This window comes from Neocloeon triangulifer, unplaced genomic scaffold, assembly GCF_031216515.1.
Source record: "Neocloeon triangulifer isolate White Clay Creek 2 clone unplaced genomic scaffold, ASM3121651v1 ptg000014l, whole genome shotgun sequence".
NCBI lineage: Eukaryota > Metazoa > Arthropoda > Insecta > Ephemeroptera > Baetidae > Neocloeon > Neocloeon triangulifer.
Window position 1 is genome coordinate 22,986,024 of NW_026775556.1, and position 121,896 is coordinate 23,107,919.

The following is a 121,896-nucleotide window of genomic DNA, read 5'->3' on the forward strand; positions in this document are numbered from 1 at the left end:
AGAAATAAATGCATGTTATGCTTGGAGAAAAAAGACCTTGGCCTGGTTTCGAGAAGAAAAAGAAGGAGGAGGAAGCGTAAAACTTTTCTCTCTCACTCACTTCCTTTTACTCTACTTTTACGTAGGAATTTTAAGAAGAGCATTTAAAACATCGCGAGCGAGCGAGCGAGAGTGCCGCGACCTAGCCCAATAAAAGTTCTTTATACCCCTTTTTTAAAGACAAAAACGCGCGGCGCGATGAGAAGAAAGAAGAAAGTGGGGGTGCTGGCGGCGGCGGCGCCTCTCTTTCTCTCTCCTTTTAAAAAGCGACGATGAGTGCGAATCAATATCGTCATCAGCGAGTCATGCCGCCGCTTTAAAACGAATGCTAATCACCTCCTCCGCCTCCTCCCACGCGAGACGCCGCGTGAATGAAAAAACAGCTGGCAGAGACGAATAACAAGTTTGCTGTTGCTCTGCTTGTATAAGACGGGTTGTTATTAGTTAATGAGACTGAAAAATATAGAAACTTCTACTTCTTCTCGGAATAACAGAGATGTGTATCTTTTTCGTGTGTATGAATTTATGCACCCCGCCGGCGTGACGATGATAATGACATTACGAGGAGACGCCGCGAAATGAAAAGAAAAGTGGCGCGCGGGCTGGAAAAGGGGTGGAAAGAGGGTGAATTAAAGAAGAAGCCTCCGCCGTCTGCTCTGCTGCTTTCATTCATAAAAGTTTTTGCGCTTACAACTCTTTCACACACACACACACTCTCTCTCACTCAGAATGAACGTTGCGCCGCGCAATATATAAAAATAAAAAGCAGTGGGGGTGACGAAAAATGAACTTCTCATCGCAGGTGATTCTCATTTGTGTTTCAAAGAGACAAATAAAAAAAATTGAAGAACTGGGCTGTTTGGAGTTAGGCAATTGGCCCGGTTTGGCCGTCGTGCCGGTTGCATAACTAACAATTTTTGCAGGCGAATAGTAATTATTTAATAATAATGCATCTTTTTCATATTGTAGATCGATCTACAAATTCTCTTAATTTATATTTGATCGCAATATTAAAAATTGCTTCAGCAAACAGAAAATTGAAGAACAGATCTTTTAGCAAGTACGTTTATCAGCGAGTCATAGCGAAAATTTTAATTTTCCTGAAGCTCCTAATTAAATATTTACCATCTCAAAAACCACACACAAGCAATGCAATGGATTTTAGTGGCAAACATTTTAGCAAATAATAAACAACTTTCATAGAGACTAGAGACTTGCAAAATAGTCTATACAAATGAAAAATATCCTATATCAAGTTGAGATTGAAATCTGTTCCATTCCTTTTCCCCAGCATCATCAACAATTAGAATTTCTGTGAAATTATTTCAGCATAAATAATTGTCCTATAATTTCTAAATAAATCAAAGATGCGCTTTTTTCTTTTTAAAAAAATGATAAAAAAAAAATATGGAAAAATTTGCACTCCCCGAAACCGTCTGCTCAAGGATGATAATACTTCACATGTTTCTGTGCAACACAGCCTGCGGAAAATATTTGAGATAAATAGCAAACTTCCTGGTATGCGCCCAAACGTGTGCACACAAAAGGGGGCACGTGTGTTGTATACAAGGAGAAAGGGTGTCCGCTATCTCTTGGCGGTGCAACTTGTGTGTGTGAAAAATAGAGGCCCGGCAGCTATTGCTCGGGACGCATGCAATTTCTCACACGCGGCAAAGAGAGAAATTTGGCTCGTAAAAAAAGAGGAACATCGTCAAAGAAAGCGGCCTTTTCGCCGAAGAGCCGAGGGGCGTGCGGGCTGATTTCTTCTTCTTTTTGCTGGAGGTGCATCAGCGATATTGGCTGAACCTTTTCCCTTCAGGTGCTGCCGGCACAAACAGTGAGAAAAAGAACGTGATGCAATACACGTTGACTTTTGTCGCCATCTGATACCGAGATGATGATGGGATGTCCCCGGGCTCCGTTCGCTGATGTATATAAAGTCACTTTTCATGTCTTTTGCTCTCTCTTTCTCCGGCGGCGGCTGCTTTTTCTATGTATAATAATAATAATAAAGATCACGATGATATATCAGAGCTGCTCGGCCCAGGGTTCCTCCACCTCGGCATTAAACTTTTATGTTTTCGCATCATCTCTGCCACTGCTGTGTATACAATTTTTTTCCTCCGAGGCGCGCACTCAAAAATTAATGCCCTCTCAACTGGGTGTACACCATTTTCAATATATATCCCGGGATCACTCCTCTCTCCTCTCTTCTTTTGATTAAAGCCATAAATTCTTCTTTTGTTAGCGAAATTGATGGCAGAATTTTATAACGCTATTTTCGTGATAGAGGAGCCGCGGCGGCTTTCCTTTCTTGCTCTCGCGCACGCGAGCACTTTTCAGTTTTCGCCCAAGATAAACAAGCAGGAGATGCCGAGCGAGTGATAAATAAATCAAAAGCAGCGCGTGTTGCAGCGTTTGGGTGTGCATTTATCGAGGCCGCCGCGACAAGCCACGCAGAATCATCCGATGATCATTTTTCATTTCGGCCCCGACGCGCTGAAAGAGCGTGCAGGAGAGATATATTTGTAGGAAAAAAATGAGAACAAACGTATCGGCGGAATTTTTCTTGCTAAAAAGATTTATTGTCCGCCCACATGCTGCATGACGAAAATCAATTTTCTAAAATAAAATCTCCGTAGGCAGAGAATCCAATTTTAAAAATTGCTTTTTTGCCGGATAACATCATGAATTGAAGTGTGGGAGCACTAAATTTCCAATTTAAAACGGGATGTAAGCAGAATATTTATAAAATTTGGCTTTTTACCGTAAGAATGATTTCAATATCGCTAGATTAAGATTGTAGATTATTTGCTCAAAAATAACTTTTTCTTTGAATTTATCCAAAATGCATATCTGTGAAATTTTATCTTCTTAAATTCTACTAATAAGTCTCGTTTTGCATAAAAAAAAATCAACTTAACCTCTGAGTAATTAAATTTTTTGAAATTTTCATTAATTTTCAAGTATAACTTGTAATATTTTTCAGCTTTTATTTTTAATAACTCTGGAACCAACAAAAAAAGTACAAAAGACCCTTTTGAATTTGCTGCAAACAAACAAACTTTCCCATTTTGCGCGAGGTTAATTAGCATAATTCCCCATTAAATATAAAGCAAACAAAAACAGCGCGTGCGGAAAGCAACTAACTTCCTTTTTGCGTTTTGAGAAACGAGTCGCGGCTGTTGACTTTGTCGGCAAAAGGACGACAGGTGAGAGAAAGACAAAATAAATAACGTAATAACAAAGTTGCGACGGAAAATATATATATAAGCTGGGCGAGCGCTTCTAATAATAAAAGAGGCCGTGCCGCGGAGAGAGGCTAATGGGTTAAAATTGGGGCCTGCTGAAATTTATTTGACGCAAGTGGAGAGAGAAGAGGCGAACCAACTTTCCGGGTCTGTATAGCGAAAAGGTGGCGAGATATAGGCAGAGCCGCAAAGCAGGCTCGCGCTGCAAAGACACACAGCGTCGGGTTTTTTGGTACACTGCTGCTCTCACAAGAAGTTTGTTTACATTTAATTTAATTACAGAGGCAAAAGGGAAGCCAGCAGAGAAGAGCGAAAAACCCGCCGCTCTGTTTTCTTACTATGATGGTCTGCGCGAATTTGCTCTGTTTGTTGTGCGTGTGCCGAGAGACTGTGCCGCCCGCCCGAAAAGTAGCAGCAGCAGAAATGGAATATTATAAACGGACGGGGGCTTTTAATTATCAAATGTGCTCATTTCGTTCCATAGAGAGCTGCCAGCAGAAGGGTTCCCATTGTAATATTGTGCTCATCTTATTTTATTAAAAAAAAAATATTAAAATAAAATAAACCTAATTTAATCTTAAAATGTAACAATTTTATAATATCATATATTTTTAAAAGTATTGATTGATTTTTATATATTTTTTAGTTTGATTTTAAATTTTTATTTATTTATATTGTTAATCTTGATATTTAAACAATTGTACCAATTATTTAATTATGAATCAAATTTTACAATTATTAAATATTTATCTATCTAAACTATAACATTAAAAATTGTTAAATTATTTGTTGCTCCAGTTTCAGTTTCAATAAGTCTATATTTTCATGGTGAACAGCTAATTGTCAAGATTTGAGTCAAATTGTATTGACGTAATAAAACATCAAATTGATGCGGGATGTAATAACTACATTGAAAAGAATAAGCTCAATGAAAATTTCGAGGTTGTTTATTTTATTATTCCAGCGTAATTTGAGTAATGGGATGCATTTAGTGAAATTTTCACTTATTTAAATCCAGGAGATTTTGAGACCAAGAAATGTTAATTCCGTGAGCTAAGCTTGTGTGAAATTTTTAAAGTTCAGTTTCTCTCAATTTATTTAAATCCTCTTATAATGTCTCGTACAAAAATATCTGTATACAAGCTACTGCAATTATTATTTAAAAACTCCTCTTTCATTATCATAATTAATCGTTCCTTAACAAAAGTCTCCCATAAATTGAGCTAGTTTTTTTAATTTGATAAGTTACACCAAAATATATTTAAAAAAAAAGCTTGATTAAACGTTAATGTTTTGTGAATGTTTTTAGAATTTACTAGTTTTGTTTATTTATATGTGCTAAATAATTAAAATAAGCAATTTTATGCAGTACTTTTGATCTTTTCTCAAATTATCAAAATCACTGATAAAAATCTTGATTTTTTTTTTCAAACCGAGGTTGTCGTTTTTTATACAGAACGGTTGCCTCTGATTTTTTAAAAGGATCGCTCACATCATTTGGAATTTCGGCATGCTTTCCGGCAACGACCTTCTGGAATTCAAATTGACTCTACTTGTCACGCAATCCACGCCGAATTTTAATAAAATCCAATTTCCAAGCGTCGCTCTGCTCAACTTCAGACTTCACCACACGCGCGCCCGCAGCGAGCACGAGACAAAATCACCCCCGGAACTCGCGCGCGCTCGGCACAATGCATACATTTTCTTAATACTTGACAGAATGACACGTCCCTGTCCCAAAGTTTTAGCCGGAGCGGCATTCCGTGGCACGGGCGCGAATATTCCACACATTTTGTAACCATAAGTTGGAAGGGTTGTCAAGCCAAGTGAAGCATGAATTTCGCTACGTTTTGCCATCGCAAGATGTGTGTCTGCCATTTACGCTCCAAGGGGCGGAATCAGGCGCGACCTGTTCAGAAACGACCCCAAAATGCGATCCCCTAAGGATGAAGATCTTCAATACGATGTGTATGATTTGCATTTAACTTGCAGTATAATTTAAATAAACGCTTCAACAAGCAATAAAAAAAATGAAATTGTTAACATTTCAACTTGGTATTCAGAGGTGATGATAATTAAAATCCAATTTTTAAATGTTCAAAATTATTGTTTACTAGACTGTACTGCTTCTTTTAATAAAATTTTGATAATTATGCTGCTTGCTTTTTTAATTTTTCTTTTTTTTTAATATTGATGGGTCAAAGTGTGAAACATAATGGGTTAAAATTTTGTGAGTTGTAACTGAATGAAAATTTGTTTATGTTACAAAAATTCTAAAAATAAACCACTCTTTTAATCATGCAGTTTGAATAATCTACTTTACTTGAATCTCAATAGATAAGAAATTTTGTTGCTTTAGAGGAGATGATTATTGAGTTAAAATGTTGGAATTTCAATTTAATCCGTGTTCAAATCTTTTTCTCGCACGCATTTTCAGCCTCCATAAAAATGTGATATGTATCAAAAATTTTAACTGTATCAATGTGTGCAGAAGAAAATTTATTTTTCCTCTAATATGACCGATTATCAAAATTAATTAATGAGTCAACTAGGATACCTACTGATAGAAAATATGAAAATAATAATTTGACATATATAAAATCTGTTTAAAAAATTTTATTAATAAGTGATTATTTTATTGTTTTTATTTTTAAATCATTTTTAGTTGTAAATTCAATAAAATTATATTAATTTAAAAATTATTGAATATCAAATATGACTTTAACATTAAGTTGTAAAAATCCTGTTTCACACTAACTAAATTCATAATTTATGATTAAATTTTAGTAAAAAATTATAAATTTTTCAATATGGTTTTAAAAGCTCACACTCTTTTTTGAAAGATGAATTATTTCCCACTCTTAGTTCTGTTGAAAATAAATTATAGAAAATAAAATATTATTGAGATTATTGCATTTATAGTTAAATTCAATCAGAATTATGATATATTACAACCAAAATTAATTGTTAATATAAAATTTAGAAAAAAACGCACGGAAAAGTTGCTAGTTTACCATTTTTGTCTAAATTCTAATTAAAAAATTATTCTCATTAGTTTGGTTTGGCTTCTGTTTATGCTATTTGCAATTCTCTCTAGCTGTAGCTTTGCCAAGTGAATTTCGGGGGAAGCGAGGCCTAATGGTGAAATTAGCCCCAGAGGCCTCTCGGCGTGCCGACGCGCCCCTGCCTGCTTTTTGGACTACGTACACACACAGAGAGAGCTGAGGAAAAGCACATATTACTCAGAGAGCTAGTTCGCCCACCGTCTGCCGGCGTGGCCCGAGATTTTCTTCCTGCACATCAAGTTTGCGATGCTGTACTCGACTTTGTTTGTCTTGTGGTTGGCTGATGAGCTTTCATCAAGCAAAGTTTGCTCTCTCTCTGCTCACACACACACATATATTCGGCGGCTAATATATGCACACGGGTAATACGGAGGAGATTCATCTCGCTCGCTCCTGGACAAACAAACTCACTTCCAGTTTGCTCTCGGGTGCTCATTTGCCTACCTTAATAAACCGATGCTGCTCGAGGTGCCGCGCTCTCAGTTTGCCTTGCTTGCTCAGAACAGCGATGGTGAAACGCGATCCGACCCGAAACTGCGCCTATACCTCCGCTTCCTGACGCCTAATCACCATAAATTTGCAACCTGCCGTCAAACAATTCTCTTACACTCGCAGCCAAATTCACATTTTTTGTTAGATTAATTATTAATTATAAATAATTTGTTCAATCACCTATAATAATATATCATTTAGTCCAATATTGTTAGCTTTAAAAATAAGCTATGAATTATTACGTTTTTATGTTTCATTATTTTTAATATTAATTAGCCAATTTTAATCAAAAATTAGCACTACTTAAGAAAACTTTGGAATAATTGAGCCATTTTTTTTAACAAAAATTTGTCCATATAAAAATAAAAAATATTTAATTTGCTATGATCATGAAGTGATTTTAAAGATTTTCAATAAAATCGTTATTATAATTTAAATTCACTTTAAAATTTCAACTGCGCTTTGGGTGCTAATAAAATTTGTGTCAAAAGCTAGTTGAATTTTGTGTCGGCTGCGCTTTTGATAAAAACGTGTGCGTTGCACATATATGCAGATTTGCAGCGACAGATGCACGCGGGAGAGCATCCTAGGCGTGAGGGTAGCCGAGCGACCGTCGAGCGAGTATACGAGAGGGGACAGAAAGGGTTAAAAAATGCATTAAGGGACGAAAAGGCGCGGCAGCATCTGAATAATAAAAAAAACTTTCAACTGCTGATGAATCGAATACATGCATATTATGCAACTGTCTCTCTCCTTTTCGCTCGTCCTGGCTGACGCCACAAAAAAATACACAAACGACCCGCCGGCCGGCCGATCTACATAAAGAAGCGGCCCCGCAGGAGATTAGCAAAATAATAATGCAAACTAGCTGGATGTAGAGAGAGAGACGCGGCTGCTTTTTTATTAATAACGCATCCCGCAAACTGTCATAAAAAATTAACCCTTGCTCGGATATATATTTTCAAGCTTGGAAAATTAAGCGAGCGCCGCTCTGCCACCGCGCGCCTCATTTGAATAATGATTTGCTTACAGTCTAATTTAATGCCGCACTAAAATCTGCAGCACCTGCGAATTTTTTTTGTCGTGCAGGAAGAAGTCCCCTTTGTGTTTACTTTCCATCGCATGCAAATGACGTTGAGTTACAATTAGCTGCATTTTAATTAGCAACAAATTTTCTGCTCAAATCAGTAATTATGGCATTTGAATTTTTTTAAATCAGAATTTATCCTTTAATCTAAATCTTAGATAGAAATGAAAACAATAATTTGGCTCAATTAATAGTTTTTTGTGGGTTATTTCTTAGCAAAGTTGCATTTTACTGGGAGAAAAAATGCAAATCTAAAAAGTGATTGTTAATTCACCAAGAAAATCACATATATGAATAAAAGGCTAAATTTCAGCAGATTTAAAGTTACTTTTAAGCATGCATTTCAAATAGTTTTATAACTTTTATTTATCAATCGTATTTCTCTACATCTGCCCAATGTTGAGATATCTCTTATCAAACGAAATTTATACGTAATCGGCTCTAGCACTAAAATTTTTGGCATTTATTAATCATGATCAATTCCAATGCAGACCGCGTATGGCCACCGCCGATTCTTTCTTTTTGGCTGCAGCGCCCATCAGCCTCTGCTACCCGCGAATGATCCAACCGCCGACTCTCCGCAAGGCGCAAACATTAAGCCAAACTGCCGACGCGGTGCGATTTTTGGGGTTAACTGCTGGCAATTTCGCGAGTGCATATTCAGCGGCAATTGGGGAAGCAGGCCGTGTCGCGTTCATGAGAGTCTCAATCTGCTGGTGGAGCACTTTCCGCCCATTGCAGCAAACACGCGGACGTACGTGTTGCCTATTAGGCGAAAATGATTCGCGGTGCGCGACGCGCATATCATGCAAGAGAGAGCAAGAGCGAGTAAAATTGTCACTTACAAGAGAGAAACTGAGACTCGCTTAACAATATTAAAAGACACGTGCTTCGTAAGATGATTAACTGATTACTTTTTATTACAGAGTTAGGTTGAGAAAAGGTTGAGTACCTCTTTATTATTTATTCTTCTCGGTCAATACAAAAAAATTTAAATTGGAAAAAAAGAAGAAAGGGTTTAAAACTACCAGATATCTGCTAAAACGCCCGACATCAAATGACACTCAGCCTCCGCTTTTTGTTTGGTAATGAATATTGAATTTTTTAAATGCAAATTGTGTTCAAAAATTTTACACAACTATATTTACTTCAATGAAAAATATAATAAATTTAATTCAATGTATGAACTAAACTCAATTGAATGGTTATTTGTTAGCCCAGACACTAAGAAGCAAAATTATTTGGACAGAGGAATCAAATTTTAAATAGTTTTATTTAAATTTTTTAATATTTTGATTTTTTTATTATTATTTAGTACACACAAATTGGCCGCTAACTGCCACTAACAATGGAAAAGTCCTCTCTATATATTTTGCTTCCAACTTCGTTTGAAAAAAAAGTGAAAAAAGTATCTCATAGGGGAGAATCACACAAAGGGCGGCAGACAATAACAAAAAGTTATTTACTCGCACGCGCGTTTCCCGTAATTCGAATTTCAAGAGGGTGCGAAAAATGCACGCGCCACCCCCGGCCAACGGCACCCTCTTTGCAGTGCTGGCTGACCACTGTCCAGTCTTGAAATTCGAGAAACCCGCGTGCTGGCCAGGGGAACAAATAACTCTGACGCGCGTGTATTGGGGAAGCGCACGCTAATAGTATCGGGTCAGCCCTTGTTCCTTTCACACCCTTCTTTGAACACGAGGGGTCAGCGAACAAGGAGGCACAAGTCTGACCTCCGACCGAAAAAGCAATTTATTCGAAACGTCACATTTGCTATAAAATTTTAACGTAATAAATAAATAAAAATAAAAACATATTTCTGGTGCTGGTGCCTAATTTTTTAGCTTTTGATTGGAAAATAAATCAGAAGTATCATCTAGTGTTATGTGCTCAATTACAAACATGTAACAGATTTTTTCACAGCTGTTTTTTTAAAGATGATTGTGTTCCATAGATTTTAAATTGATTAAATGTTTTTTTTTTTTTTAAGTTTTATTTTGTTATAATATTAGTCATATTAGTTTTATAAAATTTTAAGCTATAGACTTTTATAGGATTTTATTTTATTTTTAATAATTTTATTTATCATTTATTTAAATATTTATTAACTTTTAAATTAGATGGAAATTAAATTAATACAATATTCTAACTATATTATATTAGATATATACTAAAATTTGTAATCAATTATTATGTATTTAAATCAAAACCAGTCAATAGAAAAATGCATATTCGCAGACGCAATCGTAAATCAAGTAGAGTCCATATGTTATGATGTTATTTTTTTTTAGATGTCATTCAATAATTACAATTATTATCCACATATTTTAATAATGCTATATACACTAATAACTAATATAAACAGATGAAGTACAAAATTAATTTTGAATTCATGAACTTTCCGGAAGTTTCATTGAAAAGGCGTGTTTGTGGACCCATTAAATAAATTAGGATCATTGGCGATCTAATAATTTTTAAATTCAATGCGTATTCATCAATTTGATATTTTGATGTATAAAATTTATAGTCATATTGCCATTAATCAAAAGCTCGGTGGAATCGTACAATCAGACTGTCAAATTTTCACCGTGCACGGACAAGCTGCTGGCCAACACCGATTTGAATGGGGCAATCACGCGACAATAATTTTATTACTCGAGTCCGCAAGCAGTGGTCAAAGCAACTTTTTCACCCATTCAACTCTCCGGACGGACGGTGCCGGCTCAATCAAAAAGCATTCACCCTCCATAGTCCGTTTTCGGCGCGCACTCCATCATAATTCAATAAAAAATTATTCCATCAAACAATTTTCCTCCTTTGTGCGTCGAGCGTGCGTGTTTTGAATCGAGCACAATAAAAAGTTGCGTCCCAGCTTTCGAAACAGTGCGTAAATCAACTATCAAACCCCTTTGGCTACTGTTGCACTCGGGGGTTGGAAAATTTGAAAAACTCACCCCTTCGCTCCGCGTCCGAGGAACAAGACAAAAAAGTGGTCAGTCCTCTTGAGCATGTGGCGCACAAAACAGGCTCGTTTTTTATGCACGCCGAGTGGGCCACACAACGGTTGTTGACCAAAAGCAGTCCACCCCAGTGGTCGTCCGACGGTCACCCCTTCCGCCCCTCGGACGAGGGAAAAAAACTGGAGCAGAGACTAGCTTAGAGCACGGTCAGCCAGTCGACGAGCAACTGTGTGTGAAACTTCATCAAGCTTGTCCTGCTGCGCCTTAATTCTCTTTCACCGAATTATAATGTACAATAAAGCGCCACGCTCGCATTTTTTTACTATTCCACAAGCAGATGTTGCAAGGCACGAAATTTAGTTTATAAATCCACTCTTACAGATTTGACCGTCGAGCATTGTCGTCATTATGACACGACGCGGAAATGGCAGTTGAAATAATAACACAAAGCACGAGAGAAGAAAAGTGAAAGCTTTTATGCGACGCTTTAAAAAACAATTCTACTTGCAAAAAATAATAATAGAGCAATCATTTCATTCAACGTTTAATTTTGAAAGAATGACTCCTTATTTTCTCCAATTGTGTAAATAATGTGCCTTTCTTGAAAGTAATAAGACAAAAATATGCGCCTTCATATATTTTTAAGTAGTTTCAAACACATAAAAATACTTCCTTATAAAATAAAATTAATTTGTAAAATTAATGACCAAGCCAGGATAATAACACTAGCTTTTCTTTGCGCACATGCCATTAATATTTTTGTTTAAACAATGCCTTGGCACTTCCCTCTTCCACAATAATTCTCCCCTACGCGTTTCTTGCTTATCTTCCTAATATTCTGTGGTCTTTGTAGTTGTGATTCATCAGTCCCCCCAAGCACATGTGTCTTGGCAGGCGACACGAGATGTTAATTAAATCTGTAAAAATGGACAGCGCCCGCCAGTGGGGAGCATCTGACTGCCATTTTCTGCGTTAATGAGAACTGCCAAGAGGGATTACTTTCAGAGATGGATGAGACTGACAGATAGCAAAACAAATAATATATCTACTCTATTTATCTTGATTGGCATAACTAATTGAGGAACATGAAAATAAATACATTTGATTTGGAAAAGCAGAGATTGCATTATTTATGGAAAGAATTAAAATTCTAAAATAATGTTGAACATTTTTACGTTTTTTGAACTTCTCTTGTCTCCTCTGATTCTTTTTCCTGCTCCATCTCTTGGTCCGATTTCTAAAAAATATTTCAATTTTATGATTATTTACTATTTTAAATAACATTGAAATTTCTACCTCAGACTCTTCTTCACTACCACTTTCGCTAGCATCGTCTCGGTCGATATCAGCAGGCAGCTGCCCAGAGCTTTCACCATCCTCACTCTGGTTTTCTTTCCAGGCTCTGGCTGCAGCCAAAATTCCTGACGGACCCGCAACATCTGATTCAGCTTCACTACTGCTTCCTTCCATCTGCTTTTGCTTCCACGCTTTGGCCGCTGCAAGAAGTTTGAGGTTTGGCTTAGAGGCTTCGTCTTCAGGAAATAAGTAGTCGTAAAACTCTTCCCAGCCAGCATCGCTCTGAAAATTATTTTATAATAATTTCAACTCAAATTTGTTTTAAAAGGTCTTACTCCATCCTCGGCCTGGACTCTCTGCCTCCGCTTGATTCTTTTCGGGAGCTTTGTCTTAAGTTTTTCTCTGCTCTCGTCATCACCGTATTCGGCTTCAAACTCCCTCCACGCTTCCAGAAGCAGAACTCTTTCATCCTTCTCCATGGCCAGACGCAGTGTGTTGTTAGCTCTGTCATAAACACCCCTGGATCTCTCCACATTGCCTTCCTCGCCAGCCGATTGCAACTCGAACTGAGCAAAACTCATCCAGACCTTAAATTTATAGAATAAATTAAAGAAAATTTACAAAATATAAGTTTTCAATACCTTAACATGCGAAGTTCTTTCTAGTAACCGTTCATACAGTTGCCGAGCGTTTTCAGTCTGTTCCTGGCCAACTTCAAAATCAATGTAGGCCTTCCACAAAAGTTCCGGCATGTCCAATCGAGGCTGGTTGATAGCGAGCTCATAAATGGCTCGAGCTCTTTCCTGATCTCCCAATAAAGTTTCCAACTCAGCAAACTAAGTACAAATATTTAGTCCAGTAAAACTGTTTCCAATTATGAATTGTATGTCGTACCCTCATCCAAGTAATGCAGTTTTCTGGTCCAAATTCCAGGAACTTTTGGTACAAAATTCTGCACCTGTCGAATTCACGAAGCTGGATTTCCAAGTCAATGTAGCCTCTGAAGAGCTTGTCCTTGGGACACAGTCCAATGGCCATGCCCTGCAAATAAAACTAAATTTAGATTTTGTAGAAATTTCAAGCCAAAAAAGATTATTGCAATACACAAATTGTTATGACAACTGAAAAATCAAATTAATTCCTCACGTGGCAATTCAAAATTAAATTTAAAAAAGATGAATTATTTTTACCAAATATTTCCGAGCCATGGCCAAATTTTTGTTCCTTATTTCAAAATTGGCATAATAAAGCCACATTTTGCTAAAGGTAAAGCTTTTGTGTGGCAGCAGCTGAAGGCAGGCCTTGTAAACCTGGCGCGTCCTTTCCTCATCTTCCATTTCTAGCTCTTCAAAAAGGGCGTAGTTTACCCAGAGATAAATATATCGACGCCAGTATGTTTTTTCCTAAAAAAGGAAGATAAGAGATATTTGAATTTGCAAAAAAATATAAAAGCAAACCTTTGTTGGTGGAACATTAGCTATTGCCCTCTCGTAGGTCTCTCTAATGATGTCCGGATTTCCTTCACTTTCCACAAGTCGCAAATAATCAAACCAGGCGTCATAATTAGAAGGGTTGGCTTTGACCTCCTCCTCGTACTGGAACTTCCTTTTGCTCACGATGACATCTTCAATGCCAGTCCTATCACCGTACTTCTTCTCATGGATGGTGTAGTTTTTGTAGAGCTCTTGTGCCCGTTCTTTCGGAATGTGCTCCAAAGCGTACTTGTAAATAGCCCGAGCTCTGTCATGCTAGTAAATAAATAAAAGTCTTAACAACGATTTCAGAATAAAGGCAAAAAATTTACCTCTCTTTGATTTTCTTCAAATCGAGCAAAAGCAATGTAAAGCCTTTCGTCCATGTCGTCGTCACCATAGAACTCTACAGCCCTTTGATAGACATTTCTCGCACTGACAATAAACGCGTGCTGCTCTTCAAATCTAAAAATTATTGATTAGCAATTAATGTTTTCATAAAACAAGTTTGATTCCAACCTGGCATATTTGATCCAGTGCTTTGCTTCGGGATGCACCATGACGAACCGCTCGTAAATTTCTCTTGCTCGATCGATTTCCTTGTAGCGAAGCTCAAAGTTAATGTATGTCTGCCAAGCCTGCTCATCTGGTTCCCACTCCATCCACCTTTCAAATACTTGCCTACTTCCTACACACAAAATTAAACTTAAATCCTGCTCAATTTCAGATTTGTAAAATATTACCGGCAATATTTCCAACCATTTCCTCCATGTATTGATACTTGTACCAAAATTGGTTGGCTCTTGGCAGAATAGTAACTGCTCGGTCCCACAAATTCCTGGCATGGTTGATTTGCCGGTTGCGCATTTCCATCTCGGTGTACTTGAGCCATAGTGTGATGTTTCGGTGATCGACATCCAAAGCTCTTTCAAAAATTGAACGAGCTCTGCAAATTTGAAAAATATTTAATTTTATTGGATTGTTCCGTGTAATTGAATCAAACCTTTGCAACTCTTTCTGGCTTTCCTCCCATTTGGCATATTTGATCCAGTTGGTGATAACACTCCTGTTTTTGCGGAGCTCATCTTCGAATGCCTTTCTTTTGCGGAGTTGATAGTCGGCAAGTTCATCCTTGTCGGAAATCTTTTGCTTTGGCGGCTGTGATATTTTTTATGGTCAGAATTAACATTGAGATAAATGGTTAATATTGTGCATCATACCGGAGGCTGGATTTCCAAATCTCTCTCTTTGGCTTCACGGAGAAGCTGCTCAGCTGTAATCTGGATCTCTGCTGGCGCTTTGTTTTTGACCTGCAAAATATTTAAAATTAAGATTGAAAATCAATTGAATGAAAATGAAGCAACACTTTTAACTAATTTAAAAAGAAAGGAAAATCAGGAAGTAAGAACAAATTTCAATTAAATGTGTAAATATTTACGAACCTTTGCCACTTTGGGCATTTTCTGTGGTTTAGGATCCATATTTTATAATTTCTGTCAACAAATATTCTATTTGAGATGTGAGATATAAACAAGATCCCGAAAATTATGGAAATTTACGATTTTAAAATGCAATTCGTTGCGAAAACAACACAAAACAAATGTGTTGAACGCTGTCCTAGCGCTAGCGGCTTTAATTTTAAATGATCAATGATTACGATGATTGAACAAAATAGCAAGTTAAGCAACCTACCAACTTGCGCTCCCTGTCTTTTTTTACTATTAGTTGTAAAATCCGTAAAAAATTTAATTTAGTTTTTTTATTTTTATAAAAACTATTATAATTTGATTTATACTGATGTATGCGACCAAATCTTTCTTACAATGTTTAAAAAATTTGTTTTTGAAAGGCTGGTACGTTGCAGCACCATGAAGCTAGCCAACAAGTTAGCCACCGCAGAGAAGCCATCAGGAGAGAGGAGAGAACGAGAAGGCGCCGCGCCGTATGCAAAATATGTGCACACATAATATATAATTATATAAATTTATATATGTGTGCATTTCCTTATGTAAATTGAAAAATTTAATAGAAAGCACTAAAAGAGATGAAATGACAAAAAGTTTCGCAAAAATTTTCAAATAAATAAAAAATTAAAACAAGCGAAAATATTATGTAAATGTAAATGTATGCAATAAAATGTCATTAAGTGTTTCTCTATAAATTGAAATCATATAAGAATAAAATCCTTGATAAATATAAAAGGTTATTGAGGTTTAAGAATGGATTTAAGGACAAAATTTCCAGATTTAACATTACATGTTGCATTTTTATTTATTCATTAAGTTTTGATTCTACAGAAACGACGGGAATGTAGCCATCACAACACAATTGATTTCAAATAACTAGCAAAGTGACATCTTCGTTTTCAGGTAATATCATTTCGCACCAAAAAATACTTTTGAACGTTTCTTTGTTCGACAAAATAAATGGTTCAACAAAAAATAAAATCATCAATTTTTCAGAACGGACAACATGGTATATATCATAATATAACAAGTGATATTAGTAGTTAATTAATGTACATCATATACACGACGAAACGGCCCATTTACACTAGCAATCTACTTCATAATCGTTTTATAATTTTTTTTTTTTAAATAGTACATCGTTCAATTTAGAACCCTTGACGGCGTTTTGTTTGTTATTGTTAAGTCAGTATTATTATTATCATCAACTCTGTGGTCGAGCAAATATTGCTGAAAAACAACTAATACTGTGTTGTTACACCAAAAATATCAACAGACTTGGAATCGAGGAGAAAAACATCAGCAGCATGATATATTCAATGAGTGGCCATTAAACGTTAATGTTTTGTGAATGTTTTTAGAATTTACTAGTTTTGTTTATTTATATGTGCTAAATAATTAAAATAAGCAATTTTATGCAGTACTTTTGATCTTTTCTCAAATTATCAAAATCACTGATAAAAATCTTGATTTTTTTTTTCAAACCGAGGTTGTCGTTTTTTATACAGAACGGTTGCCTCTGATTTTTTAAAAGGATCGCTCACATCATTTGGAATTTCGGCATGCTTTCCGGCAACGACCTTCTGGAATTCAAATTGACTCTACTTGTCACGCAATCCACGCCGAATTTTAATAAAATCCAATTTCCAAGCGTCGCTCTGCTCAACTTCAGACTTCACCACACGCGCGCCCGCAGCGAGCACGAGACAAAATCACCCCCGGAACTCGCGCGCGCTCGGCACAATGCATACATTTTCTTAATACTTGACAGAATGACACGTCCCTGTCCCAAAGTTTTAGCCGGAGCGGCATTCCGTGGCACGGGCGCGAATATTCCACACATTTTGTAACCATAAGTTGGAAGGGTTGTCAAGCCAAGTGAAGCATGAATTTCGCTACGTTTTGCCATCGCAAGATGTGTGTCTGCCATTTACGCTCCAAGGGGCGGAATCAGGCGCGACCTGTTCAGAAACGACCCCAAAATGCGATCCCCTAAGGATGAAGATCTTCAATACGATGTGTATGATTTGCATTTAACTTGCAGTATAATTTAAATAAACGCTTCAACAAGCAATAAAAAAAATGAAATTGTTAACATTTCAACTTGGTATTCAGAGGTGATGATAATTAAAATCCAATTTTTAAATGTTCAAAATTATTGTTTACTAGACTGTACTGCTTCTTTTAATAAAATTTTGATAATTATGCTGCTTGCTTTTTTAATTTTTCTTTTTTTTTAATATTGATGGGTCAAAGTGTGAAACATAATGGGTTAAAATTTTGTGAGTTGTAACTGAATGAAAATTTGTTTATGTTACAAAAATTCTAAAAATAAACCACTCTTTTAATCATGCAGTTTGAATAATCTACTTTACTTGAATCTCAATAGATAAGAAATTTTGTTGCTTTAGAGGAGATGATTATTGAGTTAAAATGTTGGAATTTCAATTTAATCCGTGTTCAAATCTTTTTCTCGCACGCATTTTCAGCCTCCATAAAAATGTGATATGTATCAAAAATTTTAACTGTATCAATGTGTGCAGAAGAAAATTTATTTTTCCTCTAATATGACCGATTATCAAAATTAATTAATGAGTCAACTAGGATACCTACTGATAGAAAATATGAAAATAATAATTTGACATATATAAAATCTGTTTAAAAAATTTTATTAATAAGTGATTATTTTATTGTTTTTATTTTTAAATCATTTTTAGTTGTAAATTCAATAAAATTATATTAATTTAAAAATTATTGAATATCAAATATGACTTTAACATTAAGTTGTAAAAATCCTGTTTCACACTAACTAAATTCATAATTTATGATTAAATTTTAGTAAAAAATTATAAATTTTTCAATATGGTTTTAAAAGCTCACACTCTTTTTTGAAAGATGAATTATTTCCCACTCTTAGTTCTGTTGAAAATAAATTATAGAAAATAAAATATTATTGAGATTATTGCATTTATAGTTAAATTCAATCAGAATTATGATATATTACAACCAAAATTAATTGTTAATATAAAATTTAGAAAAAAACGCACGGAAAAGTTGCTAGTTTACCATTTTTGTCTAAATTCTAATTAAAAAATTATTCTCATTAGTTTGGTTTGGCTTCTGTTTATGCTATTTGCAATTCTCTCTAGCTGTAGCTTTGCCAAGTGAATTTCGGGGGAAGCGAGGCCTAATGGTGAAATTAGCCCCAGAGGCCTCTCGGCGTGCCGACGCGCCCCTGCCTGCTTTTTGGACTACGTACACACACAGAGAGAGCTGAGGAAAAGCACATATTACTCAGAGAGCTAGTTCGCCCACCGTCTGCCGGCGTGGCCCGAGATTTTCTTCCTGCACATCAAGTTTGCGATGCTGTACTCGACTTTGTTTGTCTTGTGGTTGGCTGATGAGCTTTCATCAAGCAAAGTTTGCTCTCTCTCTGCTCACACACACACATATATTCGGCGGCTAATATATGCACACGGGTAATACGGAGGAGATTCATCTCGCTCGCTCCTGGACAAACAAACTCACTTCCAGTTTGCTCTCGGGTGCTCATTTGCCTACCTTAATAAACCGATGCTGCTCGAGGTGCCGCGCTCTCAGTTTGCCTTGCTTGCTCAGAACAGCGATGGTGAAACGCGATCCGACCCGAAACTGCGCCTATACCTCCGCTTCCTGACGCCTAATCACCATAAATTTGCAACCTGCCGTCAAACAATTCTCTTACACTCGCAGCCAAATTCACATTTTTTGTTAGATTAATTATTAATTATAAATAATTTGTTCAATCACCTATAATAATATATCATTTAGTCCAATATTGTTAGCTTTAAAAATAAGCTATGAATTATTACGTTTTTATGTTTCATTATTTTTAATATTAATTAGCCAATTTTAATCAAAAATTAGCACTACTTAAGAAAACTTTGGAATAATTGAGCCATTTTTTTTAACAAAAATTTGTCCATATAAAAATAAAAAATATTTAATTTGCTATGATCATGAAGTGATTTTAAAGATTTTCAATAAAATCGTTATTATAATTTAAATTCACTTTAAAATTTCAACTGCGCTTTGGGTGCTAATAAAATTTGTGTCAAAAGCTAGTTGAATTTTGTGTCGGCTGCGCTTTTGATAAAAACGTGTGCGTTGCACATATATGCAGATTTGCAGCGACAGATGCACGCGGGAGAGCATCCTAGGCGTGAGGGTAGCCGAGCGACCGTCGAGCGAGTATACGAGAGGGGACAGAAAGGGTTAAAAAATGCATTAAGGGACGAAAAGGCGCGGCAGCATCTGAATAATAAAAAAAACTTTCAACTGCTGATGAATCGAATACATGCATATTATGCAACTGTCTCTCTCCTTTTCGCTCGTCCTGGCTGACGCCACAAAAAAATACACAAACGACCCGCCGGCCGGCCGATCTACATAAAGAAGCGGCCCCGCAGGAGATTAGCAAAATAATAATGCAAACTAGCTGGATGTAGAGAGAGAGACGCGGCTGCTTTTTTATTAATAACGCATCCCGCAAACTGTCATAAAAAATTAACCCTTGCTCGGATATATATTTTCAAGCTTGGAAAATTAAGCGAGCGCCGCTCTGCCACCGCGCGCCTCATTTGAATAATGATTTGCTTACAGTCTAATTTAATGCCGCACTAAAATCTGCAGCACCTGCGAATTTTTTTTGTCGTGCAGGAAGAAGTCCCCTTTGTGTTTACTTTCCATCGCATGCAAATGACGTTGAGTTACAATTAGCTGCATTTTAATTAGCAACAAATTTTCTGCTCAAATCAGTAATTATGGCATTTGAATTTTTTTAAATCAGAATTTATCCTTTAATCTAAATCTTAGATAGAAATGAAAACAATAATTTGGCTCAATTAATAGTTTTTTGTGGGTTATTTCTTAGCAAAGTTGCATTTTACTGGGAGAAAAAATGCAAATCTAAAAAGTGATTGTTAATTCACCAAGAAAATCACATATATGAATAAAAGGCTAAATTTCAGCAGATTTAAAGTTACTTTTAAGCATGCATTTCAAATAGTTTTATAACTTTTATTTATCAATCGTATTTCTCTACATCTGCCCAATGTTGAGATATCTCTTATCAAACGAAATTTATACGTAATCGGCTCTAGCACTAAAATTTTTGGCATTTATTAATCATGATCAATTCCAATGCAGACCGCGTATGGCCACCGCCGATTCTTTCTTTTTGGCTGCAGCGCCCATCAGCCTCTGCTACCCGCGAATGATCCAACCGCCGACTCTCCGCAAGGCGCAAACATTAAGCCAAACTGCCGACGCGGTGCGATTTTTGGGGTTAACTGCTGGCAATTTCGCGAGTGCATATTCAGCGGCAATTGGGGAAGCAGGCCGTGTCGCGTTCATGAGAGTCTCAATCTGCTGGTGGAGCACTTTCCGCCCATTGCAGCAAACACGCGGACGTACGTGTTGCCTATTAGGCGAAAATGATTCGCGGTGCGCGACGCGCATATCATGCAAGAGAGAGCAAGAGCGAGTAAAATTGTCACTTACAAGAGAGAAACTGAGACTCGCTTAACAATATTAAAAGACACGTGCTTCGTAAGATGATTAACTGATTACTTTTTATTACAGAGTTAGGTTGAGAAAAGGTTGAGTACCTCTTTATTATTTATTCTTCTCGGTCAATACAAAAAAATTTAAATTGGAAAAAAAGAAGAAAGGGTTTAAAACTACCAGATATCTGCTAAAACGCCCGACATCAAATGACACTCAGCCTCCGCTTTTTGTTTGGTAATGAATATTGAATTTTTTAAATGCAAATTGTGTTCAAAAATTTTACACAACTATATTTACTTCAATGAAAAATATAATAAATTTAATTCAATGTATGAACTAAACTCAATTGAATGGTTATTTGTTAGCCCAGACACTAAGAAGCAAAATTATTTGGACAGAGGAATCAAATTTTAAATAGTTTTATTTAAATTTTTTAATATTTTGATTTTTTTATTATTATTTAGTACACACAAATTGGCCGCTAACTGCCACTAACAATGGAAAAGTCCTCTCTATATATTTTGCTTCCAACTTCGTTTGAAAAAAAAGTGAAAAAAGTATCTCATAGGGGAGAATCACACAAAGGGCGGCAGACAATAACAAAAAGTTATTTACTCGCACGCGCGTTTCCCGTAATTCGAATTTCAAGAGGGTGCGAAAAATGCACGCGCCACCCCCGGCCAACGGCACCCTCTTTGCAGTGCTGGCTGACCACTGTCCAGTCTTGAAATTCGAGAAACCCGCGTGCTGGCCAGGGGAACAAATAACTCTGACGCGCGTGTATTGGGGAAGCGCACGCTAATAGTATCGGGTCAGCCCTTGTTCCTTTCACACCCTTCTTTGAACACGAGGGGTCAGCGAACAAGGAGGCACAAGTCTGACCTCCGACCGAAAAAGCAATTTATTCGAAACGTCACATTTGCTATAAAATTTTAACGTAATAAATAAATAAAAATAAAAACATATTTCTGGTGCTGGTGCCTAATTTTTTAGCTTTTGATTGGAAAATAAATCAGAAGTATCATCTAGTGTTATGTGCTCAATTACAAACATGTAACAGATTTTTTCACAGCTGTTTTTTTAAAGATGATTGTGTTCCATAGATTTTAAATTGATTAAATGTTTTTTTTTTTTTTAAGTTTTATTTTGTTATAATATTAGTCATATTAGTTTTATAAAATTTTAAGCTATAGACTTTTATAGGATTTTATTTTATTTTTAATAATTTTATTTATCATTTATTTAAATATTTATTAACTTTTAAATTAGATGGAAATTAAATTAATACAATATTCTAACTATATTATATTAGATATATACTAAAATTTGTAATCAATTATTATGTATTTAAATCAAAACCAGTCAATAGAAAAATGCATATTCGCAGACGCAATCGTAAATCAAGTAGAGTCCATATGTTATGATGTTATTTTTTTTTAGATGTCATTCAATAATTACAATTATTATCCACATATTTTAATAATGCTATATACACTAATAACTAATATAAACAGATGAAGTACAAAATTAATTTTGAATTCATGAACTTTCCGGAAGTTTCATTGAAAAGGCGTGTTTGTGGACCCATTAAATAAATTAGGATCATTGGCGATCTAATAATTTTTAAATTCAATGCGTATTCATCAATTTGATATTTTGATGTATAAAATTTATAGTCATATTGCCATTAATCAAAAGCTCGGTGGAATCGTACAATCAGACTGTCAAATTTTCACCGTGCACGGACAAGCTGCTGGCCAACACCGATTTGAATGGGGCAATCACGCGACAATAATTTTATTACTCGAGTCCGCAAGCAGTGGTCAAAGCAACTTTTTCACCCATTCAACTCTCCGGACGGACGGTGCCGGCTCAATCAAAAAGCATTCACCCTCCATAGTCCGTTTTCGGCGCGCACTCCATCATAATTCAATAAAAAATTATTCCATCAAACAATTTTCCTCCTTTGTGCGTCGAGCGTGCGTGTTTTGAATCGAGCACAATAAAAAGTTGCGTCCCAGCTTTCGAAACAGTGCGTAAATCAACTATCAAACCCCTTTGGCTACTGTTGCACTCGGGGGTTGGAAAATTTGAAAAACTCACCCCTTCGCTCCGCGTCCGAGGAACAAGACAAAAAAGTGGTCAGTCCTCTTGAGCATGTGGCGCACAAAACAGGCTCGTTTTTTATGCACGCCGAGTGGGCCACACAACGGTTGTTGACCAAAAGCAGTCCACCCCAGTGGTCGTCCGACGGTCACCCCTTCCGCCCCTCGGACGAGGGAAAAAAACTGGAGCAGAGACTAGCTTAGAGCACGGTCAGCCAGTCGACGAGCAACTGTGTGTGAAACTTCATCAAGCTTGTCCTGCTGCGCCTTAATTCTCTTTCACCGAATTATAATGTACAATAAAGCGCCACGCTCGCATTTTTTTACTATTCCACAAGCAGATGTTGCAAGGCACGAAATTTAGTTTATAAATCCACTCTTACAGATTTGACCGTCGAGCATTGTCGTCATTATGACACGACGCGGAAATGGCAGTTGAAATAATAACACAAAGCACGAGAGAAGAAAAGTGAAAGCTTTTATGCGACGCTTTAAAAAACAATTCTACTTGCAAAAAATAATAATAGAGCAATCATTTCATTCAACGTTTAATTTTGAAAGAATGACTCCTTATTTTCTCCAATTGTGTAAATAATGTGCCTTTCTTGAAAGTAATAAGACAAAAATATGCGCCTTCATATATTTTTAAGTAGTTTCAAACACATAAAAATACTTCCTTATAAAATAAAATTAATTTGTAAAATTAATGACCAAGCCAGGATAATAACACTAGCTTTTCTTTGCGCACATGCCATTAATATTTTTGTTTAAACAATGCCTTGGCACTTCCCTCTTCCACAATAATTCTCCCCTACGCGTTTCTTGCTTATCTTCCTAATATTCTGTGGTCTTTGTAGTTGTGATTCATCAGTCCCCCCAAGCACATGTGTCTTGGCAGGCGACACGAGATGTTAATTAAATCTGTAAAAATGGACAGCGCCCGCCAGTGGGGAGCATCTGACTGCCATTTTCTGCGTTAATGAGAACTGCCAAGAGGGATTACTTTCAGAGATGGATGAGACTGACAGATAGCAAAACAAATAATATATCTACTCTATTTATCTTGATTGGCATAACTAATTGAGGAACATGAAAATAAATACATTTGATTTGGAAAAGCAGAGATTGCATTATTTATGGAAAGAATTAAAATTCTAAAATAATGTTGAACATTTTTACGTTTTTTGAACTTCTCTTGTCTCCTCTGATTCTTTTTCCTGCTCCATCTCTTGGTCCGATTTCTAAAAAATATTTCAATTTTATGATTATTTACTATTTTAAATAACATTGAAATTTCTACCTCAGACTCTTCTTCACTACCACTTTCGCTAGCATCGTCTCGGTCGATATCAGCAGGCAGCTGCCCAGAGCTTTCACCATCCTCACTCTGGTTTTCTTTCCAGGCTCTGGCTGCAGCCAAAATTCCTGACGGACCCGCAACATCTGATTCAGCTTCACTACTGCTTCCTTCCATCTGCTTTTGCTTCCACGCTTTGGCCGCTGCAAGAAGTTTGAGGTTTGGCTTAGAGGCTTCGTCTTCAGGAAATAAGTAGTCGTAAAACTCTTCCCAGCCAGCATCGCTCTGAAAATTATTTTATAATAATTTCAACTCAAATTTGTTTTAAAAGGTCTTACTCCATCCTCGGCCTGGACTCTCTGCCTCCGCTTGATTCTTTTCGGGAGCTTTGTCTTAAGTTTTTCTCTGCTCTCGTCATCACCGTATTCGGCTTCAAACTCCCTCCACGCTTCCAGAAGCAGAACTCTTTCATCCTTCTCCATGGCCAGACGCAGTGTGTTGTTAGCTCTGTCATAAACACCCCTGGATCTCTCCACATTGCCTTCCTCGCCAGCCGATTGCAACTCGAACTGAGCAAAACTCATCCAGACCTTAAATTTATAGAATAAATTAAAGAAAATTTACAAAATATAAGTTTTCAATACCTTAACATGCGAAGTTCTTTCTAGTAACCGTTCATACAGTTGCCGAGCGTTTTCAGTCTGTTCCTGGCCAACTTCAAAATCAATGTAGGCCTTCCACAAAAGTTCCGGCATGTCCAATCGAGGCTGGTTGATAGCGAGCTCATAAATGGCTCGAGCTCTTTCCTGATCTCCCAATAAAGTTTCCAACTCAGCAAACTAAGTACAAATATTTAGTCCAGTAAAACTGTTTCCAATTATGAATTGTATGTCGTACCCTCATCCAAGTAATGCAGTTTTCTGGTCCAAATTCCAGGAACTTTTGGTACAAAATTCTGCACCTGTCGAATTCACGAAGCTGGATTTCCAAGTCAATGTAGCCTCTGAAGAGCTTGTCCTTGGGACACAGTCCAATGGCCATGCCCTGCAAATAAAACTAAATTTAGATTTTGTAGAAATTTCAAGCCAAAAAAGATTATTGCAATACACAAATTGTTATGACAACTGAAAAATCAAATTAATTCCTCACGTGGCAATTCAAAATTAAATTTAAAAAAGATGAATTATTTTTACCAAATATTTCCGAGCCATGGCCAAATTTTTGTTCCTTATTTCAAAATTGGCATAATAAAGCCACATTTTGCTAAAGGTAAAGCTTTTGTGTGGCAGCAGCTGAAGGCAGGCCTTGTAAACCTGGCGCGTCCTTTCCTCATCTTCCATTTCTAGCTCTTCAAAAAGGGCGTAGTTTACCCAGAGATAAATATATCGACGCCAGTATGTTTTTTCCTAAAAAAGGAAGATAAGAGATATTTGAATTTGCAAAAAAATATAAAAGCAAACCTTTGTTGGTGGAACATTAGCTATTGCCCTCTCGTAGGTCTCTCTAATGATGTCCGGATTTCCTTCACTTTCCACAAGTCGCAAATAATCAAACCAGGCGTCATAATTAGAAGGGTTGGCTTTGACCTCCTCCTCGTACTGGAACTTCCTTTTGCTCACGATGACATCTTCAATGCCAGTCCTATCACCGTACTTCTTCTCATGGATGGTGTAGTTTTTGTAGAGCTCTTGTGCCCGTTCTTTCGGAATGTGCTCCAAAGCGTACTTGTAAATAGCCCGAGCTCTGTCATGCTAGTAAATAAATAAAAGTCTTAACAACGATTTCAGAATAAAGGCAAAAAATTTACCTCTCTTTGATTTTCTTCAAATCGAGCAAAAGCAATGTAAAGCCTTTCGTCCATGTCGTCGTCACCATAGAACTCTACAGCCCTTTGATAGACATTTCTCGCACTGACAATAAACGCGTGCTGCTCTTCAAATCTAAAAATTATTGATTAGCAATTAATGTTTTCATAAAACAAGTTTGATTCCAACCTGGCATATTTGATCCAGTGCTTTGCTTCGGGATGCACCATGACGAACCGCTCGTAAATTTCTCTTGCTCGATCGATTTCCTTGTAGCGAAGCTCAAAGTTAATGTATGTCTGCCAAGCCTGCTCATCTGGTTCCCACTCCATCCACCTTTCAAATACTTGCCTACTTCCTACACACAAAATTAAACTTAAATCCTGCTCAATTTCAGATTTGTAAAATATTACCGGCAATATTTCCAACCATTTCCTCCATGTATTGATACTTGTACCAAAATTGGTTGGCTCTTGGCAGAATAGTAACTGCTCGGTCCCACAAATTCCTGGCATGGTTGATTTGCCGGTTGCGCATTTCCATCTCGGTGTACTTGAGCCATAGTGTGATGTTTCGGTGATCGACATCCAAAGCTCTTTCAAAAATTGAACGAGCTCTGCAAATTTGAAAAATATTTAATTTTATTGGATTGTTCCGTGTAATTGAATCAAACCTTTGCAACTCTTTCTGGCTTTCCTCCCATTTGGCATATTTGATCCAGTTGGTGATAACACTCCTGTTTTTGCGGAGCTCATCTTCGAATGCCTTTCTTTTGCGGAGTTGATAGTCGGCAAGTTCATCCTTGTCGGAAATCTTTTGCTTTGGCGGCTGTGATATTTTTTATGGTCAGAATTAACATTGAGATAAATGGTTAATATTGTGCATCATACCGGAGGCTGGATTTCCAAATCTCTCTCTTTGGCTTCACGGAGAAGCTGCTCAGCTGTAATCTGGATCTCTGCTGGCGCTTTGTTTTTGACCTGCAAAATATTTAAAATTAAGATTGAAAATCAATTGAATGAAAATGAAGCAACACTTTTAACTAATTTAAAAAGAAAGGAAAATCAGGAAGTAAGAACAAATTTCAATTAAATGTGTAAATATTTACGAACCTTTGCCACTTTGGGCATTTTCTGTGGTTTAGGATCCATATTTTATAATTTCTGTCAACAAATATTCTATTTGAGATGTGAGATATAAACAAGATCCCGAAAATTATGGAAATTTACGATTTTAAAATGCAATTCGTTGCGAAAACAACACAAAACAAATGTGTTGAACGCTGTCCTAGCGCTAGCGGCTTTAATTTTAAATGATCAATGATTACGATGATTGAACAAAATAGCAAGTTAAGCAACCTACCAACTTGCGCTCCCTGTCTTTTTTTACTATTAGTTGTAAAATCCGTAAAAAATTTAATTTAGTTTTTTTATTTTTATAAAAACTATTATAATTTGATTTATACTGATGTATGCGACCAAATCTTTCTTACAATGTTTAAAAAATTTGTTTTTGAAAGGCTGGTACGTTGCAGCACCATGAAGCTAGCCAACAAGTTAGCCACCGCAGAGAAGCCATCAGGAGAGAGGAGAGAACGAGAAGGCGCCGCGCCGTATGCAAAATATGTGCACACATAATATATAATTATATAAATTTATATATGTGTGCATTTCCTTATGTAAATTGAAAAATTTAATAGAAAGCACTAAAAGAGATGAAATGACAAAAAGTTTCGCAAAAATTTTCAAATAAATAAAAAATTAAAACAAGCGAAAATATTATGTAAATGTAAATGTATGCAATAAAATGTCATTAAGTGTTTCTCTATAAATTGAAATCATATAAGAATAAAATCCTTGATAAATATAAAAGGTTATTGAGGTTTAAGAATGGATTTAAGGACAAAATTTCCAGATTTAACATTACATGTTGCATTTTTATTTATTCATTAAGTTTTGATTCTACAGAAACGACGGGAATGTAGCCATCACAACACAATTGATTTCAAATAACTAGCAAAGTGACATCTTCGTTTTCAGGTAATATCATTTCGCACCAAAAAATACTTTTGAACGTTTCTTTGTTCGACAAAATAAATGGTTCAACAAAAAATAAAATCATCAATTTTTCAGAACGGACAACATGGTATATATCATAATATAACAAGTGATATTAGTAGTTAATTAATGTACATCATATACACGACGAAACGGCCCATTTACACTAGCAATCTACTTCATAATCGTTTTATAATTTTTTTTTTTTAAATAGTACATCGTTCAATTTAGAACCCTTGACGGCGTTTTGTTTGTTATTGTTAAGTCAGTATTATTATTATCATCAACTCTGTGGTCGAGCAAATATTGCTGAAAAACAACTAATACTGTGTTGTTACACCAAAAATATCAACAGACTTGGAATCGAGGAGAAAAACATCAGCAGCATGATATATTCAATGAGTGGCCGCCCTCAGTGATAGTTGGGAGCGGTCGGGGGCATGATTTGGATAAATTTTTACACCTAGACTTGTGCTAAACTGGAATGCAAAATCCGCTGATAGGCGAGTTGGAGGCGCCAATAACTGGGCAAAAAGAAAACTATTTACACTGGTGGCTAGGGTACTAAAAGGGTGATGCTTGTTGGCGGCGCGACCAACTCGTCCGCACACTGGTAGACTTGCTAGAGCAATGTTTAGTCTTCCAGGTTGCGGAAGGCCTGTTGGATGTCTTCGTATAGCTGGTCAAAGTCAGCCTTGATCTTTGCCTCACCCTCCTTAACAGGGTCCTGTAAATCAAAAATAGATTGTTTTATTGAAAATAAAATTTGTTTGATAAAAAACTGACCTTGAACTTCATTGAGGAAAGCTGATAAAGGATGGGGCCCATGCTGTCCTTGATAGTTGCCCAGGTGATTTTGTTCTCGCTCTGTGCTGTCGACTCGACTGCGTGTCTGGACATGTCGAAGAAGCCCATCATGTTTCTCAGCATGCCGACTGTCTTGTAGAAGGGGCAGAAACGATCGTATGGCGAGTAGCTGATCAAAATTGTACAGGTTATTAAGATGAATAAATTTTAATATCTACGACAGCACCTGTTCTGTTGAAGGAAATCGTCCTTGAGAAGCTTGGCCACTTCTAAGGTGATTTTGTCAGTCTCGGCAAGGGAGGCTTTGCCTACGAGCTGCACGATTTCCGACAAGTCCTCTTCCTCCTGCAGGATTTCCTTCACCTTAGTCCTCAATGCCACGAACTCAGGGAAGTTCTTGTCATAGTAGTCGTCCAGGGCCCTCATGTATTTACTGCAGAATTTTAAATATAAACGGTTTATAAGGAAAACTTTTTATTGATTGGAAATTTTGAAGAAAGATGAAAATAACAAAATAACAAGGATTTCTAATTAATAATTTTTAACAAAATTTTCAAAATATAACTTTTTTTGTAATTTTATTATTCTACTGTACCTGTAAGAAATGAGCCAGTTGATGGAGGGGAAGTGTTTGCGCTGGGCAAGTTTCTTGTCCAAGCCCCAGAAGACCTGCACAATACCAAGAGTGGCAGAAGTGACGGGGTCGGAGAAGTCACCACCGGGTGGAGACACAGCGCCGACAATACTGACGGAGCCCTCACGCTCAGGGTTGCCAAGACACTTGACACGACCTGCACGCTCGTAGAAGGAGGCCAAACGAGCACCCAGGTAGGCAGGGTAGCCAGAATCGGCAGGCATCTCAGCAAGACGACCTGAGATTTCACGAAGAGCTTCGGCCCAACGGGAAGTCGAGTCAGCCATCATCGAAACATTGTAACCCATGTCACGGAAGTACTCAGACAGAGTAATGCCTAAGAAGAAAAGGATTTTGATTAAATATTAAAAGGTTATATTCTATTTTAGAATTCTTTTTTTTTAATATTTTAAATGTTTTTAAAAACTAATATTTTAAAATGGTGTTTGATAAAATGATATATAATATTTATATAACTGTAGCTTTAATTTTTCTAATTATAACCTATTTCATTTGATAAAGTTACTCGATTTTTAAAGATATTTGTATTATTTTATTTACCAGTATAGATGGAAGCTTCACGGGCAGCGACAGGCATGTTAGAAGTGTTGGCCACAAGGGCAGTACGCTTCATGATAGACTCGGTGACACCATCAATTTCGCAGGTCAATTCTGGGAAGTCTCGCAATACCTGGAGGTTTAAATTTGTTTAATTTTTGACAACTTAAAAATTAAAAAGGTCGCCAATAACAACATACCTCAGACATCTCATTACCACGCTCTCCGCAGCCAACATAAACAATGACGTCAGAGTTTGAGTACTTGGACAACGACTGTGAGATGACAGTTTTTCCACAACCGAAAGCCCCGGGAATGGCAGTGGTTCCGCCTTGGACACAGCTGAAAAATAAATGGGAGATTTTCATTTTAAAATAGAGAATGTAATGACGAAACTCACGGGAAGAGTGAATCGAGCACTCGCTGTCCAGTGAGCAGAGGGTGGTTTGCGGGCAACTTTTCCGTCACAGGTCTCGGCTGACGCACAGGCCACACTTGCAACATTGTGTACTTGGTCTTCTCGCCATCAAACTCGGTCTCCAAAACAACGTCCTTAAAATTACAGTCAATGATTAATTATCGCAAGTAAAGTTAAGAGTAATATTGAGATTAAAAAGTACCTTGACTGTGTAGTTTCCAGGCTCGGCAATGTAGGTCACTGTGCCCTTGTCTCTGGGAGGCAGGATGAGTTTGTGCTTTACAAGGGTGTTCTCATGCACCATGCCGTAAATATCGCCACCTGTAATGTGACTTCCAATCTGGGAAAATGAAGAGAAATTTGATATTAAATTTTAAATTTAAACAACACATTGTAATTTAATACAAAGTAAATACATTCAAGGATTCAGCAATTAATCTTTAGTGGAATTATTATCACCTTAATGTTGACGGGGTTGAAGTCCCACTGGGCCACTGTGTTGAGGGCAGGAATGTTGACGCCCTTTGGGATGTAGATGGAATTCGAGAGCTCATTAATGTCCTTCAGAGGTCGCTGGATACCGTCGAAAATGGAGCCCATGATGCCGGGGCCAAGTTCGACCGAAAGAGGTTTGCCCGTACGCAGCACAGGGTCGCCCACGGTTACGCCGGACGTTTCTTCGTACACCTGGATGGTGGCCATGTCTCCTTCAAGACGAATGATCTCACCCACCAGCTCGGAGTAGCCGACACGCACCAACTCGTACATGGCCGAACCAGACATACGCTCGGCAGTGACCACTAAAATAAGAAGAAAATTTATCGATCATTTTGTTAACAATTAATTCCGATTTAAAAAGTGCTATTTTATTAATAAAACTGATGCAAATTAATCCAAGTTTAAAGCAACATACTATTTTAATGTAAAAAAAATTTGATTAAACTCAATTCAACTTACCAGGTCCAGATACGGCAAAGACGTATCCGAATTTGCCCTCTCGCTCCTCATTCTGAATTTTCGCCAAGCCCCGCGACATCGCGACTCCTACAAACAAAGAAATCATTTGAGATTAAGTCTAGGGTTCACTCAGCCTCGACGCTAGAGTCAAGTTTTGCATAAAAAATCAGAGAAGTGCAAAATCATTGAGGCCGGTATTCGGTGCCAGAAGATACGTCAGTTGCAGTTAAGCAACAGGCTAAATATTTTATTTTTGGGTATACATATTTTTATCACAAATATCTTACAAATTATACTTGAAATTATTTAATTCTATTACATTTTAATTTTTACTATTATTCATTATTCACAATAGTCCAAATAATACGACATATTTGTTTAATTTGATGATAAGATTTTGTTAAGAATTCCAGTTTAGAAATTTTTTTAAATTTAAAATGTTATCTCTATTTATCTTTCTTTTTTTTAATAAGGTTTAGATGAATATTTGAGGTTTAAACCAGTTTTAACAAAAAAAAAACTTTAAATTATGTGGAAATAATTAAATTGTAGGCTGAAAGGTAACATTTAAATATTCCTCCACTGAGCGCAGGGAGTGCGACGAATGATAAACACCTCGCTGGGCTCGCGATAAGACGCAGCAGGTTATCTTTTTTTCAAAGCCCATCCTCTGCTATTACTATTTTTTCTTACCGTCTCCTGCTGCCGTATTGCTGTTGAAAATTGCACTTTCCAGATTATATTGTTTAGGGGCCGCGAAATTTGCTATTAGGTCGCGCAGCAGCTCGGTCGGCACCGAGAGCAGACTGGAAAAGGCCATAGCGAGCAATGAATGAAATTCGATGAAATAAAATGAAAATGATGATTAATGTAGAGCTCAAGACTCTCCTTCTCGAGCCCAGCAGAGCGAATCAGACAAACAAACCGCGCTCTCTCGCTCACATAAGTGCTAATTGCCCTCGGGGCACGTGATTTACCTTCCGTCTCCACTCCATTCTCAACCCGGAAATTTAAGAAATAAACAAAAAATAATTTCTTTGACGATACTGTGACATTTTTGTGAAAAATTTGAGCACCAATGGCTTCTCGAAAGTTATGCAAATCCGAGTGGTGCAAATTTCGGTAGCCGCAATATGTCCATCTGGAACGCAAGAAATCCGGCGTCCAGTATGAAATGCCATCAAAGTTGAGTTCTAACCTGTGCAGAAAACTTCGGCAAACCCGAATTGCGAATTTTCCGCGAGTTTATGTACGAATATCGATCAAATCAGCGCGAATCAAGCCATCGACCCGCAGGGGGTTGGCCGCCCTAACCTCTCTCAACGTTTTGCAGCCAAATTTCCACCAAAATTTCTACTCGTCGGCATTCAGGACGATTTCATGTGTTCAAAGGGTTCTTCCTGAAACTTTAATTAAAGATACTTGCCTCAAATTCCGCTCCTTCTGGTTGAAATCTGCTTCTGCTCGGGAACTTCACGTCTGCACGGCCGATCGCGAGTCACAAGACAGTCAGCTGACAATGCTGTCAAAATGCAGATTGACCTCTTTCAGAGCTACTTTTTCAATTTAAAAAATTATTAATATTCTTAAAATAAAAATTACATCCATTATTTCAATTAAATACTTACGAATTCAAGATATGGGCATGAATTTCGGAAGTGAATTTGACTAGGAAGTGTCCCAGATTCTCGTATTTGATGCCCCGCCGCTGGATCCAAGTGGCGCTGATATCGTCCCTCTGTGATCGCTGCCGCTTCGCGCTGTGCTTTTCTCGACTTTTCGCCAATTTTTAGTTTTCCTTCACGTTTTTCGCCACTTTTGAACTTATCCTACGCTCGGCTGGCGTCTCTGATCTCTCGGGACCCCATTATTTTGCAACTCAACCCAATCCAGCAAAATGACCAGGTAAAAAAACGGCCTGAAATGTGAACACGTTGGACTCGATTGTCATCCTTTGTTTTGAAATTTGGCACGAAACTTACGATTTAAGACCTTGGACTGCTATTAACGCACCTACTTGAATTCAAAAATTTACTACAAAAATTAATTTCGTCCCGTTTTTGACCTGTGAGTGGTTGCAGGTCCAAAATTGAGCTGGGCGACGTGACTCAACACAACATCAGACAGCTGAAAAAGCTCAACCAGGTTGTCTTTCCCGTCTCCTACAATGACAAATTTTACAAAGATGTCTTGGAGGCCGGTGAACTCGCTAAATTAGGTTTGTCGTAATTTTAACGAAGAAATTTTAATCTAATTTAAATTTTGCAGCTTATTACAATGACATAGTGGTTGGCGCCGTGTGCTGCCGCATAGATCTTTCTGAGAATTCAAGACGGCTTTACATCATGACCCTAGGCTGTCTGAAGCAGTACAGAAGACTCGGAATTGGCACCAAGATGGTCGAGCACATTCTCAACTATGTTCAGGCTGATGGCAATTTTGACAGTATTTTTCTGTGAGTATTTATTCGGAAAAATCTGGCGGAAAAAGATTCAGAATAAAACGTAAAAGTTATAATTCAAAATAATTTATTTTGAATATTCTGTGATTCACTGTGATTAAGAGGCATGTAATTTAAATAACTTTCTCTAAATCACTAATATATTTTATTCGACGGGGACAATTTATTGTGATGAATTAAATTTTTGAAGTTATAACTTTTTATTAGGCTGAAAAATTAATAAAATTTTTATTTTCAGGCATGTGCAAGTGAACAATGCCAGCGCGATTGAGTTCTACAAGAAGTTTTCTTTTGAAATTGTGGAGACAAAGGAGCACTATTACAAACGCATCGAGCCGGCCGATGCGCATGTCCTGCAGAAAACCCTGAGACCATGCAACGGACTTCCAAATTCTGCCAAGTCTGATTCCACTGCTGACGCTTCGAGTGAAAGCTCCAATTAATTTAATTACTCGCTGGACCTGCTAAGCAAAAACGACACGTCTTGAGTTGTGAATACTCGATCAATTTTCATTAAGAAGTTGTTACACTAAAAGGAAAATCAAATTCGTAGTTCTGGAAATTCTCTCTTCCATTCATTTTTCACTTTCTAATACACTTTTGAGATGAAATGAAAAGTTATTGTAAGAATTGTCATTTTGATAACAAACGTTGTGTCGCTTGTTGACGATAACTCGCAACAAGTGAAGTAGCAAAGAAATAAATTCCTCAGATTTAAGTTTAATTCATATGACAGCTGTGATATCATCTCATTAAATAAACATGTTCACCAAAATTCAGGTTGCAGATAGTGACTAATTCATTTAATTAAAAACCTTAAAAAGCGCTTCAGGAGGATTTGACATAAGAAAATTTCTGAAAATTGTATAATAACAATACATGAATCCTGATAAGGCCAATAGTGACCTTTGGAAAAAAAATCACAAAAAAATGCACTAAAATATTAAAATTTTTAAAAATTAAAATTCATGGAAAAGATAAATTTTTCAATAATTTTAATTAATCTGAAACGGTTTCTATTATTAATAATTATTTAGAAAGCTTAATTTTTTTTAGATCATTTGCAAAAATAGAGGCATTAGAGAGTGTGAAAAATATTATTATAAATATAAATTAAAGTCTAAAAATCAGACAATTTTTTGAATCAGCGCCAAAACTGAGTGCCTGGAAGTTATGCAGCCTGCTCTTCAGGTACCAAACTAGCGCCATCTCTGAAAAGTTGAAAACACGCAATGCATCGGCATGTGCAAAAATTCAACCAGCTGAGAGGCCGTTTTGTTTGACAGGAGAATTTGTTATTTTCTTCTCTGCCTCTCGCGAACTTGAAGAGCACGGAGGAAGAGGCCCTCGAAAGTGCCCTCTTAATCCTCAAGCCATCCTCTGGCAGCTGGGCAGGTGAGAGAATTGCATTCGATCTTTCCACAAAATTATGCAAAAACGCTTGACGCGCAGGTTCTGCATTTTCGGGTGCATGTCATTTAAATTTTTACATCCACACACCAATGATTATTTCTAGGCGTTTTCAATTCTTTCCAGGCTAAGTTTGTTTGATAATTGAACTCAATTAAAACTGATACGAGTTTTTTCCGTAAAATCGATAGCAAATACATAGATGCACCCAAAAATTTGGCTCAACTGCATGCACGCTGACATTGACCTTTAAAGATGCAGGGACCCAGTTTGAGCTCAGAGTCCGAGGTCGCATCGCAAAAACATTTATTTATTAAGAAGTATCCTTTTTTTTAAGCTAATTTTTTTCCCTCTCCTGCTTCTTATTATTTTAAATCAGGAATTGAAAAGCCTCAAATTAAATAATTAAATTTATTAATCATTTAAAAAAAAATATTTTGAAGAATTAAATTTACTCATGACATGATTCATATGAAATAGGGGATGGACGTAAGCTGTGCTGACCATGGCCGAAAAAGCAGCACCCACTGTTTTCTGCGAGGAGGTCTTCGACGAGAACAGTTTACCATCAGAAGACGGTTTGTATTGATTTTGGCTTATTGATGTAAAATTAAACTGACTTATTAATTTTTATTTAACAGAAATTCGAGATTATGCGTTGAAAATTGGAATCCAGCCAGACAAGGAACCACACCTGCTTTCCCTGGCCAAAGATGGTCTGATGAAGGCGCTTCCCAGCGGCTGGACCCCATGGTTGGAAATTAAGATCATTTTTTTAAAATGTTAATTAATTTTTAATTGTCCTTTTTTACATCCTAGTTTTGACCACCGAAAAAAGGCTTGGTACTACTTTAACTACGAAAATGGCACTTCGCAATGGGAGCACCCACTAGACGGTGTTTACCGTGACCTGGTCAAGAAGACGAGGCAGGAATCCCTCAGCTCTGGTGGTGATGACATCTCCTCACTCAAGGATGACCTCAAAAGTCTCGACGACGCCTCCAGTCTCTCAAAGGGAGGCTACGTTGGATCTGGCGCCCTCCTCCGCAGAGCCACCACTCAATTGGTAAAAGTTAGAGATAATTTTCTTAATAATTTATTTTTCTGAAACCTATAAATTAACAAAATACTAATATTATTTTCTGATTTAAGGGGCCACTCAAAAATATGCCATCAAAGCTTGAACCAATCTTCATGGTGGACCAAAATAATCTGCTGTCACCTAACTTTAAAATGACGCCTCGTCCTCCACCAAGTCCAACACCTCTCAGTTCAGAGGGCGGAGACATCTCTGTCAAAGATGAGCCACCACAGAAAACCGCGCCAGGTAGAACGGAACTGAAAGTATCAGGTATTTATTTTTTATTTGCAACTTAATTTATTTATAATTTTAAATAACTGGGTTTATTATTCCATTTAGGTGGAGGATCAAGCTTTCTAAAAAAGGTGGCGCCTCAGCCGTCAACAGACACATCCTCGTCAGAAGGTGTTGAGGACAAAGCTGTGACGGTCATCAAAGGCTCCACATTGGAACCGACAAGAGGCATTCTGAGAGATAAGTCACCACAAAGAATTTTACAGGATGGAATCTCAGGTACTTTTAAGCTCATTTAAATTTTAATAAGTTAATTATATATTTTGTTTATTGTAGATAAAATCTCTGATGGAGAAGACGAAAAGAAAAGCGTTCGGTTTAATTTAGTGGAAGGCGCAGGAGTGCAAATTAGAGTTTTTGAGGTAAGCGTACTTTATTTTGTAAATTATAGTGTGAAATAAAATATAACACAATCAATTTTAGGAAGAAGACAGTGAAAGCAAAGAGACGGAACTAGAGGAGAAACAATTAGTTACGATTGAGCCGGTTAAGGAAATGTTTCAAAAGCCAGACTTTGACTTTATGGCTGAACTAGATGATGAAGAAGAAGACGAAGAGGATGTTTGGATTTTTGATAAAAATTTAAAAGTTGAAACTGATTTGAACAAGAACCAATCCAGTAATGTGGTCATCGAAGAAATTTTGTCTGAAAATGATAATGGAGTTGAAGTGAATGCAAACTTTGAGACGCAACAGCAAAAGCTGCAGATCGAGATGGATGAAAGGATTTTCAAGGTGAAAGAGTCTTTGGAGAAACAAGAGGCAGAGAGCATCAATAAGCTAGTTGAAGCAAAAGAGGCCATGGTCAGACAGATGGAAGTCAAGATCGAAGCCGAGTTGAAAAACCGTGAGAAGAACATCAGAGAAGGGGCAGAGCGAACACTCGAAAAGCTGAGAGACGAGCTTGCCTCAACAATGGAGAAGCAGCTTTCGGCCATAAAAGTAGAAAAGCAGGTTGCCATTGACTTGGAAAAGTCGGAAATGAAGAAATATCGAGAGACGCTAGCTGCTAATTTGGCACATTTAAAATCCGAGTTAGATTTAGAGTTTGAGACTAAATTTCTAAAAAACAAAGCGGAACTTGAAAAGGAGCACGAAGAAAAATTAAACAGTCTGAGAGATCAGTTTGACTCCACTTTAAAGAACAATCTGGTGGAACAGAAAAAGCTAAAGCAGGCAGACCTTCAGAAACAACTTGAAAGCCTAGAGGCGGACCAAGCGGGAAAATTGCAAACCCAGCATGAGCAGAGATTAAAAGAGAAAAAGGCGGAGTTCGAAAGACAACTAAAGGATGAGTTGGCCAGATTGCAACGGGAGGCTCAATCTGAAAAGCATAAAAAAATGGTTGCCCTCAAGGAAGATATGGACCGGCAGCTGGATAAGGCTCGAAATGGTCTTCGAGAAGATCACAACAAGATCCTGGACAAAATCAAGACAGACCAGTTGATTTCTATTGAAACTCTGCGGATGGCTCTTCAGAAGGAGGAAGAGGAGATGCACGTCATGCATAGGAGTAAACTGGCAGCCCTGAGTGAAAAGTTGAACGCAGAGTATGAGGCGCGTCTCAAGCGCCTCAAAGAGATTGCGGACCGAAAGACTAGGCTGCTGGAAGAGGAGGACGCGCGTGCCTCCAGATATGAGCACCAGGGCGCCATCGCTCCACCCAGGAGCTTTGCTGAGACTGAAACTTTGAGCAACCAAAGATGCGAGCACCTCCAGAGACAGGCAAGTCATATTAAATTTAATTATAAAAACTTTCAAATTTTTTAAAATATTTTTAAGCAAATTTTAAATGTAAATAAAATTTTATAAAATGAAAATTTATAGGTGGAGCTTTTGTCCATCAAGCTGAAGGACTGCCGAAAGCAGTTAGAGGAGGCTCGAGCTCTTCGACCGGACGACCGAGTTTTTGAAAAGATGCGTTGTGAGAAGCGGCTGCTGGAGGACAAATATCGCACCCTCAAGGATAAGTATGTCCGACTCAAAACAGACGTGAAGCAGACTCTGGAGAAACGCAATAAGAAGCGATTGGCTGTGTCAAGCAATGCTGGCGGCGCCACCACAGGTTCCGAGACGGACCGCTCTAGTTCCCAGCGCGTCGGCAAACAGTCCAGAATAAAAATTGTGGAGACCGCTGCTTCGGTTGGCGCCGAGTCTGCCTCTGAGGCCAACAACAATATCAACAATAACAGCAGTGCCATTGACAGTACCTTGGCCAGCAGTCTGAAGGAGAGTCTTGTGGTGTCACCACCACCTACCGACTCAAGTGATCGCACCTCACCGCCTGTCATGCAGCTGAGAAAGGCTAAGCGCCACCAGAGCAAACTCAAATCCTGCTCCACGCCGAGACTGGACAGAGGCAGGGACACACTTGTCAACCCTGTTGAAAACCTCAGGTCGCAGCTGCAGCAACTCGAGGACCTTGAAGACTTATTCCCAGCCTCCACCCATGTGGACACTTACCTGCGCTACCCTTTCCCTGAAGCAGGTATGAGATTTTAAAATTTTGCTTTTTTGCCTTATCTTTTTAACACAATTTAATTATGCTACAGGTCAAGTGGGCAGTTGCGAGTTAGAGTTTTTCCGGCACCGAATACATTTAGAGAGGGATTCGGTTCAAAAGGCCAAAGCCTTTCTCAAACAGCAGCGGCACACTTTTGCAAATCGACAGAGAGAACTTCACAAACGCCAGTCTCAGATGACCCTCAGCCCGAGTCCGTCTTCTTCAAGGCTGCACTCGGAACTTGCCAAGGATGCCGTCATCCAAGTATGAAAGAACCTTTGAGAAATTATTGAATAATTTTTAATAAACCACTTTTGCGTAATCAGGAGGAAAGAGAGTTGTCTGAGATGGAGGTGAGTCTGCACAGAACACGCAGCCTTTTGGGTGAGAAAATCATCAGACTGAGGCAATTGGAGCACTCCCTGCAGCAGCTCTCTTCCACGGCTAATAGAAACAAGTCAACTGACGCCACCCTCAGTGACTTGTCATCGCACAGTGGCAGTTCCGGCTTCAGCAGCAATGACCACGCCAATGACACCAAAACTGGTGAGTCTTTTCTAAATTTGACTAACAATTTTTACTCTTTAAAATACTTCAGGGCACAATCCAAAGTGTCCAAAACACTCTGAATCAAGCGAAATTATCAGGAGTTTGGAAACGCTCAACTCGGACATCAGAAGCTTGTGGGATCTCTTGCAGAGACACAATGTAGAAAAAATCCCAACTGGTAATATATTTTTAAAATTTATTGTATAAATTTTTATCTAAATTTGTGCCACATTCAGGCCCCCCACCTTTACTAGTCCCTGGATCAGAGTCCCCTTGGCCTGCCCTTGCCAACTTAGCAGAGCAACTGCAGCAAATTCGTCTGCAACAGCAGGTGGCTTCGAACAACAACCTTGCCGCAGTCAGTGGGTCTGCTATCAGTCTGGCCGAGCGGGCCCAAGGGCTGCGTGACTGGCTTCGTCGGACAAAACTCGATTCCGTTCAGAGCAATTCTTCAAAAAATTGAACCTTTAAATATTTTTTGATCTCTTTTTTATTTGTATTTGTTGATCTCATAACTTGACTGATTTTTATTTTTTTACAAATTTTATTTTATTTTTACAATTTTAATTCAAAACTTTTGTTCTTTACCTCTCATGGAATCACGTGATAGAATTACACAACATGTTTGTGATGTTAACGACTGCAAGTAGGGCGAGATTTTTGCAAGTTGAGGGAGCTCTAGGCCAAGTGTACACTTCTAAAGATATTCCTAGCTCATTTAGAGTGAGAAGTCTCAAAGTATTGCCACACGCAGCAATATACTCATTGAATAATAAATTATATCCTATAATTAACTTTAGAATACGGATGCATTGGGAATACAGCTCTTTGATAATTGCTTCATGTTCGAACCATATTTTCGAGAAAAACTAAAGATCTCTAGTCTACTATAATACCAATGTTTAACTATTGTCCATTCCATAGAAGGCCTACCAATTGAAAACTTGACCTTTATTACACTCGTCTTTATCTAGAAAGAGGTACTATTGTGCCCTGGATGCAATTCTATCTTGTTATGAAAAAAAATTATATTATTATTCCTTCTCATAAAATTTAATCCTGGAAAATCGTTTCCACCAAAAAAAGTCACGATATATCAAAAAACTAGTAGGTGTTTGTACTCTCGAATAATTGAAAAAAATGGTGCTTGTGTATTCATGCGCAATTCAAAGCTCTCTATAGCCATTAAAAAATGAATTAAATATTTTGAAAGTTTGAAACCTAAAAATTTAGGAAACACGACCTAGTTCGTCATTAAAAACCGGTTTTTAATTGCACTGTTTTGATTTTTTTAAATGCAATAATCTCACGTATCATTCTAAATTAATTTTAAATAAATGTTCAAAATATCATCTCGTGTGTCAGATTTAAAAAACAGATCCAAAACTACTATGATGTTAGTGCCAAAAACGCATTTCACAAATTTTCCCACAACAAAATATTCCTTTGAAGGATGCAGTTTGAATTATTATAGTATTATGATGTTCAAAATTGTAATTAAATTATTACACTTCTTGTATTATCCAAAAAATTCTCAAAGATTTTGTTCGTGCATGTGTTCTCTACTGCACTTATTAATGGAATAAAGTTATTCAAATCAACATAATAATGTGAATTTAATTTTAATACTACTTTAATTTATTCTTTTCACTGTATATAAAATTTTCAATTTTTTCTTGGTGAAACTAAAAACATTTTAATTTTTTAAAGATGGAATGAGTGATAGCACAACATTTAATTATTTGATTGTATTTGATCAGAAGATTAATTTTTTGTGCGTAATTTTGATATTATTTTTAAAGAAACAGAAATCAATACCAAAATTTATAGTAAATTTTTCGCGTTGCAAAAGCAACATGAATTTTTGTTAGGAAAATTTAAATAATTTATTTGATAATTTTGAAAAATGAAAGTTTTCACTTTGATCATTAATGAAAAGGTAATTTCGTAGTTTCAATTAAAATTTTGGAAATTTTGTAAAATTTGTGATTTTAAAATTCGATCTCTCTTTTCGGCCAGCGCCCTTTTTTTCAATGAAACGGCAGCGGCCGAGGGCAGACGAAGTGGCGGCACGAAGCGATTTAAATGCCCCTCCACCGGCCGTCTAGACGAAGAAGGAGGGAGGGGAAGGAACTTTAAAGGAGAGATCAAAATGGCTACGTCCTTTGTTGCTTCCAGCCTGCGGATTTTTTAGTTTCCAACTCGGATTGCGAGCGTTTTTTGTATCCAGCCGAGGTGCTACTTTTCACCGCCGAAATGTCAATTCAAAAGTCATGTGAGTGCGCGTGCCGACGACACCATTCGGCACTTTTCCGCCTTCGCGTAGCCCGTTGACAAGTGACACTCCTAGCAGCGATTTCACCGCCGACACTCGCTCGTCCCGTGTATTTGCACAATTTGCCTTGTTTTTAAGTTTCTCCTCCAAAACTCTGCGACTCGTCTGTCTACCGACTTTATTTGCCGACTCGTTTCGTCGGCGCCCGATCGGCCGACGCGTTTCGGCGCCGAGAATTTCTCTCGCGGCGCCTTCGAGCGAGAGCAGAGGCTCCTCTCACTGGGAATTACGCCCAGATGCAGAGATCCGACTGACACAATGCCAAAATTAGCATTTATAAATTTAATTTGTTTTTACCCACACTCTCTAATTTTGCAAATTTTCATTTCGAGATGTTATTAGAATTAATTTGGAATTTTGGTTTCCATAGAAATTGTTTTTGTGTAATTTGAGTTCTAATTATGTTGTTTTGCGTTGCTTTGTTTTCAGCTGTATTAGAGTGGCATGATTCATTCACCCATTAGCATGTTTGCAAATAATACGAGGTATTTATGATTATGATTTTCATTTACTTCCTAATTTGGTTTCTGGCCTTTAAATCAAAGGTCTTTTAGTTAATATTATCCTTTTTTACAAAGGAATTTTCATTTTTTGTTCTATATTCAGTAAAGATTTCTCTCGAAATTTCACTTTTGTAGAAAAAAAATGCAAAAATTAAGTATAAGTGCAATATTTTTCTGGATTTTTTTACACCCGTAGTTATTTAATATTTTGTACTCTTTCCTGTAAATTTTAATATATCTGGTTTGGCAACTGAAATTATAATTACATATTGTAGTTTTCCTGTCAAATTTTATTGGCTGATATTGCTGCAAATGATGGAAAGCCTATTTATATAAAATTATTATCCGTGAAATAGGAAACCACTACTTTTTTTAGAAATCTTTGGCATTACAATTAATTTATATAAAATTTTTTGCAGCACAACAAGATGAGATGGCGATGTACGTTGTGGCGAAGTACGACTATTCGGCCCAGGGCGCGCAGGAGCTGCCATTGCGCAAAAACGAGCGGTACCTGCTGCTAGACGACTCAAAGCACTGGTGGCGCGTCCAGAACACCAGAGGCCTATCGGGCTATGTGCCCTCGAACTATGTCAAGCGTGACAAGCCCTCCCTTTTTGACAGGTTCAATCCCGTCCTTATTTTTTCTCGTCAATATTTATTTATATTTTTTTGAATGCAGTATCAAGAAGAAGGTGAAAAAGTCGGGCAACACTGCAGCACGGACGCTGCCCAACTCGCCGGTGGTTGGGAGACGTTCGACCCAGCAAGTGACGCAGCCCGTCGACCCTGGCGAGGCCCTCGGCTGGGCGCTGGTGCGCTACAACTACCAGGCGCAGCAGGCTGATGAATTGCCCCTCACTAAGGGAAGCAGGGTGCTCGTCCTTGAGAAAAGCAACGATGGCTGGTGGCGCGGTCAAAACGCCAACGGCCAACAGGCAAGTCCTTCCTCCTAATTCTCACTAAAATTTCACTAGTTGATCAATTTTTTACAAATTTTAGTTTACCTTTATTGAAATCCATCGAATCTTAATATTAATTTCTAATGTTTAAATTGTTTCACCTTTGATTGTTTTCATTTTTTTGAAGCAATCATTCTTATGTTTATTTTTTTGTCTGCGACCTTGCTTTCTTTAATATAATAAAACAGAAGCACTGGGTAATTAAGTCATTTAAAACAACAGAGGTGATTCACTTTGTATTACTCATTGTAAGCAAAATTTTGTTTTCAATAGTCACTAAATAATCAAGCATCAAGGCTAAGGGCCAAGGTCTTTAGCACAATTAAACAAAAGAAATGTAAAAAGCTATGTTTCGATATTTAAATGAAAAAACTTATGAATTTAATTTTATCTTGTTAAGTAAAGCATTAAAAATTTTAAATTTCTTTTACAGGGCTGGTTCCCTAGCAACTACACGCAGCCTGATGAGTGCACGTCGTCACACTCGCTGGAGAGGCCGACCGGAGACACGGACACGCTGCACACTTATGCCATGGCAGAGAACGTGCTGGACATCATGGTGGCTCTTTACTCGTTCAGCTCGCAAAACGACCAAGAGCTGAGCTTCGAGAAAGGCGACCGCCTTGAGATCCTAGACAGGCCGAGATCTGACCCCGAGTGGTACCGAGCCCGCAGTGCTGCAGGACAGGTCAGAATGACAAACAGAACAATTTGAATCCATAAAGATTTGCATCTTGGACAAATTCATGCAATTTGAAATTTCAACCAGGAAATATTCTAAGAAAAGGTTTATTTAGCAGGTGGGGCTGGTTCCACGCAACTACCTGCAGGAGCTGTCCGAGTACCTGGCCGAACCGTATCGTGGCGGCCGCTCCCTCGAGCGACCTACCAATGGCAGTCTGCGTGCCGTCAGTCAGGCCTCTTTAGCGCACGTTGACCGGCCACATTTGGTTGGGAAACCCTGGTACTTCGGGCCTATCTCTAGGGCACACTGTGACACTGTTCTAAATGAAGCTGGACAGGACGGAGACTTTCTCATTAGGGATTCGGAAACGAATGTAAGGATTTCAATTAGATTTTTTAATTAATTGAAAGATCTAAAGCATTGGTGTGCATTTATTTATATAATTTCATTCCAGATGGGTGACTATTCAGTGTCGTTGAAGGCACCTGGCCGCAACAAGCATTTCCGAGTTCACGTCGAAGGCGCACTTTACTGCATAGGGCAGCGCAAGTTCCACACTCTTGACCAGCTGGTCGACCACTACCAACGAGCGCCCATCTATACCAACAAACAGGGAGAGAAGCTGTACTTGGTGCGGCCGCTACCAAGAGCGCCCAACAACGGTGGCCCTCCGCCCAGCTAATCCCCCGTCGAGTGCTAAAATTTCCAATTGACTCGGTCGTTGTTGGTTTTTTTCTACTCTCCTGTCGGTAGCAAACAGAGGAATGATCTACGCGTGTGTTTTGGGGAGTGACACCAAGCAGCAGCATCACTCAAGACGAAAAAAATTATGATTTGCTACCTCAAACACACAACAAAAAGTAACACTTTTCCGCTCTTGGTCCCTCGGAAGTGTGGTGCCAAATTTTTTTAACTATTTTTACCGGCGCTCTTTTATTTAATTTTTACTCTCTTTCACAATAACAAGGAAGTGGCTGCGATATTTATCAATTGGTTAAATTTTATAAAAAGCAATTCATGTACAAATGATATCACTTATACACACAAATCACTTTTTGATACACAAGATTAAATTGTAAGTTTCCTATATTTAAACGATTAACAATATTTTATACTCGTGTAATTTTTATGAACTTCTCTCTGATGAAATTTTTTGCGTTGGTCCACACTTCCTTTGGGTGCGAGGGACTTGAAAGAAAGATCGTGTAGTCATTTTGAAGACGCAGCAGTCAGCATTCGTTCGATTGTCCCGTTCTAGTCCGACTTTGGCAGTTCCGCTTGGTCGAGCTGCCGTCCTTTAGGTTTGTTTGACTGCGAAAGTGATCGTTCATCTGCGTCAGAGGAAACAAAAATAATGTTGCTTGCGATGCCAGTGGCGGCAAAAAAATATTTGGCACTCAGAGCATCATTCCATAATAAGAGTATGTAATACACTCATCATGTATTTTAATTAATTTGTATGCGTTTTTTTATACACGTAATTGAGTTTCGGTCGGCAAAGGAAGGGCTGGAGGCGATCAAAAACTGCTCAAAGAGAATTTAAAAAATGAAATCCTGAATGGCTTAAGGACTGAACGTGTTTTCCAAGCCCAGTTTTTATAAAACGAAAATTTATTAACCTTGCATTGAAAATACGAATCTACCTTCTTGTAAATATTTTTTAGACGAGAAATACGGCAATTTGACTTTTGGTGCGCTTTTCGATTTGGTTTCTATTTAATTGTTCTCTCTCCTGTAGCTGCTTGCCATATCGTACTCTCCACATTGTTACACTGTTAGGTAGGCAAACAATGAAAGAAAAGAAAATGCTCTTCAGTTCAAACGAAACGAAATCGATCTTCCGAACAACTTTGAAATCTACGTGTATTTCATCCGAAGAGTCTCCATTAGCTTTTAATTTTTAGTTTCAGTTCATTTTATCTGCCGTGAACGTTCCTTCCCTGGGACGTTAGTTGGATGACACTTGCTGTTTTTCACAATTGGGCTGTCGCCGCTCTGAAATTTGCGGGTCCGAGTGTTGCATCAACACGGCGGACTTGGCTGTGACGGCAGCAGCTCTGATTTCTTTGCTAGGATTTTATTTACGAAGGCCTTTGTTCCGATTGATTAAAGTGTATTTGGTAATACGATAAATGTTTTATTACTTCCAAAGTGCATCACAATGTCATGTTTTTCTCTCTCTTGTTAAATGCAGTTTTTGTGTTTGTGATTTCGAAAGCTGAATTAACTTTTCCTTCATCATCATGTAACAAAAGAAAAATGTTTCATATTAGATCAAGTGGCGAATTACTTGTGACGAGTAAAAGTGTTCTTGTATGTACATGTCGAACCCTTACACGCATCCTCATTTTCTCACTCGGATAATGTACGATTATAATTATTTATTATAGCTTTCATGTATAAAATACTCTTCTATAAGGATCTGAGCGTCTCATTTTTACTCAAAAACCTTCTTTTATGACTATTCACTAATATTTCTGATATTAAACTTCAATTCAATGCAGAAAAATGTGGCCAAATTTGAAGTTTTAATATAAATATTGATATCAGAGTTTTAAATTGCCAAAAATTTTGTTCTCCAAGACCCTCGTTGAAAAGATTTAACAAGAATTATTTTTATGAAAACAAAAATTATGCGCCCAGTTAATTTCCTTGATAATTAGATCATGAGTCACCCAGTTTTCTATCAAAAGGCTTCCCTATCACGTGTATTGGGAAGCCCTGTGAGGTGCAGCAGGTGTGCGTGCCTTTGCACGCAAACTAGGCAAATCAAATTAAGAGTGAGTTTGTTTCTTTTTTATTATTTTACATTTCAACCTCAATAAGATACTTACATCCATCAGGGCCAATTGTTATATCAGTTACATAAATAATTATAATCACAAATTACACTCTAACTTCACTTAAAGTCACTCCTTAATATAAAAATTTTAACTCTGTTTCGGGGCCAAATTTTTATAGACAGGTTGGAGAGGCGGTCAAGTCGAGGTGTTCATCTTTACTCGGGGATGGCGATTGACTCCTGGCGGAAAGTTTCTACGTCGGCAGTGCTGTCAGCGCGGCAGACGGTCTTACCGTCAGGCTGGAAGAAAATAGATTAAATCTCAATTTACAAGACAAAAATGGCAAATTACCTTAGGGTGCATGAGCACGAAGGGCAGCTCAGCAGCCAGTTCACCACTCAGGGCTCCCAAGTAAAGTTTCACCTTGATGGTGTAAGAGACAATGATGCCGAAAGCGTCAGAGTCATGGGAAGGCAACCTGAGTAAAGATAAAAAAAATTAATAAAAATAGTACAAGTGTGGAAAAATTGATAATTACAGGGAGGTGGAGGCCAGGTTGGTTGACTCGTGCTTCAGTTGGCCGTCCAGGGCAATTCCTCTACGGTCCTTGTTCGAGGAGAGGGTTGGTTTCAGGTAGATCACCTTCTGCAGAGAGGAGCCAGGCTGGATGGGGCAGCCCTCACTAAAATAAGAACACAGAAATTTAACATTTTTGTAGAATTGATTAAAAATTGAATACAAAAGTAGGCCTATTTTCTAATCAAATATTTAAAAAAATGTGTATAATATAATGGCACTAAATAATTAAATAGTAAAAAAAAACTTACGCAGTTTCAATCTCTGCAACGGTGGCGCGGAACTGTCCGTTTTGGAAGACGGAGATGTCGACGCCCTGCTGCACCATGGCCTTGATCTTCTTGACCACCTTGTTGCTGTGGTTGCGCACACACAAGTTCACAGCAATCTTCTCGTCGTGATGGTACAACTAATATAAATATTCAAATTAAATTTTTAGAAAAAATTAAAAAATTTTCAATCAAACCTGCTTGTCCAGGGTGACTTCGAGCTCGAGCTCTCCAGGGCTGAGCATGAAGTCCTTGCGGACGACAGTGCATGGCTGACGTCCCATCTTGGATGGGGCGAACTGGATCTTACGGATGCCAAGGGCAACAGTGCTCCTGTTGATAATTATGAAAATAATGTAAGTATTTTGATTAAATTATTTAAGAAGCAAAAATTTGAGTAATTTTATTACAAATTATTATTAATTCAACTGAAAGCTTTCTAATTTTATACATAATTTAAGAAAATAATAAAAATTTTATCATTGAATCTGACCTCTTGTGGCTGGTGTCAGTGTTGTTCTCGCCTGCGAAGATCTTGACATAGTAGCTGACACCACAAGGCTGGCCACCATCGTCAGGTCCGGGCTGCAGGGTGACAGAGCCCGGGGCGGAGGTCGGCAGTTGGAAGGTGAAGGGGAACGCGTTGGCACCCAACTTCTTTACGAGTCGTTCCTTATCAGAAAAAATGAAGAATAAATAATTTTTCTTATTTTCTGAGTGAAAAAGGAAATTTACCTGCAACTTGCTGAGGTTTTCGTCGGTCTTGGTGGGTGGGTAGATCTGCTCGTTGGCGAAGAAGAGGTCCTTCTGGAAGTTGAGGCCCATGACCTCATCCTCCTCGCGACCATATCGGAAGGTGCAGACCACCTGGCCGAAGATCTTCCTGCCATTAGTGTATTCGGGATCGAGAAGCACAACGCCGTCTGAAACAAAAATTTCAAAGTTTTAAGAGGGAAAGAAAATTCACATTGGGAATTTTTTTTTATATATCGACCGTGTAATTTGGGGTGCGACAATTAATGAAAGTACCTATTGGTTCGACACCATTAACGTGGTCGACGAAATCCCTCTTGCCGAGGTAGACGGTGATTTTGCCATTGGGCGAGCACTTCTTGAAAACTTTGAAGTTGAACACCATTGTTTGACGCGAGCCAACTGCGGTGCCCAACAGGTCGCAATTTGCTTAAGTACGCTGCCGACCCCGCACTTGCCGGGGTTCCCTCATCCATTTAGCAGCACCCCTAGGTGGGGGTGATTGGATTATAGCTATGCCGATGCCACCGCGCTGGGGATGAAATTTTTGCATGATCATGAGCAAACACATAATTGAAAGTGCTCGTGCATTCGGGAAAATATTTGAAAGCAGTATTAATTTTGATCAATTGATTTCATAAACATGATAATTTATATTACGATTTTAATTCAGTTTGTATTTTACTAAACAGTGCAAAAATTTTTATATAAATTTCAATCATTGCTTAATATAATATGCCAAATAGTATTTTTCAACCCTGAAAGTCAACATGTCATGATATTAAATTTTAATTCCACTCTTAAATGATTATTCTATGCAATATTTATATATTGAGCCAGGAGTCGCACTGCTTGAGTTTTCCACACGTGTAAAGCTTTCACTGCCGACCCTCAGTGGCTTTTGAACCTTTGATGAAAAAATTAATTTGATCGATTTGTCAAAAGGGTTTTAAATTTTTTAGAACTAAAAGTTTAAATAGGGAGTCGTCTTGTTCCCACGCAAAATTTTGCTATAATTTGGTAAAAACAAACAATATTATTGTTTTCGTCTCCTTCAGTTGATTTAATCATCTCCTTGTCTGGTTATTAATGAGTATTCACGTCACTCTCTCTGGATGAAGGCTGAATTATCGCATTTCAGTAAGTTGGCCTCCAGCTTGGGTCCTTAGGGACTTTCATTTCCACTCAACAGGACATTGTTTCACCTTTTGTTATAAAATGTTTTCTCTACTTAGAATCTCCTTGACATATTTTTTAATGCAACGCGCTAAGCCTAACATAGATAAATATACAAGGAAAAATTTATGATATGAAATTGAATAAAATTTTTATTTAGTTTGCAATTGTCTGTCTATCTTCTATCCACTTGGGAAGGGAAATAATATCAGCCGCATATTGCTGTTTCAATTATTAAGTTATGAATTATGAACCTTATTTCCTGGTTTGATCACTAGTCCTTGTGATTATTCTCCACGTGAACAAAAGTAGATTTCTCTTTAGAAATATGAAAAGTTCCAATTAAAAAAATTAAATTGATAATTAATATACTTCAGGTGGATCGCATATACGAAATTAATACCGGGCTTAAAAAGCTCGTTGAGAATTTTGTTTATATTTATTCCAACAAGAAAATGTTTGGTGTCATTTTTTCCCATTGCGCCATTAAAAAAACCAATTAAAAAACTTCCCTCAATAGAACAAATATAAAATAATAGCAACTAAATGCTTTGAGCAATCATTTGATTCTTCCTAGTTCCTTGTTGTACTTCTTTTTAGTTGATCTTGTTACGCATTTATGTAAAAGTATCTTTGGCTCTATTTGTTCTTTGGAAAATGCGACGCAATAATAGCGTGATCCGGAGGGCATGGACGAGAAATTTTGTGCGTGGGCAGTGCTCTTTGTATAGGCTGCTTACTGCGTTACCATAAACAACGCACGCCAAAGGGATTACGTAAAAAACACGTGCGGCGCCAGTTTGTTCCAGTAGCGAGGTTGCGACACTTTTTTGGGCTTCAGACAGGCGCGAAAAGTCTAGCGCCATCAATGGAGAGGTTAATTTGTCGCAAAAATTGCGTTACTTTCGCCAATTGTCTAGAAAATCATTTGAACATTCAAGGAAAAACTTTAAGAAGAAAAGCTAAGTTTTTTTTTTTATCAAAACGTGATGAAATAGACGCAATTAAAAAAGAAATCAAATATTTGATAGAGCTGCTTTCTTGAAAAATTAATTGGAGAACAGGAATATTTACTTAAAACATTTTAAGTGTTTAAAAATTGTCTACCCATAAAAAAAATTTAAAATTAACATAAGAATATAATTATATTCAGCCAATATTTAACTTAATGTCATTAGCAAAAAAATCGAAATCAAATCAAACCTGGCAAAAGTTAAGTAAAATAAACATTAATTTCAGACAAAATTGTGCAGGAAGAGTTCAAGAGGTGAAAAACGAGCTCACACTTTTTGATGAAATCATTATTTATAGCCATGCTGAAGGCTGATTTTCATCTAATAATTAATTTATAAGGAGAAGAAGAATAAATTTCAAGAAAGGAGCATATATATCAAATGATAAAATAAACATTTTATGTTTCTAACATTTTAATTGAAAACTTTGTTAAAAAAAATGATTTTTATAAATTTTTTTTAAGTGTTTTTATAGAAATTATTTAAGAAAAGTGTCTCCAGATCTCTCTACCTAATCAATTTCTATAAATTTTAATAATAATTGCAACCCTTAAAATAATCACTGAAGTCAGTGCGGGTCTTTCTTTCTTTCTCTCTTATTGCAACTTGTAATTCCTCGTGAGAGAACAAAATTTGCTCCGCCTGAAGGAAAACGGTTCAAGGGTGTTGCGCGAGCGGCCAGTTACTGTTTTCCTACGGCTTCGGTGGCCTAGCTCATGCCGGTGAAAAATTTGATTATGTGTGCGGATACCTGATCAGATGGCGGCGGCGAGAGTCACGTTTGCAAGGACAGGGATGAGTTGACGGACGGCGCGGTATCGGCCCTGCTCGCGCTGCGGCTCGGCGCATTCCCTGAGCAGCTCCGGCAGCTGCGGGTAGGCGCGACGGACGTCCTCGGGAGGGTCACGCAGCCATCCGCTCGAGGACAGAAACTGGCACGCTGCGTAGTAGTTGTGGTCGCTGGTGCGGTGCCCACAAATGTCCTCCTGCGAGTACGAAAAGCAGTTCTCGCACTCCTCCATTATGTCGCTCGAGTGCTTCTCCTTCCAACCTTCAGGACGAGCTAAAACATAATTAAATACAAAAATTATATATTTATTTGTAACAATTTATTACACCAGTGAAGATTATAACTTTTGAATTCCTTGCTCACTAATTTTCAAAATTTTCAAATTTTAAAGGAAAATTTATTTACAATAAGCGTGATTTTTTTCGTCGTATTTCTGAAACATTTCTTATGTCTTTCAAGTTAAAAAATCAATTATTAGAATTCTAGATTAGTTATAAACATATTAACAAGTACAAGAAATACACGACTGTTGAATTTATTTATTCCAAATTAATTATTCTACTTTTTACCATTTCTTCTATTCAAATTTAACAATTTTATTTTTTACCTTATTATATAAATACTAATACATAAATTTATGAATAAAAGGTATGGTCAAATTTGTCAAAGATTTTTGTGACTAAATTTATTTGTTTATGATAAAAAATATAATAAAAACCGATAAAAACAATGTAATGTATTAAAATTACAAAAAAAAATTTGGTTTTTAAATAAATGAATAAAGAATTTTTTTATAAGTTTTCTTCAGTTAAATTTGTCATTAAAATATTTTGTTTTAAAAATCTTGCAATCTTTTTAAGACACTATTTGCAACTCTTGACAGTGTAAAAGCTACCGTATTACAAAAAAAATCTTTCTTTTTTTTATATATATATATAATTAATGTATAATATAAGTAAATTTTGAAATTAACACTCACCACTGAGGGGAGGGTTTTTGTCGACAATGATGACATTGCCAAGGTCGACAACCTTGAGCGTTCCATGAGCGTCGACGGCCAAATTTTCAGCAGTCACATCAGTCAGGTACAGGGAAAAGTGCTGATCGTGGAAGGTGAGTCTCTGGGCTATCTTGAGCAGTTGCAGGGCCAGGCGGGCCCGAGTGCGCCACTCCGAATTCAGGTAGTAGCCCAGGTTGGATCCGACGTACTCCTGAGCCGTCACCCTGCCACAGGAGCCCAGGTACTTGGGAAACGGCCAACCATCCTCAGCAGGAAAAGCCTAGATAGACAGGAAAATTGGCCCAATTATTTTTGACTGGTTTTCAGTTTATATTGGCTTTTACATAAAATAGCGTTATTTTTTTAAAAATTATTAAAATGTTTATTTATTTTGCTATATGGAGAGTAAAAATTTTTATTTCGTTAAAAATTTATTTATATATATAAAAAAAAAACATGATACAGATCATTTGAATATTATAAAAAAAACAATGGAAATGGCAAAATTAAATTTTTGAAATTTAACAAAAATTAAAAAGTAATTGATACAGACCTGGAGGATGACTGGCTCAGGGTTGAGGACAAACATGGTAAGGACATTGATGAGCAGAGTTTTGTAGGCAGTCTGTTTGGAATGTCTGGCGACGCGGTCGACGAGGTCATCGATCTGCTTGGGGTCGACGACTGGACAAAAGGAGATTCCACTCCTGAGGGACAGGTTGGAACGGACGGTGTTGAAGATTGCCGTCTGCACATCGTCGAGGCGCCAAACCACCTCGCTCAGTCTGCACTCGGTCGGCTGGCCCATCAGCCGACAAACAAAAGTGTCCAGCTCGTCCAACTCGTGGTTGTGTCCGAGCTTCTTCAGGGTCACCTGGAGGTTCAAAGAAGGTTAAAATAGGGAATTAAATTATTTTAAATTGATCTTTGGGTGAATTATTTTATTTTAATTATAATGAAAATTTTTCTGTTTTTATTACTTTTCTCCTTGGAAAAGAATCTAAATTAAATGTTTACTTATGAAAAGTTTCAAAAGAGCTGTTTATAGTTGAAACCTGGCAAAAGTTATACCTTCTGTCCGGAGGTGGTGCGTCCGAAGAAGACGTTCTTGGCGTTGAACCAAGAAAGGAAAGGGTAGAGGTGGACGCCTCCGGACTCGATGGTGGCACAGAAGTCGGTTCCGTAGCAAGCCGGACACTTGGCCACCTCGGTCATGTCCGACACGGACGAGTTCTTCATCATGAAGGCGCACACCAGCACCAGTCCAATGGCACTCACCACGAACAGCCGCAGCAGCAACTTGGCCCGCCGAATGTGGGGCGCCGAAATTGTGTACATCTTTCGGTTTTAATCCATTTCAGGAAATTGGAATCTGAAAGTGAAATTTCAAATAATTCCAAGCGCAAAGTAACAAAGAGTAAATTTTAAGACAATAATTTTTTATTTAGCAGTTAATTTTAATTCTCTACAAGATTATGTTAAAAGAAGAGCAGTCAATGTAGTTTAATATTCTAATTTTAAAAGTATGTATAAATAAGTTTACACAAAAAAACCATGAAATATGGGATAAAAAAAATCAGAGATCTGAATTTTTCCATATTATTTTCGTTTAATTATTTTTGGAGCGATACATTGATGTCAAGATTTACAGTTAAATGAAACAAAAAAACTTCTAATTTGTCAAGAAGTCCAAAATTTCTCACCTGCTGCATGGAATTATTAATTATTCAGCACCTTCTATGCTCCTTGTTTTCTGCAGTATTGATGTGGACCCTAAAAGTAAATAAACCGCGCCTCCCTAATTTACTATGCAAACCTGCGAGCAGACACGCCCCCCCTCGACGGCGGGATTCTGGGCGGAACATGCGAAAAAAATTGCATTTAATGGCACGTGACGATGCGGAAAAAACGTACTAAAAACATATTTTTCTTGTGAAAAAATTTCATAAGGCAGAAATTAAGATTTTTCTTATTTATAACAAAATATTAATTAAAGTAATGTTCTAATGTTATTAAGATTATTATCTTTACCGCAGCTTGAAATTAAATTAATTAATAAATGTTTTTTCATCACACAGTGAAAAGAATTCTATAATCGAAAACATTTGAGCGCACAATTTATATAAATGCAAGATTGTAGAAAACAAACAATAAAATTGTGCATAATTTCAGTGCAATCTGCATTGTTTCGATCATATTCTTAAATAAATTCATCCTCCTGTTGGCTAAATAATTGGTGCAATTTTTTATATAAAAGCTAGGAAATTTTTTCGGCAGTTCACTCGATCATCAACCTTTTCAAAAGCTACAACTTGGCAATGCAGGTAAAAGTGATAAAAATTTGTTTAAAAAAATCACTCTACCTTTTTTTTCAGTTTTATTTTTTATTTCAGGCTTTAATTTTCACTACTGTGGTTTGTTTGATGGTGCTGGCCGAACCACGCAACCACCATCAACACGGCAATGGCCACAAGCATAAGAAATCATTTGCGTCTTCAGCCAGCCGCAGGAAGTTTAAAGCAGCCAAATACCAAAAGCCAAGTCCCACCTACGGCACAAACTCCTACGTTCCCTCTGGCTACGGTTACCCCTCGTCTTATTCGGGGTCAGGACAGGGCGGACACCACTTCTACCATAACAAGCCGACAACCACAACCAGCACAACCACAACAACCGCAAGCACCACAAGCACCACGTCCACCACAACAAGCAGCCCGTCAAGGCTATCCTCATTTTATTCAAACTTGAGGTCAACATTTTTCGGGAGAAAATAGGGATGAGAAAAATAAATGCTCACATTTTCAACCTCCAACCGATTTGCTTGGAACATTTTTTAAAAAAAATTCTAATTAATTGCACTCTTGAGTGATTTTTTTAATTTAAAACCGCAGATTAGATCACTTAAAAAAATCCTATTAAATTAAAATTCATCCGAATTCCCTACAATTTTAATATTTGCTTTCACCAACAACAATAATATAACTTTTTTTGTACTTTTCTGCTTATAATCATGTAAAAATATAAATTTATTGAGAATTTTTTTCTTTTTTTCACCCGTTTTGTTTTTTCTCTTAAAATCGCCTGTTTGTCACCTATTTCGCAAATAAATTGCTCAAGACAAAGCTATGTCCGGTCTGTAGCCTTTGTTTTGTTGTGTTTGATAAACTAAAAAAAAAAGTATATCACTGATGTGAAAATATTTAACCGGGAAGAATGAACTGTTAATTTATAATGATTTATAATAATAGTATCAACTTTTCTGGAGCAATTCCTCTTATTTTTGGTGATCCACACAATGCTTGGCGAAGCTGAATGAGAAAATTTAAACATATTTAAAGTGAAACATTTGATGTAAGTTATGGTTGCGGAATGTCTTTTTTTGATTTTGTATTTTGGGGAAAAAATTATATTAAATTGCAAATAATTTCAATTTTTATTAGTAATCGACTAATCGATGTAGGATTAGTAGTTTCTTAAAAGTGTAGACTAATTATTTTAAATTTAGAAATGATAACTAGATAATCATTTGGGATACAAACGATTTCTCTCTTCTCAAAGATCAATATATTTATTCAATAATTTTCAAATGCAATGACGCAGAAAAGAAAGGTAAGAATTTTAACGAAGAGAGTAATTAATTTCTCATTAATTTAATTAAAATAAACAAGTCAGTCGATTTAATTGGCATGCGAGGCGTGCGATCAAGGAATGCGCCATTCAAAATGCTTGTATGAATAAAATTATATTTTATATTTTTTAAGCCGTCCTCATGCAGGTGGGGAGTGAGATTTAGCCACGGGGTAGTTTAGGAGTGGGTCTATCTCGCGTTCGGCAGCGGCAGGCCATCCATCCGGCGGCGCACCGAAGAGAGAGACGGAGGAAGTGGGTCAGGAAAAGTGGGCTGGAAAGAGAGAGCCAGCCGGCTCACAGCTGAGAGAGAGATGCTCCTTGTGTGTTTCTTTCGGTTATTCAGTCAGTCTGCCAGACGCCGCGGCCGATCGACGATTGCTCACCTGGACGACTGCGAGCAGTCCGCGCCGCAAACATGACGGACTATACTGAAGTCAGGTAAATATAATTATAAACTATTGTAATTAATTAATTTAATATTTAATTTTGCATAATCGCTCTACTTCGTTCGATAAGATTAATTGATTAATTTTAGAAAAATTAAAAAAAAAATCTTAAAATTTGATTTTCAATTTCTTACTGTTATATATATTTTTATTTTTTATTAAATAAAATTGTTCAATTAAAAGCTTTTACAAAAAGTTGTATAAAGTAAGTTAGCGTAAACAAAATAAATTTTATTATTTATTAATATAATAATAATTTAAAAACATTTTTTCAATACTTTTAAAGTTCTTGAACAATAAAGTAATTTTTTATAAATATAATATTATTTACATATTTAGTATAATTATTTTTATTTATTAAAATTTGTCACTCTGATTTTTTATTTTTTATTTCTAAAACTATTAGTTACAATATACTAGCATATATTAGAAAAATATTATATATAGCACAACAGCATTTAAAGAATCATCATCATATTAAAACTATTCATAAACCCATGTCATTTGCTCTTTTTAATTTATATTTGTGTCTAAACGTTTTCGCTGTTTGGGATGTGTGCAGTTTTGTTTGCATACCTCTCGGTTAAAAAGTGTTACATTAATTGCCTCTTCGAAATTATAATAGTCATTGAGAGAAACGAGAGAGAGAGAACCACGAAGCGAAAGAAATTCTCACGTGGGAAAGGAAAATTATCGAGTGAAAAGAGGCTCGCACCTGGAAGTGCCGATTAAAGTGTACACATTATTGTGTAGCATACGGCGGCGGTACCTTTTTTCACGTTGTCTCATCGCACCTCTCTTTTCCTTCTCGTCTGCCGACCCACTGCGTGTAACGATAATGAGAGTATATAAAACTTTCTCTGGCCTTCAGCCAAACATCTATAGGAACTCGAAGCAGCTGCTGCTCGCCGCTCGAAATCAAATTTTCTCCTCATTGTGGCGCAAAAGGGGAGCAAAGAAGATTAGGAAAAAACGTGCGGCTTTACAGCCTCTTTCTGAAATTGATCTTGGTTAATTCCGCGCTCAAATCTCTTCCATCGAAATGAAAAAAAAAAACATGTTTCACAATCGAATTAAAATATAAACAAAGAGACAAGCGTGTCACTCTTAACAAGTTTGATATATCATTTGAAATTAATCTTTTATATTTCTGGAGAAAAAGAATATCAGGAAATTATAATTTTATCGCTGATCTTTTGATTTTGTCTCTGCAGAAAAGCTCTGATTTGAAAAAGTTGTATTTGAGTTTTTGTTTATTATATTTCAAATAATAATATTGAATATACACTGATGATTTATATAATTCCAACCAATCTGCATTAGGACTTTCAAATGAGAATATCAATTATAAAAAGCGGACAAAGACACAGGACTTATGCAATGTGCTATGCATAAAATTCAGCCGCTTTTTCAGAGCTAAATAATAAAAATTCTTTTCTTAATGAGTAATTAAGATTTAAAATTTAATTAAAAACGGTAAATGTGCATTAAATGGATTTTTAATATGTTATTGTAATGATGGTGTAATTTAACTAATTAAAGGTGCTTGAGTTTGTTCATTACCCATTTCATTGATAAATCAACACTGCTATGTTAAATCAAAATTAACATAAAAAAGCAATCTCAGCACATTTTCTTTTATTACAAATTATTTCCTTGGTTTCTACATTTAATTTAATTTTATTTTTGCACACACAATTTATAGCCCCGTCATTCCCATTTTTATTAAATTTTTTCTCACGAATTATTTGTGTCAAATTCTGCGTTCCGATGGACGGCAGTTGATCGAGTTTGCTTTGATTCATAATGATGCAATTAGTCGGCCGACCGCAATTGTGCTGTCCCTTTTTTGTCTCCAACGCGCTGAAACAAAGAAGTCACTCGTCACTTTTGTGCCCAATCGGGTTAATAGCCACTTCTGTCCGCACTAAACACAGAACTAAAATATCTGTGTCGCTGCGGCTTCCTTTTCGGTCTAGAAACCGGCAAAGAGTTGAACGCGCGCGCGAACGATTTCGCCTCTTCGCACTTTTCTTCTCGCTCCTTATTTTTACCCGAGTCATTCGTCGCGTGTCGATCACTTTCGATATGTACGTACAAAGCAGAATTGACAAACCGAATATAAAAAAAGAGAGACACTTGCACTCTCCTTGCCCGTCGAAGCACATTGCGACACGCACTAGTAATTAAAACGCGCGTGTCAACTGAATTATTTCACTCGTTGCCGCCCTATTTGCTTGTCTGAGCGAACAAATTGGTCTGAGAATGAAATTTTATTTTTTACGACAGCAAAAAAGGATTGTTTACGTTTGGAGAAAACTTTCTTTCTCGCGCGTCCAGCTTGAAGCTTGAAGCGCTCAACATAAAAAAAGGAAGAAATGAAATCGACTCTCTTATTATAATAAGTTCGAACAAGGTGTGGGCGCCCTTTGCTCTTTCCAACTGCTGCCGTGTGAGACTTGAATTTAAAAATCTTCAAACGCGGAGGTCAATTGCGCCGAGAGAGCGGAAAGAAATTTTATATGTTATGTGTGTTAGGAGGAGGAAGTGAGCAACTAGGGGTATAGGCCAATGGGATGTGTATTTTTCATTATCCACCTCATCGCTCCAGTGCTCTTTCTTCCTAGGCAGTTTCTATAGTAATAAAAATTTGAATTATTTTCTCCTCCAGTGGAATTTAAAGAGCGTAGCCAAGGCTAAAACTCTGAATTTAACCGTTGCCTCATTTGCAGCATGAGAGGTGATATTGTGTAAATTTTTACCTTTTTTTAACTATTTTTAAAAATGTTAATAAATTAGTTAATCAAAAAGCAACAGGTTAAAATTTAAATTAACATTTTTGTAATTGAATAAAATAATATTTTCCTATTTAAAACCATTTTCAGATTTTTATTTTTCTATCTTCATAATCAGGACTTTTGATCTGTGTTGTTCCAGGATGAGAACTTCGGTGGTGGTTTTGACGGCCCTGATTGCGTTGGCCGCGGCCAACACTGCCCAGCAACCAGCGGAGGACAAAACCCTGTCTGCGGCCGCCCTGACCATTGCTAGAGCTTTGCAGCAGGAGGTCAAGTTGCCACAAGTTTTGACAGGTAAATAATTGAATTTGAAATTAATGCAGATTTTAGGCACAATGAACACAAATCACTTATTGATTCTTGCGGTCAAAATGAAATAAATCTCATTATAAATTTCTTGGTCATTTCAAAATTATAAAATATTGTTTTCAAAAATTACTTTTATTATTTTTTTCATTTTGTTATTTATTTTCCAACCATATTTTTCAAAAAATTTAATTTCAACTCATTTTAAAATTTACATAATCATTAAAATTAAAAAAAAAAGATTAAGGTATATTTAAAAGAAGTAATTATAATGTTTTGATGATATAAAAATAAAATATTTGAAATTTTTTTATTTATTATTATTTTTTTAATTGAAGTTGCAGAGAATGGCGCTGAAACGCAGGAGTACCGTCTGCAGGGCGCCACGCTGGTGGTGAAGCGTCGTTCGAAGACGCCGCAGTTGTTCCAGCAGCAAGAGTGGATCCCCAACCCGGTGATGGTGACCTCGGAGACGGTCAAGGTCATCCCTGCCGATGCCGGCACCAAGGCGAGCAGTCGCTCCGGCCGGCAAATGATGACCGTCGACTCGGACGGCATTCCGGTGATCACGGGCGTCCGAGTGCCGGACGACGAGCACGACCGGACGCACACCTACCGCAACGCGCGCGTCATCAAGAACGTCCTCGTGCCCAACGACGCCCCTGCCCCCTCCAGCAGGACCCAACATACGAGACAGGCGAGGAAGACTGGCGAGCTCGAAGCCATCCGCCCCACGGTGCTTGACCAGGGCCCGACGGCCGTCAGGGCGCCCATCCTGCAGTACGCGCACCCTGAACTTGGGGCCCAGCCCGTTATGCACCTCGCCCGCGAACTGGACGTCGCCCAAAAACCAACCTACGAACAACCCCCTGTCTACTTTTCTCAGGATAACCCACAGGTAAGAAACTCTAAGCGATTTGTTGCACATTATTTCCTTGAATATAAATTTTAAATTTGCACAATGTAATAAAAAAATTAAAATTCTAAAGCCAAAATTTAATTCAATTTTCATAGCTAATTTGCAATATAGTTAGAATAAAAAGGATTACAAAACCAACAACCAACACCAACTGATTAGAAGTGGTCCAAGAAGAAATAAAGACTGATAGTCAGTAATTTTATTATAAAATGAATTAAATAAAAAATTATTTGAACAATGTGAAGTAAAATAAAATAAAATACTTATTATTAAAATAAATGGAAATAGTATGAATTAAAAAGGTATTAAATATATATTTATAAAAGAAAATGCACTAAACAAATAATAAATAAAATTTTATAAAGGTTTATTTCCATTAAAAAGAATAAAAGTAAACAGATATTTTGGCACAAATAAAATTAAATTATAGTAGGGAGAGGGTGATTTATTTTATTTTTAACCTATATAGTTGATGGTAACATAATGAATTTAATTAATGAGGCAGTTTAAATAAAAAAAAACTATATAGTGCAGCAATAAAAATGTAAAAAAGCAGATTTGAAGTAGATAAAAATTAAAAACAACAATTTTTCTTCATTTTTATTGTTTTTATTTACTTAATGTTTTCTTTAAAACATTAGGATTGCTGACGCAGCATTCATATGATGAAGTCTGTGGCTTATTAAATATTAATTAATTGATAAGTTGATAACCTTAATTATTTATTTAATTAATGACATCGACATCAAGCAGAAGCATATTTTATTAGAGCTTATCTTGCAAGTCAAGCTGCTATTTATAAGTTGATAGTGATTTTATAAAATACATACAAATCTGCGCTTTAAACAAAGCTCTTTTCAATTAAAAAAATGTTTTAAGTTAAAATAAGATTGCATCAGATCATTTATTTGAATGCAGAGTGCAAATAATCTTAGTTTTTATCAGAAATAGAACTAAATAAGAAATGTAATATGTAATTTTATATGTATGAGGTAACCATGTTATTCACGACAGTGTTAAAAAAATTGCTGATGAAATTAGATGCAAAATAAAAAACATTATTAACGATAAAGCTATATTTTGACAAATCCTTTTAATAAACTGATCTCAAATAAAATTTCAATAGGCTCAAGGCTCTGTCTAAATTGATGTTTTGATCTTGAAAGATTATAATTATTTTCATATTGTTGCCTTTTAATACAACAGTTCAATATTTTCCCTCTCAAATAAGTAATTTTTTTGTATCAATCGGACTATTGAACGGCAAGAATAAATGAATTAGAAATAATTATTTATTTAAACATTTTCAATCAACATACAATTTTAACATTTTTCCTTTTTCTTCAGGCTTTTTTTATAATTGCAAATTCCCATGAAAGATTTAAAAATTCTGATTTTTTTGTATTAGGAAATCCACAACGATCACAGTCCGTACCCTTACGAACCGGCCGAGGCGCTGCACCACCAGCGTCCCTACGAAGCAACAGCCTCGCCTGCCAAGTCGTACGACCTGCCCAAGCCGCGTCCACCCAAGAAGACCCTTCCCTACCAGTTCAATGACGACGGCCTGGACGTGTACAAGTACCGGTACAAGAACAAGGGCTACAAGTACCTGCCCGAGCAGACCGGAAGTCCCTCGTCTCTAAACACCTACGCGACCTATTACTCGCCCTTGGACGACTCTTCGCGGCCCTTCTGGATGCGATTCACCGAACTGATCCGCGACAATGTGCAGACCGGCTACTCGCGCATGGCCGAGTTGGCGCGACCCGTCATGGAGCCGATCGTCGCCGCCACCCAAAACATCGGCGCCAACTTCGGCATCGCCACCGGCAGCACGCGCGCCCAGGAGAAGCTCGGCGTCGTGGCGCCGCTGCTCACCGGCGGACACGTCGCCTTCGCCCCCGCCATCGGACTCGTCGCCGGCGGCGCCGCCCTCGGACTTGGCGCCGCAGCCATCTCCAGGATGCTCGAGACCACGCAGGTTGTGCACGGAAAGAGCAGAACCAGAAGATCGCTGCTCACTGGAGGCGGACCGCTCATCGCATTCCAGGTAAGACAAAAATATATTTAAATTTATAATGCTTCTTTAAAATTGAAAATAATGAAAATCTCAATGTTATTTAATTGTTGTCATAGTAAAATTTAATTGATTGTAAATGAAAAAAATAACCCACTCAAAATGTAATGATGATCAAAACTTTATTAGCGAATGAAATATGACATTACTTAATTATATTTAAAAAAAAAAAGTATCAATTGCATGCAAATTTAGAAATTCTACGTTTTATCCAGAATAATTGTTTTAAATTTCTTTTAAATATGAATTAATAAATTAATTAACATAAAAATAATCTAATATATGAAAGGAAGATAATGAATTATGTTGACAAAATTATCAATAATAATATAATTTTTATTTTAATAATTTTTTTAAGCTAACGTAAAACCGTTTATTTAATATCTAAAGTTTTATTTTCTAGAAGAATTAATTAAACTATACACTAAAGTAAACATTATCATTAAAAAAGTAAATTTTCTTTTTATTTTATCTTTTGCAAAATCCGTGATATTTGTTTCAAAAATTAAAAGTATTTAAATTTTGACAAATTAATTAAAGCATGTAAAAAAGGTCATTGACTTTATTAAACTTTGTGCTTAAAGATTTTTATGGAAGGTTTTTCGTTTTTTTTTTTAGTTTTTTAAATGATTGTAAAAAGTTCAATTTTTCAATATTAAACAGGATCGCAACAGCAACGAGGAGGACGTCATGTTCGGCAACATGGTGCACGATTTGCAGGGCGGTCAGCCGGACAGCTTTTTGGCGCAACTGTCCAAGTACGGACACAGCAGCTGGAGCGAGGACACTCCTTGCGCCAAACGCATTTTCTGCGACGTGATGACCCAACAGTCGCAGGACTCGGTCATCCTCATGGAGAAGAAGATGGCCACATTCTTGACCATGTGAGTTTTCAATTCGACTTTTCATTTCCGACCTGTTCAAGTGTTATTTTTTTACCGCATGCTGAGATCCGAGGTGAAAGCCCTCGAAACTGGCTCATCCCGCACTTTCACATTCACTCGCACACACGCGGCGCGAATTCCTCGACAACTCTCGTCACATTTGTTTTTTTAATAAATTGCGGCTTTCTCGCGCATCCGCAACAGGCTTACTCGTCTCTAATTTATTACGCTTATTTGCATAAAATGCATGCAATATTTAAGCAAACCGTTTTTAAATATGCTATTGATTTTGACGGCTGCTTTTCCTTTCTATTTAATCAATTACCTTGTTCATTACGTAATTGCTTTGTTTAGACCTTCAAATTTTTGACCAATTTTGAAAAGAAAGTGGAAGGATTTGCTAAGGAATTCAGAATTAATAAATTAAAAATGATCATATTCAAAATTTATTTTATTTGAAATTATTCAATTTTATTTATGGTGTCATGTCTATTTGAAGCCGCTATTCATTGCTGTTTTTTAAGCAATTAATGTTTCATTGAAAAAAAGGTTGCAGCTGTAATCAAGATTTTCGAATAATAATTTTAAAAAAATTGGCGCAAGAATTATACTTTTAATGTTAAAAATGAAATTTAAGGTTCTATTTAACATTCAATAATATTTTAATAAATAAATTTGAAATACATAAAACACTTATATTCTTATTTTTTGTTGAATAACATTTAAAGTGGGATCAATCTCTGCATCTGCCTAAAGCTGAAAATAAATTTATGGAATTTTAGTGTATCATTTACTTATTTTGTATCTGAAGATCACAATCATGAAATTGCATCTTTTTAGGGTGAATCCGAGTGTGGCCCGAGCCCTTTCAAACCACATGGGTGACGTGATGGACGCCGTACGAAGACAGGACTGCTCCCAATTTACCTGCCAAGCTGAATCAAGGAGACGCCGAATGGGAGTCGGCGTGAGCCAATTCGCCTTTCAACCCAGGGCAGCCGTTGCCGGTCCCAGATAAAAAAAATCAATTAATTTCAGACTCAATTTCTACTAGAGTGTGATTTGTATGAAAAAGAGAGTGTATGAGCGTGTCTTATTCCTACAAATATAGATTATAGTGCGCGTGCCCCCAGCTTGCAATAGAAGTCTACAAGTTTTATAATAATTTATTTTTACCAGATTAAGCATAATAAGCATACATTTTTGTTCTTCAAATTATGAACCACATAAAATTTTTACAACCATTTTTGCTCCATAAAAAGACCCAAACTGCCAGAGCAGCTGATTGATCGTAAACAATTGTATGTGCCAATACGACGTCTCATTTGTCTGTGACAGTTGCTTCGAGAAATTTGGGCTGACCAAAAGTGCGTATGTGTGTTGAATTTTTTTTAATTGTTGCTTTGCATTTATTTCAATTACTGTATATATGACTCAAAATTATATAATTGCAATGTAATAAAACTTAATAATGAAAGCCATTTTATAAAAAAGTGCATGATTCTAATTGATAAAATAATCCAGCCCTTAATGAAATAGTTTTAAAATACGCAGTAGCTAAATTTCAGAGGAATAATAAGTTCTTTTTGTAAGAATAAGTTGTAAACCAAGAAAAAAAAAGAAAAAGTGTATTATAATACATATAATACGATCAACACAAATTATGAGGTCATGCTAATCACTGACTTTATTATACCGTACGTTAACTCAATTGGATTTGTACACAACAAAAGTTTTTCAGAAATTACTTCACTTTAATCTAGGAATTATGTAGGAAAACATTATTATTTAAAAAAATCCTTCTGCAATTTTAATATTTCCAAAATTAAGTTTTCCTAATTTTTTTCAAATTTTTCTGCCTAATTACGCTTATTAATAATAAATTGCTAACAGCTAATGTATTTAAAAAAAATTTGATTACTAATTAATAATTTGATGAAATAGTCTTTCCGCTCTAAAATGCTTTTTCATTAAATTTACAAGTTATAAATAACGTTATTATATAAAATTTTATTTTAAAGTGCAACAATCATTTTATAGTTAAGTTAATTTGTGTTGTAAATACATTCAAATTTTTGAATTTTATTAAATTCAATTTATATTTTTTTTTTTTTTTTTAAGATTTATAGTTTCTTTTTACTACAAATATTTACTTGCATTATTATAAAATTTAAGCATTTTATAAATAATCAGTTTCAATATCGCCTTTGATTTGAACAAATATTGTATTACATTCAATTAGATTGGAGAACGAGTGTGTTAAATATTCATTCTAGATTGAAAAAAATTATAATCATCAAAAATGGAAAGGTAAAAAATAACTAACAGACACACACCCTTATATTGTATAGCATTGACTCTTATTGTTTGTTTTGGTTTGTAAATAATCGCCAATTTAAAATAATTCAAAACTATACGGCATAAAATTATCACTTCATTCAAAAAAAAAGAAAGGCCATTTTCTAGACATTTAATACTATACATAAAAAACTTCACCTTTCTTGAGAATAAACTTTAGATTAAAGAAATATAAAAATTGTCTGCACTTTGAAACGCGGCCGGCGTTGAGCTTCTCGGCGGCGCGAATTCCGCGAGTGGCGTCCGTAGAAGGTGCACGCAGCGATCGCATAAAATAAAATGCATGACTGTGTACGTGTAGCCAAAGACGGCGAGTGAGGCTGGAGTGCAACGAGAGATGCGATGTGGGTTACCCGAGATGCAAATCAACACCTTATCTGTGCGGAGTCAGCGAAAACGGGCCTGCCCTTTGCCAGAACAGTGTTTTCAGCCGGCCGGGTAATGCGCAGCACCCTTCTGCTCCTGCTGATGGCCTTCGCCGCAGCCCACTATGACCACCGTAAGACCTTAACACCCCCGAATCCCTCCAACCCGGTCTAGTTTCATGCACAAGAGCTTCTTTCTTATTCAGTTTGTTTTGCGAAAATGAAAACGTGGGATAATTTTCACTGGGAAAATTTTATCAGCGAGTAAAATTTGTTTTCAAAAATGAATCTTTGAACTCCAGAACAGTTTTTATGAATTTAAAAGCCATGTGAAAAATGGTCCCTCAGCTTGCCCAGCTCATTGAAGAAATTTTTTATTTTCAAATATTTTAAAGAATAAAAAAACGGAATTTCATAAGTCATGAGTACTGAAAAACAAATTTTGAACGGTAAATTACAACATATAGAACTAAAATAATTTATTAAAAATTAATTTTTACTAAAGAATTCCACACCCGGTAATTTATTAAATAAAGTAGCACCTCAAATTATACAATGGGTTAGATAAATATAAATTTCACAATTCATTGCAAAAAAAAAATAGTAGCATCAGTTTTGAGTTGCAAAATATTTGTAAATTCTTCTGTAGGGAGTTTTCCTTTTTAATATAATTGTAAGTATTTTATTTTCACGATTCTGAGCGCGGCGAATTTTTGTCAATATTTCTCATTTTCAATACAATGCCTTGAATTTTGAACCGACGCACTTCAGCCGGCTGATGTATCTTTTGACAGTTCACTGACCTCAGACACTCTGAACAAATTTGAGAGAGTCGCACGCTGAATTGAAAAGAATTAATAAATTTTTTAACGCCACTCCTCATTGTTTTTAATGGCTTATATCCAATACATTGGTTTGATTAAAAATAATTGTAAAAAAAATGACGAAACGGTACCACCAAGAAGAAATGTGTCAAAAATTTAGAGAAATTGATGGCAATAAGATTTAAAAAATAATAATAATAATAGGAAATAGGTAAGAAAAGAATGAAGAAATTAAAAAAAAAAATGCTCTGGAAATGAAAATTTGAATCTTCGCTGAATTTCTTAAAAATTGTAATAATGAAAGAAATTTGGTTTAAACTTTTTCTTATTTTGGGCAGGGTCGTTGCCTGAACTTTGCCAGTTGTCGCAGCCGGAGGTGAGGGTGAATGAGGCGGTCATGCTCACCCTGTGGCAACAGCCACATAAAGAGAATCAACCCTTCGTTGCCAACTGCAGCGTGCGCGTAATTGCGCCAGCGGGCCACCTGCTCGGCATCGCCTACCTCGACAACCAGACCGATCAATGCCCCATCAGACTGGACGTAATGGTGAGTCGTAAAATCCGACACTTAATAATTACAATAATTGCACATAATTGAATAAACGGTCGGGTTTTGAAAACAACAATATAAAGTCATATTAAAATTCCTTATGTACTATAGTGAAGTGAAGAGAGACGAAATATATATGCAAGAAGTGAAACAAATTATTTACTTTTTGCAATGGAATCCACTTTTAAAAGATTAAAAACAGTAATTGTTACAAAATTAGTTAAGAAAACATCAGAGAAATCATTTTGCATGAATTTAAAATTTCTGTCGGCTTTCATGTTGTTCTGCTGTTGATTTTGAGGAGTAATAAAATAAGTGTAAAATTGCATGCAATAAAACTTTAAAGGGTACTTTGTATATTTATTTTTCAAAAATCGTGAGAGCTTCGTTTTTTTGTTAAATTTGAAACCCCAGATAATAACGTTGTTAAAATTTAAAAAAAAAGAACAACATTATGATTCTTAAAATTTTAAAGAAATTTAAGATACAGGTTTTTTTTCTGTCTGACAAAGAAAACCCAAAAAATATTATGAATAATTGTTTAATAAAAAATAGATAAACTGCTTGTAAATAGATTTTAACAAATTTAAATCATATATATAAAAGTTTTATTTTACTTACTTTATTTTAATCAATTAATTTTTTTTTTTTTTTTTATTAATTCTTTGAAGAAAAAATATTTAAATGCCTATGAAATTTTGTCTGGAATCGTTTTTACTAAAAATCTAAGCTCAAAATATCTTTACTATTTGCAAAATAAAAAAATTGTTTATATAATTGCATCATAAATCTACAATCATTAAGATACATGAAATTGAAAATCGTTAATAAAATCATTTTCTGTACTCAACTTGCCGGTTACCTTTTAATTTAAAGCAAAAACAATTTCCAATTGATTCAATATCGCTTAAATATTGCTGTATTTTTGGCAAAAATGCATATTTTATTGATGAGATAATCTTATACGAAAATTTACAGTCATAGATTATTTTAATTCATTGCTTTTTAATATGATATTTAATACCTTGTGCCGTATTTCAAGCAGCATAGAAGCGCCACCTTCGAAGGGGAGTTTCGCAACCTGTGCGCGCGTCAAAATTCGTCGCACTCGCGATTGCCGAGCATGTTCACCGAGGAAGTGAGTCTGGTGGTGCGCGGAGACACGGGCGATGGGCCGGAGGGGTGGCCGCCCGTCGGCCACACGGTGCTGCTGACCGCCCTGGGGATGAACGAGGTGTGCCAGGACAACGAGCGGTACTACCCTTGCGTCATGATGGACACGCCGGCCAGCGACGTGACGCGCCACCTGCGCTTCTGCGTGCCCCAGTCGGTCGTGTGCGACCACCTGCTCAACTGTCCGGCCTCGGGCGCCGACGAGATCGGCGTCCTTTGCAGACAGCAGGACGACAAGTACAGCCCGCTGCTCGTCAACCACCAACTCAACCTCCTCACAGAGCAGGAGCACTTCCAACATTACAACAACACAACACCCCACAAAGGTAATTTTCCTTCAATATAATTATGTTTTTAGCAAAAATTAATTTTGTAGAACAGGAATTAAATCAGTTTTCTTCTTCAAAAGAATAAACCGCTTTGTTTTGATACATGAAAAATCTACGAATATCTTTAATTATTTTGATTAGTTTTGAAAATTTAATGGAAAACTGAAGAAATTTTGTAAATAAATGAATAATTGGGATTTTTCAATATAATCAATTCAACTTTGTGGTAGAATTTCACTATATATAGAGGGTTGATTCATACATTCATAGTGATTTGAATTTAAAGTCGGCTTTTCCTAGATGGGTTTTGTAAGTTTTTTATTTTTTAAGAAAAACTTAAGAAAGTTGAAATAAAATCCGGCTTCCTCGGTGCAGATGAGCAACTTTATTGTTTCTGCTTGGTACAGAAAATCCCTGCTCATTTTCTGTATCATGCAGAAACAATAAAGTTGCTCATCTCCACCGAGGAAGCCGGATTTTATTTCAACAAATATTACCACCTCGAGTGCCAAAAGGTTCCACAGCAACAACTTCAAGAACCTAAACAGAAACGACTTAAGAAAGCCTATTAATTAAAGCTGCAGCCCGCAGCTGAAACATGTAGAGCAGGATACTGATTTTTCTTATTAAACAAGTCACAAAACCCATCCGCGAGGAAAAGCCGACTTTAAATTCAAATCACCATACATCAATTAACGTTTTATAAAAATTTCAACTCATTTTCATTTTTTATTTTAGTTCAGATAAATTTTAAACGATAAATTCAAATCCAGTCATAAGATTAGAGGTGGTTTTTTATCGCGAAGCGGAATTGATAAAATTTCTATGCACTTGCATGATGTTTAATTTTTTTTTTCAATTTGCAAGAACTTATAAAACATTTTGACTGATTTAAAATGCTTAAAAGTTATCTGATTAATTTAGCAAACAAACTTTCATCTCATTTTGTTAAGTGCAAGTTGTATGAGATTATCGATTTTATTTTCATACAATCTAAAGTTCATCTCTGAAATGTTGCTTATTGCGACAAATTTTTGCTCGCCGCTTATCACTTGCGTAAATGTATCCGACCGTGATTTTTTCCAGACATCAACTGGTTTGTGGGCGCCTCAGGGTGGACACTCGTCGTGGTGGCCGCCATCGTGGTGCCCGTCGTCCTTGCGGCCGTCGTAATCCTCAAGAGCCGCCAAAAGTCCGAGACAGAGAGTCAACTGGGCCTGAGTCTTTCAACGATCGAGGTGCGGCCGGAGCACGAAGAGCCGCCTCCTGACTACAATACCATTTTCCCCTCACAAGCAACCCCTGCGGAGCTTCCAAACCAACTTGGAAAGAATGACAATGAAAACTGACTGATTTCGACACAAAGGGACTTTTTAATTTTATAGCCGACTATGAGTCGATTTTTCATAATATTTGGTCCGAAAATCCTCCTTGAAAAATTTTTAATGATTTTGTGTTCAACTGAAGCATTCATCAAATATATGTACAAAGGCACCCTCATGAATTCATTTTTTTTAATGTGCAAATTAATTATTATATCATAATTTTTTTTTATATTCGGAATTGCTAATTTTTTTGCATCCTCCGCAGATAACAATCGCACGACTTTTCATATCATCATTCGCGCTTAAGATTATAAGCCCCATTAATTTTAGAGGTGTGTATTTTGATAAGTAGGTCTGATGATAATAAAGAATTGATCCAATCACTCATTTACTGTCGATTATTCACAGCTTAGAGTCCTCGGTTGCGCAAAAAAAATGCAAAAAAAAAGAATACATCTGCTATCAAATCGATCAATAATCAGAAAGTTAACAAAAAGAGTTGAAAAAACTACGTGACAGCTCTTATGGTAAGAGAGACGTTCCTGATTGTATTAACTGACCTGATTTTTATGCGATTATTGTCATTTGTTCAAAATTCAAAAACATTAATGAACCAAAAAATAAATATATGCATATACCATAATTATATTAATTAATAATTATATACAAAATTTAACGTAACTAACATAATTATTGCTGCAAATTTTAAAACTAAAAATTTGAATGAATAGTTCAGTCTAGGGATGAGTAAAATAGGTGATCACGATTTTATCCTTGGAACTTAATCAAAATATAATTCAATTAAAAAAAATTAATATTCTATGAATGAAAAATAAATTGATGACTTATAATCACTGACATGATGAAAGATCACCTATTTTAGTAATTAATATCCCATTTTTACACTATTGAATAAAAAAATCATCCATTTTTTTTATGGAATTTCGTGATTATTTATATTTATTTATACCCAAAAAAAAAATGTTGATAAGGTTGATAATACAAAAAAAAATTGTCTGTTATATTTGGCTTTTTCCCTCTTTCCACCTAAATAAATTGGGGGATATTCACGAGCTAAGTTAGCACCTCAGCAAATCCCATAAGCAAGTTAGCATATGAATATATCCCCCATAATTTTTTCCCATGTTTTTGCCAATAAAATAAACTATTTTCCCTAATTAATTATAAAAAATTGATTATTAATATGAATTAATATCAAAATTAGTTAATCCAAATGGTGCCTTCTGGAGCCAGTGCTTCCTAATGATGACTTAATTGACTTTAACCCGAAACTAATTGACTGTGCACCTCAACAGACGGCATCTCATTATCAGACGAAAACAAAGCACTCCAAATCTAAAGGCCCTACTTAATTTTTCTTTTATCTGGAAACGGCTGTTGCCAGGGCGGTCCACTGCCGAAAGTATAAAAGCGCCATCGCGAGATCCTCTCGCTGTAAAATTAACGAAAATGCTGTCCAAATTGGTGCTCGTCGCCCTGCTGGCCTCTGCGGCCAACGCCGTCCTGAACGCTCCGTGCGACCCTGCCATTCCGACCGATTGCACTGACGTCGCCAACTCGGTCTGTGACCCGACCAGCCGGGTCTGCGTGTGCGACGACCGAAACCTGGCCACCTCAACCGGTGGTTGCGATGGTGTCCTCGGACGCTCCTGCTCCATCGACTTTGGCGCAACTTGCAATCAGGTATGGAAAAAAGCTTTTCTCTTTTAATTTTTGCAGAAATAAAACGCAAAAATATTCAAAATTGGAATTAAAAAAAATTAAACCGAGAGCAAAAGTTCTTTAAAAACTATGTGAGTCTTTGGTAGTAAATGTCCGGGATAAAGTCGCTTTTAATCATAAATGAAAATGCTAAAAGTCTTTTCTGCCAAATATCATCTTTTTAAACAAAGGTATTTTTATTTTTTCTAGTTCTTTTAATATTATTTTGTGCTCTGATATTCAGACGATGCACAAGCAGAATTATCAATTAATAAAAAAGGGCTATACTTTTTTTAAAGAATGATTCTTTTTGCTTTGCACTTTCAATGTAATTTTTGCTTAACTATTGTCAAAAGGTATTTGATTTTTTTTTAGATGCGTAAGAAAGTTTCACAATGATGCAGAATTTAAAATTGTCTCAAAAAAATAGATTGGCAAAGATCTCTATTTAGAAATATTTAGTGAAAAGTGAAATAGACACCCCAGTCTTAATTGTAACGTTGATCAAGTTTTAATAATTGGTGCAGGACTAAAATTTTGCCCAAAATTTTTGAAGATTTTATTTTATTGTGTATATGAATAAAATAATTTAGTATGAGCAAAATTACCTAAATTCTTCAGTCCGTTCTTACTTTTATAATGTTTATAATGGAAAAACAAATGAGTCATGCGTGGAATTATTCTTGAAACAAAGACCGTGCTCTCTCGAGTCTCGAAGAAAGTGCTGATCTTTACTTTTCAGTGTTATAATTATCATTTTCTCAAGATCACGAGACGAAAACATGCTCTTCAACAACGTCTCGCCGTTAGATAAAATACAATAAAACGCACTATACTTTATGTTACGCGTGTTTGCGTCGCCAGAAGTGAGTGTGAAGCCATTGAGAGACTCGATATTTACGTAAACCGGGAGCTACTCAATTAAATGTACAGAGTCGGCAATAAAATTTTCAATTCACAAGTAAAGTCACAATCAGAGATAAAAATGAAGAAAAATATAGCTTTTTCTTTCATTATTGGATTCTTTATGTTGAAATTTTAATCCAAAAGCTCCTAAATTCTCAACAAATATTGACAGAAACATAATTTCATTTTAAATTTTGGAAACATTTTGCTTATATTCGTGCGTATATTGACGAGGTATAAGAAGACATATATAAGCGAAAAAGGTAAAAACTTAGACTTTTTATAAATTTTACTATTATTTCAACTTTAAATTTATTCTGAAAAGATTGATTTTTTCAATTTGAAATGCAATGCAATAATATAATAAAGCCAATTTATCAAACTCAAGGATTAAATTTACAAATGAATAATTATTTTCTGTGTCTGTCCACTTTCAGGTTCCGTACGCCCTTTGCCAGGGACCGACTTGCGAGTGCACCAAGGAATACACAAACAGCGACTCCAAGACCGCGTGCCTGGCGCCCACATATGGAGTTCATTGTCTCGAGAGCGATCAGTGCACTGCTCTGGGAGAAGCCGAATGCGTCAGCCAGAGATGCGTTTGCAAGGCAGGATTCGTCTCCAACGGAAACGGCCCATGCTACCCTGGTAAAATTTCAATGTTGGAAATTGAGATAATATAATGAGAAATTTAATTTTGGGTAGTCTCGACCAACGTTAACGGACCCTGCGATATTGACGCTCAGTGTTCAGCCTACGACCAGCACGCTCTTTGCGTGATCACTGTTTTCGGCAACAGGTGCAGGTGCCGAGGTGGATGGATTGCCAACAGCCAGAACAGCGCTTGTCTTGACAGTAAGTTTATTTTTTATACCATTTACTGTGATAAAAATTAGCTCATATAATCAAATTAAAAAAAATCTTAAAAATGGATTTTGCAAAAAAATAGGGAATTATACAAAACTAATTTATTTTTTTGTTCAGATATTATTATATATTATGTATCTTTCGTGCGAATTTTCGTTCTATTATAAAAATATTTAGAATTAAATTAAAGGAAAATTGGCATTTAACATTTAATTACTCTGATCTCTGATTCAAACATACATGAATCAACGAAGGCTGAAAGTGGAATTCTTCTGCAAAATGAATCAGAGTGATCTGATGCTTCATTCTTCTTTACTTTATAATGTTTCTTGACATTTATTTAATTTTCTTTTTATTTCTGTCGCACATTTATTAATATTATGCAAATGTACCCATCTACTATTATACATATTAATAATAATAAAAAAATAGGCGCACATCAAGTTGGTGACGCCTGCAGTGTGGAAGAGCAGTGCACAACCTTTGACCCGAACTCTTCGTGCACCGCCAGGACTTGCCAGTGCAACGCTGGATATGTCGGTTCTCTCGATGGAGTCAATTGCATCTCCCGTAAGATTCTTATGAAGGTTGACGCGCGCAGATGGTAATGATTGTTTGAATTTTCAAGAGGTGGCCCTTGGCGGCAGCTGCCAACAGGACCAGCAGTGCTCCAGTCTGGCGCCCAACTCTGGATGTGTGAGCGGCGTTTGCTCGTGCTTGCCCGGATTCATCCCCTCCGGCTCACTTTGTGTTGCAGGAAGGCACTAATTTGTATGTCTGTCTTCAATAAATTAAATGACTTTAGAATTGAACTTTTCACATATTTTTATTCTCTAGGAGAAAAAATAATTTCAGTATACATTTTGAAATTTATTCAATGCAATTATATAATTTGAGATTTCTTAATTAACTGCAATATAATATAAAATATTTCATTTTTTCAAAATGCTCCAGATCGAGCACATTTTAAGCATGCATAAAGCGAAAAAAGATGCCAAAAAGTTGCCATGACATTATATTCAGTTAAAAACATCGAAAACAGTAAAAATGTTTTAAATAAAAATCAGAAGCCGCTCCTCGTAGCAGTCAAATTGAAGGAACACCAATAAATAACAATGAGATTATTTGGCAAAATTCTCGAATGACCATAATAACATCTAATGAATGGTATCAATATAAGGCGGGGTATGTGTGCGATTGGTTATAATTGTGCGACACGTGAATAATTATCACAAAAATAACAGTAGAGGAGCTGTCTGGCAGCTCTCGACTAGACGGACGAGTCAGATCTGTCATATCCTGAACACTTACATATAGATGTTGCAAAGTACAAATATAATGTATCGTAACATCCGAATATATAAATTTTTAGAAAAATGTTTGATGAACGTGGTTAATTTAATGAGATTACAAATCAGAAAAGGCTGGGGTAGTAATTAGACCGCAACTGGACCGTTCAAAGTTTGTCTCGAGCGCAAGCCATCCGGCAAGCTGTTTGTGGACCTGCTCAAAAATTTTAAATTTCAGTTCAACCAATAAATAATTTCTTTTGATTAATCTAATATCAGTTTAAATTTGATTTCTTATGTAGGAATGAACTTAATTAAAAAGGTCTTACCGTGAAGAGCGGGATGGGCTCGGCTTATCTCCTCGCGCCCTTTCAGCTTCTTTGGCGATGATCATCTCGTTGGTGAGATAAGCCTCCCTTCTGATCTGCGCTCGAAGGGTGCGTGGCACGTCAGGAATGCACCACCGCACCAGAATCATCACCAGGGCCACGACGTTTTCAAATACGACCACAAAAGCAAACCTGCAGATTCAACAATAAAAATTTCATCCAAGGATTAATCTATTTGTTAATTTACCTTGCAGCCATAATGTGCCAATAGAGGTCTGTCTTGGAGTACTTGTTTTCGTGGGTGTGTGCCATTCTGAAATCAGGGTAGCGGCAAACCTCAACGTGCTCGGTGCCTCGCATTTGAGGACGAGAACCATCTTCAAAGTCGGTGACGTTGAAGGACGCCAGTGAAAAGTCTAGATAGCCTTCCAACGATTGATTTGAACTCACTGCATATTTGTAAACCTGAAGAAAATTTCCAACAAAATTTTGAAAGGCTTTGCTGCTTATTATTAAACATTACCAGTCTGGGAATAAATTCCGTGGTGAAAGCAATAATGAATGCATTTGTTATGACTGAGAGTTTTCCGATCGAGTCCAAAATCCTGTACCAGACGCCAATGTCACGCACACGCTGAGTCACAGGTCGCCGGTAGAACTTCAGCAGTTTTTGGGCGTCCAACCTCATTTCCAAAATGTTGTTTAGCAGGGCAAAGAATGGCGCTAAAGGAAAAGCTGCCACAAAGATGGTCACAAATCCATACTGCAAAACTGAGAAAAAGTTTTTGTAAAAACCAAATTGGGTTGACTATAATCCAAAATACCCATTTCCAAATATTCGTCAAAGAGACTGCTCGGCCCCCACTCCACCAGCTTGTAATCTTTGCACCACTGAAGGGGTTTCTTCAACTCTTTCTGGCTGTCCGAAATCCCTGTCTTTACTTTGATTGTGTTCACCCATTTGTAGTACAACCTGCCAAAATTAATTTTTTTAGCTGCCTTTTCTTTTTAATTGAAAATATTACGGGTAGAGCATTTCGAGCAAAGTGTTGACGGCTTGCTTGCCAACCATGATGATTGACAGCTGAATGCAAAGTTCCATTAAACAGCCACCAGGACCACACTCCTCTTGCCTGTAGTCGAGAACTCTGTTGTAATCGCCAGGTCGGCCCACAAATTTTCCCTGCAAATGTAAATGTTAATTTACAAAATTATTTCTCAAAGCCGTAGTGAAACCTTGAAGAAAGCTATGTAGAAAATAGAAGCGTAGTAGTTGACGAACTGCAGGAGGTAAATTTTAAGGGTGAGCGAATCGTCGAACTCGGTCTGTGTCCTGAGTAATTCCATCTCGGTCAACTTCTCTGCCAACCACATGTAAAACCAGTTGAAGATGACAATGCAGCATAAATTGATGCATGCAGCCGTGACCGAGGTGATCAGAATGACCGAGCTTGTTTCCACTTGGGCCTTCAGGCTGTGCCAAGCTGCCAGTACGGACACTCGGTAGAGGACAACACCGAGAACTGCCGCCAACGCCAACAGGATCAAAAGAAGCACAACCGAAAAACTGAACACCTGAATGGGAAATTGAAATAGTGATTTAATTTTAAAATTGTTCTAATTCAAATTACAGTAGCTGGAAATCTAAGGCTCCAGAATGGCACGTGAGGTTCCTCTTCCATGGTAATAGAGTTTTTTCTAGTCTTCGTCTTAGAAAGGCGGACAACTCGCATCAGGTACTGCGGCCTAGGGTGCTCCTCATTGATGTCAAAACTGGTCAGATCCCAACGGTGCGTGATTTCGGCTGAGTACCTTTTCCACAACTCCAAGAAAGTAGCTCCTGAAAGAGAGATTTATTTTTAAAATTTGTAGAAAAATAAACAACAATAATAATTAAAGATTGTTATTTGTTTATTTATTATTAATAATACCAAACTTACCCCAGAAGGACATGAAGATGGCAAAGAAGACAGTTGACGGATTATCAAAGAGGTATGTGACTTTGGCATGGAAGCAAGTCTCGCGCAGGTCCCAGTAGTCGCACCAGTGGTCACACAACGGACACATCCACACAGATTCATTGCCTTTGAATTGATTTTTAAACAAGTCAATATGAAGCTTTTAGGATTTAAAACTCACCTGGATTGCAGATGTCTTGGGTAGGTTTGTTTAGTGGTAAAGTCACCCATGAATAGGCGAAGCAGATCAGTCCGACAACCGAGGCTGGCAACAGCATGTGCGTGTAGAATCCCAGCCAGGCAAAGTAGAGACCAATTTTAACCCCAAAGTAGTCCTTGACATAGTCGAGGGGTTGGTAACGTAGACAGCGCTTGACTGAGGCCCACTCATGGTAAAGGAGGTAGCGCTGGCTGCCAGGGGTTTTCAGGTCACCCTTCAAGATTAAAATAAATCATGCAAAAATTGAAAAAAAAAAATTGTTTTTCTCACATCGTGCAAAGGGTAAGCAGCGCTGTAGACGCCCTCAGTGATCAACCTGTTGATGCCAAGGGCGTTCGGATCTAGTGATTTGTCCTCGTAATAGGTTCTGTCTAAAATAAAGTCAACAATGCGAGAACGAATAGCTGCGCTGAAAAAGTCAGAGGCATTCGTGTCGAACCTGCAGCATTCAAAAAGAAATATTATTTCTGATCATGTAATAATTCTATATTATGAACTAAAATTAAGTAATTTTAGTTAAAAATAAAGTTTTTTTTTTTAATTTTCTTAAAAAAAATATCTTTTCAAAATATTGGATATTGAGCACTGCAAGGTATTTTGTTCTGAACTAATGATAGCTTACAGGTATTCTTTAGATCTAGAGTAGACTGCGGTGAAACGATGGCTCTTTTGGGGAAAGTGTTTGGAATCTACGTATATGTAACCGAGCAGCCTGTCCACAGCCGTCTGGACACTGTCCATGAGCGAATGAGTCTTGTCATGCACATCTTGGAACGCTGGTATCTATAGGTAAATTTATATTACAATAGTTGAAGTCAAATAGCAAAAACAAGAAGTATAAAAAGTGATAAAATGTATAACCGTTAGCCTAATAATTATCCACCTTCTAAAAATTTTTGATATTGATGAAAACAAAAAAAATAAAATTTCCAATCCTGCCAAATATTTGCTATCGACAGGATTGAAAGAAAAATACATTTCGACATTTTGGAACTTTTGCTAAGCACAAGCATAAGGGAATAAGCAAGCAGGATTTATTCAAATATACTTTATAATATTTTTGTTTCAAGAAATGATAGCAAGAGTGTGTCAAACTACATGCCAGGCTCAAAATAAATTAAGAGCGCCTGAAGCTAAGCAAGCCGACAGTAATAGGTAAACACACGAACGGGCGTATTATTCATGCGACTTCACTACCGCTGCGTGAAATTTTTTTATTTACTGCATGCCTATCTCATTTAGCCGCTTAGAGAGCTAGTTTACCTTCTGCGAAATGTACTTGGTCGTTCTGAGCAGCAGATTTCGTTTGCTGCCACTTCGAATTTTTCCCTCCTGATTATAAATTTAATCAGATGAGCATTATGAATTATTATAAAATTTATCAGAATGATCAAATAAATAAATATCAATCAATGCAAATAAAATTACCCAGAAACTGAAGAAAAATTAAGCCTAAATTACCATGCAGCCAATTCGTGATATTCGACAGCAAAGCTCAAAATTTTGGCAAACGTTCAAAATCAGAAGATTGTAAATATTATTACTAGATAGTGACCTTGTGCACCGTTTTTGTTTATAGAATAAATATTTGAAAAATCTTCTCCATCTGTGCAAATATTTAAATAAAAATCACAAAAAAGACTCAAAACCCCTTTCTTTTATCAAAACAAATTTTAAAATATTTCAAATTTTTAAATTAAAAAAATAAATTACCTCTTTCATTGGCACTCGCAGTTTAAGAATTTCCGCGTATTTCTTTAGAACGTCCAGCGGGACGTGGATCTTCACAAAGGTGAGGGCAGATCCTTCCTCAGCCTCCTCGGTCTCGAGCTCCAGTTCCTGTCCGAGCTGCTCTTCGAAGAAAAACCTTCGATGTTCGGCTGTGTCGGTGACAGCCGTGGGCATCCTAATGTCCCACGCGAGGACAAAATCCACTGAACGGTGTCCATCTTGGAAGAACAGCGACTGCTCCTGCAAAGTTTCGGTCGATGAGCACCAATTCGAGGAAAAAGTGAGTCAGGGTCGAATATTTTTCTCTCCGTTTATTTACCCGAATAACTCTTCGTGGCCGTCGCTCCTGAAGTTCCACCTCGTCAAAGTCATCAGTGCTGTGGTACACCGACGTGGACACTCTCTTCGTGTCCAGGAAGGACTCGTCATCCTCCATCGCACGTGTCCAGCACGTCCTACAACAATTTCCCTGCCCGGGGCCAGCCCTTTCCTTTCTTCGACCTCCCGCTGATCTCGGTAGCAAACCGATTGATTTTTCTGATATTGAAATACCGGTTTACTTTCAGCAAGGAATCCGCAATAAATATGAAATATAGATTGAAAATTTTATAATTTGATCAAATATAAGTTTTATTTGGATATAAAATAAAAATTTTCTATAAATTGAAGCTTGGTATCGCCAAATAAGCAAAATATTTTTGAGAATTTGAGAAAACCGGTATCCGCGGTTATTTTTAATGAAAGTTGCATGTTGCGCCATCTAAGGCGGATCCACGAATGTTCAGCTGTTTAAAAAAGTGAAGTTGGATAAAATCGCAATTAGCAAAGTGCACCCCACTTGGCTATATGCAAATAATGTTCTTGATAACATATAGGAGCAATTTAAATGCTAATTATCCAATTGCGTGAAACCTTTGTGTGAAATTTGCGAAAATAATTTGGTCACGATAAACAGTGGGTTGTACAGAAACGAGTGAGCACCAAACTTCAGCATGCTACCTCCAAAATAATCCGTTACACAATCACGTACGTATAAAAACTTCAAAGATTAAAAAAAAATTAAAAAAGAGTGATTATTATCAAATTTACAAAAAATAAACAAACAATTTGCATATTGTTCACAGACAAATATCAAGCTCCTTTCCGCACACCACATCGAAGCTAATAAAAAATCAGCTGTGTTGCGAAAACACGAGTTGGGACAAGTCCAGGCAGAAGGTCGGCACGGCTGGCACGAGATAGGAAGGAACCAACCGGACAGCAGGTTATGGGCAGTCTGTGACGTCACTGGGCGCAGCTGGACGCGAGGGACGATGGCTTTCAGACTGCTCGGCATCCACGGGTATAAAATTTTTGTCTCAGAAAAACTGATTTTGGTTCCTGGAAAAACGACAATTTGCGTTTCCGTGCTGTGCGGAAAATCGATAGAACCACGCGAGAGTCCGGCCGAGCGTGACGTCGTGATAACAATTTTTACGACCTTTGCCCATGCAGATTTTGGCACTTGTGGGATTTCAAGGGGGGGACTCCACTTGCAAGAAGAGATTATAATAATTTTTGTTGAACAAAAACAAAATTTCTAATTTAATTCTGAAAGATTTCAATTTTTTTTTTGCAAATTATTAAAAAAAAATGCACTGCGTATTTTAAAGTCTATTAAATTCTAGAATATTTAAAAATATTTTTGAATTTTACTAATAAAAAATCGCGCCAATGCTGAGCTGTCAGGCGTTTGTGATTGATCATTATTTTTGGTCTCTCTTGTATGTATGTCCCAAAGGTTCTTCTTTATCCGAAAGCTTTCTACTAGATTGCTTGTAATACAAGAAGTGTCTAACGATTGCCTCCTTTCTTTGCCCCGGCTTTCGTCAAGGGCGTATTTTTTAGCTACACTAAAATTACACGGAAGATAATTTTCCGAGCAGCACACGGCAGTATAAATTTTATGTTTCATTTTCTCGTTGGCATGACAAAACTCAACAAGGATATTTTATTATGACCATTGTAAATTGGAGTTTGTCGTGTTCCATACACTTGTCACCGGAGTAAGTGGAAATTGAACACAAAAATCAATAGATTTAGAGATTATTTGTTTATTAAATTTATTGTATATTAGTATTTTGTTTTGGGTTTTAAATATCAGAAAGATTTGAAACTTTCATGGCCTCAAATTTTAATTATGAAATAGTTATTCTGGAATTAAAAATTAATTTAAAATCTTCATAAATTTAAATTATTATTTTCTATAAAAAAGTACGGAAATTTTCACTGTAATTTTCAAAGTTATTAATTTATTTATTTGAAAATAAAAACTATTACGTTTCTTGTTGTTTTCATTTTTATATAAAATTAGGTCACTTTTTTCTAGATCTTTTCTTTTTCATTTTAAAACGCCTGTGGTTTGCGACCGCCAGTTTGCTGAAAGAACGGATTATTCTGTGGCGCAGTAGCAAAGAAGAACTTTTCCTTTTGACGGCTCTAGCATGTTTGCCGTGCTCGTTAATTAAAAGTCTGCCGGAATTCGCTTCTAAATCTTTCATGCACTTTGCTCAAGGAACGACTTTTTAACTTTTAACTAAAAACGCACATCGCGCTATGTAAAATAATTAAAAAAATGAATTAATAGTATTAATGAGAATTGAGTAGTAAATTTATTCAGATGCATGGAGAACATTCCTTGTTAAAGAATATTCAATTTTTTACATTTTTTTATTAGTTTGGAAAACATTATAAAAAAATCCGCTCAAAAGTTCAATATTTGATTAAAAGTTTTAAATATAAATAATTTAATCGCCCCCTGGCCTAAATATCCTGACCTTTGGTCATAATCAGACCAAATAAGACAAAAATCTCCATGAGCGGCAATAAAATGAAATATACAAATGATTTTCATTAATTCCTTTCTTGCATTTTTTATTTGTTTAATTATATTTTTAAGTATTTATATTTTAAATTAAAAACATTATTTATTTATTATTATTTATTTTATTTTAAAGTTATATTTGTTATATTTTTACAAAAGTTGTTGCTCAAAAGAGGTTAAACTGGAAATCATATTTGCAAATTGTTATTTATTATTTTTATATTAATACTTTTCAACCACGATGTACTTTGACAGTTTCATTTCAATAAAGCATTTATGGTCCTTTCTGTGGCATTGTGGTGGTAACCAAAAATGGTTGTTTATATTATTATTTGATTCATTCTAACCTTAATAATTAATAAATGCAGATATTTAAATTGTATGAAATATTTATTAATCACAGATAAGCAATCACTGACTATCAATAATAATAATAATTGCAAGGTAAAATGAAGTTTGATTATGTTACAATTAAACAATTTTCATCTTGCTCCTTAATTCAAATTATTCCTCAACAATTAACACAGAGCTTCCTTTGAATTCTTTCCACTTTCATAAATTTACCTAAAAACTGCATAAAACTTCTTAAATACTTTTTACTTTTTGCAAACATTAATTTTTTATAATAAAAGTTTTTATTATGAATCTTTTAGACTAATATATCAGCTATTGTAAATATTGAAGTTCCTTTTTTTCTTCATTTCCTTTCACCGTTGAGAAATTTTTAATTGAATCCTCAATTTTTTGAGACCTAAAAAATGTGCTAAATGCAAATTGACCTTGACAATCGCACGCCAACCGGAAGGAGGAAAATTTACACCCCCTGACGTGACGGGGGAGTTTTTTAACTATTTTTTTCCCCACTCGTCGGCCAATGACGAGGATTGGCGTCGCGGTTGCACGGCCGGTCACGCGGTCGGGATCCACTTATGCGAATTAGCGAATGTGGCCGGACGTGTCCAGCAGGGGTCGCGGTCGTCAGGGTCACGTGGTGCGGTCACGTGGGGGTGTTGGTTCGGAGGGTCAGGAGTTGGCGCGGCGGCCGGCGCGGGTTCTTTGCGCCATGTGCCTCCAGTGGCTGCTGCTGTGCCTTCTGGCCGCCGCCGTGTCCGCGCCTTCGCACGCGCCTAACTCGCACGCCTCTCGTTGCAGCGGCCTCCGGTGCGCCGGCCTCCAGCCCGCCCTGCTCCTCCAGCCCCCCAGGGTCGCCTTCCTCAGGCACGCCTCTGCGAAATGTAAGTCTAATTTTTTTGTACTCATTTTTCGTATAGTAATTTACAATTTATAATATGCAAAGTTTGTTTCAAAAGAAGAATTATTGTATTTCTAACTTAATAGTTTTGTTTTCCCCCTTCAAAATGTAAAGATCATATAAAACTCCTAAAAATTAAAAAAAAAAATTAGTTAGTACAAAAGAGATCTGTTAAATTAGTTCCAATTATAAGTGGAGAAATAGACAAAATACTATAATATTTTCTTATCTGAGTTTGATGCTATTAAACGCAAATGAAATTTAATATTTAAAAATTTGATTTATTTTTCTTCAGACCAATTCATAAAAATCAATTTAAAGTTATGGTTGAGAAATACATTACCAATTTAAAATTATCTTATTCAAGTTCTCCAATTTGGATTAAAAAATTCGGTTTGGTAAATAATGATAAAAGTTTATTTATTTCGAAAAATAATAAAATTACATATTATATTTTATTGTAAATTCAAATCACACATAAAAATAACTACAAAACTTACATTATTATTCATAAATGTAAAAATCAAATTTTCTTAATAAAATAAAAATGCCACTCTGTGACCAGTTTCTGAAGAAATAAAATAATATTTGCAAGGTTAGCAAAAAATTATTGAGAATTTGTATTGTCTAATTAATGGAAATTAAATAATAATTTATAAGAGATTTTTTTTAAAATTAAGTTAATGGAAGTTAACATGAATATTAATAACATTATCCATTTTTCTGTTAAGTTATTCACTTTTTAACAATTATTTTGGTTAAAAATAAATCGCACTGGCAAGAGCTATTCAAGAATAATTAAAATATAATAATATAAAATTGTATATTTTCAAAATTAGATTTAAAATTAAATATGAAAAATAATTTATTATTCCAATGAAATATCCTTTGTATAATTGATAAAATAAACAAATTTGAAAAAATAGTTTAAAACATTTATTCTGTTTTTTTTTTATTCTTTCTTTAATTTTGAAAAAAAAAAAAATAATGTATGATTGTGAGAAACCTTGGCTTAATTACAATTTTCCTCAACACTCATCAATATTTTAATTTCTTCTTATCGCTGCACTGACCACGCTTGGGATATTTACTTCAGTTTTGCGAAAACTTAACGCTCATGTTGGTCGCAGTGGTTGGTTGGCTGATAGAAAATACTGTCGGGCCTCACTGCTCGCTCGTTTTATCTAATAAGGCGGCCGCAGCAAATGCGATTCGCATGCGTTGTCCCCGTGGCGTGATTGTTAGTTTTTGATCCTATTAGCTTCTGGTCCCGCAAATAATAATAGCGAAGAGCGCGTCGTGCCACGTGTTCACGTAATATTCACTCAGAAAATATTAATAAAGTAAATAAAAACACGCGTACATTATCGCAGTTTTTACCTTGCTCGTCCTTTATGCAGCTAAAAGCTTTTCGCGTGTGTATGTATTTTTTTTCTATTACATTACACGAGTGCATTTGCAAAGTGTGCCTCGTAATCACGCGATGTATAAATTTGTTAAGCAACCATTGTTGTCGGACGGACACATTTTTCTAATTGAAATTTATTCAGCCGCCACTCATTTGAATAATCAACTCCGCAGTCAGTTTAATTTTTAATATCTCATCAGGCAACCTTTATTTTGTCCTGCTCAAAAGTGAGTAAAAAATTCAGCTTTTGTTATTGACAGTATGTGAGGAAAAATTGTGAAGATAATGGGAAAAGCATCGGAAAATAAAAATTGTAATTTTTCACTTTTCGCTCAGAACCAAATCTCTGCTCTTGGCGGGGAAATACCGAGTTAGGCAAAATCTCGTCTCGGAAGTCGCGTGCGTTGCATAACTTTAAGGATGAATGACGGCAAATCGCTTATTTTTGCTGCGAGGAGAGAGGAAGCTTAGAGTGTCGAGTTGTCGATAACAGGGCTTTTGTTGCGAAAAGTTTTAAGGCTGCTCGCAGACGACGCATGACTAGCAATGTTTCCAGAAAGAAGACTTATTGGTAGTGAAAGAAAATTTCGGGATTTCTTATGCTAAAAATGCTCTTGAAAAGAGTTATAAGTGAAATAATTGTCAATTAAAAAAATTATGGACATCATTTAAAGGGACTAGACAAAATATTGCAACAATTGTGGCCCAGAAAATTGATTATATTAATTTTTTAATTCCATAAATTTAAACTCATTTTCTTATTAAAGTTATTTTTAAAAATTTTTAGCTATAGAAAAATATGCAGCATACAAATAATGAAATATTTAGTTTATTTAACCACCGTAAATTTTCGGATTTTATTTATTCTTCCAACACTTTTAATCGTAGCTAACTTTGCAGTTCGCATTTAATATTCAAGGAAGGCTATTTCTCGCGCGATTTGACGCGACAAGAGTCTAAACTCCAAGTGAAACAAAGTGAGCTATAGTCGCCTGATGTAGATTATCGACCCTTCAGCTGCGTGTTCCGTCCAATACACGCGTGCATTGTCAGTGATAAGTGGCAAATTCAATCTGGAGCTGCTCTCCTCATTGAATTCGCCAAACTCTTTTTAAATATGCTCGTAGACGGTCCTGATTAACGAATGTGTGTCTGCGCCGATTAAATCCGGGTGGAGACCGTTGAAAATTGCCGACCAAGCGACCATTGTGTCTCGCGTTATTATCGGTCAACGCGTCTTACGTTTTTCGTGAAGGCTAATCAGTTTAATTAATTCGTTATAAAAATATTAAAACTAGAATGGGAGGGAATTTTTTTCATCTCCAAATTAATTTTAAAGTAATAATTGTTTTAAACTGAAATATTTTTATAAAACTCCTTTAAATTCTGGGCTGAATTTCAATCAGGATGTTTCAAAATTAAGATTTTACTTATGAAAAAGCAGCAATTTTTAAATTAATTTATTTTAAAATATTAAAGAAAGATCTACACATTGAACTATAAACTGCATCTTTTTCCTAATAACTCTTCATAAATATTTAATTTTCAAATGGAGTTGCTTTAGTCTCTGAAGTTTCAGTAAAATCTGTGATCTTTTTAATAATAATTCAAGTCCAGCAAACATGTTTCTTTGAATGTAAATTTTGATGATAATTTGGAAACATAAACAATCATAATAATAATCATACATGTATATAAAACCTGTAAACCTGGTTTCAGTGTCCAATTTTAATGAAACTGACAAAATATTAATCTAAAAAAAAAACAGTTTAGATTCAATAATTATATTATATTGAAAAAATTCAAGAAATTATCTTTTATATTTATGCATAAATTTCCGATTTTTCTGTTTGTAGCGTCGAAAGGCGAGCAGGGATGGCGATCGACGCAGAACTTGCGCTACCTGCGGCTGCCCCTTGGGGTAGGTTTTGTGCTTTTGGCCGTGCTGCAGTGGCGCCACATTCGTCAGCGCCTCGAGAAGGAGGAAGAGCACGCCAAGGACTGGGAGATCACGTGCTACCGGCTGATGCCCCTGCGGGCCCTTTCGCGGGTCTGGGGCTGGGCCATGGAAAAGGAGGTGCCCAAGTTCGCGCGGCCGCACCTTTTCTCCTGGTACGCGACCGCCTTCGGGTGCGACCTGAACGAAGCCGAAGAACCCAACCTGGCGGCCTACTCGAGTCTGGGCCAGTTTTTCGGCCGCAGCCTCAAACACGGCGCCAGGCCCATCAATTGCAACGATTTGCTGGTGAGTCTCTAAATCAGCAGCGGTCGTGAGAAAATCAAGCCGGGGTCAACGGCCAGAGGTCACTCGACCTCGCACTTGTCACCGCAAATGACACGTTGACCGTTTTGGCACCGCGTATCTCAAACTTTTGATGTTGTTAATCTTATATAACAAAAAGGATCGCGAATTTCCGTGTGACCTCTAGCCAAAGATAGATATTTTGACGATAGTCCACTATCAAAAATTACCAGATTGTTCATGTTATCTCATCATTATGTGATCGGTTGTGCATTAAGTCTTTTTCAATCAAAATTTTACTTGTCGGTCTCTATTGATTGAGAACTTCTTTATTTATGCCTCATTCTCAATAAATTTATTATTTTTTTATTTGTAATTTCTTAATTTTATTTTAAATTTTTAATATTTAATTTTTATAATGTTGAGCTCTCAGTAATCAGGAAAATAGAACAATTTAACTAGTAGAAATTTAAAATAAGCTTAAAAACTTGCAATTTAGCATCTTTTAGTAAGATTGTTAAGGCTCTGAATTTTGTATAATATTGTCAATTAAATTTTTGTGATTTGAATTTAAAGTCGGCTTTTCCTTGATGGGTTTTGTGAGTTGTTTATTTTTTAAGAAAAAGCAATAAACAACTCACAAAACCCATCAAGGAAAAGCTGACTTGAAATTCAAATCACTATCAACCAACAATCAACCCTTTCTAAATTCTACCACAAAATTTCAATCAAATTAATTAAAATAATTAGAAAATTGTTCAATAATGATTAAATAGAAACTTTTCTTGTACAAAATTTTAATTCATTAAATTAATTTAAAAAAATATAATTTTTTTAATTATTATTTCAATATTAATAATTTACTCTGAGATAATCCCTCTTTTCTGTTAAACTCTTGTTTCTATTTAAACAACCATTTTTAATTTTTCACCTTTCTCCATATTTTAAAACCACAATAATTTTATCCTTCTTGTTCTCAGGTTTCGCCAGCTGACGGTCGAGTGTTGCAAGTGGGACCAGTTACAGGCTCCAGGGTGGAGCAAGTCAAAGGAGTCACTTATTCCCTCGAAGCTTTTCTCGGTAACTCTCAAATTGCAAACTTTGAATTGCTCTCATCAATTTGTGTGTCACTCAGGCGAGCCGAACTGGATGAGCGAGACGCAGTGGGGTCGACCGACACTGGCACGCAGACTTTTGCACAACGAAAGAGGCACTCGACTTTACCAGTGCGTCATTTATCTCGCGCCAGGCGACTACCACCGCTTCCACTCGCCGGCCGAGTGGCGCGTCAATTTCCGTAGACACTTTCAGGTACGTTAAAACTGTTCAAACAAAGATCAAGAAACAAAAAAAAAGTTGTAAACCGGAGCTATTATGTTTGAGAATCTATCTAGAGCATTTGTGATAAATTACTGCAGTATCACGCGATTCGGTGAAATGTGTTGCACTAACCACTTATAAGGTTTGCCTATGTGGCAAATTGCATAAACCGAGTAAATTTTTTGTGACATCCGCTTATGCTCAAGTGATATTTAACCTTACAAGATGGTCATATGATTGAATTGAAATGCTGGTGTTAATGAAATTCTCCATCGATTTTGTAACAAAAACTGTTGGTTGTCATATAAGTTTTTTCAATATTTTATCAGACATTGAAGTAATTTTAATAAAAATTGATTTATATGGCAAGAGTTGATAAATTTAAATTGAGACTCGATCGAAAAGAAAAAAACTGAATTTTGAATACTAACAATATTTGTTGTGAAAATGAATCCTGAAATAATTTTTTTGCACAAACTTTGCCATAATAAAATTATAGGAAGTTTAAATAAATTCCATAAATTTCACCTTAATATAGTTGGCCAAAGAGAATAATATGACAGTGTTGACAATACAATTTCATGGGCTTAAATATTTAATTGCAGATTCCACTGTTTGCATGCAAAAAATTTCTAGACTCGAATTTACAATTGATATTACTATTATTTTTTGAATTTAAAATAACTGTGTGTTAAATTGAATTTTGTTGTTTTATCTCCAGGGTGAATTACTGAGCGTGAATCCTATGGTGGCTCGTCTCATTCCGGACCTGTTTAGTCTGAACGAGCGAGCGGTGTACGTCGGTTCGTGGAAGCACGGCTTTTTCTCGCTCACCGCAGTGGGCGCGACCAACGTGGGCTCAATTCGCGTGTACTGCGACGAGGAACTGCGGACGAACCAGCCTCGCTGGCCGCGTCACCAGCAGCGTCACAAGGACACGTACTTGGGGCCGACACAGGAAGGCGTGCCCATGGCCAAGGGGCAGCTCTTTGGCGAGTTCAAACTCGGCTCGACGGTGGTGTTGCTGTTCGAGGCGCCCGAAGATTTCCACCTGCGGCCGGGCATCGGCGAGCGCATCCTCGTCGGCCAACCGATGAGTCTGTGTGACCCGGACGCGGCAAAGGTCACCCCCGATGGCCCCAAAACTGACTGAGAGCACAACACCAGATCCGTTCCTGCCCCCGACTTAGATTGCGTAGTCCGATTAAACAACCACACGACCTCTCCCTCTTGAAACACCAGTCGCGTGTCAGCGCCACTGTCGGGCGTCTGACCGGCTGCACGACGGACGTTCCGTTCGGAGAGGGCTTTTGGCAGAGAGTCGCTTCGAAACGCCAGATGGACCTGACGGTCCTATTTCATAACACGTTATTCCTCAAGTGAATTGAACATTGAACTGATACATTAAAGATTGTTTTTTATTAAACCTTCGTTTATTTATTTTTTGTTTTTGAAACCACTGGGCCATTTGAAAATGATTTTTTTTTAATAAAATTAACAAATGACTGAAGATGAGGTTGTTTATCAATCAAATTTACTGAATTAAAAAATATTTTTGAGGATAATATTAGTTTGATTACTGCTTTTTATTGATTATTTAATTTGTGTTTAAATATATTATAATATCCAGAAAGCAGATTAATAGAATTTAAATTTAGTGAAATTCTAAAACGAAGTGCACAATCCTTACTTGAGTATCAGCAGCTAGGTAATTTTTCAATGTTGTTGAATCTGCAATAATGCTGTTACTGTGTCAATTACAATTAGATAAATCGCCGATAGAATTGATAAATATGGCTGCCTTGTTGGTTGCCTTTTTACATAAAAATTTCATGTTTTTCTTAATTCTTACGCAATTGTCTCTTTGCCAATAGCTCTCTCCTCCAAAACGCAGCGAATGGCTACTTTTTTATTTTGTACGAAGCGATTAAGTTTTTATTTTTTATAAACTTAAACTTTTAGTCATTCTCAGATGAGTTCTCATCAAAACGACGTTGGATTGTGCGTAATTATTATTTCCCTCAGTCACAAGCGAATTAAATTAAATGGCAGCTTTTCTTATTTTAAATCTGGATGTATCCAAATAATCATATCAATCAACTACGATTTTGATGTGCTTGGACTTGAAAATTTCCTTACGAATAAGGATTTTGTTTCGAGAAATAGCCAACGAAAAAGCTGAAGGAAACAAGTGATTTCATTGATCGCTTCTGGAGGCAACCCTTTAACTGTTAATCTCCAGGGCGATTTTGTGAGAAATAGTCGAGAGTTTTATTTAAATGATAATATTTATCGAATAGCTGTGTATTTATTAATTATAAATATATATACCGTGTCATTCGATCACAAATCACAATGGAGTATAATAAAAAACATTGTACGGTTTTAATCCAACTAGCAATCGTCTTTCATTTATGAATTTTCTTCCCACGACCGCGCACCACACACAATGGTCTCGCGCTAACTAAAAGCACGTGCCAAAACGAAATAAAATAATAAAGCACGCAACTGCTCGAAAACCTGCCCTTGCTTGCTCGCGTTATTGATTGCATGCAGTTAAATTTGCTGCAGAGAAACCGAGAACAAACCACCAGAGCTACGTGAATATGTGCAAAGTTCAATCCGAGTCTCTCCGCAACTCGAAACTCAAATTGCGTCTAAAGCGCCATGGCCAGACACAGCACACTTTGGGCAATGGGGAGAAGATACTTTATTCATAAAGTTTGCTCTGCGCAGCGGCGGCTCTCCCGGCAGTGCAATTTTCATTTCCATAAATGGCACTGATTATGAGTTTCATTTGAATTTCATGAATAATTTAATTTTTTATGTGACTAGATGAAGACCAAATAAATAATGCAAAACGCCAAAAATTTTAGATTGCTATAGGCTACTCAATATAATCTGAAATTAAATATAATTCTAATAACTTTCTGATATTGTCGAATTTTCTGAAAATAAAATTGAAAAAAATTTATATAATGGATTCATTCAAAAAGCAAATGCAGGCAATACAAAATGAATAATTTAAAATTGGACTTTTTTATAGATAATTTTTTTTCCAAAATTTATAAATCCTTTAAATAAAAAATTAATTAAATAGAGTAAATAGTCACAGTGTTGTTTGCTAATTAATGATTGACAAGCTCATTTCAGAGAAGTGAGCTGGGCACTCAAGGAGATCTGCATGGAGTAAAATCTGACTTTTTGTCCTCGTTGAAAAACAAAACAGGTCATGGTCTGCAACCCTATTGTATGAGAATGAATTAAAAGATCATCTAATTTAAATAAAATTTAAATTTTGAAAGTTCGGAAAAAAATTTTATGCATTTTTCTCACTTAAAAATAGAATATTAGCAAGAAATTTATTGAAATTTCCATCAGTTTGAGTAAAAAAATTATTTTTCTTTGAACAAAGATAGAGTCTCTGTTTTTAATTAAAATTTTTAATTTTTCTGATAGGAAAAATTCAATCATTGCTTGATTAGTCATTTAAAAGCCAAATAATATAAATTTGTGAATATTCTGCATTTTCTTAAGTTTTTAAGATCCTGTCTACAATTGTTTTAAATTCTGGGTTCATTGTTTTATTTATTAGACTTGATAGCTGTAGTACCACAATTTTTCAATAATTGAATCTTTTAGGGTAGAAACATTGGATAAACCCGCTTTATGTGACAGTTTAATTTCAAATTAGTTATTGAAGCATAATGATTTAAATAGACACGTAAATGATAAACAATGAATGCAATTTAAATAACAACCCTTCTAAACCACAACAAATTATTTGACTTTTTTGCATATATATCATATATATATAATTTGACGACGAGTTGGCATAAAACATTATTTCAAAACAAATATGCGAGTGAAATATGATTTCGCAATGGGTGGTGGTGTGATGTTGAGATATCAAGCCTTACATAATAAATTGGCCAATCAGGAAGCAACCCGGTTTTGACCTTTGCAGATAAGACGAGGATGATATATGAATCGCACGCGTTTATAAATATAAATAACAATTTTTGGTCAACGGTCAGAGACATCTCCATGTGGGTCGTCTCCTTTCTTTATCAAACTCTTTCCCGCATATACGCGAATTTCATCGTTATCAAATTCAATTTTCCCCTCCACCAAATCCATTCTTCCGCCGCTCGTTTGACTTTCCAGACGTCGGATTGTTTGTCCAAGCAGCGGCACTTATGTGGGTTTCGGGCCCTGCGAAAGAGAGCAAATTAGCCCGCGCGTTATGCAACCAACGTCACAAATAGCGCAAGAACAAAGGCCGAGCAAAAATTATCGCCCTAGAGAATTTGCAAATAAAAGCCTGCTTTCATGTTTTTCACCCTTGTTAAGGCTCCCGCATGAATAATGTGCACGTCAGAACCAGTCGGGGCTTCTTTTTCCACTCAAATTATCGCACACGCTGTCATGAATTTGGCCTTTAGATTTAAAATCAATTTTGCATTTCAATAGCAAGACCAGAGTCATTTTTAACGACCTCATAATAATAAAAGTGTAAATTTTACGAGGTGCCGCGATGGTACTGTGTGTGCAACCCCCAATAACCAGGGTTTATGGTCGTAATAAAAAAAACCGAATGAGAAAGAGCAATGCAAAATAAAAATCTAATTAATTTCTACTCAACACGGCCTTTGTTTTATTCTCGTCCTTGTTTCTGTCTGACGAGACATTGAAAAGGAAAATAAAAATTGCTGTTAACTGCGAAAAAATAAAAAAGTAATTGTAAATGATAAAAAAAGTAATGAGAGCAGAAATAACGTTTTTAAAGCGTGCATTTGCTAAAAAGTAAAATAAATCTTACTCTAAGCGAATTTAATACAAAAAAAGTTTGTGAATTTTTATCTATTACTGTTGTGCATTCGCGTAATTTTTAAAGATATATTGACTAAAAGCTCTTTCGCAAAATTAAAAGAGCCAGCGAAATTTAGTAATGAAACGCCTTTTAGGTATGCAACCTGCGTGACGCCCGCTAAAGGCTGCGTGCCGCTGTGGCTACAACTTATATGATCATTTTGCATTTCGCCTCCTGTTTCTGAGCCAATTACGCGTAAATTATGGCAATTTGCTTCTAGGCTTTTCTGACAAGATTATCATCAATTTTAAAAATCCCATTTATTTAGTGGTTAACGTCTAAACAGAGGGGAAACACAAAAAATGTAGTTCAGCAAATAATAATAATTATAATTATTTTGATAAAAATAGAAAGCAAACTGAGGTGTAAATTTAGAAAATCTAGAGCTTGGAATTAAAAGTTAAGTCAATGATTTACATAAATTTACACAGAAAAATAAAATATCTTTGATACTGAAAAATGATAACAGTTATATTTCCGGTATTTGAAATTTTTTAAATTAAATTAAGAATTAACTATTATTTTGTTATTACTATAAGTTCAAAATTTTTTATACAGCTAACTAAAAATTTACAAAATTTAAATACTTATAAAATCTGCATTGAACTACAAGACTTTGTCTCTTTGTAAACAATTTGTGGTAATTTATTTGAATTTTATAAGCTCTCTTTGTTTATTCTCCCAAATCAGATCGTGGATTTCGCTAGAAAAAATCAAAAGGCTCTACTATATTTATTTCTGCCATCGTGTAAACCAAATATAAAACATGAGCACACACAACAGTCTTTTCAACTCAAAGTCACTCCGCAAGAACATCAAGAGCAGCAGTCGCTCTGTGTTGTTTTGCCGCCGCTGCCGAGGCGAGAGTGTGATAGCTTTTGTTTTAAAAATAGAAAACACGATAAAAGATGCAGAATAAGCGCAGAGGCGTCCTTCCACCAGTCCCGAGCGGCTAATTTGCTCCCCGACCACGTATGCATCCAGACACCAGTTGGAACACCAGTAATGATAATCCCTAGAGTGGTGGAAAGTCTTTTTCATTTTGTTTTGTTCACTTCAAAATTTATTCGGGAAATGGAGCTTTGTAAATTGTTCATTCTGGTACTAAAATTTACTCTAAAAATTACTTAAATGACATTTCAAACGAAAAAAAACCATCTTGAAACATTTATTTTGATATTGTTGTTTATCTTCACAAATTAATGAGTCAAATATGAATTTAAAAAAAAATATTATGAAGTAAAAGCAGCACCTCTGGCGAACGAGTCGCGATTTTTTTTTACAATTTTTTTTCGATTGGAATTTTAAATTAAATTATATTGATACTGCATTGTAAAATTTTGTTAGATATTACCGATGTCAAAGAATAGATTGACTTATTATTATTAATTATAATTTGCAGTTGTTTCTGAGAAAAATAATGCCATCCAAAATTTTAGTTGAAAATTGTGTTTATTAATCTGTAACAAAGGCAATTGCTTCCCAATATTATAAAAAAATTCCATTAAGTCGAAGTATTTCTTTTAGAATTTTAAAATATCTTGATTTTTTTTAGAATATTTTTCTGGTATTTACAAGAGATTTTTTAACTAAAATTTGAGCCTATAATTGTATAAGGAAAACGAGAATGGTCTTAATATAATATCAAAACATAATTATAAAATTAAACATCGAACAATCCGCATTTGACTATTGATTTGGTTGGCTCTTTTGTTAGAAAAAAGCTGATGAATCGGGGTGTTCAGTTTTTTCCTGTCAACAATTCAGTCAAACTACCGATGGATCGTGTTACGTCGTCGTCTTGATTCGCCCTTTTACATGCGATGTGTGTGTTTGGAATAGCATTTCTCTTCAAACATAAAGCTGCTTTCAAACAAATAAGCTGCTCCTGCCTCGCTATGCAACCAGCCCTGCGAAAGAGTAAATAAATAAATACACATCAAGAGCGCGATCGTGCGCCGGCCGGCCTTGGGGGCAACTGGGGGTTAAACTATTTAATATGCGCGTTTTACTCCAAGGCATACAAATCATTACTAATAAGCCAAGCTGCGCCGCCTGTAATAAATCCCGTGAATGAATTTATAATGCAATTTTTCGGACGGCATAAATACATATAACTTATTTTTATCTTCTACATTTGTTACAAAAAATACGCAGTTTTGCTAAACAAGGCTTTTTTTAGTTATAATTATACAAAAAAACTATGTTTTAATTAATTTTAAGTTAACGGTTTGCAAACTTGAATTTTTGAAATAAAGTTGAACACAAATTTTTAATTTTGAGTTTGCGCTAAGTCAATATATATTGCGGCTATATTGATCCAGTGCCTTTCTCAGCATCTCCTGAGATGATTCTTGACTACCATAACCTGCAATGCGTATTTGGTCTGTGTGTATTTTGATCGCAAAGGTCCCCACCTTTTCTTCTTGTGAGGTCATTGTAAAATTTTTGTTTTCGAGTTTGTGCCAAGTCAATATATCAAAATCAGCTAAATTGATCCAGTGCCTTTCTCAGCATTTCCTGAGATGATTCCTGACTACCATAACCCGCAATACGTATTTGGTCTGTGTGTATTTTGATCGCAAAGGTCCATACCTTTTCTTCTTGTGTGGTCATCTTAAAATTTTTGTTTTCGAGTTTGTGCCAAGTCAATATATCAAAATCAGCTAAATTGATCCAGTGCCTTTCTCAGCATTTCCTGAAATGATTCCTGACTACCATAACCCGCAATACGTATTTGGTCTGTGTGTATTTTGATCGCAAAGGTCCATACCTTTTCTTCTTGTGTGGTCATCTTAAAATTTTTGTTTTCGATTTTGTACCAAGTCAATATATAAAAATCAGCTAAATTGATCCAGTGCCTTTCTCAGCATTTCCTGAGATGATTCCTGACTACCATTACCCGCAATACGTATTTGGTCTGTGTGTATTTTGATCGCAAAGGTCTATACCTTTTCTTCTTGTGTGGTCATCTTAAAATTTTTGTTTTCGAGTTTGTGCCAAGTCAATATATCAAAATCAGCTAAATTGATCCAGTGCCTTTCTCAGCATTTCCTGAGATGATTCCTGACTACCATAACCCGCAATACGTATTTGGTCTGTGTGTATTTTGATCGCAAAGGTCCATACCTTTTCTTCTTGTGTGGTCATCTTAAAATTTTTGTTTTCGATTTTGTACCAAGTCAATATATAAAAATCAGCTAAATTGATTCAGTGCCTTTCTCAGCATTTCCTGAGATGATTCCTGACTACCATAACCCGCAATACGTATTTGGTCTGTGTGTATTTTGATCGCAAAGGTCCATACCTTTTCTTCTTGTGTGGTCATCTTAAAATTTTTGTTTTCGATTTTGTACCAAGTCAATATATAAAAATCAGCTAAATTGATTCAGTGCCTTTCTCAGCATTTCCTGAGATGATTCCTGACTACCATAACCCGCAATACGTATTTGGTCTGTGTGTATTTTGATCGCAAAGGTCCATACCTTTTCTTCTTGAGTGGTCATCTTAAAATTTTTGTTTTCGATTTTGTACCAAGTCAATATATAAAAATCAGCTAAATTGATCCAGTGCCTTTCTCAGCATTTCCTGAGATGATTCCTGACTACCATAACCCGCAATACGTATTTGGTCTGTGTGTATTTTGATCGCAAAGGTCCATACCTTTTCTTCTTGTGTGGTCATCTTAAAATTTTTGTTTTCGATTTTGTACCAAGTCAATATATAAAAATCAGCTAAATTGATCCAGTGCCTTTCTCAGCATTTCCTGAGATGATTCCTGACTACCATAACCCGCAATACGTATTTGGTCTGTGTGTATTTTGATCGCAAAGGGCCATACCTTTTCTTCTTGTGTGGTCATCTTAAAATTTTTGTTTTCGATTTTGTACCAAGTCAATATATAAAAATCAGCTAAATTGATCCAGTGCCTTTCTCAGCATTTCCTGAGATGATTCCTGACTACCATAACCCGCAATACGTATTTGGTCTGTGTGTATTTTGATCGCAAAGGTCCATACCTTTTCTTCTTGTGTGGACATAGTAAAATTTTTAATTTTGATTGTTGTGGGAGGAAATATTATGTAATATGTTTTACAAATGTGTTTTAACTGAAAAATTATATAAAACAGGATTAATAATTTTGAATTAATAATAAATTCATAATTCCGTGATTAATCCAATGTTTATCTTAATATAATTTTAAATAAATGAAATTGTACTTATTTACTTTATTTTATACATAATAAACAAAATTAACGTGTGAATAGCTCATTGCCGTATTCATCTCACATATTTTATCCTCATTTTTCAATACCAATCTACACTATAAGCCCTTATGCTTAACTTATTATTTTGTGTGTTACGTGAATTAAAAACTCACTCTTACGCTCCTGAAAGCGGCAATCGAGCCAACACATGACTCTCGTAAAATGCATTGAATTGATTCGCATTCACTGTCACACGGCGAGAAAGAAAGTCTCATCTTTTATATCATGAACACACGATTTACACAGAATTGAGGTAAAAAAAAAAACGCTGAAGGGAATAAGCGAATTTCGCAACTGTAGAAAATGAAGTAGTGCCATACAATGTAATCTCCGCAAGACCTCTTTGGAGTAAGTTGAGCACATTGTGTGCAAATTCGCGTGATTTACAAACAAGTTCCCACTGCAGATATAAATAGACCGCCGCAGCGACAAGGCTTATCTGTCTCTTCTTTCTTTAGCAATAAGCCCTGCAAAAAAATAATCATTCTTTTATGGTTTTTAATCTTGTTTTTGTATGATACAAATTAATAAATTTTAAAGCTAAAGAATTTTGCATTCACACATTTCTTGTTCAACAATTCAATGTTGCCATCCTATAATTTGTTTTTCTTTCAATGAACATTTTTTTTTAAACAGTGAGGAACCATCGTACAATAATTGAAAAACTTGATAAACAAAATTTTGTAGGAAATGAGAATTTATTTATTTATTATCCATTCGATACAGTCATGAGTCATGAGAAAAACATCTCAACATTTTTATTTCCCATTCATTATTGTAAAAGTTAATTCCAAAGAAAAGAAAAAATAATAATAATCTGCATCAAAGCCATGAGATTTAATATCTACAACCACTGAACTTGACTTTAATTTTCCTTTTAAAAGATTAAGGCAATAAGAAATTAGATACTTTTCAAGGATATTAAAGAAAATGACGTATTATTGGCAAGGAAAAATTCTGCGTAATTTTCTGCTGGCTGCGTCTCGTTTCTATTTCGGGGGGATTTTCTTTCACTTGATAATTATTGTTTTGTTTGCAGCGCGCTGCTGCGCCTTGACGGTCATATTTCAGCAAAGTTCTGCGTTGCAAAAGTTGTTGCGCGATCAATTACGAGCGTGCGTATATTTTATATTCGCCCACCAGCAGCAAGGCACGGCAAAAAAGAATCCGAATGGAATAGCAGAGTATTGTGAAAAAGACAAATGGCCCAATTTTTAAATTTTAATCAGGCGCCATCGGTGTGCAAATTTATTTTTATTTGATCTCCGTCACGTGGGTCCGAACACGTATCGGAGAGAGTGTAAATAAATTTAGCGTGGAATAAAAAGTGAATCGCCTGAATGGCCTCTGCCAGTCCGATTCATTCACCTCTGTTGTGTCATCGCATAAACGCCCCCTCGCCAAAACCAGTTTTCAGAACAAAAAAAATTAATAAATGTGCGTGTATGAAAAGAATGTTGATTTCGCCACACGTTTGATTCCTAATGTTAGTTGCCAACAAAACTTTCTCTATACACCTCATTTGTATTGAAAGTAAAGTAAATTTTAGAAACTTAATCTTTTTTCACTATTCAAATTCAGTGAAAAGCCCAAACAAAAAAAGGATTCATTTAAAAAACAGTCCAAATTCATATTTTATGTTAAAATCGCAATGAAAATATTGTAGCTTTTTATCACATATTTATTTTACTTAATTGAATTTACTTCAGTGAATTTTTTGTGGAAAAGTTATTCAAAAACTTTCCCTCTCCAAAAGTTATTTTTATCGAATATGCTCTAAATTTTATTCACATTTCGACAGCCCTCGGAATAGAAATTTATTTTATGCAATTATAGACCTGATCCACTTAAGATCGATCGATCAACTTCTATTTGTATTTTTATTCAAATTACGAAAGTTGTCCTTTTGCAGTTAGATAGCGATCTTCTCTCTATTTTCAAGCCAATTTTACTAACGAGGTGAAATAAATTTCTTCAGAGTCTGAATAAATTTATTAATGAAATTCACAGCAGCAACAAAACTCTTGTCCCATCAATAAAGCCACAATTGGCAGCGATCAACAAGCGCGTTGGCTGCAATATCAATCTTTTTGATCAGAGCGAGTAGAATAACCCTTTGGCGAACATGCAGGTTGTCAATCTTAATAACACAACGACCGCACGATCGTCAAGTTAATTTCTTGCGACTAAAACCAATGCTAATACAAAAATTTGTAATAAATTTATTGACCTTCTCTAAAAAAAAAAATTAATTTAATTTATTATTTACTATATTATTGGAAGTCAATAAACTGCATTTATCATTATTTTAATTTCATTTTTAAAATAAACGATTTTAGGGTAATAATAAATATAATTACAATTTTAATAAAGCTGAAAATAACTTTAATAACCGAATGCAAATTTTGTAATTTTTTTTAATTATTTTATTTGAATACAGTAGATTCACGGAAGTAAAATTTAAAATAATGCAGTAAAAACCTTAAAGGTTAATCTCGTACTCTCATTCGCCAGACAATGACAATAAATACAAATTTAAAAAAAAAAATCCGAAATAAAAAAGCTTTATTATATTTAAAAAAGTAAGATTAAATTATGTTACTTTTAATGAAATTTGGAAAACAATATTAATTTGTTAAAATAATTATGGCCCCCTTGCATGATTTTTCTCGAGACATCTTCTACTCTACTTTGAGCTAAATATTAATAATATAAGGAAAAATTGACTTCCTCGCCAGTCGTTTACGTCATTTCACAATGGACCAAAATTGGGGAAATTGGAGCGGCAATTAAGGACAAGTGAGTGGCGCTCTGGAGCGCACCCCCGCTCGCTTTTCCAAAAAGGCCGCGAGATAAAATAATAGTGGGGCGGCGGCGGCGTCGGCGGTGGTGCCTCTGGGCGGCGCCGCGTGGCTCGGGAGTGAGGCAGAGCGCGGCGGTCGGGCAACACGCATGGCATCGGCGGCGGCAGTCGAGCGCGCGGTCGCCAGAGGATGGTGTCTCGCCATGAGCCATGGCACGTTTAAGGTGACCCTGTCCATGAAGAAGGAGCCGCACGGCAGCCCCGTCTACTGCAAGATGGACGGACAACGCTTCAAGCAGGCCAAAACCGTCAAACTGCACACGGACACCACGTACCGGATAGACGTCTCGTTCAAACCGCCCAGGAGTCTTGAGTGAGTCCAGCATTAGTTTTTTTCTTTCGCACCTCCCTCGCGGACGCATTCACTCGCGAAGCCGTCCAAGTGGAGTTTGGATAACGCGGAGAAATTTATGTTACCAGAGAAGGGTGCATAAATTTTACGGGAAACAGAATTTAGCTATGGAAAATGCGGACAAAAAATTTGAGTATCGAGTTTAAAAATAAAGTTCTTATTAAAATAAATAAATTATTTGTACAATATTAAAATAAAAATGGACTTTGAAACCAAATTTGTTTATTTACTAACTATAAATAAATCAAATAAACTAGTTTGGTCTCAAGTTTTTTTTAGTATAAAATTAATGTGGTTTAGTTGACAAAAGTTTAAAGAACAGTATGAAAACAAAAATTTATTGAAATTTTTTAGAATTTTGTAAATTAAGTAAACCAAGTATTTTTCAGGGTAAAAATTAAACCAACAACAATTAATTTAATTTACAGAAATTTGAATAAAATAAGCTTAAAAATTTTAGTTAGAGAGTTTGAAATAAATCTACTAGAAATTAATACACAATTTTCAAATAAAGTTCAATACTAAACAAGCGCCAGATCAATCAAATTGATTAATTTCCATAGTAGACAGACTTCAGAATTTAGTAATGAAACAATGGCCCAAATTGACTTTATTAAAGGCTCTTCTCAAAATATATTGGAATTTGTAAGAAAGTGATGGAAAAAAATCACTTTTTAATAACAAATATGCTCTTTTTTTACTACTGACAAATTGGTGTTTTTTTTTTTTTTTTTAGTTTAAACACTTAATTTCCTTTAAAAAAAAGTATCTTAATAAAGATATTTATAATTAGTGTCAATAATTAATTTAATTAGTTTTGTGCTGGGAGTTTATCAAAAATGTACCCACAATGCTACATTAAAACTGTTCCAAAAAGGAAAATTTCTTAATATTCCTTATAAGTTATAACTGTGTATCTTTTTTGCATTCACAAATATATTAGCCAATTTTAATGATTATTACAATTAAGAATATTTAAAATATTAAACGTGATTTCAGTTAAGACCTTGAGCCTATAAGAAGAAGATAAACTTTAACTTCATATGATTGTTGAATTTTTTAAACCGGTTCTAAAAACGGCCTTTTCCATTTTCTTTAGCGTAAATTATTGATGATCGAGGTGGTGCAAAACAAAATTTACGTCCCAATTAACTCGACTAATTGACAAAGTTAGATTAGTGGTCCTCTCTCGTTGTTTTCCCCGGACAAAAATTAAGAAAACTTTCTGGTGAGAGGTTCAGGTGCAAAAAATCCTTTCCTCTCCCGGCAGCACTTGTACTTTATTCATGCGCTTTTATCGCTCGGCTAAAAAGTATGCGCACGGTCCGGGGACTAAATTTTTAATTAAAGCGCGGCGCCGAGCTCGTTAGCCGCGCAAAGTGCACAATGTGCATAAGATTATCTTGATACAGGGTGTATATAAATGTTTCCCTTTCGTCCGGCAGGGAGTAATTTGCCTGGCCAGCCGGCGCTAACACGCTTTTGCTAATTGCGACTCGTTATAATATTCCATTGCAGCCTCACCGGAGTGGAAAATTCGCTTCTGTTCGCGGATTGAGTTTTGCATCCGTCGCACCGCGTGTACGTGTGTTTGCAACGTATAAATACGTCTCTATGCTTTTCTGAAGCCACTCGTCGGCTTATTAATAGCCTTCCCAGGGGTTATTTGCGCTTCACCGCAAAGGTGTCGCGCATCAATTATATACCATCCATTATGCACACGCTTGAACACGCTAATGATCATATAAATTCCAACATTGAAATTCCTCGTCCTTTAATGATTCAAGTTCCATCCATGATTGACATTGACACTATTGTAGGGGAAAATATGATCGTTTTTTTTTGTAATAAGTAAAAAAAATAAGAAGATCATGCTTCCGTTGTTTTGATATATTATATTTCACAGATACATCAGATCATTTTTTCTTTTTTACAAACTATTTGTCAAAGAGCTTTGAAAATTTTATGATATTATAAAATACATTATAGCCAATGTAAAAATGACTGATGGGAGGACAAATTTCAAGTTAGCTCAAAATTCTATCAATTGCCTTCATTCTTACGGAGGGCCAGAGCATATTTTTTGAAGTCAAAGGCCGAGTCAAATTAACTGAAGAGATTACTTGGACTTGGCCAGGTTAGACTTTTTGATCACCCATAGATGAAAACGATAGAAATTAGAGCCCATTTTCACTTAATAATTTCATTAAGAATAAATTTAGAAAATAAAAATAATTAATATTTGGAGAGAGAAAAAATTGGGAAAACTTTAATATTTGTATTAATCAAAATATGCTAGAAACTAGAAATGTTAATTTTCCTCCAAGCTTGTAAACGTACACAATATCCATTGTTACGGTCACGAGTTTGGTTGACGCTGCTCAAGCATTTTGCCTTTTATTGAATTTTTTGACACTGAGCAATCAAGACCAATAATTTTCACCCATTTTATATTCTTTCGTGCCTAGAAAAGGGATGGGAAAATTAAGTGATTATCTTTTTATCCAATTTGTTAGAAATTAACTGAAATAGTGCAAAAATGAAAGCAGAAGAATACACTTTTTTTTAGAATCATCCAAGATTGTCTATTTAAAAATATTCTTCTGATTTTTTATCAACCTGTAAAAAATTATAAACAAAAACTTATCGCTCACCTACTTCAAGTATTAAGTTAATTTCTTAATTTTTATTTTTTTTTCCATAAAAATACTTGTCATTAGCTCAGTCTAAAAATGACCTATTTTGCCTGAGCTTAAGCTAAATATTTAGCAGATTTTTGCTTCTCTTGTGCGAAAGAACCTAGAATATTCTGATTGCTTTTCTCACCATTAATTTTCATCGTCTCTCTTTCATGAATATCAAAATTGTTCTGCACACAGTATGAATTGTTCCTGGTGTTACGATTTCTCTGTTTACATTCTGTATGCATTGTTTTGATGAAGAAGGATCGGACAAATACGTACAAAGCCAGCGCAGTGCATTTTTTATTCGACTGCGGCAATCCAAGGTTTCGCATGCGGATCACTTTCATGGGCAACGGATAACGACCCTTTAGCGGTGCAAGCAACTCACTATTCTGCTACAGCTCCATTAAATTCCACCACGTGCATGCCTAATGTGCTTTTTTATCCGCGGCATATAAGCCAGGCAACTTGTGTAATCTACCGCCGCTCTATTCCACCCCGCATATTTGATCGATTTTTGCTAATTTGCTTGATACACCGGCAACTCCACACCGCTCTGCACCATTCCTTCAAAAGTTTTCAAAAGCAGATGTTGATGAAGAACTTTAAATTTGTTTGTTTAAGAAATAAAGAAATCTGAAAATTATTACATATCATGAACTTAAACTTTCCAGACTTAAAACAAATAATGCGGTGATATTCATGTGCTAAAATTATCTTATGGGAACTGCCGGTGCTAAAACTTATAGCATGTGCATATCTCTCAATATTAATAATCCAGGCTCATTTATAAGCAAAATGTAATCATTTCTCGTTCATTTAAATAAATTTTCAATTAAAGAGCAATTCCATTCCATAATAACTGAAAATATTTTAAATACATAATATTTTATGCCGTTCAATTTGGCGCATTGTGGCTTGTTAATTGATGCAAATATTGTTAAAGGATTGGGAAAATAGTTGATAATCTTTGTGACACTTTTGGTGGTACAGTTTCCAAAAAAAAAAAAGAATTTGGAAATAAAAAAATTTAGTCTATCTACCTATATTTGATAAAAAAAACTTCTATATCCACCTATTTCTAGTCTTTCCCCTTCAGTTGAAGAAGCAAATTTCTACAAAAACAATTAAACTTTTTAATACACATCCTTAAAAAAACAAAATGTTGACTTAAGTAATATTAATCCTCTTTTTATCACCTATAATCAACCCTTTCAACTGAAAAAAAATCACTTAAATAAAATAGGCGTCTTTTTCGTTAAAGAAAATTTATTTATATTATCCCTAAGCTTACTTATTGTTGTTAAAAATATTTTATATATCTGCAGTTTTAAAAAAAAACTACAATCTACATATTTAAGATGAAATTGGCATAATTAACTAATGGCTTAACAAAAATGTGTTTTTATTTCCAACCTTGAAACGGCAAAAAAATGCGAATCACATCTCCAAAAGGACGACATAGATAAATAATAATAACATAATTACAGAAAAAAGATGTATTAAATTTTGCAGCTTTATTCTTATCAATTTAGCATATTTTTTCTACCGATTCCAAACAAAAAATGGTCTTGCATCTCTGAAGTTTAAAACAATAAATCTACTGAAAATTCCTCTAAAAATCACCGTTTTTTTCTAAAATAGAGTTTTAATTTGTTTTTTTTTTTAAGGAAGGGCTGCGTATTATTTATTTGCACTAGTCACTGGAGTGTGTTGACAATGAGCCGTGAGCATTTGCACATTATCTATCTGTTACCTGAATTACATGGCCCATAACCGTGTTATGGCTCGCGGCAAAGGGTTCGCGCAGCGGGCGAGTCGGGAGCGATTTGGCGAAGCCCGCGAGTGTCTTCGGAGGCCATTGCAGTGCGTCTCTATTTTCTAAATATTTTCCAGCGCGTCTCCGCGCGACCCAGATGTCACTTTCACTTTGTTTGCCGCAGAGCAGTGTCGCGGTGCAACTTTGGCGCCCTGGCAAAGGTCACGCGATTGCAGCAGAAAAACTGTTGCTCTCCCGCCGCACTGGCACCAAGAGGCACCCCAAGGCTCACCCCTTTCCTTCCTTCCTCGTTGCCACACACGCCGAAACCAGACCGAGCGACATTTTTTGCTTTTTTCCGTATCACGCTTATTTTCATTATTATTGACGTGCGCGCGCTTGGGAAACCCTAATTGTCAAATATGAAGGACTTTTTTTGTCATTCGTCAGGAAAAATTAATTCTTACGACTCGATAAAAAAAAAATTATAATAAAAATTTTTCTCAAAAACAAGCTACTTTTTAACTCTAAATATAGTTGAAATTATGCTATCGTCTCAGGTAGTGCAAAAAATTATTTATTAACAAGTCACTTTTGCAATATCCATCGAAGTAATTAAAGAAAATGAAATTTTTTACTGCTAAAATTAATAACTGAACATGGTTTTAAATCAAAAGGCATAAAAATGAGCATGAAGTTTTTAGTAAATGAAACTAATTGATTATATAATAAACAGTTTAGTAAAAAAAAAATTAGATTTTCATTAAGTTGTGCAAACAAACGCTTCAAAATAATTCAAAACTCAAAGAAATAAGTATTTAAATTTTGGCACAAGGTCTGAAAAAGTTGTTACCAAAGATGGACTCTTTGCAAATTAACAAATCAGAAAATAGTTTTATGTCAAAATCCCAAAAAAATCTCAAAATGTTTTATTTCTTGCATTCGCTTGTTGCTTCTTTTTCTGTATGAAACAGTGACCAAAGAAAGCAAATAATTCTGATATGAATTTCTGACCAATAAAGGCGACCCTTGACTTTTTCTAGCCTTTTCTCACTCAAATGCCAAAAACTAAAACTGCGTCGGTCGCTGGCAAAAGAGAATTGGAAATTAGCTTGCGGCCTTTCCACTCTTTGCCAGTTATTGCGGGAGTTTCTGCCGAGTGGAAGAAATTAATTGGCCCTTTTATTTTCCTAGACTCGGTGTTCGCCCATTGTCTTCACAATTCCTTTGTTCATTGCATGTTAATTTTTTTTTTGGGAGATGGCACAAGTTTCCACTTTCAAAATTTGGACAGATTTTATTAGCAACAGAGAGAATTGAAATAAAGTGTATCTTTAATAATTAGACAGAAATTTCCGGATTAGAAGAAACTTCTTTCAATTTTTTTCTCGTCTGGGTTTTAATTCACATTCTACTTTATTAAATATTTTTTTTAAATAATTAAATGTATTGCAATTTTGAATTAGTATTAGTGAAATGAAATTGAATGAACAATTATTATCAACACATAGATTTTTGAAATAATTTTTTCTACCTAACTTTTTGACTTCCTGATTTATAAATTAATTCAAAATCAAGCATTAACCACAGAATTATAAGGATTAATATATACTTCCCAGCACATTTTCAATACCTTTATTCCTAGTAAAAATTTTAACTTTTATTCATTACTTTTATTTTCTTTTTAATCAGCTAATTGTTGCTCTATATTGTAGCGTGTTGTTGCCCCCAGCAGTGATGCACCCATTTATAACGTTAATTGTCAATCAGGGTTAGCCTCGCCACTGGGGACTTCGAATGTCTGCCCCAATCCCGAGACTCTTTAATTTTGCACAAACCGCCCTTGGCACAAACCTTGAACTCGCATAGTGCGGCATAAAAAAGTTGATATAAAACACAAGTACCATCGTTTGTTTCTGTTCAATAATATCAGTAATTTTGTAAAATATAAATTAATTTCTTAAAAAAAGACAAATATTTCTGATAATGTCGATGTTTGAAATACAAAAGTTAGATTTTAACTGAAAAAATTTTAAATTCTGAAGATAAAAATTTGATTCAAGCTTTTAATATAAATGGAATAAAAATTCGTCACCAAGATTCATCGTCAGGGTGAACTTTTGAGCAAATTAGAATTAAAAACGATTCCAATTCCTAAATGAATAATATTCACTTGAAAATTTAACAAACTAGACAACCTTTCTGTAAAAAATCAAATATTTATAAGAGAATAAAAGCTGCTGGCGAGTGAAATCAGAGACACATTAGTTTGCCATTTAGTTGCTTATCAGTGTGAACGAGTTGAAAGGGAGCGCTCGTCAGGTGTGCGTTTGAACAAAGTTTTCCTCCACAGCTGCCATGACTGCTCCTTGAACTCTGTGGATCGTTCCGCACAGGTTGCCTATATCTGCGCGTCAATTCGGTTTATTGCTGTTTTCAAGTGGCTCGATGGAAAGTAATCAGTCGTTGGCCGACTTCCAAGTGCGCAAACTTTTCGCTAAAGCATTTGCCAAGTAGCTGACCAGACGGATTGATAGCGACCGAGTTAATTATCCTTGATGAGGAACAAGCGACCCTGCAGTGCGTTTTTTACTAAAAGAGGAAAAGTATTTTATTTCTGAAAAAGTAGAGAGCAAAATAAGATTTGGTTGTTTTGATATATTACTAACATTTTCACATAATATCGAATAAGTGCAATTCACAAATAAAATAACCAAATGTTTAATTTTGGAGCAGTTTAATTATAAAAACCTAAGAGGTTGTCTTATTAAAAGCGTCGTTGCCATTTTTGTGTAAATACAATTTTACTTTCATTTATTTATAAAAAAAATCCTCATTGGCATTGCTAACGAAAATTGACTACACTTTCTTTTGATCTTTTCTTAAAAATTTGTATGCAAAATTCGACTCTTTTGAAAAGCTATTCACATTCAAAGCACACATACTCATTTTTGTTTTCTTTTTTGAGAATACAAATGGGCGTTGAATTGCTTTTCCACGGATCGAATTTCCCCAATGCGCATCTCACTTTTACATTTCCACTTCGCTCCACAATGCCCGTGTATTTTTTTTTCTTCTTCGATCATTTTAGTAGCGCACGTGGCCTTCTTTCAAGAGTAAAAGGACTAAAAGGAGAGAAGAGGCGTCTCATCTTTGCTGCAGAGAAGTTTGCAGCAGTTTGCTATTTACAGGAGCACGTATAAAAAGTAATGGCATTCGAGCAGCTGTGTGTGTGTGTGTTGCATGGAAAAACGTCCCTCATGGTCGGCACGTGTGTGTCGGCCTGCCAGTCGACACCTGTTATTATGCTAATGCACTTGCGGGGGTGTGTTATTAGCCAAATAGTAGCAACAGCGAGGGGAGCACCTTCAAAACTCACGAGGATAAAATATTTATTTTTTTGTCTTCATCGATCGCAAGGCCATTTGAAAATAATTTAAAATGATCTTTTTTGAAAAATAAAAATTCAATTTTAAGTCATTTTTAAAAACAAAAGATTATTTTTAATGCTTGAGAGTAGTGGTTAGGGCTATATCTGCTAGGAAATTAATACTGATGAATAATTTTTTCTCTGTATTATAAATTAGAATTTGTTTGAAGATGTCATTTTAAATGATTTTTAACAATACAAATTGAATTAATTGGGATATTGGGTATTTGTAAACATTTACACCATTTCATATATTGGAATTAAATGACATAATTTTCGTTTCAAAATTATCAAAAATTGATAAAAACTTTCTTTAACACAAGTTCATATTGCCTCCAATCGTTAAAATATATTCAATAGGTAGCTCGCCATCTATTTTTACATTTTGCTCTTGGGGAACTTTTTCTCAGTGTAAGCTCCTCATAGAATGTTTAAAACGGTTTTCAACAAGGAAAATGCCGAGCTATTAATTTACTGGAAATTTCATACAAACCTTTATAAAATAAGCATAAATAAAAAAACTTCCTTTGCTAGGGGAATTGAAATTTTCGCATTTATTTGTAAAATGATTTTTAGCAAATAAATAAAAGAAAAACAGTTATATATTCTTTAAGATTAATATTCTTTTACATAAAAATTGCTTGATATCGGAACAGAAAGCACGGCTTGCAAATTTTCCCACAACTACCCGCAATCGCGACGTTGCCCAGAACTCAACACACGTGTATGTTTTCTCATGTACCGAGGACAAAAAACTAGTTCTCCTTTTCCTCGTTCTTCGGCAAGTAATATTACGCCAAAATCCTCTCTGCCCTGGAAATTCAATAACGCAACTCCATATTCGTCCTTGGTGTTTTTATTTTGCGCCACAAGCGTACCCCGAGTCGCAAAACGAAAGCAAAGCGTGCGCACACGATTCGCGAACCCTTTCCGGGCCGTCCAGCAACAATACACTTTGCTACAAGTTGGCCGCCGCCGCCGCCGTTATTGGCAAGGACTGCAGCCGCATCGTCTGCCGACCCAGACCAGTCTCATAACTTACGAAAGTCTCCGTGAAACAAGACACAAAACAACCACCAGATCCGTAACTGGCATAAAAAATTCTTCATTATATAGGCACACAATTAAAAAGTTACTCAATTCTTTGTAATTTAAATTTGAAAGAAGTAAGCAATTCAGCCAAGGAAATTGGTTTTGATTAGATGAATTAATAATTTCAGTCGCCACACCGCCTGCCGTCATGAAATTTTTATGACGTCTTTCCATCCCCTTCCGTGGTAAAAAAAGTTTGAGTATTTTATTATTTGATCCAATTAAATCACCATGCATCTTCATTCTTCCAGTTTTTTTGGAATTTTTTGTTCTCCAGATTACACTCATCACAACTATTTTTCGAACAGTAAATGAAGATTAAATTTGCCAAAAATCTTTTAGCCTAACCCTTTGTTCTCCTCGCTATAATTTTATGCAGGTGCAGATAGAGCGAAAATTGACCAGGTCATTTTTGTGAGCAGCAGACCCGCCGAAGGTATATTACAAAGAAACATAAAAAGGATACATTAAATTGCAATTTTATTTGAGAAAAAGTTGGTTGACTATAATTTTATTTTTATTATATTTCATAATAAATATCTTTTACAAAATTTTGATAAAATTGTATTTTTGTGTTTAAATTGTTTTTATTTATTTTAATAAATATTTCAGAAGCTTATCCTTCAAGTGAAAACTGCAAACCGGCCTTAGTTTAGGGCAATCATACAACTTAATAAAATTTTGTTTCGCTACATAAATTATATTTTTTCTGATCGCTGATATTGTTATGTAATGGTAGCTATATCTTGCGATATCTCTGATCCGCTGATTTCTCAAGGAAATCAAGTAACATAATATTTTTATACAGCCTGCACTGATTATATTGTGACAATGATCAGAATATCAGATCATTAAATGAAAACTTGGCGCGAGGAATCGAATTGTGCTTCAAAAAATGTTTAGGTAGACAAAAAAGTATTTTTAAAATCACTACACTAAGCATAATAAATCATGGTGTTTAATTGTTTGTCACTTATATTCCTCAGATCAAACTGTTATTACTTTTTATCATATTTCCATCAGGATATGGAGAAAACTGCTCCTCTTCAAATATTTTAAATGTGATTGAAATTGGTGAAAGGAGATGTAATAAAAACTTCTTTTCTCCACACTATAATTTAATGCAGATACTGATCGTTCAGTTTAGAGCAGCAAATACCGGACCATTTGTTAGCTGCTGAATCTGCAACAACCGCAACAACCACCAATAATATTATATTTCTTTTATTTTTTACCTCAGATTATTTACCTGGAACTTTATTAACTTAAAAAAACAAGCAATTTAGTTTATCTTATTCTTAAAAATATCAAACAAAATATTAAAACTGTAAGCCGGACTTATTACCATTAAATTTATTTTAATTCTAACTGGGTTTTTTTTTAATTCCTGAATAACCTGAATTATAGAAAATAATAACTCTTTAATATTAATTCAATGGTACGAAAAGACAATTTGAATAATTTTTTTATTATTCTGCAATATCAGTGACACGTCAATTACATACATTTATCAAATAATTGAATGAGGTGTAATAAGTAAAATAATAAATTAATTCAATTTTTAGTGAAATACGAGACTTATATAATTTAATCATTGTTATGGTAAAAAAAGATTGTTAATAATTTTTATCAAAACTTTGGCCGTTTGAGACTGTTAAACAAGGTTTTTGTTCAAAATTATGAGAACAAAGAGGCGAGCCGTAAAAATTTGCATGTTTTGTTGTAGTGGAGTGTTTGGTTGGTCGGGACAAACCGTACAGTCTGTCTCTTCGGCCCGACACGCCACTCACAGGCCGCGCAGCTCACAGTCTAAACACCTTATGGCCTGCGTGGTATGCATATTATCATGACAGGGGCGAGCTCACGTAAACAAAGCGCGAGAAGATTTACGACGCTCCGGGCAGAACTGTTTGTCAAAATTTGGCCTGGCAAATACATTACAGTGATACTGCACAAAAGGCCGCGCGCTTGTGTTGATGTTTCCTTAGTAACGACTCGAGCGTTTATTAATTGATTCGAGCAGAATATGCGGCGGCCCCGTTTATTTATTTTGTCACGGCACCCCACTCGAGAATTTTATTTCCTCTGGCCGCACATATCGCATTTAATAACCGCGTTGCCGCCAAATTAGCATATTGAAAAAATTTCAACGTTATAATTTTCGGCCTGTCTCTCTTCGATAATAACAATAATAAGCGGAATAACTCATCCGTGGAGACCTCGCTCTCTCTGTGTGTGCATATAAATAAAATTTATCGATTTCAACTTCTTCGCGTCCACTCTAGACTTTCACATGATTTGGCTACTCTGAATAAATAACGAGCGGCCGTTGGAAAGAAATTGATGAGATAATACAAATTATTTTTCGAGACCAGTGAATTCAATTTATTAAAAGACGTCATCAAACGCAGGGCGGGACTGCGGAACATCATTATAATAAACCATACTGCGATTGTGAATGGTGGTTTTTGACTTTGGTCATCATTAGAACATGCCTTGCAGCTACATTTTGAAATTCTATAGTGAAATAAGCTCTGATTCTTATGAAATGCATTTAAAATTCAAATTTCACAAGACAATCTAGTCAATATAATGTAAAACTTTAAACTTTAAACGTTGCCTTTGCTTAAAAATAATAAAATGAAATAATGTTTGATCTTAAAATAATTAATGATTTAAGTTTGATCCTTATTAGTAGAATAAAGATCAAATTCCGTCATAAAATAAATTCTTGGTGTAATTTAATAGATTTAATTAATATTTAATGCTTTGAAATATTTTTTATTATATAAGATAATAAAAAAAAAATAGTATTGTAACGTACTTTAACTATTTAACTTTTGAAGATGATTTTATAGAGTTACAATTTATTTTAATTATATCCAAACCGCAACAAGTTTTTGCGGTTAATTAAATAGAAATAGACAATTTAAAAAGATTCTTTTCAATAATTTAGCAGAGTTTTATTAATAAGGGGCATGTCTTTTACTGATATCAGAAAATGGAGCGAATAAAGCTGTTGGGAGCAAATCATCCAGATTAAAGGGCGCGAGGAAAAAAGCTCGTCGCCGGCGATAATTCATAGATAATCTAAATAGGTAGAGATCGCAGATTAGGGTTTAGGTTAGGTGTGTGTGATGGCAGGGGCGCTTTAAGGGGTGCTGCTGTTGTCATTACTTTTATGAAAGCGAAAGCGCGTGTTTGTCCATCGGGCAGGTCGTGCTCCTTGCCCGCTTATATTCTGATCAATCGCCCTTTTTTTCTCGCACGCACAGGGGCGAAAAGGCATTTTGGTAATGGGAATTGATTTCGTCCAGAGAAAGAAAGACCGCCCTTCAGCCACGCCGCCAGCAGACTGCACTAGAAGCAGCAAAGCAAAACTAAAAATAAAAAAAGCAACGTGTAAACATCCATCTCTGACAATGTAAATGGACTCTGCATATGGGCCATTCTGCAGGTGCCCCATTGTCGGGCCACGGGCCATTGTGTAAACACCACGTACGGCACAGAATGAGCAAGGCTGTTTCTAAATGCTGGCAAATTTCAGAGAAAATTACAGTGATTAGCTCTGTTTCGCTTGCAAAATTTTATAAATATTTTGTTACAAAAGGAAATTATTTTTAGATAAAATTATATTCAAAAGAATTCAAACCAACTTGCTAATTATCACCAAATGAGGAGGGCGCATATGCGCTGGAATCTCTTATTTTGGAAAGTGTATGGATGCGTTTTGAAAAAGACAACGATTGATTCATTTTCATATGATATTCATGATTCATATTTTTAGATAAAATAAAATGGAACTTATCAACAATTGAAAATACAATCAATGATTTTATTCTAAAATATTGAATTTAAAAAACATTATAAAATTAAGAGTAAATTTTTGTCCAATTTTAAAAATCTTTTTCCTTTTCAATATGTAGCTTAAATTTCAAAAAATATTCGAAAATCAATAGTCATGTGAATTGCATTGAATATTAAAATGAAGTAATAATTAATACGTTTAAATAGCAACTTGATTATAAGTGACTTTCTTCAAGAATCAAAGATCAAGATTTGTTAACAATTTTGAATAATACTTAAATGAGCAAATGGGAACTTAATATTTAATAATGAATACTCAATATTGCTTTAACGTACGCCATCATCATCAACAGCGTTAATCGAAAAACTAGAATATTTAAAATATATAAAAGCTTAATATATTTTATAATAAATAATTAGTTAAAATGGAAAATTAACAATATTAATTGAAATAAAAATAGAATAATACCATGATATTTTCAGATATTTATTATATTAAAATTTTTAATTATTTTTGTGCAATCGATTACAATTTTATAATTTTTATACCGTTAGTTTCCCGTTCAAAAAACAATGTTGAAATTTTTAGCGACGCGCCTATCGATTTTCCAATGCGCCTCGGCTAGTAAAAAGGCCAACACCCAGGATATTGAAAAGAAAACTTTGGTATGGCGTGTAGTAGTTGCACACACATGTACACACAGACACAATATACCGGTCTATGATTGTGTGGAGCGTGTGGCGAAAATAATTTATAATCCCCAGAATGACGTTTTACAAGAGCGAACGTACCCTCCTCACAACTCGAAGCCGCAACCGCTCGCTCGCTTGATTTACGGTTTATTGTGAAATTTGGCGAGCGAGCAAGACGTATAAAACGGCGTACCCAGAATTTGCATGATTTCTAAATTAAAGTTGAAACAAAGCATGACCGCTTCATTCGCTAAATGAGCTGCTTGTCGGGTCGCATTGGAATAAATTAAGTATTCGGTCGATCAGAAAAAGACCACGCCTGTGTGTCATTTTGTTGCTCTTGGGATTATCTCTCGTCGTCGAGCGCGAGTAATTGATGATGCAGAGTTTGACGTAAAGACGGTGTTTAATTGTTTAGATCGCATCGATTGGCTTTTCGCAGCGAGTTGAGAGAGAGAAAGGAAGAGCGTTGCCGAGTTATTCGATTACGAAATCGGGTCGAACTTTAGCCGCACACCTGCGATTAATGAGATAAAATCTCGGAAAACGTGGTCCATTCATCACCACTGTGGATTAAGCGGATTAACCTATATTTTTTTAGTTCACATTTATTTTACTCCATTTCAAGTCGGTGTAATAATAGCAAAATAAAGTTTATGAATCTCTTGCTTGCTTTATCACAATTAAAATTAAACTGGTAATAAGCACTAAAATTAACAAACTATCAAATAAAAATAACAAAAAAGAAGAAACATTCCAATTTTTGTTCACAATGAAAATGTTTAGTAAAAGTTAATTTAAATTTGGGAACTTAAAATTAGTTGATATCAATTTGATTTATAAATTTTAAGAAGTTTCATGGTCAGTGTAAATTCATTAAACCATATTAATTGTCTCTTCAGTTCAAGCGTTGAATTTTATCAGCTTCCTTGCTAGAGATCGTTGAAAAAAGTAAAGTTCAATTACGCTGGTTGTAGTTGGAGGAGTTGTTATTTTATTTGGAAAAGTCTCTTTCTAGTAAGGTAAATTCCTTTAAAATTATAATTATGCGAGGAAGCAGTTTTTTAAATTTATTTTTTTATGATTTCCTTTCTTAGATATTTTAATTTATCGTTTTTAACTTAAAAATTGCCAAAGTTTAAATCAAATTAAACATGATCAAAAAATTGTCAAACATCTCAAAATTAAAGAAAAAGTTGAATTTCTCTTTCAAAATATGATCATATTTAGAGTATTAAAATAATCTGAAGTTCTCGAAACAGAATCTCTTAACATGGATTATTTGTTTTTTATTATTACAAATATCTGTTATTTTGAAATAGAACTAGGAATTATATACAAAATTTACGTACTGGGATCAAATTTAAAAATAAAAAAGAAGGAAAACAAAATTTTGAAGAGTAGCAAAAGTTTTTCCACCAGTTCATTACGCAGCTTTAGCTTTCACTTATCCGTCGCGTTGAGTTGTTAAATATAAAGTTAGTAAAATTTTCCCCTAATTTTGTAACGTTTTCCGTCTTTCTTGTAAAAACTAAAATACTCAACCAGCAATTTTAATCAAACAAAATTTGGACAAGAGCGGCAAGCCATGATAAAGTTGACTTTTGTGATAATATTGCTAAGCCGTGAGTTCGGAACAAGCTTTCCTCTTTAAAGGAGAGAGAGCGTACATGGTATAGAAACGTGTTGCGCAAGTTTGCCCATTATATTATGCGAGACTTGCAAATATATGTATGTATGTGATACGCGGACTAATGCATGAATTTTGTATGTCGGCAGGAAAATCACCGTGTTGGGCCAGGACATGGAGGCCTGCGAGAGGTGGCGCGACTCGACGGCCTCGGCCTACTCGGGCTACTACACCACCCAGGGCATCATTCCGTCGCGCAAGGGCCAGCGGGAAGACATGCCCATTGTCATGCGGGTACATTTCATATTTCCAACTGGCCAAAATGAAAGCGGCCCTTTGCTTGCCTTTTGACAAAGAAATTTCAGCCTAATAGTTCTCTGCTCTGCTCTTCTCTCGCGCAAAACTGATATACCAGCTCGGACGGATGCATATTTTAAGCCCCTTCAAGCATTTTCCTTCTCTCTAGAGAGAGAGCAGTGCTTTTGCTCCTTTTACTTTTTGCATTCGTAGTTTATCGATTTGGCGCAAAGTTATGCTGGCCATGGGATTTTTAGCATAAATTTTCATGTCAAATTAATGCAGTTTTTTTTTTACTAACTCACGGATTTCCGTCTTGGAAATTGCGTGCGTTTGCTGAACGCGTTTTGACTAATGGCACATAAATCACCCCTAAGTGACGGCTTTTGATTTTACATCTGCAATTTAACCCAAGGTCAAACTAATTATTTAAAAATTTAAACATTTGAAAATATTAAAAAGGGATTTTATTGAAATTTAAACTATAAAATTATAATTTACTGTTCATTATTCCAAAATAATTTTTTTCCTATTATTGTAGAAAGTTTTATGGCAAATGATATTATAACACTAATTTTATATAATTGCAACATTGAATTCAATCAATTTTAACCATAGCCCCTTATTTTGTTGAACTTTTTTGCTTTATTGAATAATTTTTTTTTTAAACTATGACAATCGAACTCATTGTCAACTGTATCTGTTATCTGTTCTTAGCAAATCAACTCAATATTGAAGTATGTAATACTTATTGAACAATTCAATCAAAATTTTATTTTTAAAGAACTTATTTGACCAAATTTGAAAAAGTAACCTTGCTTGGAAAAATTAAAAAATCTTGCTTTTGGCGTCTTTTTTTTAAATTTCTCAACTAGGTATTAAGTCCGATTTTAATTTAGTGTTTTTTTTTACATTTATTAGTTTATCCTATCTCGTTTATCTTTTTTTTTTAAACATTCAACTAGCATTTTTTTCTAGGCTTTTTATTATCCGACCTGCTTGTTTTGTTTGTAATTTAAAAAGAAACACGTAGTACACACCAATAACAAAAATATCTCATTTTTTTTATAATTTTAAGTTTTCTTTTTGCTTTAAAAACATTAAATTTGTGGACAACACAGTACCGAAATCGTGTCACACAAATTGTCAGCGCGGCGCCGAATTCCGAATATATAAGCACATGTTATGTGAATGTTGAAAGCCATAATTTTTTCGCCTCGGCCTGCTCTCTCAAGTTTAATGGCTTCCTGGGTGCTGGCAATTTCGCGCGCTCACTTATAATTTGCCTCTATCAGGCGAGCTGCATTGATTTTCCAGCGACAATCACATAAATTCACTATAATACGCTCTCTTTCAAGACTGATATAACAAAAAAGTATAATAAAGGTTTGGTTTAAAACAAAATGTACCATATTGTTACGAGAGCGGCTTGTAAAAACACAAGCCAATCGTGCTTAATTTAAAAAATATTTATCTTAATAACATTAAAAAAGTGCATGTAATTTAACTATTTGAAGTAGGTTTCATTGAAAACAAATGTCAGACACATTGTGTATTTTTTTTTAATTTTCAATTGTGTGCTAGGTACACGGATATCCTGTCTTTTTTGCTATTTTCCATTTTTTTCTCATCTGTGAAGCTCCGATATTGATAAATATAATTTTTTTTCTATTTTTTTATTGCTCAAAATTTCGAGAAGATTATGAATTAATTTTTATCAGCTAATAATAATCACTTGCAATGACATTTCAGCTAAATTATATAATTTTAAATTTCACAAAATTACAATACTTTTTTATTGTTGACTCTATCCGAATGTTTATAAAAATACCATGCAACCTATAATTTTTAGTTTTAATCGTTTTAATAAAATATTTAATTTCATTATATTCAATAAAATTAAAAAACATTAATATATGTTTTATTTTTTTAAATGAAAAAAAAATTAATAATTATGAAACATTGTTAATTGTGATGTTAAATAAATTTTTAAATACAAACACTTTAAGTAAGAGGTCTGTATAGTTTTTGTATAGAAATTCAAATAATTCATAAAAAAATCAATGACAAATTAAATTGCTTGAATCAGCACGATAATGACAATGTTTCAATTCTTTTTCTTTAATTGCAATATCATACTTCAATAATAAATATCATAGTGATCACATCACCAAAAAATTTCCCTAGGCTAACCGTTCATCAATTTTTGCTCATATTAAATTTATTTTAACCCCTTTAATAATTAAATAAGCAGTCATTGGTCAAATTTGGTTTTAAAGCCACTTGGGAGACGAGTGCTTGAGACAAGTGTTGCAAATTATGCTCTTTTGTTTATTTTCCCTCCCGCTCACTGACTGCATAATCTTATTATTCCCATTATTTTCAACCCTCCAGCATAATTCCTATACCAGACAGCAGCGGGGATGAAATAATCCAAAATTACAATTGGCCCACACGCACAGTTGAATTTTCCGCGGACGTGCTCGTTATTTATTAGATCCGTGCGGAAAAAATGAAAGCGCGGCCATATTTTTCGCCGCGGTTTTATTTACGGCCTTGCGAAGCCTCTCGATGCAAAAAAAGCGTGCAATGCGTCTCACACGCTGCTGTTTTCCCGCATTCGGTTATTTTCATCTTCAAAGTGCAATGCCCGCAGCCGTAATTGTACTTGTTATGTGTTTGTCATGTTGAGGATCACAATCAGTTATAGTAAATGACGCGACAATGAGAGACAAACCGCGCCCATGAAAACCTGTTGACTGAGAGTACGCTGAGGGTCAAGGTCGGCCGAACAATTAACAATATAGCGACGCAATATGGAGAAGGAGAAAAAATCAAAACTCATAAATTCAAAAAAGGAAATATTAATTGTCTTCAAACGACAGAGAAGTAAATGTTTTCACTGGAATTTAAATTAGATTACATTAAATTTCGTTTAAATTATTTTTATTTACATTTCTCATATAGAAGATTTGATTATTTTGTTTTTGTGAGAGAAATATGAAAATCACGCTTGCGGGTAGCAATCATCATGACACAAAACCTGTGTAGCGCAAGAATAAAGCGATGGAATATTAATTAGTTTAAAGCCATATTTGGTTTGGACGGACAAATGATAAAGTTGCCCTAAATTTGAACCCAACAAACATTTTCTTGAAACTAAAATAAATCTAATTTTGTTCCGTAAAGTGACAAAGTAGTAAATTCTCACAATCAGAGCCACATAATATATTTAATATAATTTATAAATAATAATTTTAGATTTTTTCGCACTTTATTTCTATTAGTTTAATTTTCATTCAAGTTAACAAATCTTGAAAGTGCTTATCGCTATATCTAAAAATAATTATGCTAAAATATTATAAGTTATCCAAATCAAGTCTTTTCATCAATGGTGGTTAAAATTTTTAATTATTTTCCTATAATTAATTGACATGATCTGACTATGCCATAAAGAAATCTTCTATTTTTTGCAATATTTTTCTATTGCATATTTGAAACCGGGTTTCTCGTCGCAAAGAAAATTGATATGAATAAAGGACCCCAAAAGCGGTGTGCTGGATTTTTAAAACGTATATTGTTAGGGTTATTGACTTTGCCAGAAAGGAGAGGAGGCAATGCATAAAAGAATACCAAAAATGCATTACTCACCAACAGAAAAAAAAACGCAAAAAAGGCATAAATAACTTCTTTAGGCAGCACAAAAACACAGAGAACTAAAATTGAACTAAATGAAGCCAAGCAGCTGAAAGAAACACACCCACCAACAGACATATTAAACCATAAATGTAGTTATGGACGGAAAGAATTGCAAAAAAATAAACTATTTAAAAAAAACCGATACACAACTTCAAACACATTTTGAGGGAGCACAAAACGCAAAAAAACTCAGGCTAGATGGAGATCTATTGTCTTTGACTCAGTTGCTCAATTAATTACTGCAAAATTTGCAGTAATTAGATTAGTAACAAGATTTTTAATTCACCCAATTTTATTATTTTCCATAAATTTCTCCCACTTTCGTTTTAGTTTGGGTACGTCAGAACCCAAAATTTTTAAGTACTAGCAAACCGCAGGTCACCTTTGGGGTCAGTTGTCCTTTATTTCTATTTCATTTTTCTTTGCAACTAAATTAAACTTTGTCATGAAATCAACTTTGAGTCTTAGCTTTCAATTTGATTTTTTTTTCTTTTACAAAGCAATAATTAAGTTATAAAAAATAACAAAACTAATTGATTGTTTAGTGCATTACAATTTGGTTGTTGGTGTGCAGGTTAAGGAGACTGGTGAGCTGAGCACGTGTCTGCAGATCAAGTTCTACCGGCAGGCGGACGTGCAGCACTGCGAGTGGGGCTCGCGGCTGCACTGCATCGAGCTGGACTGCAGCGCCGCCGAGGGTTCGCTGTCAGTCACGGTGAACAAGCAGACCTTCCGGTAGCGCCGACTTCCCTCGGCGCTCACCACTCCATAACTCATTTCGCACGAATTTCTCTCTTGGGTTGCAGGAAAGTGGGGACAGTGTAGAGGTGGACCTGGACAGCATCCCTTTCTTCATAGCGCAGCACAGCCTGGTGGAGGAGGAGGCCGCCGAGCTGCTGGCCGCCGCGGCCGCCGCCGAACACTTGTGATAGAGACTCTCAATTCATCCCTCTGAAACTCTCAACTCACTCGACTGAACCGCCAAAGACGAGGGCACAATCACGCCGGCACAATCGCAACTTCGCTCTTAAAATTATAATTATATATCCAAACTAATTAACATTAATTATTATAAATAGAAAAATAATATTATAATTAAAAGAAAATTCTAATGTTACTATATCTAAAAATCTATAATAACGAGAACTGCTACTTTCAACTGCTGCTGTGTAAATAGATGAAATTTAAACTTGTTATACATGCGGTTGTTTTGTCCGTTTTTTGTTATTAAAGGGTTTGAAAGCATGAGATATGCACACACTTTTTTTTATCTGTTCATCCCTGATAAAAAAAAACTGCAAATCACAATGAGAAGTAAATTGCCAAATTTATTATTAAATTTATATATTATTTTAAAGGGTCCATTCAATATTAATTTTTGCCATAGTTAAAAAAAATTTATGACTAAATAAAAATTGGCACTCCTAAACTTGAGGGAAACATTAATCCCAAAATGTAGGAATTAGAATTTGCTCATAAAATCAAGTTATAAAACGACGAGACGTCAATTTACGTTGAAAATATTTTGACGGGAAAATTTTGAACCCCCACTCAAGCCGAAAAATAAGCAATTTTGTTAGATCGTGATTAATTGTGATTCAATTCATGAAATTTGTCTAATTTTTAATTAAAAAATATAAAGTCCTTACTGGATAGGCCCTGAAATTATGGATAAACTTCGAATCCAATCATCCCTGTGCAATTTTCTCTCTAGTAACTTCTAATTTTTTTTTTTTTTTTTAAAACGTGATTGAAATATTTTTCTATGTTATAATAACTATTCAATGATTGCAAAATTTTCAATTAATTTAATTGGTTTATATTAAAAAAAGTAAATTTTTCTAATGACATAACTTTTTTAATGATTATGGGCAACATTTTACTTACTTGGACACTTTT

General features: G+C 35.7%; 14 protein-coding genes across 21 annotated transcripts; 8 read left to right on the forward strand and 6 right to left on the reverse strand.

Annotated features, from left to right (window-relative positions):
* Nucleotides 1–11,999: 11,999 nt before the first annotated feature.
* Nucleotides 12,000–23,036, reverse strand: LOC132201129 (crooked neck-like protein 1). The gene is made up of 14 exons (XM_059627060.1): nt 22,779–23,036; nt 15,105–15,155; nt 14,883–14,972; nt 14,666–14,820; nt 14,406–14,608; nt 14,182–14,350; nt 13,995–14,127; nt 13,648–13,938; nt 13,381–13,593; nt 13,085–13,231; nt 12,832–13,026; nt 12,526–12,777; nt 12,191–12,472; nt 12,000–12,131 (listed from the first exon to the last, which is right to left on the reverse strand). Exons 2-14 carry the CDS (start codon nt 15,141–15,143, stop codon nt 12,066–12,068), a joined length of 2,235 nt encoding a protein of 744 aa, XP_059483043.1. The 5' UTR covers nt 15,144–15,155; nt 22,779–23,036; the 3' UTR covers nt 12,000–12,065.
* Nucleotides 23,037–23,889: 853 nt separating this feature from the next.
* Nucleotides 23,890–27,183, reverse strand: LOC132199540 (crooked neck-like protein 1). The gene is made up of 13 exons (XM_059624339.1): nt 26,995–27,183; nt 26,773–26,862; nt 26,556–26,710; nt 26,296–26,498; nt 26,072–26,240; nt 25,885–26,017; nt 25,538–25,828; nt 25,271–25,483; nt 24,975–25,121; nt 24,722–24,916; nt 24,416–24,667; nt 24,081–24,362; nt 23,890–24,021 (listed from the first exon to the last, which is right to left on the reverse strand). Exons 1-13 carry the CDS (start codon nt 27,031–27,033, stop codon nt 23,956–23,958), a joined length of 2,235 nt encoding a protein of 744 aa, XP_059480322.1. The 5' UTR covers nt 27,034–27,183; the 3' UTR covers nt 23,890–23,955.
* Nucleotides 27,184–27,789: 606 nt separating this feature from the next.
* LOC132200291 (V-type proton ATPase catalytic subunit A) lies at nt 27,790–32,852 on the reverse strand. Its single transcript, XM_059625648.1, has 11 exons — nt 32,740–32,852; nt 31,314–31,400; nt 30,816–31,156; nt 30,559–30,696; nt 30,339–30,490; nt 30,139–30,280; nt 29,942–30,071; nt 29,342–29,717; nt 28,973–29,179; nt 28,726–28,915; nt 27,790–28,666 (listed from the first exon to the last, which is right to left on the reverse strand). Exons 2-11 carry the CDS (start codon nt 31,390–31,392, stop codon nt 28,574–28,576), a joined length of 1,848 nt encoding a protein of 615 aa, XP_059481631.1. The 5' UTR covers nt 31,393–31,400; nt 32,740–32,852; the 3' UTR covers nt 27,790–28,573.
* A 166-nt stretch (nt 32,853–33,018) lies between these two features.
* On the forward strand, nt 33,019–34,470 carry LOC132200292 (probable N-acetyltransferase san). 2 transcript variants are annotated; one of them, XM_059625649.1, is made up of 4 exons: nt 33,019–33,218; nt 33,386–33,531; nt 33,582–33,768; nt 34,013–34,470. In XM_059625649.1, exons 1-4 carry the CDS (start codon nt 33,211–33,213, stop codon nt 34,215–34,217), a joined length of 546 nt encoding a protein of 181 aa, XP_059481632.1. In that variant the 5' UTR covers nt 33,019–33,210; the 3' UTR covers nt 34,218–34,470. The 2 variants fall into 2 exon arrangements, with proteins under 2 accessions (XP_059481632.1, XP_059481633.1); XM_059625650.1 differs by having other exon boundaries at nt 33,020–33,218; nt 33,395–33,531.
* A 557-nt stretch (nt 34,471–35,027) lies between these two features.
* LOC132200899 (centrosomal protein of 164 kDa) lies at nt 35,028–41,204 on the forward strand. Its single transcript, XM_059626673.1, has 13 exons — nt 35,028–35,169; nt 35,665–35,762; nt 35,826–35,937; nt 36,004–36,250; nt 36,337–36,535; nt 36,605–36,778; nt 36,836–36,921; nt 36,983–38,284; nt 38,387–39,047; nt 39,112–39,326; nt 39,389–39,608; nt 39,661–39,789; nt 39,848–41,204. The coding sequence occupies exons 2-13, from the start codon at nt 35,690–35,692 to the stop codon at nt 40,072–40,074; spliced, it is 3,645 nt and encodes a 1,214-aa protein (XP_059482656.1). The 5' UTR covers nt 35,028–35,169; nt 35,665–35,689; the 3' UTR covers nt 40,075–41,204.
* Nucleotides 41,205–41,730: 526 nt separating this feature from the next.
* Nucleotides 41,731–46,517, forward strand: LOC132200839 (cytoplasmic protein NCK1). 3 transcript variants are annotated; one of them, XM_059626584.1, is made up of 7 exons: nt 41,745–41,886; nt 42,376–42,431; nt 42,869–43,073; nt 43,132–43,387; nt 43,845–44,099; nt 44,209–44,469; nt 44,551–46,517. In XM_059626584.1, exons 3-7 carry the CDS (start codon nt 42,883–42,885, stop codon nt 44,776–44,778), a joined length of 1,191 nt encoding a protein of 396 aa, XP_059482567.1. In that variant the 5' UTR covers nt 41,745–41,886; nt 42,376–42,431; nt 42,869–42,882; the 3' UTR covers nt 44,779–46,517. The 3 variants fall into 3 exon arrangements, with proteins under 3 accessions (XP_059482565.1, XP_059482566.1, XP_059482567.1); XM_059626582.1 differs by lacking the exon at nt 42,376–42,431 and having other exon boundaries at nt 41,731–41,886; XM_059626583.1 differs by lacking the exon at nt 42,376–42,431 and having other exon boundaries at nt 41,731–41,886; nt 44,212–44,469.
* Nucleotides 46,518–46,870: 353 nt separating this feature from the next.
* On the reverse strand, nt 46,871–48,912 carry LOC132201125 (arrestin homolog). Its single transcript, XM_059627055.1, has 8 exons — nt 48,754–48,912; nt 48,460–48,647; nt 48,218–48,396; nt 47,922–48,057; nt 47,707–47,864; nt 47,418–47,561; nt 47,231–47,357; nt 46,871–47,178 (listed from the first exon to the last, which is right to left on the reverse strand). The coding sequence occupies exons 1-8, from the start codon at nt 48,860–48,862 to the stop codon at nt 47,095–47,097; spliced, it is 1,125 nt and encodes a 374-aa protein (XP_059483038.1). The 5' UTR covers nt 48,863–48,912; the 3' UTR covers nt 46,871–47,094.
* Nucleotides 48,881–54,229, reverse strand: LOC132201124 (divergent protein kinase domain 2A). Of its 2 annotated transcripts, XM_059627054.1 has the most exons (6): nt 54,160–54,229; nt 53,528–53,828; nt 53,010–53,330; nt 52,436–52,736; nt 51,418–51,729; nt 48,881–49,009 (listed from the first exon to the last, which is right to left on the reverse strand). In XM_059627054.1, the coding sequence occupies exons 2-5, from the start codon at nt 53,792–53,794 to the stop codon at nt 51,422–51,424; spliced, it is 1,197 nt and encodes a 398-aa protein (XP_059483037.1). In that variant the 5' UTR covers nt 53,795–53,828; nt 54,160–54,229; the 3' UTR covers nt 48,881–49,009; nt 51,418–51,421. The 2 variants fall into 2 exon arrangements, with proteins under 2 accessions (XP_059483037.1, XP_059483036.1); XM_059627053.1 differs by lacking the exon at nt 48,881–49,009 and having other exon boundaries at nt 49,057–51,729.
* Nucleotides 54,230–56,381: 2,152 nt separating this feature from the next.
* On the forward strand, nt 56,382–65,031 carry LOC132201344 (uncharacterized). The gene is made up of 6 exons (XM_059627444.1): nt 56,382–56,524; nt 59,470–59,624; nt 59,975–60,534; nt 61,964–62,608; nt 63,299–63,519; nt 64,360–65,031. The coding sequence occupies exons 1-6, from the start codon at nt 56,502–56,504 to the stop codon at nt 64,535–64,537; spliced, it is 1,782 nt and encodes a 593-aa protein (XP_059483427.1). The 5' UTR covers nt 56,382–56,501; the 3' UTR covers nt 64,538–65,031.
* A 1,168-nt stretch (nt 65,032–66,199) lies between these two features.
* Nucleotides 66,200–70,830, forward strand: LOC132202072 (uncharacterized). Its single transcript, XM_059628768.1, has 4 exons — nt 66,200–66,376; nt 67,405–67,613; nt 68,662–69,115; nt 70,205–70,830. Exons 1-4 carry the CDS (start codon nt 66,220–66,222, stop codon nt 70,465–70,467), a joined length of 1,083 nt encoding a protein of 360 aa, XP_059484751.1. The 5' UTR covers nt 66,200–66,219; the 3' UTR covers nt 70,468–70,830.
* A 1,054-nt stretch (nt 70,831–71,884) lies between these two features.
* Nucleotides 71,885–74,750, forward strand: LOC132202073 (multiple epidermal growth factor-like domains protein 10). The gene is made up of 5 exons (XM_059628769.1): nt 71,885–72,147; nt 73,509–73,719; nt 73,777–73,926; nt 74,371–74,508; nt 74,567–74,750. Exons 1-5 carry the CDS (start codon nt 71,914–71,916, stop codon nt 74,704–74,706), a joined length of 873 nt encoding a protein of 290 aa, XP_059484752.1. The 5' UTR covers nt 71,885–71,913; the 3' UTR covers nt 74,707–74,750.
* An 11-nt stretch (nt 74,751–74,761) lies between these two features.
* On the reverse strand, nt 74,762–79,997 carry LOC132202070 (anoctamin-1). Of its 2 annotated transcripts, XM_059628764.1 has the most exons (15): nt 79,785–79,997; nt 79,448–79,705; nt 78,998–79,066; nt 78,357–78,517; nt 78,005–78,173; nt 77,696–77,948; nt 77,497–77,640; nt 77,188–77,396; nt 76,793–77,131; nt 76,582–76,739; nt 76,381–76,529; nt 76,080–76,327; nt 75,804–76,021; nt 75,557–75,748; nt 74,762–75,441 (listed from the first exon to the last, which is right to left on the reverse strand). In XM_059628764.1, exons 1-15 carry the CDS (start codon nt 79,899–79,901, stop codon nt 75,375–75,377), a joined length of 2,751 nt encoding a protein of 916 aa, XP_059484747.1. In that variant the 5' UTR covers nt 79,902–79,997; the 3' UTR covers nt 74,762–75,374. The 2 variants fall into 2 exon arrangements, with proteins under 2 accessions (XP_059484747.1, XP_059484748.1); XM_059628765.1 differs by lacking the exon at nt 78,998–79,066 and having other exon boundaries at nt 74,763–75,441; nt 79,785–79,996.
* A 273-nt stretch (nt 79,998–80,270) lies between these two features.
* LOC132202071 (phosphatidylserine decarboxylase proenzyme, mitochondrial) lies at nt 80,271–89,976 on the forward strand. Of its 2 annotated transcripts, XM_059628767.1 has the most exons (7): nt 80,271–80,491; nt 80,590–80,807; nt 83,481–83,563; nt 86,845–87,233; nt 88,211–88,310; nt 88,366–88,541; nt 89,272–89,976. In XM_059628767.1, the coding sequence occupies exons 2-7, from the start codon at nt 80,779–80,781 to the stop codon at nt 89,701–89,703; spliced, it is 1,209 nt and encodes a 402-aa protein (XP_059484750.1). In that variant the 5' UTR covers nt 80,271–80,491; nt 80,590–80,778; the 3' UTR covers nt 89,704–89,976. The 2 variants fall into 2 exon arrangements, with proteins under 2 accessions (XP_059484750.1, XP_059484749.1); XM_059628766.1 differs by lacking the exons at nt 80,271–80,491; nt 80,590–80,807 and having other exon boundaries at nt 83,373–83,563.
* Nucleotides 89,977–100,623: 10,647 nt separating this feature from the next.
* LOC132200156 (CB1 cannabinoid receptor-interacting protein 1-like) lies at nt 100,624–121,247 on the forward strand. 2 transcript variants are annotated; one of them, XM_059625403.1, is made up of 4 exons: nt 100,624–100,867; nt 116,151–116,295; nt 120,572–120,732; nt 120,804–121,247. In XM_059625403.1, exons 1-4 carry the CDS (start codon nt 100,644–100,646, stop codon nt 120,820–120,822), a joined length of 549 nt encoding a protein of 182 aa, XP_059481386.1. In that variant the 5' UTR covers nt 100,624–100,643; the 3' UTR covers nt 120,823–121,247. The 2 variants fall into 2 exon arrangements, with proteins under 2 accessions (XP_059481386.1, XP_059481385.1); XM_059625402.1 differs by having other exon boundaries at nt 120,572–120,712.
* Nucleotides 121,248–121,896: the final 649 nt, after the last annotated feature.

Excerpts from the sequence above, each read along its gene's own strand:
- LOC132201129 (XM_059627060.1), bottom strand. The coding sequence starts at position 15,143 with ATGGATCCTAAACCACAGAAAATGCCCAAAGTGGCAAAG. Across the intron at positions 13,939-13,994 it reads TTGAAGAAAATCAAAGAGAG|CATGACAGAGCTCGGGCTAT; the intron begins GTAAATTTTTTG and ends TTTATTTACTAG. Across the intron at positions 12,778-12,831 it reads AAAGAACTTCGCATGTTAAG|GTCTGGATGAGTTTTGCTCA; the intron begins GTATTGAAAACT and ends TATAAATTTAAG.
- LOC132202072 (XM_059628768.1), top strand. The coding sequence starts at position 66,220 with ATGTGGGTTACCCGAGATGCAAATCAACACCTTATCTGTGCGGAGTCA. Across the intron at positions 67,614-68,661 it reads CCATCAGACTGGACGTAATG|CATAGAAGCGCCACCTTCGA; the intron begins GTGAGTCGTAAA and ends TATTTCAAGCAG. Across the intron at positions 69,116-70,204 it reads CAACACAACACCCCACAAAG|ACATCAACTGGTTTGTGGGC; the intron begins GTAATTTTCCTT and ends GATTTTTTCCAG.
- LOC132201344 (XM_059627444.1), top strand. The coding sequence starts at position 56,502 with ATGACGGACTATACTGAAGTCAG. Across the intron at positions 56,525-59,469 it reads ACGGACTATACTGAAGTCAG|GATGAGAACTTCGGTGGTGG; the intron begins GTAAATATAATT and ends GTGTTGTTCCAG. Across the intron at positions 62,609-63,298 it reads GACCGCTCATCGCATTCCAG|GATCGCAACAGCAACGAGGA; the intron begins GTAAGACAAAAA and ends AATATTAAACAG.
- LOC132202070 (XM_059628764.1), bottom strand. The coding sequence starts at position 79,901 with ATGGAGGATGACGAGTCCTTCCTGGACACGAAGAGAGTGTCCACGTCG. Across the intron at positions 77,397-77,496 it reads CATCTTCATGTCCTTCTGGG|GAGCTACTTTCTTGGAGTTG; the intron begins GTAAGTTTGGTA and ends TCTCTCTTTCAG. Across the intron at positions 76,022-76,079 it reads CGGAATTTATTCCCAGACTG|GTTTACAAATATGCAGTGAG; the intron begins GTAATGTTTAAT and ends AATTTTCTTCAG.
- LOC132201124 (XM_059627054.1), bottom strand. The coding sequence starts at position 53,794 with ATGTACACAATTTCGGCGCCCCACATTCGGCGGGCCAAGTTGCTGCTG. Across the intron at positions 52,737-53,009 it reads CTGAGCCAGTCATCCTCCAG|GCTTTTCCTGCTGAGGATGG; the intron begins GTCTGTATCAAT and ends CTGTCTATCTAG. Across the intron at positions 51,730-52,435 it reads CAAAAACCCTCCCCTCAGTG|CTCGTCCTGAAGGTTGGAAG; the intron begins GTGAGTGTTAAT and ends ATTATGTTTTAG.
- LOC132200899 (XM_059626673.1), top strand. The coding sequence starts at position 35,690 with ATGGCCGAAAAAGCAGCACCCACTGTTTTCTGCGAGGAGGTCTTCGAC. Across the intron at positions 36,251-36,336 it reads GCAGAGCCACCACTCAATTG|GGGCCACTCAAAAATATGCC; the intron begins GTAAAAGTTAGA and ends TTCTGATTTAAG. Across the intron at positions 38,285-38,386 it reads GCGAGCACCTCCAGAGACAG|GTGGAGCTTTTGTCCATCAA; the intron begins GCAAGTCATATT and ends GAAAATTTATAG.
- LOC132200839 (XM_059626582.1), top strand. Across the intron at positions 43,074-43,131 it reads AAGCCCTCCCTTTTTGACAG|TATCAAGAAGAAGGTGAAAA; the intron begins GTTCAATCCCGT and ends TTTTGAATGCAG. Across the intron at positions 43,388-43,844 it reads AAAACGCCAACGGCCAACAG|GGCTGGTTCCCTAGCAACTA; the intron begins GCAAGTCCTTCC and ends TTTCTTTTACAG.
- LOC132200292 (XM_059625649.1), top strand. Across the intron at positions 33,532-33,581 it reads CGGTGAACTCGCTAAATTAG|CTTATTACAATGACATAGTG; the intron begins GTTTGTCGTAAT and ends TAAATTTTGCAG. Across the intron at positions 33,769-34,012 it reads AATTTTGACAGTATTTTTCT|GCATGTGCAAGTGAACAATG; the intron begins GTGAGTATTTAT and ends TTTTATTTTCAG.
- LOC132200156 (XM_059625402.1), top strand. The coding sequence starts at position 100,644 with ATGGCATCGGCGGCGGCAGTCGAGCGCGCGGTCGCCAGAGGATGGTGT. Across the intron at positions 116,296-120,571 it reads ACATGCCCATTGTCATGCGG|GTTAAGGAGACTGGTGAGCT; the intron begins GTACATTTCATA and ends GTTGGTGTGCAG. Across the intron at positions 120,713-120,803 it reads AGGGTTCGCTGTCAGTCACG|GAAAGTGGGGACAGTGTAGA; the intron begins GTGAACAAGCAG and ends CTTGGGTTGCAG.
- LOC132202073 (XM_059628769.1), top strand. The coding sequence starts at position 71,914 with ATGCTGTCCAAATTGGTGCTCGTCGCCCTGCTGGCCTCTGCGGCCAAC. Across the intron at positions 73,720-73,776 it reads AAACGGCCCATGCTACCCTG|TCTCGACCAACGTTAACGGA; the intron begins GTAAAATTTCAA and ends AATTTTGGGTAG. Across the intron at positions 73,927-74,370 it reads GAACAGCGCTTGTCTTGACA|GCGCACATCAAGTTGGTGAC; the intron begins GTAAGTTTATTT and ends ATAAAAAAATAG.
- LOC132200291 (XM_059625648.1), bottom strand. The coding sequence starts at position 31,392 with ATGTCGCGGGGCTTGGCGAAAATTCAGAATGAGGAGCGAGAGGGCAAA. Across the intron at positions 29,180-29,341 it reads AACTGGCTCATTTCTTACAG|TAAATACATGAGGGCCCTGG; the intron begins GTACAGTAGAAT and ends AAAATTCTGCAG. Across the intron at positions 28,667-28,725 it reads TTTCCTCAATGAAGTTCAAG|GACCCTGTTAAGGAGGGTGA; the intron begins GTCAGTTTTTTA and ends TTTGATTTACAG.
- LOC132202071 (XM_059628766.1), top strand. The coding sequence starts at position 83,392 with ATGTGCCTCCAGTGGCTGCTGCTGTGCCTTCTGGCCGCCGCCGTGTCC. Across the intron at positions 83,564-86,844 it reads CAGGCACGCCTCTGCGAAAT|CGTCGAAAGGCGAGCAGGGA; the intron begins GTAAGTCTAATT and ends TTCTGTTTGTAG. Across the intron at positions 87,234-88,210 it reads TCAATTGCAACGATTTGCTG|GTTTCGCCAGCTGACGGTCG; the intron begins GTGAGTCTCTAA and ends TCTTGTTCTCAG.
- LOC132199540 (XM_059624339.1), bottom strand. The coding sequence starts at position 27,033 with ATGGATCCTAAACCACAGAAAATGCCCAAAGTGGCAAAG. Across the intron at positions 26,241-26,295 it reads AATGGTTGGAAATATTGCCG|GAAGTAGGCAAGTATTTGAA; the intron begins GTAATATTTTAC and ends TTTTGTGTGTAG. Across the intron at positions 24,022-24,080 it reads GTAGTGAAGAAGAGTCTGAG|AAATCGGACCAAGAGATGGA; the intron begins GTAGAAATTTCA and ends AATATTTTTTAG.
- LOC132201125 (XM_059627055.1), bottom strand. The coding sequence starts at position 48,862 with ATGGTGTTCAACTTCAAAGTTTTCAAGAAGTGCTCGCCCAATGGCAAA. Across the intron at positions 48,397-48,459 it reads AAAACCTCAGCAAGTTGCAG|GAACGACTCGTAAAGAAGTT; the intron begins GTAAATTTCCTT and ends TTTTCTGATAAG. Across the intron at positions 47,179-47,230 it reads TCGTGCTCATGCACCCTAAG|CCTGACGGTAAGACCGTCTG; the intron begins GTAATTTGCCAT and ends ATTTTCTTCCAG.